The following is a 144,179-nucleotide window of genomic DNA, read 5'->3' as shown; positions in this document are numbered from 1 at the left end:
TCAGTTAATGCGAGGTATTTTGGGTTGAGGCAACGGGCAGAAAACGCAGCACAGAGGCCTTATCAGAGAACAGAAGCTCTGAGTGCTTGACAGCAATTGAGAATGGCATTCGTGTTTTACTATCATAAATGGCGAAGAAAAGTAGCTGGAAGAAAATGATGGTTTATGGGATGAGCTAAATGAAAAATAAAAAAAGAAACTGACAATAGGGCAGTAACAGAAAGAAATATCTACTTTGCACAGGGCAAACGCGCATTTAGGAGTGTAGCTCATTTACTGATACGGTAATGGTGACCTGGATAACACAAATACCGCGCCGGTTTGCAGGCTTCTGGTCCCCCCATACTTAGACAACGAATGTATGGTTACCGAAGTATTGAAAAACTGTGACGCGCACCAAGAAGAACGACAGCAGCTTGAAAACATATTTTAAATAATTAAGACATATCTGAAGCGATCTTTAGTTCTTTCATTGTAAACTGCTTTTAAGTGAACTACACCACAAGGAACTGAATGAAACAAGTGGTATATTTGAAATTACTGCTGTCGCTTTAACAGGCGCATAGGAATTCGAAATGAAAGCTCAGTATAACATCTGCTCTGCTATCTGGTACGGGTATATAGCTTATTTGGTAGAGCGACTGCTCCGGACAGGTAGCCAGGTTCGAACTACAGGCCAGGGCGAAGTTTAATGCGCAGCTGTGGTGCGCCGGTTCCTCGATTGTGCACCATGGGCTTCGTTGTTTCCAGCGTACACCTAGCAACCTGCGAGCCGTGGCATGTTGTCAAGGCTAACAGGCGGCAATGTAGACAGTCGAAACTTGGAAGCACTCTCCAACTCTAAGGGGATAATGAGAACCAACAGATGTCTTAGTTGCTTGGGTGTATGACGAGAGTGGAAGAATTCGAAAGCTTGAAAAGGAAGAACGCGGAAGGTGACTACTGTGGGAGGAGGTTATGAGCAGTGCCGAATCATTCGTGACCTCACTGTGGTCATGGGAGGGGAAATCAATGAGTGGCTACCTGAAACACGCAAGTTTATGGTCTGAGCTGCGGAGTTGCACAACGCTACAGTGAGCGCTAAGGTTTTGACGAGGGAGCTGTGCCCGGAGAGAGAGGAAAGCAGTGGTCGAAGAGGTAAAGATGGAACTGTAAGGTGGGAAGTGTATGAGAGGGCGCGGCGGGAGCAGGGGAGAGGGGACCCGCTCAGATTCTGCCAAGTTACACGTTATTTACCATGGTGAACTATGAGCGCGCAGAAAAGAAACGCGCCCACAGCACCCTCGTATATCCCAGGACGAGGCAGGCGAGGCGAGTCGACTCCTCCCACGGCTGCGACGGCTTCTCGCAAATGGTGCGCAGACCTCGCAGTCGAGGCATTGGTCTTTACCTGAAAAGCATCTGCCACTTCTAAGACGACAAGGCCACATTTATAACAATCAAGAACTTGGAAAGAAGAACCAGTTGAACGTTGATTATGTGTAGGAAAAAGGGAGATTAATCTGAAGTCGTGCATTCATATATCTCCTTCTCATATGCTTTATATTAGCGTATGGGAAAAACAAAACACCTGAAAAGATGTGCTCAAAATCTGTTTACCGACTGTCGTAATCATCTGCTATTCTTTATTCAACCTAGAGAGATCAGAGAAATCTTGGATAGCTTGCATTTGCAGCAGTATGGCTACCTTTGATTAACATTAATGAGTGGTTACATCATTATTGCAAACAGGCTCTAGCTTGAGGGATTTTCCTAAACACTCGATGTATCATCGAAGGTATCAATAGGTGCCCGGAGTAAGCCATTAAAGGGAAAGGCTCCATTAATAGGTTTTATGTCCAAATAGTTGCCTTCACACAGGTATCATGCCAATAAATTTACGAGATCTTTAAGAGCCTGCATGTAGGCAAAATAGAAGCAACCTATTCAACTAAAGTGATAAATCGTTTTGCTGTGAACGTTATCTCTATCTACTTTAGGCGTCATTCGGCATTTTGCATGCGAGAAGAGGATTTATCAATTGTTGAAAATGTTTAGGTGGCACACACCGGAAGAAAATATTTCAAGCGTGAGCTCATAATTGATTAAGCCGCCGCCAAACAGCTCAATGCAATATATTATTTAACAAGGTGATAACAGGACAACAACAGGAAATTAGAGGTTCGTGCTCCGAAAAAAAGAAATTGAATATGTATTACGCGGGCTCCATGGTTCAGTTCAGTTCAGTTCAGGCGTTCAGTCGTGTCCGACTCTTCGTGACCCTATGGACCATGTCACGCCACGCTTTCCGGTCTCTCACTATCTTCTTAACATCACATAGCTTCATCTGCAATGCCTCGAGAATGCCATCTAACCATCGCGTTCGCTGCCTACCCCTTCTCCGGCGACCCTCAACCTTTCCCAACATCAAATCTTTCTCCAGCGACTCCTCTCGTCTCATCAGATGACCAAAGTAGCTGAGCTTTAACTTTAGAATTTGACCCTCCAATGAGCAGTCAGGGTTTATGGTCAACAATATTGACTGATTTGATCTTCTGGCAGTCCAAGGAACTCTCAAGAGTCTTCGCCAGCACCACAATTCAAACGCGTCAATTCTTCGGCGGTCAGCCTTTTCACAGTCCAACTCTCGCATCCATACATCACAACTGGAAAGACCATAGCACGAGTTATACGGATCTTGGTTGGCAGACTAATGTCTCTGCTCTTTACTAGACGGTCAATGCTAACCATTGCTCTCTTTCCCAGAAGCAGGCGTCTCCTAATTTCATGGCTGCAGTCTCCTTCCGAGGTAATCTTGGCGCCCAAGAACAGAAAGTCTGTCACAGCTTCCACTTCTTGTCCATTGATGCTCCAGGACTTGATAGGGCAAGACGCCATGATCTTCGTCTTTTTAATATTCAGTTTAAGCCCAAACTTCTCACTCTCTTCTTGTACGCGCATCAGAAGTCTCTTGAGTTCCACTTCACTTTCTGCCATTAAAGTGGTATCATCCGCATATCTAAGGTTGTTGATACGTTTTCCAGCAATCTTCACTCCAGCTGAAGACTCGTCCAGACCGGCCTTTCTCATGATGCACTCTGCATATAGGTTAAATAGGCAGGGCGACAGTATGCAGCCTTGCCTCACCCCTTTCTCAATCGGAAACAAATCAGTAAGACCATGCCCAGTTCTGACTGTGGCCTCTTGCCCTTCATAAAGGTTCCTGAGGAGACAGATGAGGTGAATTGGAACTCCCATCTCTTGGAGAGCTTGCCACAATCTGCTGGGCTCCATGGAGGGCTCGGCTATTACAAACACGTTCAAAATTGAACGAGGGCAAGACTCACGCTGTAACAAGTTGTTCGTAATAACTTCAAGCTGGTCGCGTGGTGGTGCCTCTGAGAAATGCACGCCCTCTCTTTTTTTTTTTCTGCGCTTGTCAGATTGGTAATAAAACGTCCTAATAGCATTCCTCTTCAAGGTCTTCCGGTTGCTGTAGTTCGTTACTTGCATCAGTTTTTACTAAGCGCTAAGTTCAAATAAACGTGAATTATTTAACGCGAATTAGTCGACGGTCATTCGAACACAATGACAATAAACTTTCCCAGGTAAGATTGGATGATTTGCATAGGCAACGATGGTTTTTGCAAATTACATTAGAAAACAAATACCCCGACGGGAACCGCATTAGATCAATTTTAGGTCGAAGCGGACTATAAGTTTCAAATAGATAATTTTTAGCTATCAACAAGATGAAAACAATGGCCATATAAGATGGGTATAAGACACTGTTATGTTACGCATGTCCCCTCACATTGGACGACGGGTATGCAATCTGTACATCACCGCGGCAAGGTGGCCAGGTTCTTAAAGCCTTCGTCTACTGTAGCGAGAGAGCTGGATTCTTTTCTGGCAGCAGTGGCCCCTTTGGATGGACGCAAAACTCGAGGTGTCGTGTACAGCGGGATATCAGTGCACGATGAGCAAATCTAGGTGTTCAGGATCCTCCGAAGCCCTCCGCTGCTGCGTCACTTAAAATTCGCTTGTGGAAATTAAACACGACACATCATAAAACAAAGAATCATCCTATAAAGGAATTGCATTAATACGAAAGAATTAAGAGGCTAAGTTATGGAAGGCAAAATGTGGACGCAAAAAGCTGAAACCATGACGGTGCAGGCATCCACAGAGCCAATTACTAATGCGAAAGCACTACAAGGCTATGTAAAAAAAAAAATAATCGTGATAGCTAGTGGGATGATGATAATTAATAATAATTATAATAAAACATTTATATATTAGTTGTTAATAGAAGTAAAAATAAAATAAAAAGTAAAGTAATATATAAGAAACGAGCAAAAAACAAAAGTACAATAAAATTACGAATAAACCCATTAACCGTAAAAAAGCAAAATCTACACTATTGCTTTCGCACTATTCCGATTAGCGGCGTCTAAATTTCTTTTCTTGTCTCAGATGAAATGTCGCCGGCGTGGTATATAAAGAGATAGCTATAGTTGCTGTGCAGCTACTACAGATATATGACTCGTCTACGCCCTGATTTCGCAATGCTTGCATGACTGCCGATGTTTCTGCTCCGTCAAATGCCTTTTCATAATCAATGAATGCTATGCATAATGGCTGGTTACATTCGGAGAATGTTTCTACCACCTGATTGGTGGTATGGATGGGATAAATAGAGTACTATTTCCTAACTTTTATTCAATAATTTGCTTGATTTTAAACAAGGTTGTCCCGATTCTGTTAGCGATTACCTTGGTAAATGCCTTATACGTAACAGATAGTAGGCTGATTGGTCTCTAATTTATCAAGTCCCTAGCGTCCCCTTTCTTATGAATTAAGATGACGTTAGCGTTTTCCATGATTCCGGTACCGTCGATGTCACTAGGCTTTGCGTAAACAAGGTGGCCCAATTTCATAGCACAATATCCCCCCCCCCCCCCGCCTCATCAAATCCGTAGTTACCTGATCGTCTCCGGCTACTCTACTCCTTTTCACAGTTTCTAAGGCTTTCTTAACCACTTCTTTTCTGACTGGTACTATGTAGACGTTTATCTTGCGGCCAATTTATTGTGCAGAGGGGAATTGCGGTAGGGGCAGTTGCGCTTTACCAACGAAAGAGTATCTTTGCTGTACTAAGCCATGTCCAGAGCTTGAGCTAACTATGAGCGACTGTTGTTAGTTCGGAAGTAGCCAATGAAATATTGTAAGTGGCGTAATATTATAATGAAAACTTTTGCTTCTCGCATAGATTGGCATGAGCGCTCGCGATATGCTGAATGATTTCCTAGATTTAAAAAAAGAATAAGAAATTGAAGCGATGTTGAGGAAAAAAATGTGGGCATCGCTTTTTGACACAGATTCTGTTCGGCTGATTTCGAGTTTTGAAACGGGAAAAATCATGATTGACACACGGGAGATTAAGGCGCGCTGTCTTGCCAATGTCCAGAGAAACGCATGCGGTTCACGGAAGCTGAGGCGGACCACATGCATTCCGAATAGCGAGTGAACGCCATGCTCACAGGAAATATTGTGGTCGTCAGCAAATGCACAGGGGTACCAGTCCGGGAGCAGTCCAAAATCAAAAATAAGCAAAATGCCTTAGATGTGGTGATGGAAGTGGAATACAATAATATCTATTACGATTAATACTTGGGGAAGGCACTTAAACCCCTTTTTACGGTACGGCAGGACGGATTTAATGGTTCCCTTTTGCCTGCTCCCTTTGCGAATACTCTTTCAAATACATGTAATGTGCTGCTCGTATATCCCTAACACTTGATTTATGTGTCCATTATAACACATGTCTATTAAGCAAGCAGTTAAAAGCTGCCAAATGATAATAAAGGCCGCCACACGTAAATATGAAGCTTTAACCGAGCCGTATGGGCGTGCCTTTGTGGCCAAAGGGCAACATGTCCAATTCAGGATCCATGTGTCCTTGGAAGACTCCAATATAATGTCCCATTCCCATCTCAAAGGAGAATCGCGAGTCGGTTGCGCCTGCCAAATGGGTCATTTGATGCGTTACCAAAACGTTACACAACCCAACGACTGGTCAGTGCACAGCCGTGTCAAGGACCAGCACTATGCCAGAACTATACCTGCGAGAACTAGGCCCGTGATTTCTCGGCAACGTCGATGCCGAACTTTCTAAGCGATGAATCGTTTAAGGATATCTGCGTTGGTATGCACCTTCATATTAAATTTTATCAGTAGGTTTCTTTCTTGTCCTAATATATATCAAAAATTTAAACAGGCAATCGACGAGTATACATAGAAATATTCCAATAGACATCAGCATTCCCTGTCATCAGAATAAGTGAGGAAAAAATTCATGAAATTAGCAGAAGCGCATGTTTTAAATTGATGACGATATTGAGGCCAGCGCAGACAATGAAGGACTGCTGTAAAAACAAAAACAAAACAAAACGAGTTATCAATGCAGGAACATAGTATAGAAATCTTTGGAATGGCGGCCTGTAGGGCGAGAATTGGTTCATGACTTGAAAACCAATACGGCGCAAAGATGACAACAAAAGAAAGAATACGACACCACATGCGCCGTTGGAGATTTATTAAATGCTTATTTTCTTATGATGAAAGTAAACGTTCTCCAAAACGCATTAGTGCCCTTATGTAAGAGGCATTGACCCCTTTCAAGTCGTTTTTCTAAGCTTCTAGTTCCGACTTCCTGATTTCGAAAGGAAAGGTATGATTGTCAATCAATACCAAGAGCAGTGGTATGCATTGTTTTTGGTTGTTTTTTTAAGAGATACTTTAGACTCCTTGATTTCATTTTGGTTGGAACAGATGTTCACATCTCGATGTCATATGTTTTGGCCATATCGCATTTGCGGTGTCCGCGAGGATCTACGGCTTCTCATGGACTCCGCAGATTCTTCATGAATATTAGGCCGCTGCTATGCTGCCAGTGGCGCTGCCACGCCAGCACTTTTGCCGGAAAAAAGCAGTCGCTCACCTCTATGGCTATCCCTCACATTATTTCGGTACTAGATTGACTGAATTTAGTCCTCTTAGTGATCAACAGCTATCAGCAAGTAACGCTTATCGACGTGGGTTAATGACGCACTGATTATGGTCTTTGTACACCACCTAGGCGATAAAGAAGCCATCGTGACCCCGGTGTCTTGTAGTATTCTATACTTTTTCGCATCTCCGACGTCCGAGCAAGCAGACACGCACAGCCATCGCAAAGCGTGATGCGATCTTCTAAATTGTTTTATTGCTTGTTGCGGCACCATAGCCACGGATGTGTTTATCTGGGCAACGAGCTACATATGCATAGAAAGAATATACAATCAGTTTGATTTAAAGGTGGCAGCCGGCACAAAGGCATAGCTGACAGACAGAAGTAGTAGGCTAGACTGGGTCTCGTATAAGATCTATTGAATCTTGGCAAATTCTAATCGGCAAATTAGTCGGGCTTGATCGTGTTGATAGCTCTCAAAATGACGAAGTGAATTTTGCCAAGGACAGATAATAAATACGTTTTACGACGATAATTGTTTCTATGATATTTTGGCACTGAACTAGCGTCCTCGCATCCAGTTTGCTCAAGTTACACCTCACGTGAAGCGAGACGTTATGTCCGACGATATGGAAGAATATTTATGGTAGGCCAGAAAGTGCTCTCACATGATGCAACAGTCATGCTATTGATATTGACGTTGCGACTATTGCAACTGGGGCTTTCAAAATAACAGAAATATTCACTGCAGCAGCAGCAGCAGCAGCGAAGAACTCAACCTTAATTTTAGGTCAAAGCCTGAGAGGGTAGCATGGGTAAATTTTTCCTGTGCACTTAAATTTCTTCTTTAAATAGACTATACTTCTGGGTTTGTCAAGGTAGGTGTAGAACTATCTTTCTAATTGGTCGGAATAAAATAATCCAGATAGTAGGAAATTTCTATTCCTTGTTACAACGTGCGTCACAGTCCCTTCCTGCTTGCACAAAACATTCTCGGCATGAAAACAACAGCCACATCCAAATTACCTAATAATAGCATAAAAGGGACAAGGGATGCCAATCAGCTGCGGTTTCTTCCACTAATCGGTTATCGTTAACGACTGCACATCGTTTTCTGAACATAAAAAAAAGCAGCACCGCAAAGCGAATTTTAATCTAAAGCTGCCTTTATGTTTCGTCTGCTGATCAACAGAGAAAGAATGCAGAGCCTCTAGGTGCCGTAGACTAATAATCCTATTTCAAAAGGGCAGAAGGAGGTTCAAAAAGGATATCACGCTTTGAAAATCGAAATTTTGCAGTATGTTTTTAGAATCAGTGGCAGGAATAGGCTGGTAGTTCTCAGCAACGTTCTTCTTTACTACTTTGCATAGCGATTCGTGAAAGCAGTTTGTAAATCTTCTGTTACTCCAGCTTTTTCATAAAAGCCAGTAATAAAAAAAGCAAAATGACGTAGAAAGCAAAAAGCTTTCATTGTAGTATTGGAGTCAGTATGCCAATAGATGTAGCAAGCGGACTTCGTCCGAAACAAAATAAAAGACTGGGATGATTATTTCCATAGCCTTATTGTTAAGTGATGCTGACAAGTTGTATTGGTGCTCTCTTAATACCTAGTCAAACTGCTGCCATTTCTTTCCCAAGCGCCAAATATTCATTGCAATAACCGTCTTTGGAAGCAAATCCATCTATGGAGACATCCAAGCAAAGTGAGCGCGCATATTTGCCGCGAATATGTATAATCGGCATCCACATTTTTGCAGTGTTTAAAGTGGTCCGAACTGACGTTAAAAGTACAGCTGTAGAGCGGGTCTGTATTCTGAACAAAGGTTTGCGTTTCACAGTGAAAGCTACAGCAATAGTCTCAGTGTAGGGGTTACGAGGGCAGCATAGTAAGGCCCCTCATCATGCCGGCTCGGCTGAGTACTGTGGAGAGAAAGAAATCACAGCTATCAGCACAGCGCGTATTTGCCGCTGTAATAGAAGGTGATATGTTATAAAGCTATGCGCGTCGTAGCCGGCGCTCTGAAACGCCGATGGCTGGCTCGTTCCGGATGCAAACGAGCGACTGAGGCTAGAGCCGTGGTTAAGAAAGGATGAGAACAGGATATCAAGACCGGGCAACACGTTTCAAAGGAAGCCAAACAACAACTTAAAGGACTGGTGGCCAGTGTGGCAGAGAACCGGTGGTGTACTGGTTTGTCGCAGGGGTGGCGTTTTATAGAGGTGGCTACTACGGTTTCATGCAGTTGTGCAAGTGGCCGTTTGATGATGCAGAGAGCCGGCAGCTGACTTCTTTAAAATAGAGTATTGCTCCGTCCGGAGCTATTTAACAGTGGATTTTTCATAGCTTATCTACTGATTACTGGATGACGTCACACAGCAGGGTGAGGAATCGGTAGCTTTCCGACGGCATACTTATTTACCCTGCTGCAGCAGCCGGTACGCCTGGGTATAGCAATCGCCTTGTCAGATTTGGTACAGGGCAGAGAAATGCGGCGAGTAGCGACGACGACGTTTAAATCTAGAATTCCTGAAGTGTGCCTTGAAGGCAATCGAAAATTAGGCAGCAAAAGGAGGCTGATATGCACGTCAACATAGAGACGCTAAAGCAGTTCTGTAAGAAGCCCCACAATTAAGTTGCTTACAAAAAGGTCAAAACTGCTGCTTCAGAGCTTCGGTCAGTTCATAAAAACAATAAGCTTTTTATGAATACTGCGATATGCAGTAGTTTAGCTGTAAAATTCTTATTTTTGGGATTTTTTGTGCAACAGTTTTAGAGCGTAAATATGATATTAGTGACCAACATATTTTCGTGGTTTATTTATGAGTTCGCCTTTTACGCAAAATTTCCTCTGTACAAGGTTCTTCGGTGCATCGAGCATTAAAGACACGTTCGTATGAAGCATGTCCACTGAAAGGTTCCTATTTGCAAGGTAGCACGAACGTATTTAATTTTCGTCTATACTTAATTGTAGCGCATATGTTCCTGATATTACTGATACTTCATTTTTCAGCCCCCGGCAGCCTAGCGTTAAGGAAAAACTGCAACCAGTTAAACAATGTCTTGCTATCTGGTGTGAGCTGACGCTTGTGGTCAGGATGTTATTCCGCACACAAACAGCAAAATTATGAATAATATAAATACTTTATTGCCACATAAAGGTGACATGTTATTTATTAGGCAATTCTAAGCTGTTACCAACCTGTGGGTACTATGCCTGGTAAGATAGCACGGCAAAATAGATCTGTTCTGAATTGTTACCAGATTGTGGTACTGTGCCTGGCCAGTTGGCACTGCAATATAATCTTATATGCGCACTCATTGGCAGTAGACATCATAAAACCTCTTTTATTTAATTGAGACACTACTGCCTCCGAAAACTAAGTGCGAAGTCCGAGAAGCCCATATGTAAAGCGGCGAATCAAATCAAAGTAAGGACCCCGCAGCGGTGGCCCAGGGGTATAGGGCGCTCGACTTTTAATTTCTAAGACGCGGGATCGAATCCTGGCCACAGAGGCCGTCTTTTCAATGGAAGTGAAAAGCAAGGCGCCCGGGTGCTGCGCGATGTCAGTGTACGTCAAAAACGCCAGGTGGTCGAGATTTCCGCAGCCCTGCAATAAGGTGTTCATGATATTATGAGTCGCTCCAAAATGTTGATACCTGTAAACCCAACCAATAACAAAGTACAGAACATTATTATCTGATGAATATGCAAATCTGCTCAATCTCAAATGGCAAATCTGCTTAGACTATCTCGATGACGTTGTCGTATTCTCTGAAACCTTTGAAGAACACCTCGAACGCCTGCGCGCAGTATTAGATGCCCTCCGGTCAGCTTACTTGACGCTCAAGCCCGAGAAGTGCCCCTTTGGCTACAAATACTTGAAGTTTCTTGGTCACCTTGTGAGTGCAGCAGGCGTTAGGCCAGACCCCCTGACAAGGAGACTAGTGAGTGATCTGGATTTTACGGCACCGACGACAGTTCCTACACATGAACATCGACTCTCGCTGGACATACCCGTGCTTCTCGACGGCCATAAGGTTAGCGCATTGGTGGATACTGGCGCGGATTTTTCGATTATAAGCGGGAAGCTAGCAGCGCTTCTAAAAAAAGTCATTACACCATGGTCGGGCACGCAGATTCGCACCGCTGGCGGACATGTCGTAACTCCTAGTGGCCTGTGCACGGCACGAGTTGAAATTCGCAGCTCCACGTTTATTTTAAGCTGCCTCGTTATACCTGACTGCTGCCGTGACGTTATCCTTAGGGTTGATTTTCTCCGGGAGTATGGAGCTATTATCGATCTCCGGAAGCGCACAGTGACATTTTCAACCGAGAAAGCTGCTGATACTGACACCAAGAATCGCCAACGTCGCGCCGCCCTTCGAATTTCCGCCGAGAGCGTTTCGATTCCGCCACGCGCCAGTGTTTTTGTGACTGTACTTGCGACGAACTGCGTGACGGGCACGCTGTCGCGGAAGGCAACCAGTCACGTTTGCTCATCCACGGCATCTGTAGAGCGCGCAGCCTAATCCACCTCCGCGACGGCTGGTCTGAACTCCTGGTGACTAACTTCACCAACGAACCCCAGAATCTTTTTCGTGCTACTGCCATCGCGTTTGCTCACTCCTTAGCGGATGTTTCTGAATGTTTTACGTTTGGGGCTGTTAGCACTGTGCAGCACCCACTTGACCGTCTCGATATTAGTCCGGATCTCTCGGACACACAGAATCGTGAACTACGTGCCCTACTACTAGAGTTCAGCACTTGTTTTGCGTCCTCATCGAAAGTACGGCAAACGCCTCTCGTGAAGCACCGCATCATTACTCCTGACGACGCTCGCCCTATCCGCCAGCAGCCGTAGCGTATCTCAACGACGGAACGTGAAGCTATTCAGACACAAGTTCAGGAGATGCTCGTGACGGTGTCATACAACCATTCAACAGCCCGTGATCATCACCTGTCGTGCTGGTAAAGAAAAAAGATGGGACCCTTCGCTTCTGTGTCGATTATCGAAAGTTGAATGCCATCACTAAAAAAGACGTCTACCCGCTGCCCCTCATGACGATTCTCTCGACAAGCTTCGCCGTGCCCAGTACTTCTCCTCTATTGACTTGAAGAGCGCGTACTGGCAGATTGAGGTCGATGAGCGGGACCGCGAAAAAACATCTTTTTGCACCCCAGATGGACTGTATGAGTTCAAAGTGCTGCCTTTTGGCCTATGTTCAGCGCCGGCTACTTTTCAGCGCATGATGGACACCGGTGCGCCGGCCCGGCTTGTCTGAAAAACTGATGTCGCGATACTTTGGACCTTACAAGGTTCTGCGCCGTGTCACAGAAGTGACATACGAAGTCCTTCCAGCGGGTACTGTGCAGACCTCGCGTCGGCAACAATGCTCCGAGGTGGTGCACGTTGTCCGCATGAAACCGTATTTCACGCAGTAATGTGCAGTGTACTATGCACTCGTTTAGTTGTGTAGAGCACCACCTCCGTTTTATATTCGTTTTCTGTACTGACTTGCATCGCCCACCACTCGCGCCCAGCCTGTGCTTTCGCTTTTTTTTAGGAGGGGGAGTAATGCCACCTGGTGTTCTTGATGTTCTTAGGTGGCGCCTGGAAGAAAAGTACGCCGAAGTTGGCTCGCGTGTTGTGCGCGGAACTTTCCCTGCTGGTTCAGCTTCGTACCGTCGTCTTAGTCACGTCTAGCCTTGTTGTCCGTGACAAAATATTTCAGCATATTTATAAAGTAGCAGGACAACTTTCATTATTCAGGTGAGTTCTTGAAACCCTCAGGCGTATGAACAAGGCGCTTTGCTTCAACGCGCCTAGTGTCAGGCAAGGAACCGAGAAAAAGGAGGAGAAAAATTCAAACAAACGAGTGCTGAGAAACATGCTCAATTTTACAATCCGAGCTCCTGAAGTGGAGTACGAACAGTATGAACGAAAAGGAAACTGAGAGGATGAGAACGCAGTGGTGTAAACTAATGATACGAAAAATCATGATATTAATAATAACCTCTACCCAACCTCGCCTTGTTCAAGTTCTGCCGTAAATTTTATGGATCGGTGGAAGCGCGCATATCAGCGCTAGGATATGATGTATATGTGATGCATGCCTTGCATATGTGGGCTGCGTGTTAGAAAAGCATCTTCCAGTGGGGTGCTTCGTAATATATGTTGCATGTAATAAAATTTATCAGTTCGTTACAAATCTCATGGGAGAGTTAAGGTGTGCGCTGCAATATAACTTTCTGGTGGCGATTCTTTGCCTCGCCAAATCCCGAATGCGTCACTTCCATTCTGCAACTTCTCATGGATATAAGTTAGTTTCAACAGAGGGCATCAGGTATTCTACCCTTCCAAAGCATTCTCCTCGTTTTTGGTGTTTGTTGAATTTTCAAGGATATTTTTTTTATTTCTAACTCCGGTCATGCGCTGCAAATGTCAGAAGTAGGCTTAATAAGAGTCATGGTGCTCATAGTCACGCCAATTCTCGTCAGGTTTAGAGGGACTCCGGAACCGGGGGGGAAGGGAGGCGGTCGCCCCCCCCCCCCCTCCCCCTTCCCACTTTCCGACCGCTCACCCTAAAATCAGTCAGTAGTTGGCTTACGTAGCTATATGCATTTGTGGACAATCGCAAACTGGTAGTTTAGAACGCTCTTTATATTTCTGCTTTTGGCTTCCTTGGTCTATTACGTTCTCGCACATATTCTCTAACCCTTCTTAAGTATGTAAAAGAAGTAAATAAATAAATAAGTAAATAAGTTTTCAACTTCTGAAGGCTGTCCATCGTCATTGCCTACCTTCTCTTTCTGTAACGAAGTCGTCAGCCGCTTTCCTGATCTAGCAGGATAGAGAAGCGATGTCCTATAGTAGTGCATGCATTTGTTCCGCGATAAACATTCATCAACTTTTCCTTTTGGCGGAACAATGAAAGGCCAAGGAATAAAAAGTGGTGCCCGGAGGTAGGCCACATGTTACGGGTGCGAGTAAGCCGATCTTTCGACGCATCTAACTTCAAAATATTGTTACGGACGGCAAGAAGGAAGAAGCGGGCAGTGGCGCGGGCAGGAGCGCTCGCGCTAGGCCCGCGAACATTCATTAAACGTCATCTAGCATCGTCATCGGTCATGTTCTGTCTCCTGTCTTCATCGGCTTGCCGCTTCGTAACATTTGGTTGGAGGTGCGGCGTACGGCATTCCCAACCTCGCCTTGGAGCATCGACGCCATCTTCAAGCCAGGACCATCACCGAGCAGCTTCGCCCCAGCCCTTCAAGCCCAGACCTGAACAACTACCACCACCAAGCCCCCAGCCCGGACCTGAAGACAAGGAGAACAGACATACCGATCAGAACCGAGATGAAGGACCCGAAAGACCCGAATGACCCGAAGGAACCTATGGACACGAACACGCGACCCCCACCCAAGCTGCCCGACGTGACCTCGAGCCATCGGTCCCATGGACTCTGGTGACGGATGGTTGACAGTTCCAAGGAAGGCGAATCACCCACGCATCAGACATGGTACCGGCAAGCCGTTCTATTATTCCTTCTTCCTCTTCTTCAAGCATCCAGACACGCCCATCATCATGCCATAAAATCATTAACATCGCTAAACTTCCTCGTCCACGATCGGGACGATCGCTCGGTGGCCCCGGGTCATGTTACGGACGGCAAGGAAGAAGAAGCGGGCAGTGGCTCGGGCAGCAGCGCTCGCGCTAGGCCCGCGAACATTCATTAAACGTCATCTACCATCGTCATCGGTCATGTTCTGTCTCCTGTCTTCATCGGCTTGCCGCTTCGTAACAATATATTTACTTCAACTATAGCCTCGCAAAATAAATTATAAAGAGCGCCTGTCAATAACAACGTCATCGTTGTTATGTCCGTCGTTGACTTAAAACAAGGCATTCGCCGACACAAGGAAACTATAAAGATCCAAAGACGGAGGCTGGCGGCGCGGCGACAGGGACAAAGGGGGTGGGAAGGAGGAGAAGGGCAGTGACTCCGCGATATAGAGAGGATCGAGGAAAGTGCATTCCCCGCTTCTGTACTTAGGCAGCAGTTCGCGCACTGTGAGTCTTCAGCAGAGGCGTCCCGAATCCCAAGCCCGTGCACTGAAGTGCCGGTGTCGTTAGCGCTTTCGTTACCGAAGGCGTCCCTCAACGGATGTGAAATAAGTCGTATTTGAACAGCGATGAGAAATAACACTGTTCGGGATGAAATAATTTTTTTTTCTTTCATTTAAACGTCGCGATAAGACGAGAAAGGGTAATGAAGGCTTGTCCCACACATTCCAGAGGGTGGCTGGTCAAGCTATGAAATTTACTCCATATTTCATATGCTTTACCAGAATAAAGGGATGTAATTACTCCCTTCGCATTTAACGTCATGCGTAGTAGCAATATACACCAGATTTTTTTAGTGTAAAACTATACGCTCCCTTTTACTCCGCACCTCTTAATTTTTGTCTCTTTCAAAATATTGTTTTCAGTTTTGTCAGTAAATCGTCAGTAGATCTACTTCTACCGGCACAATTGTTTTTCTCAGTACCGCTCCCGGCGCACCTTATCTCCTAACGTTATAATAGTTAGGTTGGAGCCTATAACTACGCGAGATTCACGCCGGTGACCTAATAATGGGTGTGCACTAACCATGTGGCGTATAGACGAGTGTAAATAAATAGTTTTCTCGCGTTCAAAAAACGGGTGCTGTAAAGTCAACGGCTGTATAACAGTGGTGACGAGGAAGCAGATCCCAGTCCAGCGTTAAGGATATACTGAATAAAAAGATTGCCACCGAGATTTCCAGCGCATATGGTAGCTACCGCATTGGGAGCGAACAAAACAATCCACTTTATGAACTTGAAATGAGCGGAAAGTAAGTATTTTAATGAATATTTCTCAAATCGCCGCACCTAGAGGGCTCCTGTGAAAGCTGACAAAACCGGATAACAGGTCACTTCACCTGCCTCCCTCATGCCTCCCTAGCCAACCTCATCGCGAGCGGTCGCACCTGTTAATTTTTCCTTTCCCCCGTGGCACTCACAAAGCGCACTGACGGACGTGTTCTTTTTTCTTTTTTTTTTTTGCTCTCGTGTTCCTGCGCACAATTCATCATTCCCTCCCAGCGCGCAAACTATTCTCCTCCGTATGCGTCCCCCTCGACCACACTTCTCAGCATTGTGCATGGCCCGACGCGGGGGAACCGACACTGCTTGTAGCCGGTCAACCAACTTTAGGTGCGGGAACGGCGGCGGCGGAATCGTGGGGCCATCACGTTGATGAAGGTAAATGTGACGTCGCACCCGCCAGCTTGCAGTCGGGAGCGCGCTGCCTCTGACCCGGCGGCCGCTCAGAAAACATCAAAAATACAGCCATCCACTCAAAACTAACCCGAATTATGTGTCTGTACCAGTGCAATTGTGTCTTAAGAATGCAGTTGTGTTGCTTTCTTAATATTCTTGAATATTTGCTAAGAATACCTTTAAGCTATGCTCGTGCAACACCTTGACTATGCTCGATTTTTCCGTACGGATACCGGAATTCAACAGCTTTACTTTAGACTTCGGTATCACGGAGAGCGCCCAGATAATTACCCGCACTTGCTCAAGCTTTGCGGAGAGGAGACGAACGACGCTGTCTGTGCCGTGGTCCAGCCAAGCATGCCAGCTGCCGTGGTCTGCTAGGAACTATACCATCGTAGCTGCACTGAAGAAGCATATAAACCCGCGGCCATCTTAAGTAAGCAGCCGGCTCGTTTCCAATGAAGAGACTAGTTGGAGGGAGAACTGGCTGCCGACTGCAACTTTGGAACAATGCCTCTACGAACACGGCAGCCACTGAACCGTCAGACAAAGCAGTGTCGTTGCTATCGCTTGTTAACCCGACAATGTTCCCATTTGAGGTCATGCTTCGTAACAAAGCCTTATAAGAGCACCGGTTCGCTTGGAAGGACCACGCGTTCTAGAAAGCATGTGGCGACCCATCGAGTTGTTGTGGCTGTAGGAAGAAGGAAAAGAAAATGCACGGGCCTGCTACTGTCTCTGTAGCTGAGCGACCTCCGCTGCCTCGTGCAGACAGAAGAGAAAATAGAGAAGAAACAAAAGAAAGAGCGAAAGACGCGCACCGCAACAACAGCGCTCGTCCACCACCGAAGCGGTGGCGGGTGCAATGACGGCCTACAATAGATAAAAATTCGGTGCAGGCTAGCCTCCGCCGCAAGCGGCGGTGACCTACCTATCCCAGCCCCATCAGGGGAGATAATCGAGACAGTGCACCAGACAAGCTGTTCGCACAACCAGAGCCACAACACGAAGCTAAGTTTGGAAAAACTTGCAAAAGATCGCCGCTGTTGACAATAGCTGTGACGAACAAAATACACAGACTTGCCGGTTTCAAGAAGTTATGTTCATGTTTTAATTGCTACCGGCGTGGACACCTACAAAAGCCCTGCATCACTATAAAAAAGCAAGATAAAGCAGCTATTTTACGTAGCCACAGCACAGATGCTTCAATTACACAATTTGGGACGTAACAAAGTGTCACCTTCGTCAATCCTGTATGACCTTGAAACCGTTGCTAACCTCTACAAAGAGTCTAAGTAATAGCTCACTTGATCATAAACCACCGTTTGATGTAGTTCGAAATGGAATCCGAACCGTAGCGGCGTGCACCCTCATCAGCGAGGTCATCTTTCACACAACGTGGCCGGAACAACCACGACGACACGTACCTGCTAGGTCGTGGTTCAGGACAGATCGATCCCCTCACTAATGGGTGGCGTCGGCGTTGACGTTCCCAACTATAAGGGGGTGAACTGCAAGCTGCCACCTTTAGCTGTTATAGGCAGCGAATCAAGAATGTTGGAAAAAGGTGGTTTGGCGCACTCGTGACAGCGACAAAACGACTATAGAATATCTCAAAGAAAAATATAAAACCTTCTCGGACGACGTTCCAGGACACAACAGTCTTGTATACCTGGGTTTGCTAAGCGAAGGTATAAGCAGTTGTTTAAAACAAGGTCATTACCTTTGGCCCTGGCATGTTCAGTGGAGGTGACAATTGACAGATTGCAAGAATAGGGCACTCTTGAGCCAACATAACAATTTCTTCTCGCAAAGAATATGAAGGCAAGTTGCTGGGACCCTTTAACAACCTTTTGTTGGCTCCCTGAAGTTTTGTATTCTCTTAAACTAGCTTTTCTATTGCTTGAACTTGAATCATGTTGATAATTTTGAGTGAGTATAGTAATGCGTATTTTGAAAGTATGTAGGGCGATTGCGTTTTAGATGGCCTCATTCTTCTTTGGGGGTAAAACATGCTTTCAAATTGCGTAAAACTAAATTTACAAGGTGTAAATTGCAGGCTAAGTTTAATTAAAAATTAAGATAAAATAATAAAATAACAATAAAACAAAATAAACATTACCTGAAAAATAAGACTTAGGACCTGACAAAATTTGCCCTCCCTCCCCCCCCCCCCCCGACACACTAAAAAAAATGTTCCGGAGTACCTGCACGTTTACAACGCCTAAGAGGATATTGCTGGGCTCATATGTGACAAATATCATTTTGTATCTTCCGCAAATGGTGTAGAAATTGAAGGTGCTTCAGCTGCCGTATTGTTAGAAATCTATATTGCTATTAAAACCACGCCATAAAAAGACATTTCTTCTGCTTCCTGTGGCGCGTTTAGCTTACATGGCGAATGAGCTGTTCACTTTAGTGCAGCTGTTTGACAGTAAAGCTCGTTATCCTTCCTGCATGGGGAATGCCCAGCTAAAATTACGTCGCAAGTCTGATAACTTTATTGCAACAATCTTTGAAGATTCGCAGAGCGGTGTTTTATATTCGATCCTGGCTAAAAAGCATTTCGTAAAAACGTAAACACTGTCAGTGCCAGCTGAGTAGAACGTTAAAACGTCATCATGGAGGTGGCTGGAAACACAAAACGCTACTCAGAAGACAGCCAACCAAAGAGCGTTGTGAACAGTTTGGCTTTCCACCGTGAAAGAGCCGAGCCGTCTGCGCACTCATGGAGAAAATTCGCTCGTGCTGCGTCACTTACGCCATCTACGAGAATACAGGTGAACCTCTTCCAGTGGTAAAAGAAGCGCGGCATTTTCTGCTGATGATGACGCCCTTCGTGCTTCTGCAATCATTACTGAGTCTCGAGATCTAATCGCACGCGTTCATTACAATTTTTTCTGCTCAACTGCTTCATTTGCTACTTTAACTCAATTTTTAAAACGGCACTACGTTGAGGATGCAAAACTGCAAGGCTAGTAATGGCATCCAGTTTTCCTTCTATGTGCCAGCACTCGCCAATACAAAATTTGCGACCTTTATTTGTTGGCATAACAAAAAATTAGAATTGAATCGAATTTATCGAGGGTAAACATATTACGAAAAAACTTTCCTGATGTGTATTCTGCGCATTACCGAACTGTGCAATGGAGGGTACAGGAGGTCGAACGTGTCAGCGATACTAACACAGGGACAAGTTGGTTGATCATATTTGGGAAGTTATGCACAAGTATGTGGGACAGACGCTTCGTCGCAGAAGGAGCCTGCCTTGACGATCGGCTAAGTATTGGGTTGCTGGTCGCGGTTTTGTCTTTCCCCTGTGCTTCTTTTGTTCTCTGTTGACTAACGCACTCGGTGACATTGTCAATTTAAGGTAATGTCGACGCAGTCCCCCGGCCAAGGGCGCTCCCCTTGGTCGGCTTCCCTCCTGACCGATGATCTGCCCTTGGAAGCTTTTCAGAGCTCCGGTGTCCGCAACATCCCTGTGGCACTCGTACCTAAGGATGGGGCCACCATTAAAATGAACAACCCAGGAGCTGTTCGAGCTGCCCTTCAGGAAATCACTTCCTTCTACGAAGGAATAGCCGAGGTGCGCCAATTTGGTCGCGGCGGGATTCTTTGCCGTTCACCAGACCTGTCATGTATAAAGGACCTGCTAAAATGCTCTATTTTTGCCTCTCATCAGGTAGGCAGTTTTATCCCTTCACACCTAGCCTGCACAAAAGGTCTAGTCAAGGTGTATATTCCTTATTAAGTCCACAAGAAACCCTTGACCTTCTTTCCGCGGCAGGCGTTGTTGCGGTCTATCGCTGTAGCCGGGAGGTCAATAATGTTTGTGTGCCGACAGAATCGGTTATTGCTACATTTGCAGGCACAGTCTGTCCATCGGAGATTAAAGCGTGGCCTTTAATATTCAGAGTAGATCCCCTACCATCAAAGCCTCTGCAGTGCAACAACTGCTGGCGTTATGGCCATACAGCAGGCGGTTGCAAATCCACTTTGCGGTGTTGCAAATGCGGTGATGCCCATAAAGCACACTTATGCTTTGATAAAATTGTCAAATGTTATCTTTGCGGCGGACTTTACTAAGCAAATTCTTTGGAATGTCCTTCTAGAGCGCATGAAATGAAAATTCTGGAGAATATTGACCGCGAACGTTGCTCGAGGCGTGAGGAAATTCAAGAAATTAAAGACAGAGCTCATGGGTATGCAGGTATGTCAGCCCGTTCAGGAGCATCATTAGATTCGACGATGTCTAAAACCATAATTGCTGTGGAAGCAACCATGACCAAAATGGTGGATAGGATTGTGACAACAGTCACAGAATGCATATCCAACGTTCTGGCAGCTCATATTTCTCAGACTGTGCAAACTGCTATGGTTTCTCCTACGGCCCCTGGGCATTCACTATCAGTGCAGCACACATTAGCTGCAATGTCTTGTTCGCAAAATGAGCCTCTTTCCGCATCACCTATGCAAAATTCCCATAAGTCAGACGATGCTCATGATGCAGATATGGGAGAGACAGATACGCGAATTCTAAAACGCAGTGGATCCCCGTTGTCAAACCCGTCATCACCTCGCCCACAAGCAAAATCAAAAAAGCAACAGCTAGGCTCTAAACTAAAGGAAAACATTTTGGGGCAGGCTGTTGCTGCTGCCCGGATTACATAACCATAGGAAAATTAAAAGTTCTTCAGTGGAACTGTAGATCTCTTCTTTCAGCTACTACAGATTTAGTTTATCTTTCTTTAAAACATAATCCAGCAAAAATCGTTTTGCAAGAAACTTGGCTTTCAACTGAAAAACATTTTCACTTACAAAATTATCGATTATTCCGACAAGATCGGCAGTCAGGAGGTGGCGGGTTACTAATTCTAGTTTCTTCAAAATTTTGTCATAGGGCTAAGATTTCTTTCCGATATTCTACCTTAGATTCTGAATTATTGGCTTTAGATTTTGAAATTCCAGGGTGCAGTCCGTTTACATTAGCGAATGTTTATTTCCCTCATGGTGTTCAGGACACCAGATCTCTAGACCACCTACTAGTTAATTGTCAAAATTCGGTTATTTTGGCTGGAGATTTTAATTCGCACAATGTTTCGTGGGGTTACAAGACGGATCCCTGCGGCAAGCGATGTGGGATTGGCTTTCAGACAATAACCTTAATTGCATGAATTCTGGCTTACCAACCTTTGTACGTGCTCACAGTCTATCTGTGATAGATTTAACTTTTTCCAGCACTAGTGTTTCTATACTAAATTGGTCGACAATTAATGATGGCACTTCTAGCGACCATATACCTATTGTTTTTGAGGTTAACTGCCGCTTAACTCCGCCGACATCTCAGTTGAGATCATACGTAAATTATAACCAGTTTCACTCATTTTTGATTTCGTCTCTTGAGTCAGTGGTTGAGGCTACGGAAGAGTTAAAATCGCAAACATTATGCCAGGCTATTGCATCCTATCGTAAGAAGTGTGAATTTTTAGTACGTGCATCTAAAGGCAATACATCAACAAAATGGTGGAATGCAGATTGTTCGCGCGATTATAGAAGAAGAAAGGCTGCATGGAAGAAGCTCCTTCACAACCAGTGCCCCAAAAATTGGCATGAGTATAATATTTTTGCAGCTACATTTAAACGCACAGTCGCACAAGCGAAAGATAATTATGATACTGAGTATTTCAATTACCCTTCACAATCTAATAACCGACGTGCACTTTTCAGGTTTTTAAAATCACGGAAAAACATTCCTCTCTCAGAAAATTTACCCTCATGTGTTCCGACTCCTAAAGAAGCTCTTAAAACAGTAGAAAACATCGCTAAAGGTTTAGAAAAGCGTTTTTTGTCAACACTTCCCAAATCCCCTATGTTTGTAGGCCCAGTATATACGGTTAAGGATGTCCCTAAAATTACATTTTCTCAGCTTTCTTCGATTCTAATGACATTGCCAACTGCTGCGCCTGACCCTGATGGAGTAACGTCAAAAATGTTAAAGATCCTTTTTGAGGTGTCTCCAAATTCCTTGTTAGAATTGGTAAATTACTCAATTATTCATTCTTGGATACCTGGTGGCTGAAAACTAGCCAAAGTGATTCCTTTACGGAAACATAATGGTGGTGGCTATACTTTGGACACACCACGTATCAACAACCTTAGATATGCGGATGATACCACTTTAATGGCAGAAAGTGAAGTGGAACTCAAGAGACTTCTGATGCGCCTACAAGAAGAAAGTGAGAAGTTTGGGCTCAAACTGAGCATTAAAAAGACAAAGATTATGGCGTCTTGCCCTATCAAGTCCTGGGGCATTAATGGACAAGAAGTGGAAGCTGTGACAGATTTTCTCTTCTTGGGCTCCAAGATTACCTCGGAAGGAGACTGCAGCCATGAAATTAGGAGACGCCTGCTTCTGGGAAAGAGAGCAATGGTTAGCCTTGACCGCCTAGTAAAGAGCAGAGACATTAGTCTGCCTACCAAGATCCGTATAACTCGTGCTATGGTCTTTCCAGTTGTGATGTATGGATGCGAGAGTTGGACTGTGAAAAAGGCTGACCGCCGAAGAATTGACGCGTTTGAATTGTGGTGCTGGCGAAGACTCTTGAGAGTTCCTTGGACTGCCAGAAGATCAAATCAGTCGATATTGTCGACCATAAACCCTGACTGCTCATTGGAGGATCAAATTCTAAAGTTAAAGCTCAGCTACTTTGGTCATGTGATGAGAAGAGAGGAGTCGCTGGAGAAAGATGTGACGTTGGGAAAGGTTGAGGGTCGCCGGAGAAGGGGTAGGCAGCGAACGCGATGGTTAGATGGCATCCTCGAGGCACTGCAGATGAAGTTATGTGATGTTAGAAAGATAGTGAGAGACCGGAAAGCGTGGCGTGGCATGGTCCATAGGGTCACGAAGAGTCGGACACGACTGAACGACTGAACTGAACTGATACTTTGGACAATATCAGACCAATGTCTTTAACATCAAACTTGGTAAAATTAATTGAAAGGGTCGTACTCTAACGGGTTACCGAGTTTGTCGAACAAAAACATATTCTTAGTCCCTGTCAAATCGGATTTCGAGCAAAATTTTCAATATGGAATGCACATACCGACCTTGAGAGTCGAATTCGTCTTGCGCGGCGCAAAAAAATGCATGCTGCATTGGTGACTCTCGATATAGAGAAGGCTTATGATAGTGTAGAGCCCCATCTTTTATTGCACAGATTAGAATCTCTACGTTTTCCACAATACTTAATTGATTGGATGTCTACATTCCTACAAAACAGACAATTTTACTGTTCATTGAATGGAGTGCATTCTGGCAAATATCAACAAACCAGAGGTGTCCCTCAAGGGACAGTTCTCTCGCCCGTGCTCTTTAACATTTTAATGAGTTTAATTCCCACTCATCAGGAGGTTCGCACGATGTCTATGCGAATGACATCGCTTTCTTTACGGCTGCACCTGACATTCAATCCCTCAACAGGCACCTGCAATATTACCTAAGCTCCCTTCAAAATTGGTTATGTGACTTAAGATATACATTAAACGTTAAAAAGTGCGCGTTCCTTGTTTTCCAAATTCAGGATCCGGTAAATCTTTCTCTAACATTTAAGCAGGAAATGATTCCTCAAGTTAAGTCTTTGAAATATCTAGGGGTGAATTACGATGACCATCTGGCATGGAGGGATCACATTGAACATGTTGCAGCGAAAGGTGCTCGTGCTGTGATTATGTTGCGCAGGTTAAGCAATCCAACGTCTGGGATGCGGCGAGACGAACTTTTAATGATTTATGTTATGTATGTCCGCACAATTATAGAACTTGGATCTGTGTTATTTTCTGGTTAACCTGCTTACAAAATTCGTCCGCTTGTTCTTTTAGAGCGGGAATCGCTTAGATTATGCCTTTGGCTCCCTAAATTTGTGGCTAACAATGTATTATACCTTGAAGCCCGAATACCACCGTTGTTAACTAGATTGCAATTCTTGACTGTCCAGACGTATCTAAAAATATATGAATCACAATTCCACCGCTCCATATCAATTTTTTGTTGCGAGCCAGACTCCTTTTTTGGAGTCGGATGGCCTCGGTTTCATACCCCGCAGGTAATTCTAGTGCAAAATCTGTTACAACCTTTGCATGTAGTCCTTTCAAACATCCTTCCAACAAAAGTAAGTGCATCGTCTGTACAAATTGTCTATGATGACATTTTCCCAAATAATGCAAAACACTTACCACCTCACATTTTAAATGGATTATTAGAAGATCATTTACAAAGTCTTCCCGTTAGCATAACGATAGCAACGGATGCTTCTCAATTTAATGAAAAAGCCGGCGTTGGAATATACTGTCCGCTTTTAGACTGGGCTTTTTCAGTCCGTCTTCCGAATTTTACTCCAATTTTCCAGGCGGAGTTGCTGGCGGTGGTGCTTGCTCTGCGCTAACTAGACCCAACATACTCAACAGTGGCTGTAATTACAGACTCGTATTCCTTGTGGTTGTCGCTTTCTTCTAATATGGATTCGCCAATTTTAAACACCTTTCTTTCATTGCACCCCTCACATTTGAGCCTCATACATATAGTGTGGGTACCAGGACACAGCAATGTGACAGCCAATGACGTTGCTGACAGTCTAGCTAAAGATTCTCTGAATGGCCCTGTACTGCCCATCCTCCCGACAACAGCGTACATAACAGCAGCACGATTTCGGCGGCGTGCCTTATTAAGCACGCAGTCTGGATCCATTTTATCATCGGATGACTACCTGCATCTCAAGTATTCCTGGAATAGGAAATCATGTCAATAAAGGCAGACTGTGGTCTCTCTAACCAGGCTACGCTGTCGTATTCCGCCCCTAAATTTCTATATGCACAGGTCTGGTTTGCGCTTTCTCCTGTCTGCGCATTCTGCGGGGAACCGGAAACAATAGATCATTTCTTGATATTTTGCTGCCGTTTTACCATGATGACAAAACGGTATTTAGAGAAGCCGTTACAACAGCTGGGTCTTAATTTGAGCAGCCAAATTTTATTATCGTTCGGTGCCAACATGCTTGGGTACAGCCACAGGCATGTTTTTAACGCCATTAAAAACTTCTTAATATAAACAAAACGTCTACCTTGCTAATATGCTCTGAAGTTTTAATCTGTACATATAAATCGTACTATTCTCCTACTGCGTGCGTTAGTATTTACTCTTTTATATTTGGGTTTAGCATATTTACATTTCCTTCTCTATTCCCTAGCATTTATTTTTTTTATTTTTGCGATGTAGTTATACATCTCAAAATCTAATATCTCTGCACCCCAATTCTCGGCCGATCCCCCTGTGTGGGTATGTGCCATCACATTAGAGGAGAACAACAACAACAACAGATGAGACAGATGTGTCGTGTCTCTCCCCATGTCTAACTAGTAACTAAATCTTGTGTGAGCTAATTATTATTATTATTATTATTATTATTATTATTATTATTATTATTATTATTATTATTATTATTATTATTATTATTATTATTATTATTATTATTAAACGTGCCACCTTGCGAAAAAAAAAGAATATCTCTGAGAGCTTTTAATATCACAACCAGCAGGCTCCCGAACATTTTTGCTTCTTTGGAGCAATCGGCAGTGGTCTTTGGTAGAGAAATACTGTGAATGCAGTTTGAATATCAAATTCTGCTCGCACGTTTCAACACATTTCTGGCTGATCTGCACCACGGATGTCACTGGCCACCTATACACTATTGTGTATTGCCTTCCATGCTGCATTTTCAGAAGCTGTTAAACGAAAACTGTTTTTATTGCACCAGCTTGTTTTTCTTTTTCACATCGTTTTTTGTTCTTTAACATATTAGGTTCCCCCAAAGAGTTTCTGACTTTTCAGGTGGCATTTTTTTATTTATTAATTTATTTATTTTATTTTCAGATACTGTCAATCCCAATCAGGGATTTTTACAGGAGTGGGTTCTTTGCTCATACAGGCATACACACATATGTGCAGAAGGGTAAAATCGAAAACTCTTACTATACTAGCAAAAAGAAAAGAAGCAAGCATATACAGTCATTCACAGGTTGACGTCATCACAGGTTCACATTATACACAGAAAATAAAACAAACACATAATGATGTCATCACTTCCTCGTGGTTGACAATATACAATTTCCGGCAAGTTCAACAAATTTGTCGATAGTGGACTGTGAGACCACTTCCTGATCTAAAGAGTTCCAGTCTCGCACAGCTCGCGGAAAAACCGAGAAACTGTATGTGTTATTAGCACAAAACTATTCTTGAAGTGTGAGATGATGCTTATGACGGGTTTCTCTGGAGGTATTAAAAGAAATATAGGTGTCAGGATTTACTTTAATCTTGTTATGCAGGATGAGATACAGAAATTTGAGACGTTGTAGCATCGCTCGGCTAGATAATGTGTGAATACCGATCTCGGCCAACATCTGCGTCGGCGAGTCGGTTCGCCTATATCTGTTACAGATAAAACGCGCGGCTTTTCGCTGGACAGCTTCGAGAGTAGATATTTGATTTTGGGTGAATGGAAACCACGCCACGTTCGCGTATTCAAAGGCTGGGCGTATAATTGTCTCATAAGCCAGAAGCTTGGCTTCCTTTGTAGAGTAGCGCAGGGTCCTTTTCAGGAACATTAGCTTTCGCATCGCTTTGCTTGCCACATATTCCACATGAGCCGCCCATCCGAGGTCTGCTGATATTACGACGCCCAAATACTTATACTGAGTGACAGAGTTCAGGATGATGTTGTCGCAACTGTACGAAAAACAAAGTTTGGATTTCTTTTTTGTAATTGACATTGATGCTGTTTTATTAAGGTTGACGGCCATTTGCCAGTTTGAGCACCATTGGACTATCAAATTAAAAACCTTGTTAAGAGCAATTTGATCTTGGCGCTTTTGCACTACTCTATATAGAACGCAGTCGTCTGCGAATAACCTAATCTTGGATTCCACCTTGCTAGTTATGTCGTTTATAAACAGAAGGAACAGGATAGGGGCTAAAACGGAGCCCTGAGGTAAACCCGAAAGGACGGGTGCAGTTTGGGAAGTGTGGGCACCGTACTGAACAAACTGGTGGCGATCGGATAAGTAACAGCTTATCCATTTAACAATTGGCCCATCCCCTAAAATGTGCTTAAGTTTTGATAGCAGTTTTGCATGGCAGACACGATCAAAGGCTTTAGAAAAGTCTAGATAAATTACGTCTATTTGGGTTTGGTCGTTAATTGCTTTAGCGAAATCATGCAGGATCTCTACCAGTTGAGTAACGGTAGACAGACCTCCTAAAGCCGTGTTGGTAGGAATGGAGGATGTTGTTTTTTTCAACAAACTCAGTGATCGATTTTAAAATTATATGTTCTAAGATTTTACAGCAAGTACATTCAGAGAAATTGGCCTATAGTTTGACTGGCAAGACGAATCGCCCGACTTGTAAACTAGCACGATTTTCGCAATTTTCCATTCAGCTGGGAGGCATTTTTCGGAGACTGATTTATTGTAAATTAAGCATAAGTATTTACTTATAGGTTCAGCATAACGTCGCAAAGAGCAATTGGGGATTTCGTCTGGGCCACTGCACTTTTTGTCATCTAAATTTAAAAGCAGCGATAACACGCCTGCTTCGGTTATAACTGGCGCGCCTAGAGCATCATTTTGCTCTATATTATCCGGCCTGAAATCATGCGTGATGCCATTATCAGGTGTAAATATGGAACAGAAGTACATAATAAACGCTTCCGCTTGTTTCTTTTCTTCAGTCGCTGATAACGGTTTTGGGGCGTTGTCTTTGCGACTGATATAACGCCAGAATTTCTGAGGGAATTGCTTGATAAAATTACTGAGCGTTGTACTGCAAAAGTGTTGCTTCGCTACTTTTGTTTTTTCCTTTATCAATCTGTTCAATGACTTCACTTTTTGGCAGTAGTCTGGAAGTGGGCGTAGCTTGTTGTGTTTCCTTAATCTTTTAATTCTGCGTTTTAAATGTATCACTTCGCGTGTAATCCACGGATTGTGCTTATTTATAGTCTTTTTTACTAGTGGTACAAACTGCCTCAGGCAGTGCATAATATGAAGCCCTCAGTAAACAGTTCATGGAAGTCGTAGTATTCGTGGGCAAGGTAGGTCATAATGGCATTATCATCTGCTTTGTTAAATGCGTACACGTGTTTTCTAGTACTGCACTGGCGAATTTGATTCGGGATCAATAGCGTGCACAGAACCATATCATGGTCAGATAACCCTTCAAGAATATCAACGTTATTCTTTCCTTTCAAAAAGTGATTACTTACGAAAATAAGGTCTAAGATGGAACTTGAAGTGCCCTGCACACGGGTAGGCTTAGAAACCAATTGGGTCAGGTTGAAGGTAAATAAAAAATTGAGCAATATATTGTTTGTTACATTGGATGGGCTCAAAGAGCTCCAGTTTACATCAGGGAGGTTGCAATCCCCTGCCATTATTATGGCGCTTCCCGACATGTGCTTGTGCATGTACTCTAGAAGCTGATCAAGGTAAGTCACTTCAGCTTGGGGGGGTCTGTACACGGCGTCAACATAGATGTGGCTTCGTCCTGATCGGATCTTACACCAAACTGCTTCTACGCCTGCAACATCAGGCATTAATGAGTAGTGTATGCCTTGCCTGAGAAGCAAAGCAACACCACCGCCTCTAGTTTCTCTGTCTTTTCGCACAATGGTATAGCCCGGAGGAGCTAGTTCATCGTTTGCAATGTCAGCGTGCAGCCATATCTCAGTCAAGCAAATAATGTCCGGTTCATGGGCGATCAGGATTGCCTCTGTTGTGTCTTGTTTACAAGACTGCGCACATTAACATTGAGAACAGTTAGGCCCGTCCGCGGTTTCGAGTCCGCTTGGCTGGTCCGTCGCTCGAGATTTCGTTTTTTGCAACTTCCACTATGTTGTTGATTTCATCGTCCCAGGTGTACAAGCGGTTATTTATTTGGACTTTATCGTGAGTCAAGAAAACTTTCTCTTTCTGGTCGCGATGCACTTTTGTTCTTTCCCATAGCTTCTTCCTAACGTCTCTTATGTTTCGCGAAAACTCCTCACTCACTGAGTAATCGGTCCCTTTTAACTTTTTGCAATTACTAAGTATGCTCGCTTTGTCACGATAGTCGAATAACTTCATAATCACAGGTCTGTGTTTGGGGTCATCAGTCATTTGCTTTCGCCCAAGGCGATGTATTCTGTCGATTCCAGCCGTTTTTATTGCTAACTTATCTTCAAAGATTGTGTTCTCGACAACATCGAGCAGATCCTGGCGCGTTTCGTTCTCATGTTCTGGTATACCATAAATGATAAGGTTAGATCTGAGGCTTCTGTTATCCAAATCGTCAACTTTTTTTGTCAAGGACATAACCAGTTGTTCGAGTTTATCAATCCTTTGGACACATTCTGTTGCCTGTTTTTCCACTTTTCCAATTTTCTCTAGCTTTTTATCTATTGCTCCTAGTTTCTGATTGGTCACCGTTTTTTCATTCTTTATCTCTTGGATGTCTTTTGCAATTGCTTTAAGTTGTTCGACAAGCGTTGTGTCATCAGGCCCTTGATTAGACTCGACATCACCAGCTAGCAGCAACAGAAACCGCAAGGAAACCGACAGGTCATAAAACCATTCAAGCAAAAGGTGTGGGCACGGCAGCAAAACGAGGCAGACATTATTGCTGCGAAAAGATTTGCCGAAGCGCTTTCTCATCTGGATTGCGAACAAAAATGGGTTCTGAGGAACTCTGAGCCAAATAGAAATTTAAAACGTTCTCAGACCACCCGGAATGTTGGCACATATTACTGTTTACAGTTCCGAAACAAGCGTATGCAATGATTTCAAATTTACACCTGAGTAAGTTTTTTAATCTTTTTAAGCACCAGGTAACATTGGCAGGTGCTTTGGAGGTAAAACCGACGTTTAAAATACTTTCAGACAACCCGGAAAATAGGTGCAGCGGGCCGGTTGCAGTTTGGAAACACTTGTAAGTTTATATGAGCAACTTGCCGTGCAAATACCCCGTACTGGGCATTTGAGGTGTACAATAAATAAATAAATATTGGGCACAACTATACAAGGACAGCACAGTGTGAAAGAGCAAAACATGACGCGCGGGGTGCGCGGTTTTTGGTTGCTTACCAGAACTTCAGGAATTGTGCCCGCTGCACAAACACCAGTGAATAATCAAAAGAAGTTCACCACTGGCTACATCTGGGGTGCCTATTATAAAGGGTGATATTATGCGAAAAAGATAGTTTAATTGTGAATTTTATCGTTCCGACTGCAGCGCTTCAAAATACACTTCTGAGATCTTTCTATGGGCGCTAAACTAAAATTACTGATCTGAGTGTCTGATTCAAAGACAATCTTTCGTGAATGGCTAGGTCTTGCGGGTAAGAACTTCGTTGGTTAGCCCTGAATTTAGTCATGAAAACTGTATGACCAGCTGCGACGCCACGTCCTATTTAGCGGACCATGACGGCTCTTCACTGCACCTTGCAAAGAAAATCACTTTTTTTCTGGCACGTGTTCATATAACACATTAATTTGCTTATCCTTCAGCGCCTATGAGGCGTTACAGATGGCGTGGGTGCATTGGTTCAAAATAAATCTGAAGATGCAAATAAACTCAACAAAGCAGTTGCTTAAAGTGAAAAACAAGTGCGTATGTTTAAAATTAAAACAAAAATTAAAATCAATCTGCAATATCCATAGAAAATGACCAGGCTATTCACAAAGAAAATTTCTTATTGATACTTTGAATGTCATAGGATCTTCTGTGAGCAAAATGGAAGGTAGAAGTGGTGTCGTTCTGTAGCAGTTCTTGGCAGGAAAGAATAAAAAGTACAAAAAGCGGTAGGAATATTGTGTGCGATGGACTCGAGCTGACAAGTAAAAAGGCCAACAAAGGTAACTGCTTAGCCATGGGCAAGTTAAATAAATTTTGGAAATTAGTCAGAAATCGGAGAACTTTCTTGGAATGTTTAAACTTCATTCATGAAGCACTGGGCCATAATTAAAAAAACAAATGAAACGCACTGGTCAATGCGGAACTACTTCGGGATCGTCAATTAAAGCTTATATACATGTATCTCATATTGCTGAGGCATTTTCTAGGTTAGGTAGAATGAAGGCTTGATACAGGGGCCTGATGAAATTTTATACGGCGGTACCTTAAAGTACGATTAGCATTGTTTGTCATGTAGTTTACAGGAACATGCCTTGAAAAGTTATCCGTTAGGCAGTCTCTAAGATATTTGTAGTAGAGCGCTTGAAGTGTCAAGGTACATGGTGTTGACTGCCCCAATAATTTACTCCCCCCCCCCCCCCCCAGTGCATGATAGACCTCAAAAACTTATATATTTATAAAACTACATGCGCGTCAAAATTAGACACCTTGACTTGTCATCTAGCAGGTATACTAAGCTACTTAGCAGAAACTCGAGCAATTATGGCGTGGTATGGCAAGAGGCTTCACCCTAATATTTTAAAAGGAAGGTACACATTTGTCACGAATGCCATGTCTTTACTGCACGCATTTCGACACGCGGGGAAAGTTGTTCGGAAATAATAGGTATAATTTCTCCGATTTACTGCAAAACGTATCAATCCACACAATAAATTTTATTGCCCTAAAATATATTGAGGCCCTTATTGATCATCATGCGAAGACAGTAGGTTAAACATTCACCTTGCTATTAAGTCGCTTCTGTTACACTTCCTATTTTCTGAAGAAACGTTATCTTTTGCCACCAGTTTCTTTCTTCTTCAGTAGTGCCATGCGCAACACCAGATAAACATTTATTTGGTCTTTGACGAGGCAGTATCAATCATTTTTATTTTTTTCTAAGCCATCGGTAATCGTTTGCATTTTAGAGGAGATAATCCGTCATTTTCATTTTTTTCCTAAGCACTTCTTTGTCATCATCAATTTTGCAATGACATATTTTAACCAGACTATTTTTAATCCTTCTAGTAAGAGCCCCTTGCGGCATCCTCCTGCCCTAGGTTAACAGTAGAGAGCGAGAATTCGCCGACTTATTTTGTTAATCGCCAGCCGTAGCCAATTGAGTATACTGAACATAGCACCAAACTCCGTCTTTTTCCCCCGACGATGCTGATAATACAAACGCAATAATAAAAAAAGGAAGTCTCGGCTCGCCCAATCCTGCACACTAGACCTTCGGGATAATCGTTTAACGCTTCCAGATTTAAGGTTAACGAAAATAATTTGCTCAGGTAAGTTGAGGGTATAAACTACACTTCGAGAATGCGGACCCCATTCAGCGAATAATTTAATGTTTTAGTGCGAAATTTGTATAAATAGCTTTGGAAGCCTAAAAGGAAAGGCTTTAATTTGTATATCACAAAGACGGCGCTGCGTAGCGAATTCATTCCTCTTGCACTACTGAGAAAATTTGGTCGGTTTGTCATTGTCAGTGGCTGCGTCTATCGGGTCGTATTTGTCGGAAGGGATGCAAAAATAATGCTTTCTTAGTACAACTTGCAACGGCGCTCTTGAATGGCTCTCTCGGATGATGTAATGTATTTTGTATTTGAATGTGAATAAACGTGCGATCTAAAACACAAGAACATGTTGTAAACGAATGCACGGAGCATAAGCCCAGCAATAAACCTGCGTAGGTGTTGCCAGGAAATCGACATTGCCAATGCCGATTTGGCAACACTGCCAATGAAGGACAAGGGAAAGAAGGCAAGACATCTCAAATAACACTGTACAAGTGTATACACTTTCCACTATTGAAATACCAGAGGATTCTACCCTTCTCTTCGAAAACTGGCAATCACTCGTTTCCCCACGAGTGCATCTTCCCCCCCCCCCCCCCCCCCCCCTCCATGGATCACTGCCTTGTCGTGGCGGAGGGGCTTGCAAAACCCGATGAAGTCGTGAGCTCTGCTGTGTAGGGCCACCCAAGATAGACAGGTCACGGCAGAGAGTTCTGACAAAATGTGATTCACTGGAGAAGGTAATGGCAACCCACTCCAGTATTTCCTGCCAAGAAAACCCTATTACCAGTCACAGTAGCATTAATGATATGGCGCCGGAAGATGAGCGCCCCCATGCTGGAAGGCGTCCCACATGTTACTGGGGATGAACAAAGGGCGATTCCTAGTAGCTCCAAGACGAATGAAGCGGCTGGGCTAAAGCCAAAAGGACGCTCAGTTGTGGATGTGTCGGAAAGCGACCGGAAAGTCCGATGTTGCAAGGAGATATATCACATAGCAACATGGAATGTAAGATCTATGTCGCAAGGTAAACTGGATGTCGTCAAACGAAAAATGGACAGATTGAACGTTGATATCTTGGGTATCAGCGAGCTCAAGTGGACCAGAGTAGGAGAATTTAACTCCGGCGACCATTATGTCTTCTATTGTGGGCACGAATCCAAGAGAAGGAATGGGGTCGCTCTCATAGTAAACAGAAGAATGGGCAAAGCAGTGCTAGGGTAAAACTCCCAAAACGACCGAATGATTTCAATTCGGATCCAAGATCACCCTTTCAACATAACAGTTATCCAAGTCTATGCACCGACCACTACTGCTCAAGAAGCTGACGTTGAGAGATTTTATGCTGACCTACAATGCCTTTTAGACCGCACCCCATCATCAGACGTCGTTTTTCTCATAGGAGACTGGAATGCTAAGGTGGGGAGTGAAGAAATATCTGGAATTACAGGCAAGTTCGGTCTTGGTGACGCAAATGAAGCTGGGCAGAGGCTAATAGAGTTTTGTCAAGAAAATAACCTGACCATAGCGAATACTCATTTCCAACAGCACAAGAGGCGCCTGTACACATGGATTTCACCGGACGGTCTGTACAGGAATCAGATTGATTATATTCTTGGCCGGCAGAGATGAAGAAGCGCTATACAAGCAGTAAAAACAAGGCCTGGGGCCGATTGTGGCACCGATCATCAACTTCTTGTTGCCAAATTTAAGCTTCGATTGAGGAAAACGCAGAAAACTAGAAGGCCTTTCAGGTATGATCTGGATAGAATTTCATCAGAATATGCTATTTAAGTGAGGAATCGATTTCAAGAATTAGATCTAGAAGACAGAGAGCCTGAAGAGATGTGGACTGATGTGCATGATATAATACAAGAAGTTGCTACTAAGGTAAGTCCAAAGCAAAATAAATGCAAGAAAGCAAACTGGTTATCTGAAGAGGCATTGCAAATAGCTGAGGAAAGGAGGATGGGAAAAGTTATGGGGGAAAAAGAAAGATACAAGGCTCTCAATGCGGATTTTCAGAAAATCGCAAGACGAGATAAGAATGCCTTCCTGAACATACAGTGCCAAGCAGTTGAGGACAACAGCCAATTGAGAAACACGAGAGCTCTGTATAAGACAATCAAATATACCAAAGGAAGCTTCTGTGCTAAGCTGGGCGTGATAAAGGACAAACGAGGCAGGGACCTCAAGGAAGCTTCAGAGATAAAGAAGAGGTGGCAGGAATACACAGAAGAACTGTACAAGAAAGACCCGGATGTGCAAACCCAACATACGACGGCTGTGATTACTGATCTCGAGCCCGGCTTCCTGAAGAGAGAAGTTGAATGGGCCTTAGCCAGCCTTGATAAGAACAAAGCTAGCGGAATTGATGGCATTCCAGCTGAGTTGCTTCAAAACCTCAACCATGACGACGCTGTCAAAGTTCTGTATACATTATGTCAGCAAATTTGGACAACCCTGCAGTGACTACAGGATTGGAGGAGGTCATTTTACATCCCTATTCCAAAGGAAGGCAGTGCCAAAGATTGTTCCAACTACCGCACGATCGCGCTTATTTCGCTTGCTAGCAAGGTGATGTTGAAAATCTTCATAGGTAGGTTTCAGGAGTAAGTGGATCGGGAGCTTCCAGACGTGCAAGCTGGGTTTCGCAAGGGCAGAGGAACGAGAGACCAAATTGCCAACCTCCGCTGGATCATGTAAAAAGCAAGAGAGTTCCGGAAACCAATCTACTTCTGCTTTATTGATTATGCAAAAGCGTTCGACTGCGTAGATCACAGGAGATTGTGGCAAGCTCTCCAAGAGATGGGAGTTCCAATTCACCTCGTCTGTCTCCTCAGGAACCTGCATGAAGGGCAAGAGGCCACAAACAGACGCTTTCCCGTCTCTCACTATCTTCGTAACGTCACATAAGTTGATCTGCAGTGCCTCGAGGTTGCCATCTAACCATCGCGTTCGCTGCCTACCCCTTCTCCGGCGACCCTCAACCTTTCCCAACATCAAATCTTTCTTCAGCGACTCCTCTCTTCTCATCAGATGACCAAAGTAGCTGAGCTTTAACTTTAGAATTTGACCCTCCAATGAGCAGTCAGGGTTTATGGTCGACAATATCGACTGATTTGATCTTCTGGCAGTCCAAGGAACTCTCAAGAGTCTTCGCCAGCACCACAATTCAAACGCGTCATTTCTCCGGCGGTCGGCCTTTTTCAGAGTCCAACTCTCGCATCCATACATCACAACTGGAAAAACCATAGCACGAGTTATACGGTTCTTGGTTGGCAGACTAATGTATCTGCTCTTTACTAGGCGGTCAAGTCTAACCATTGCTCTCTTTCCCAGAAGCAGGCGTCTCCTAATTTCATGGCTGCAGTCTCCTTCCGAGGTAATCTTCGAGCCCAAGAAAAGAAAATCTGCCACAGCTTCCACTTCTTGTCCCTTGATACTCCATGACTTGATAGGGCAAGACGCCATGATCTTTATCTTTTTAATGTTCAGTTTAAGCCCAAACTTCTCACTCTCTTCTTGTACGCGCATCAAAAGTCTCTTGAGTTCCACTTCACTTTCTGCCATTAAAGTGGTATCATCCGCATATCTAAGGTTGTTGATTGGTTTCTAGCAATCTTCACTCCAGCTGAAGGCTCGTCCAGACCGGCCTTCCTCATGATGCAATCTGCATATAGGTTAAAAAGGCAGGGCGAGAGTATGCAGCTTTGCCTCACTCCTTTCTCAATCGGAAACCAATCAGTAAGACCATGCCCAGTTCTGACTGTGGCCTCTTGCCCTTCATACAGGTTCCTGAGGAGTCTAGATGAGATGTATTGGAACTCCCATCTCTTGGAGAGCTTGCCACAATCTGCTGTGATCTACGCAGTCAAACGCTTTCGCATAATCAATAAAGCAGAAGTAGATGGGTTTCTGGAACTCTCTTGCTTTTTCCATGATCCAGCGAAGGTTGGCAATTTGGTCTCTAGTTCCTCTGCCCTTGCGAAACCCAGCTTGCACGTCCGGAAGCTCCTGATCCACATACTGCTGCAGCCTACCTTGGAGGATTTTCAACATCACCTTGCTAGCATGCGAAATAAGCGCGATCGTGCGGTAGTTGGAACAATCTTTGGCACTGCCTTTCTTTGGAATGGGGATGTAAACTGACCTCCTCCAATCCTGTGTGCACTGCAGGGTTGTCCAAATCTTCTGACATAATGTATGCAGAATGTTAACAGCGTCATAGTTGAAGTTTTGAAGCAACTCAGCTGGAATGCCATCAATTCCGCTAGCTTTGTTCTTAGCAAGGCTGGCAAAGGCCCATTCAACTTCACTCTTCAGGATGCCCGGCTCGAGATCAGTGATCACAACCGTCTTAGGTTGAGTTTGCACATTCGGGTCCTTCATGTACAGTTCTGTGTATTCCTGCCACCTCTTCTTTATCTCTGAGGCTTCAGTGAGGTCCTTGCCTCGTTTCTCCTTTATTACGCCCAGCTTAGCACAGAAGCTTCCTTTGATATCTTTGATTGTCTTATACAGAGCTCTTGTGTCCCTAATTGGCTGTTGTCCTCAACTTCTTGGCACTGTATGTTCAGGAAGGCATTCTTATGTCTCCTTGCTATTTTCTTAAAATCCGCATTGAGAACCTTGTATTTTTCTCTTTCCCCCATAACTTTTGCCATCCTCCTATCCTCAGCTATTTGCAAAGCCTCTTCAGATAACCAGTTTGCTTTCTTGCATTTCCTTTGCTTTGGAACTACCTTAGTAGCAACTTCTTGTATTATATCACGATCATCAGTCCAGATCTCTTCGGGCTCTTTGTCTTCTACATCTAATTCTTGAAATCGATTCCTCACTTCCACAGCATATTCTAATAGAATTTGATCTAGATCATACCTGAGAGGCCTTCTAGTTTTCTGCGTTTTCCTCAATCGAAGCTTAATTTTGGCAACAAGAAGCTGATGATCGGTGCCACAGTCGGCCCCAGGCCTTGTTTTTACTACTTGTATAGCGCTTCTCCATCTCTTCCGGCAAATAATATAATCGATCTGATTGCTGTACAGACCGTCCGGTGAAGTCCATGTGTACAGGTGCCTTTTGTGCTGTTGAAAATGAGTATTCGCTATGGTCAGGTTGTTTTCTTGACAAAACTCTACTAGCCTCTGCCCAGTTTCATTTGGCTCACCAAGACCAAAATTGCCTGTAATTCCGGATATTTCTTCACTCCCTAGCTTAGCATTCCAGTCTCCTATGAGAAAAACGACGTCTGATGATGGGGTGCGGTCTAAAAGGCATTGTAGGTCCGCATAAAATCTCGCAACGTGAGCTTCTTCAGCAGTAGTGGTCGGTGCATAGACTTGGATAACTGTTATGTACAAAGGGTGACCTTGGATCCGAAGTGACATCATTCGGTCGTTTTTGGGGTTGTACCCTAGCACTGCTTGGCCATTCTTCTGTTTACTATGAGAGCGACCCCATTCCTTCTCTTGGATTCGTGCCCTCAATAGAAGACATAATGGTCGCCGGAGTTAAATTCTCCCATTCCGTTCCATTTGAGCTCGCTGATACCCAAGATATCAATGTTCAATCTGTCCATTTCTCGCTTGACGACATCCAGTTTACCTTGCGTCATAGATCTTACATTCCATGTTGTTATGTGATGTATCTCCTTGCAACATCGGGCTTTCCGGTCGCTTCCCGACACATCCACAACTGAGCGTCCTTTTGGCTTTAGCCCGGCCGCTTCGTTCGTCCTGGAGCTACTAGGAATCGCCCTTTGTTCATCCCCAGTAACATGTGGGACGCCTTCCAACCTGGGGGGCTCATCTGCCGGCGCCATATCATTCATGGTATTGTGACCGGCCATAGGGTTTTCGTGGCAGGAAATACTGGAGTGGGTTGCCATTACCTTCTCCAGTGAATCACATTTTCTCAGAACTCTCTGCCGTGACCTGTCTATCTTGGGTGGCCCTACACAGCAGAGCTCACGACTTCATCGAGTTTCGCAAGCCCCGCCGCCACGACAAGGCAGTGATCCATGAAGGGGCAGCATACATTTACTTCGCCTCATATTATTAACGCCGACAATTTCAAACTGTGTGAAAAAAGTTGTTGCTACGCGTTTATTGTGGTGGTTTTAGAAGTGAGCAAAAGATCATTCTCGACAAATCGGACCGAGACCAAATTGGGATGGAAGCCGAACTGGCAGCACGTGCTAAAAGGTTCTATTTTAGTCGCCTCATAGCCACCTTGTGCGCACGGTGGTTTCTGTAGAAGTAAAAAAAAATTTATAACGTCATACTCGAAGATAATTTAGAGCCGGGAAGATACGATAATTCCTCGGAAATTACGAAAGTTGTACGTAACTTGCTTAAAACTTTCTGACGAGCTAGTTGGTGCATTATAATTAGGTGCTATGCGCTTAAACTACGAACGGAGGAAAGAATATGGTATATGACGAAAGCGTAGTTCCCAATTTTTATAAACATTAAAAACAGTAAACGGTTAGATACGGGCTAGCCTATATATCCGCTGATATTGGGAAGAAATATGCATGCCAGTTTATGAACAAATGACGAAACACCAGTAGGAAACAAGCATATTTAAACACGTGTCGAGAACTAAATAAGGCATTTCACATCGGCTCAATGATATAAAAAAAAACATTTAAAATATAGAAAGAACATAAAAATATGCAACATCATGAGCAAAGATATTGAAGAGAACATGGATAAAAGGTGTATGGCACGAGAGAATCAATGCAAAACTGTGTAAAGGGCGGTAAAGAACTTCAACGCACGCTAAAAATAAGAGTGCTGAAACGATGGCAAGTCATTGTAATAGCCACGCAAAAAATTATAAAAGCGTTCTGAAACAAAAACCACTGACATCGATAACGGGCTAGATGTAACTATACAAAATACACAAAAAACGGCAGAAATTGGACATTAAGATATTTTACAATTCATTAACGACAAGAGCAACGATATACCAATAAAATAAAAAAAAGAACTTTACTATATGGTTATAACGTTGCTAATAAAAAGGCTTAATGCTATTATTGAAAGCCTGTACATTTCCGCGTTTGCCCTAGATACACTTTACCGCACGTCAAGGGTATAATATATACAACGTTGGCAGTGCATTGTAGGTAAACTGTTTGGTGCTTGATCTTGCATTCTTTCTTTCTTTCTTTCTTTCTTTCTTTCTTTCTTTCTTTCTTTCTTTCCTTCTTTCTTTCTTTCTTTCTTTCTTTCTTTCTTTCTTTCTTTCTTTCTTTCTTTCTTTCTTTCTTTCTTTCCTCTCTTTCTTTCCTTCTTTTTTCTTTTTCCTTTCTTTCTTAACCCCGTTTTCTGGACCCCATCGGGCATATTTTTAAGCTTGCAGGGCGCTTAAGTGTTCACATGCACCCTGTGTTTTAAAGCCACTTTTCATATGATGTGATTCAACAGCAGTAAGGAATCATTTGAAAATGTTTCTTTTCTTTATCTCGTTTACTGCGATCCTATTTCTTAGTTTTTTCCACAAGATATTCAGATATTCTGGCTCTGGAAGCCTTTATTTATCTTGTGAGTGCATGAGTTTTCTAATGCAGACTTCAAGCAAAGAGTAACCATGTCACGCGTAACCAGCTGAGAATGAGCCCTGACATGGGACAGGAGGGACTTCTTTGACCGCCACTGATAGACCCAACACACACTCGTGCTTGAAAAGATAAACTCGAGATCAAGAAGCTGGAGTACATAATTGATCTGCTCGCTCATGGATTAACGTCAGACTACTCGACAGGGAATCAAAAGCAGTCAGAGTTTCAGTGATAACAGTATCAGGGTTTCAATGCGTTGGCTGCATATCTAGAAAAATAAGATAGTCATCAACGTATCTGAAGATATGTGTGATTCCTATATTTCTGAAACCGGCTTGCAGACGACGATCGAAACATGCCTTGACCGATTTCACAAAGAATCGGTGCGACAGACAAGCCTATACAAACTCCCGCTTTTGTCAGTAAAGTTTTTCTGAAATAAAACAATAGCAAAATTCAAATAAAACCTTAACAAGTCCGAAAATTTTCCATTCGGGAGAACAGTGACATTCCCAAAGCTAACTTCATTATATTCTTCTGAACGCTCACAAACAGCGTTAAACAAATCGACATGAGGTACTGAGTCTGCCCTCTACTCTATATTCTCCTTGTAATCGTATTTTAAGCGCGCAGCACTTATTATGCAACTTGTTTAAGGACAGAAAATTTGATGAAACAGTGGACTTGCGCAAAGCAAATATAGCAGGTCTTAGCAACTATATTATTTATTATAGCCTTCATACCTTTATTTATTAGGAAGTTATGCTTAGCTCTGCTCATCTGTACACATGCGCGTTTTCTATACTGACCTCTTCGAGGATGCACGGCGGCCATGGTGTAAGCTTGCGCCTGCTAGCTGAGTAATCGCAAGGAGCCTATGTGACTTCCTCCGCCAAGCAGTGAATGTTTATAGCCACGTGCCCATGGCAGCTGTATGGACGTACTTCACAAACGACAGCCCACGGGTAGCGTCAGTCGGACGGCGTCATTTCACACAGATCCATCTCAGGAATGAAGACACAAGTTCCACACGTGCTGTAGGTGCTGCGCCGTGGTTGCATAAAGGCTAGATGGGATGTCGAATGGCAGACAGTGAAATGCTCACTTCTTTTCCTCCAACTATTTATCTTCACTCGCTGAGTGCCGTTAAGTTTGCGTAAGCAAAATAGTCGGCAATGTCTCAAATGAAGTATTGTCACGTGGTGATGACAGGGCCGTAATCAACAATAGAGTGAATTTGAGTTACCGTGAAATAAATCTTTATTGGGCTGACTTACATCAGCAAAATAAAAATCAACACAGCGTCGGCGATAGCAAGAAGCGTGCTCCTTGATCGTCGAAGTACGAACGCTCGTTGTCCTCTGTAGTGCTCAATTTAAAGTTGGCAAATAAACGTTAGACAAAGTCGCAAGATGTGCCTGGAACAATTTTGTGGAAATAGACACGAGTGGCTGGAATCATTCAATTAATATCCAGAAGCATCTTGCGCGACGCAGAAAATTATAAAACCATGTGTCTGCGACACTGAGCGTAAACGATGAACACAAGATCTTTCTTTGCGGTACAAGCAAAGTGATAAGGACGCGCATCTGCGTCAGCCGGCAGCAACAAATACAGTTTACAATGGTTCACAGATTGTTTGTTAATGCTTGTGAATTGCAGGCTGCATCATTTCGTTTACTGTATCAAAAAACAATAATTTACATTCAATGCAGCATTTAAAACTGAATGAATCGGAGCTTAAACAGCACGCTTGCGCTCTGTTGCACATGCAACTGCGATTCGGAACGGCACAGTTCGTAACAATTCTCGTGCTTTGAAACTATCACCGGCTCGATCTGTCTTCATTTCGTCTACAACTCTTTCTTATACATTGGTTTTATATGATACTGAAGACGAAATAATAACATCGCCTGGCGCGGTATGAAAAATTTCATCCATGGCTGCTAAGATCCACGCAGCAATTCATTGAGAATTTGCTGTGTGCAGGCAGCGTTCTGGTAGGCTGAAGTCGCACTTCATTCGACCATGTTTTTCGGTAGCTGCTAGGTGTCTCCTTTCAGTACACCGCAATAGAGCCAATGGAAAATTTTCAGAGTACCGCAAAGATGTCCGCGGGCGCCATTTTCCTTCCAGACCGCTGGGCGCGGCCGCTGTCTGTACGGTGAGAGACCGGTTTCGTAAGCTTGAAACATGTTTTTAAGGTCAGCAAAACAGGAAGGTTATGGCACGTTTATTGGGAACAGTGTCAACAGTGATTGTGTGGTCGGTAACTTCATTACCGTAATCAGCAATCGATGGAAAAAGTTAGTTGTGGTTTAACTCTGGTTAACCATAGTTGAATTGCGATATAGCATCGACGGAAGCTTCTCTTGCCTGCTACATTATTCCCCATAAGCTCATCTTTTAAAGGTATGACGCGAGAGCGTAAGCTACCAGCCAACATATAAATGAGAAGGGTTCAACGCTGCTGAACCGAATGTAGAGCGAAAGCAGTAGTTGCCGGTGACCCAGCGTTCTTCTTCTTCTCTTTCTTCTACTTCGCGACTGTTCAAGGTCAAACGTGGCCCTTCCCGGGACGAAGCGACGGGCCGAAACCTGGTGCAGTATTGCTATCGCAATAAAAAATAAATGCAGGTCGCCTGAACTTGCATGTCCCCGACCGCCTAGATCACCTCGTGTTCTACGCGCAGCGCAGTTGCGTTACAACGTTATAAAGTTGCTGTGTGCGAAAGAGCATGTCTGCGAAGGTGTCAGAGACGTGTGTATATTCAGTCACGGAGAATGTCTTTCATCCACGCCCTTATAGAATGCCTTATATCCACCCTTCCTCCCCTATCGATAGTTTATCTATTTCTCTCGTTTCCAGTCTGTTGCGGTAATCCATGTAATCGTTTGGAACTTTAGTCGTTTCGTAGTAAATGTGACACATGCCGAGTCAGTCATTACCACTCATAACTAAGCATATTTAGTGATTTTAATCAGTTACAGTCATTTCAAGGCATCGTTTGATATATTAGTCATTTCGTAGTCATGAAAAGTGATGCCTAGCCATTGTTATCAGTGCCACTCATAGCCAATCATATTTTTCTCATTTTAATCAGTTTTGGCCATTTACAAGTGATCGTTTGACATCATTGTCGCTTCGTACTCATTAGTAGTAGAGATGATTCCTGCGTAGTCATTTTAGTCATTTCCCATTTGGTTTGATAAAACTTTATTTCCCACAGTAGGGGTCCTGGAGGACACTCGGCTAGGCGCCAGGTGTAGAGGGCAGCTCCCACGTCGGCACAGAGAGGCCGAAGCTCTCCGCCGCCGCGCGGGCCTCCTGGACAGCCCGAAGCTGATCATGTAGTGAAGCACTTTTTAACACTTTGTCCCAACGTTCCTTGTTCTTGGCGTAGGCGTCGCTCGATGCACAACCACACAGCATATGGTTTAAGTCTACACGGTCACTGCACCGTTCACACACATGTTGTCCGTCGTAGTCTGGGTCGATGTGCTTCATGCGCCAGCGGTTGGGGTATGAGTTCGTTTGGAGCAAGCGTAACGTGACTGATTAGCTGCGGGTTAATTTCTTATCCGGGAGGGGAAATGCTCGTCTGCCTAGATAAAAGTGCTTAGTGAGCTCATTGTACGTGAATAATTGATCTCTGTACTCGATATGTGAAGTAGCAGGGGAAACCGGAGGGACGCGGTCGATGAGTCTTCGCGCCGCCTCGTGTGCGATCTCATTGAGATTGCGAAGGCCGCCCCCTAAGCTGCCCATATGTGCCGGTTGTGGTCAATACAAATGGTCGTTTGAATTGAAGGTATCGGTTGTTCCGTAGTCATAAAAAGTCATACCTAGTCTATTTAGGCATTACCTCTAGTAGATAAGTATATGTACTGATTACCAATCAGTTACAGTGAGTAAAATGGAGTCCAAAGACAGACTCCTCCATCATCACTAATGTATCGCGCTTAGAGAAAGTTCCGGAATTGGCGATATAAATGAACAGGCCAACCCGGGCAAATGTTTGTGATTGGAAGGTAATAAATGAATGGGAGGAATCTTACTCAGCGACCCACAGCCGAGGAAGCGAGCCCGGGGAGACCCCACGTATCCCCCCTGGGAAGTAGCGGAAAGGATAGGCTGTAGGGGAAGGGGAAGCAGCAATGAGTATAGGGTTACTGGATTTAGGAGGGGAATGTGGGCAGGGTAGGAGTTTGACTGACAGACAGTTTGAGTCGAGCTCCCTTTCGGACCTCCGTCGAGGGCAAGCACTCGCTCTTAGCCGAATGTGCTGCCCTCGGCTCCAAGATCATTCCACCACCACAAGGCGTTTGCCTTATTTCCGGCATCTGAGACAGGATCCCTTCATTAAGCCACTTTTGAGGTTCCCCGTCCTCCAAGCCCGGTTCCTCCTCCCCGACTCTACTTGAGGTACTAAAGAGGTAGATTTTGCTTAGCTTTCATCCCTTCTTCAAGGTGCTAGGCAAGTGGCTTGATTTTGGTCTCTGGCGCACACTGGTAAATACTCTTCTCCGGTGTTCGCCCGACATTGCATGTAAGATGGTATATCAATCAGCGTGGCAAATCCTGAAGTCCCTCCCGTTACTACATATATTATGGTGAGGCTACCAAAAAGAAATAGAATAACATGCCTCTGCCCGTGCCACTATAGTCATTTCAAATCTTTAATTTACATATTGGTCATTTTGTGGTCATGATGAGTCATGCCTAATCATTATTATTATTACAGCTCATAGCCAAGCATATTTACTCATTTACATCAGTTGTGGTCACTTACAAGCCATCGCTATACATATTGTAGCTTCCTACTCATTAGCAGTCATGATGAGTCATGCGTCGTCATTTTACTCGTTTTCAATCAGTTGTGGCCATTAAAAGTTGTCGTTTGACATATTGCTCGTTTCGTAGTCATTATGAGCCCGTCGCAGTCATTGTAGTCATTACCACTTATAGCTAAACATTTTTACTAATTTCTCACCATTTAGTCATTTCAAGCCGTTGTTTGCCATATTGGTCGCTTCGCAATCATGATGAGTCATACCTAGTCATTGTAGTTATTACTCAGTTCAGTTCAGTTCAGTCGTTCAGTCGTGTCCGACTCTTCGTGACCCTATGGACCATGTCACGCCACGCTTTCCGGTCTCTCACTACCTTCCTAACATCACATAATTTCATCTGCAGTGCCTCGAGGATGCCATCTAACCATCGCGTCCGCTGCCTACCCCTTCTCCGGCCATTAAAAGTTGTCGTTTGGCATATTGCTCGTTTCGTAGTCATTATGAGCCCGTCGCAGTCATTGTAGTCATTACCACTTATAGCTAAACATTTTTACTAATTTCTCACCATTTAGTCATTTCAAGCCGTTGTTTGCTTATTACTACTGATAGTTAATCAATTTTACTCGTTTGTAATTGGCTGTTGTCATTACAAGTCATCTTTGACATATTCTTGTTTCGTAGTGATTAGCAGCCATGACTTATACCTAAAGTAATTTTTATCATTTTCACTCAGTTGCGATCATTTCAAGTCATCGTTGGACATTGGTCGCTTTGTAGTCATAATGAGTCATACCTAGTCTTAGTCATTACAGCTTATAGCTAAGCATATTGACTTATTTTCAATCGGCGGCGGTCATTAAAAGTTGTAGTTTGGTATATTGTTCACTACAAGTCATTATTAGTAATTATTAATTATAATTATCAGCCATTAGCATTAGTCATCAACTCTGTCAATGTCTGTTTACAGCTAATTTCATTACCTGTCACCATCAATCGTTTTCTTTCTTGATCTCCCTCCTCTCACGTCCGCAGTTTGCGAATGGCAAATTAGCGCACAGCTCCCGCGGGCAGATTTCTGCTCCATGATTCGAAAAGCTTTCGTCTTAAAATACAAAGAAGAAAGAGGTGGACGCACATCGATCCAAATTCGAGCATCAGAGCGGACGCATACAAAAGCCGAGCATGAGATTTTATGCGCAACTGAGTACAGATGTATCTCTACCTGCCGGTTTGATTGCATTTTGCGAAATCCCAGTCAAAATGACTGCGGCTTATTCATGCTCGCGTGTGGCACAATGATTTGAAATTTAAATACCTGTTCCGATCACGCCCATTTTGCGTGTGATCCTGCGCTTGTTTTGTGGATAACCAAACAAAATTCATTGAATTTGCCCGGCCGATTTTGTGAATTCATAGTGGCCGCCATTGCATATCAATTTTTTTTTATTCCCGAAAAGAGAAAACACATTTCCGTACTTATATTTGTTGCCACACCCAAGGCACAGCAGCCAGGCATACTGTCTTTGTCTATGCGCGCCGAAAAAGTTCCATCCACATGGACGAACAATCGAAAAAAAACGGAACTTCCGCACAAGACACGTATTCGGCGCACTCGCTATGAAGGGATATAGCGACACGAAGTCACGTGACCCCTATCAGCCAGTACCAGCGCGGAAAAGGAATGCTGTACTCTGAAATTTTCTAGTGACTCGACACCACAACGACTGTCTTCCTCTTCTTTCCTGTATTCTAGTGCGCTTCACTCATCTCAATATTCGGTGCACCGATAAAAGGAGCGAAACCTTTAGTGTCGCATATCTACTTCAAATGGCGCTGCCTGCTAATGAGGTCACACGATCAAACCGAGAGCTCAAGCGCCACAAGCCATAATTTCGACTCTTTGTATATGGCCGCACAAGAAAAGCAGAATAACATGAGTGAACTGCGAATTCCATTGACTTTTGTTTTCAGGTTCCTCTTTTTCAGAAGTTTTTTCATCACTGCAACTGAAACATAGAATGCCCACAGTCGTGATAGGCCGCTAGGCAAATCACGGAATATAATTAACAGATTATCATTGTAGTCAAATAAAGGGCAGATTACGATACTCATCTGAATTATAATAATTAAGCACTGATTTTTTAAGCCCCGACGCCGGGTGCAGTAGTTGGGGCACTCGGCTAATGCGGCGCTGGCTGCTGTGAGAGTGCGGGATCGAATCCCGGCCGCGGCGGTTGCTTTTCGAAGGACTAGAAAAGTAAGGCGTCTGTGTGCTGTGCGATGTCAATACACATTAAAAAAACCCAGGTAGTCGTAATTTCCGATGCCCTCTACTACGGCGTCTCTCATAGCTTAGAGCAGCTTTGAGACGGTAAACCACATAAAAAAACAAAACCAACGATTAATTGTTGAGTGTCAGAGAAGCATCAGTTTACGCATTTAGATAATAACAAAATATTTCATCAATGAAGTTCACAGGAACCAAAACGAACAAATATATAACTTCAAATTTCTGTAAAAAACACGGCCGCTCTTTATAGGCTGTGGCTTTCGTGCAATTATTATATGGCTTAGTGGTTGGTTCGTCATTGTCCCGGCCGCCAGACCCAATTTACTGCAGCACAGGCTCCAACCCCTTTCTTAACCCTTCCCTTTTTTTCAATGATAAAGTTGCACTTCCTTCTTTTCGGCACCTGCTATTTGTCGAAAACACTCCAGAGACAAAAATTATTACAGGCCATATTCTTACCCAGCTCTGTGTCTCATCAGTGACTCCTACCCAAATGATATTTGAACAATCATATAGTTTCCAGTTAACATCTCAGCCTGAGTAAAGATATGGGCTGCGGATGACACACAACTGTTATTCTAACGTCCTTCGCATCTCAAGAAAAAACTTGCCCTTTAAGAGCAGTCGTGCTGTTAGCCTTGAAAACTGGGAACTTAGTACGAACTGCACTGCGAGGACCGCACTCAGGTGCTTCTAAAATAGAAGTCTGTGGCAAACGTTACTGGGGCATTCTGCAAGGTTACGCGTCTGGGATCGTTTTAGATTAATCTGGTATGGCTGGTGCCCCGCACAAGAGACTGTTCTGGATTCTTGCCTCAAATGGGCAAAGTTGTTTTGAAGCGAAAGTTTCACTACAGCAGGTAGTTCGAGCAGTGGGGTATGTATGGTTTCACCTTGAGGAAGATTTAGAGGTCAAACTTCTGTGTTAAGCCTAATGGTCGCCGTGTGACTTTGGGGCATACTCACGTAGGCCACCAAGTGGAACGTGATCACTTTCATGGTCACATGAGGTGTCATCGGGTATGCAGTTTTCACCTTGAGAAAGCTTTAGTGGTCAAACTTCTGTGGGAGGCCTGGTAGTCACCATGTTATTTTGGAGCATAGCTAGCCACGTAGGCCATCAAGTGGCCCGTGACCGCTATAAAGGTCAAGGTCAGGTGACCCGGTGGTCGCCATGTGACTTTGGGACATATGGTCACGCCCATGACCATTGTCAAGGTCAAGGTCACATGAGGTTAAGTCAGTGTGACGTAGAAGATGTGGGCGCTGGAGGGGTGATATGTGTATAAATAGCAGCCCCCGGGCTCCTGCCTAGGTTACAACACTGAGCGAGATGGAGGACGAACGCCCTGCTACAGTAGCGCTTTGAAACGCGAAGGCACTACGGAATTAGGCCTTGAACAGTTGGTGTACCGAAGAGACCGATGAAGAACGAGTTTTACGTTTGGAGACACGCACAATCTGTTTTATACAAGCTTGGTAATGAGCGTAGCCATGTACATGAAGCTTTCGCTTCCCTCCAGGGTTAGCGAAAGTTAAACCAGCAGCTAGTTATTTTCCATTGCAAAGGTTTTGAGGGAACTGAGCAGGCTTTTTAGCTGTTCAGTGACTGCGTATAAGTGCATGCCACTTTGGTAATGCTAAAAATGGATCAATTCGGCATCGTTGTGCTATCCCTCAGTATTTCCTGCGACCGAAAATGGAAATGACACTGCTCTGAATAATTGTGGGGCTGAACAGGAGGTGGCGCTCAAAAGGAACTTTTTATTCAGCGACGAATCCGATCCGGGTTACAAATGTGGCTGTTCCTTGTCGTTCTATGGCTTGGCTTGACAAATGATAACCACTTCTAATTGAAATGAAAATTACCACACCGGCTACAGTAGCTCAGTGGATAGGACACTCGAGAGAGCTGCTGGAGACTGCGCATGCTATTACGATCATGGCGATCGCGTTTCGATGGACGCGAAAGGCTTGACTACCATGCATTGAAGATGCCCCAGCACGTTAAAGAAACCATAGTTGCTCGAAATAATTCGGGAGCCCTCCCCTATGCTGTCCCTGATAGCTCTGGCCGCTTTGGGAGGCTAAAAACCTTTTATATCGTAATGTCATACCATACACATACCATACCAAAAATAATGTCATGCCATGACGTAGCATACCCAAAATATAGTATTCTTGATGCCAAATTATCTTCGCCTGCGACATTACGGTGAGAATTCACTGTACGCAGCATAGCGTTTTCGAACGCTCAAGATATCTCTCATGTAATACCGCGAACCTCCTGAGATTCAAACCCGAGCTCTGAGATACGATGAAATAAACCAAGTTTCAGATGAAATCAACTGACTGGACATAACACAATAAAATAATAGTCATGTTAAGCTGCACAACTGAAAAGTAGCATAAAAGATGGGAAGGAAAGAATAAAGACATTAGTGTTACTTTCAACTGATGCCTTAGTGCAAGCGGGTCAATATAAACAAACTTAATACATACATACATACATACATACATACATACATACATACATACATACATACATACATACATACATACATACATACATACATACATACATACATACATACATACATACATACATACATACATACATACATACATACATACATACATACATACATACATACATACATACATACATACATACATACATACATACATACATACATACCAAGAAGAAAAGAAAGAAAAAAGAAGGGGATGATTGCTGACGGTCAACAAACGAGAAGCCCAATTTCAACTTCATGCTCTGACGAACTAGGGCTGCAATAAAGGCCGAAAATCTCAGAAGGCTGAGCTATGGTCGGCTTTCGGTAGGGTTTAGCTACAACACAGTTCCTTGAATGTGCTCAAAATTATTGAGTGTCAATGCTTGCACATATCGGAGCGCCCCAGGTGTCAAATAGGCATCGTCAGCGTAGCGTAAACTCCTCACTGTTGATGTGTTTGTCCTTAATTGGGTAGTGTCGTGTATCCTGAACAATGTATTATATATTGTGAGCCACCGCTCAAATAAATATCTTTTTTCCAGCCAGAACCTGGAACTCTGCGCGTCATCTTACGAACACCTGTGAATAATGACGATGCTGCGTTTGTACAGGAGAAAGAAATGAAAATTCTGGCACCGCGCTCACGCAAATCCCCTCGGCAAGGAAACAGCCACACTAGTCACTGTTGAGATGGAAGCGGGTCGGCGGCTGTTCGGCTTCATGCCCGAAACATGAGCAACTCCTTCTGAGAGGCGACGCCGATCGGCGAGGGTATGCGACGGGACAGTGCGGTAGTTCACGGGCGATGTTTGCTGAAGCATTTTGTAAGGACCAATATAGCGGTGGAAAAAACGTCTCGCGCAATCCAGGAGCGCGGACTGGCGTCCAGGGTAAAACTTCATCACCGGGTGAGAAGGAGGCAATGCGGTGGTGCTGGTTTAACGGTGCATCCGTTCTTGCTAGGTGGCTTGAGTGTTGCGGTGAGCAGTTTGCTGGCTATGGGCCATACGTGTAGGAAACTGGACGGCAAACGATGTAGATGGGGACGCATAAGCAGAGAAGGTGGTACTGAATAGAGTTGTTGATTGATGGCCATAAATTAAGGTGTTAAACGGCGGAATTATAGCCATAGGTAACGAAAGTCAAAATGGTGTCGCAATTCTTATGGTCAGGACTGACGAACATGGGTATCATGTCGGAAAAGGTGCAGTGAAGTCGTTGGATGAGGCCATTGGTCTGAGGATGATAACTAGAAGATGTCTCATGGATGGTGTTGGCAGCGCGAAGCACTTCCGCAAGTACTTGGGATAGAAATGTCCTCCCACTGTCGCTAATCAAGGTACGGGGAGCGCCATGACGCAAGACGATCGATCGCAGAAAAAGAAAACTCGGCAACTTCAGAAGCGACACCGGAGCAAAAAGGGGCTGTTTCAGCGTGCCGCCTCAGATAGCGGTTACAATTCATAGATGACCGGCGGGAGTGCGAGATAGGGGGCCGAATAAGTCAATGGCAACAGAATCGAAAGGAACGGATGGGCAAGGAAGAGATTGCAGGGGGCCGGCAGGAAGAGATGTTGACCACTTACGATGCTGGTAAAGCGCACATGATGACATGTAGACATGTATTTGACGACGCTGGTAGAAAACCCGAGACAAAAGTAGCGGCTTCTTATACGGTGGCACATCTTGTGATGGCCTAAATGACCGCCAATGGCATTGTCGTGGTAAGCTCTCCAACACTCGATTTTGGAGAGAGCGATGAACAACGGGAACGCACCGGTGACCAGTCTTGTGGTATACGGAGCGGTAAAGCGTTCCGTGTTGAATTCGGAAAAGGCGGTGCTGATGCCGCAGGCGACAGTTGGGTGCCGGTGATTAACCGCGGAGGCGAGCGATAATTGTGCTGCAGTAAGGATCAGCCTGCTGCAATACCGGGAAGTTAGTGCTTAGGGCCCGCGGAGAGACTTCGATGGGTACAACTTCTAGACGATCACTGGAAGGCAGACGTGAGGGGCAGAGTGTAGTGGCCGCATGGGTGTTGGTTGGGGTAAACGACAGCGGGGAACGAGACAAGACGCCAGCATCAAGGTGTTTTCTGCCGGGTTTGCACTAGAGGGTGAAGGTATACTCTTGTAAACGTATCACCCAGCGGCCGAGCAGACCTGATGAGTTCTTTAACGACGACAGCCAACAGAGCGCATGATGGTCGGTGACGATTGTGAAGTGGCGGCCATACAAATAGGATCGACATTTTTGGACAGACCAAACAACGGAAAGACAGTCTTGTTCTGTAATGCTGTAGTTACGCTCAGCTGCTGTGAGAGAACGGCTAGCGTACGCCACAACCTGCTCTTCAGACGCAGCGTTGTGTTGAAGAAGAGCGGCACCGATACCTTGTCCCTTGGTGTCAATAGGAAGAATTGTGGAAGCTGTCTCATCAAAATGTCGAAGCACAGGAGTTGAAGACAGTGCGTGCTTGAGGGAATGGAAGGCCTGCTCCCATTCATTGGATTATAATAAAAGTGCGTCAGCCTTCAGGAGGTTGTGTAAAGGGGCCGCAATAGAATCAGTTTCGGATAAAACGTCGGAAGTACGACGCCAACCCCAGGAAGCTGCGCAGCTGTTTCTGGCGTTTGGGCTGAGAAAAATTATTTACAGCTGCAATTTTGTCGGGAGCGGGCTGTAAGCCCGCCTTGCTAACGGCATGGTCAAGGCCTTTGATGGCTTTGCTGGCGAAGTGGCATTTTTTGTGTTGAGCTGGAGACCAGCTCGTTCCGGACATGTGAGAACTTCTGTGCGACGGTGTAAGTGCTGGGCAAAGTCCGACGACAAGATGATAATATCGTCTAGATAACACAAACACGTCTTCCATTTCGTTCCTAGAAGCACTGTGTCGATCATGCACTCGAAGGCGGCTGGAGCATTACGTAACCCGAAAGGCATCACGTTAAATTCTTAAAGACCATCGGGAATAGCAAATGCACTCTAGTCCATGTCGGATTCATGCATGGGAATTTGCCAATATCCCGAGCGCAAGTTGAGACTCGAGAAATGCTCAGCTCCTTAAAGGCAATCCGGTGCGTCATCGATGCGTGGTGGTGGGTAAGCATATTTGCGGGTTATCTTCTTAAGGACACGGTAATCCACGCAGAACCGCAAGGAACCATATTTTTTCCTAACGAGAACAGCAGAGGAACTGGGGCTGCTCGATGGCCGGATGACGTTTCGCGTGAGCATGTCGGCAACATGGTCCTCAATGATTTTGCGTTCTGATGAGGAAACGCGATATGGGCGGCGACGAACAATGATACCTCAATCTCTATGCGATGGGAGCTGACACAAGTTTGACTTAAATTAGAGGTACACACATCAAAGGGGTCTTTGTGCTGCAAAAGGACTGCGAGCAACGCCGCCCACTCTTCAGAAGTTATGTCAGTGCTGATCGTTGCCTCAAGTGCCGAGGAAGGCCACTGAGGTAGAGGATCAGATGGTGGAGAAGCACAGGAAAGCATTTCGAGAGGAACAGAATCTCCTCAAAAAGAAAGCCAGCAGTTCCTACTTTCGACAACAATAAAGGCTGCGTACGAGTGTTCCGCGTGGTGACAACCGCGCAACCGCGGTTGAACCAGGGGAGGCAGGAGGAAAGGGCTATGCCACAGGAGGTCCACCGTAGTGCTGGCATCACTAAAGCATCGCCGTCAAGTGCATAATCCAGGTTAACAATGATGAGGTGCTCACGGCCAGGGCTCAAAACGTAGTCAAGGGCAGCGAGCACACGTAGTGGGGAGGAGGCAGGTTCGAGTTAGAACTCAATGTCCGAAATGTGAATGAGGTGGTTACGGCAGAAGTTAAGGGCAGAAGCCAACGATAAAAAGTCCTAGCTCAAAATTAGTTCATTAACGCATGACCGAATCACCACAAACTCAATATGAACCTCTATTCATGGATGAGAACGCGCGCTGTGCGTAGCCCTATGGGTGATGATAGTACCGTTGGCTCCACCGAGAGGAGGACCGATGTACGAACGAGTTATCACTTTGCAGAGGGCATAGCACAAGTTGCTATTATTGACGGAATAAGCGGCACCCGTATCGATGAGGGCTTCAACGTATACTCCTTCGATCAGTACTTTCAGCATGTTAGAAGGGTGTCAAGGAGAAATTCCAGAGTTGGTGTGTAGCAGCTTTCCGTCCAAAAAGTGCTATTAGTTTTCCGCGCTAGGAAGGAAGGATTGGGAAAGCGGCCGAAGGGGAGACGGGCGGCGTAAAGGCGATGGGGAGCGGCACCGGTTAGAACAAGAGGGTCGGGAAATAACCTCGTAATCCTGCGGCGAAGGAGAACGACGGAAGGAAGCGCAGTATGACATGCTAGAAGCTTCAGGCTGGCGCAGGTGGGCGCTCTCGAACGGAGTGTAAGCACGCTGTTCGTTTTGCTAGCGCCGGCGACAGACGCGGGAGATGTGACCTCGGATTACGCAGTAATAGCAGACTGGACGGGAAGGACGCTAGGATTGTCCATAACGGGGCGGTTGAGAACATGCGGCTACTGTAGTCACATGACGACACACTGGAGACAAGGAGAATGGACTGGGGCAGATGTCTTCGAAGCCATTTCACCGTATGTAAAAGAGCGGCAGGCGATAGTCAACGTGGCTGGTGTCACGGCGCAGGCGAAAAAGACCCGTTCGTCTCTGACGACGCTGCGCAAATCTGAAGGTGCTGGCGGGAGGTTCGAGCTTCCAGGAACTGAGGTTGCTTGACCGGATAGCACCTCTCATATAATGGCACGGATAATAAAGCGCAGGTTGCCGTCAACACGAACGCCGTCATTGAGGTATTGCTGCGGGCTGCACGACTGAAGTTTGTCTAGGCGTTGGCAGGTAGTGGTAGTGTCCGAGATGGGTTTTGAGCCAACAAGGCGTTGAAAGTGACTGTTCTGATTCCCTTAGCATAATGGCAAACGCGCTAAAGTTTGTCATAGCTGTATCGAGTCGGCGGCAAAAGGCTAAAACGTCGTCAATATACGATGTGTAGTATTCCCAGGCTGCTGAAGACGGGCGGCGAGTTTTCTTTTAGCCAGATCAGAACGACCAGATATGGCGTTCCTAAAAGTTTCTGCAGCTGCTGTGTGAAAGTTGATCAGTCAGGAATGTGATCCTCGGGATTGAGAAACCAAGTTTTTTCTACGTCAGTCAAATGAAGACAACGTTAAGTATCTTGTGTGAGTCATCTCAGTGGTTGAACGAACTCAATCTGATGTAATTATTAAGCCAGACTTCGAAATCGCCGCCGCGAAGAACAGTACAGAGCTGGGGATCGCGCTGGCGGCTGGTGACGGTTCAGGTAGGTGTAACCACAACAGCAGGGGCAGATGCCAGGAGAGGGCGGGTTTCTTACCCTCGTTCCTACGAAAGTGGTGTGAGGGCAAGCGGAGGCCGAAACGGAGCTCCAGGGGGAACAGTAGACAGGTCTAAAGTGAGAGGCTTGGGATACTAAGGGCCCCTCCGCCACTTAATTATGAGCCGCCGCTCGAACAAGCGTCTTTATTCCAGCCAGAATCTGGAACTCTGCACGTGATCTTCCAAACACCGGTGAATGATGACGATACTGTGTATGTATAGGTGAAAGAGATGAAAGTTCTGGCACCGCGCTCACACAAATATCCCCGGAAAGGAAGCGGCCACGCTGGTCGCTGTTTAGATGGAAGTGGGTTGGCGGTTGTACGGCTTGGTGCGGAAACGTAAACTTCTGAGCGCCGACCCCAATCGGCGAGGGTATGCGATGGGACAACGCGGTAGTCCACGGGAAATGTTTGCTGAAGCACGGACCGGTATAGCGGTGGAGAAAATATATATTTTTTACGTTAGCATATCAGTGTTCAGCACTGATAAAACTGATCGCTGTCTCTTAAACATGACCGGTGGTCAGTCTGGTGGCAGTTTGCAAGCGACCTGAGCCAGCGTTGATTGGTCGACGAGGTGAGTGACTTCGTAAGACAACAAAATATTTCAAATATTTGCAGATGGGCGGGTATTTGGCAGTTGGCGTACACGCTGGTAACGTGGCATGGCTAAGAGCAGTGGGGTATAATAGAACCACATTCTTCCATATGTGTTAAAAATTAAAACAAGCTAGCCCAATGGCATAACATCATACTGTAATTAAATAAACCTGCCGCAGCAACATTGATTTCAGTGATATCACAATCTACTATTAAACATCCCAATGTTTTATATTCAACTGACTGTGCCGTAACCAAGCACGATCAAAGAGGCCTATGTCTAACAGCCTAGAAAGATGCATCTACTGGCACTTTATACGACTAAGAGGAACTAGGGGCAGCCCATGCGTTGTAAAAGCACGCTGTGTAGTTTCGCCAGAAAAAGGATATCATCTTGTTTATGGCACCTGTCACGCTGTAATGCGGCATTATTCAAGCAGAAAACGCATTATTTCGGTTGAACGCCTACGAAGACAGTGGGCGTGTCCTACACGCGCTGAATCCCTACGAATGACGTTTTCAAAGCCTGCGTCATTTGCACCCAGGCGCCTGACTCTGAGCATAGTAGCTTTTTTCTTATTTTATTCTCACTATTGGAAAGGCGTGATGACACCTGGTTAACGGGACCATATCTCAGCCTCCTCATATTTGGCGCCAGATGCTGTCAGCTGTCAGGCGCATACCTTCTTTGCCGTCAATGTATGCTTGCAATCTTACACATTCACATGTAATTCCCTTGGGTTCTCCTTTAGCCAGGCGATTCTCGCGGTGATGGGCAGCCTAATGCCCCGTACGTATACAAATATGATTTCCTCCACTACATTCGACGGACGTCACTCAGTTGAAAGTATTTCCGGCGTGCGAATGCGGACGCTGCTGGCGCATGTGCTCATGTCGTCGATGAGTGCGGCTATGGACTTAAACTGTAAAAAGAGACAAAGAGAAACAGAAACAAAACACTTATTGTATAGTTCGTGCAAACGCTCAACTCACAAACATGCGTTTGCTCCTGTATGCTTCTAGTCTTTGGTTAATTGGTGCTTGTTTTAGCGTCAGATCCGCACCAAGAACACAGGTTCCAGTTGTCGAAGAAAACATAAAAGATTTCCTCTTAACATACAGATCTTCCTGATTCTGTAAACGCCAAGGAGCGACAGAAAGAAATTTTCAGCGACCGCTGTGTATCAGTGCGTTGGTGATACTATCCTAGCTGGGATATCGCTAGGAAAAGCACCCACATGACTCCATATCCGAACAAGGATCCTGTCAGGCTTGTTGTCTGTAACTTCTAATCAGCGCGTTAGATCGTGGTTTCATACTGCAAGTGCCTTAAATGTGGATACTTAAAAACGTGATTTTGTGCAGTGTCATGGGCCACAGAAAGTAAACCCACCGATAATTATATCGCAAAAGCATTACTTATACATGATAAATCCGAAAAAGAGGAATGTTAGTGCTTCCACATACCATGCTTGTAGGAAGAAAAATACCCGTTAATTTAGACCGGATTCAAACGTAGGCATGCCTCCTTGGAAACGACTGCGGAATGCCATAGCTGTCAGCGCAGGCAATCACACCACATGTAGACTGAAAAATACTACCGCTCTATGCACTACATGCCGAAGTCTCCATCACTTTCCATTTTTGCGCTCAAGGGTTTTGAAGCTGTATCAGCTAGAACTGCGTTGAAAGTGTGCATATATTTTTTTCTGGATAGCGAGCGCGTCAACGGGGCTCTAGATGATTTTATTCGAATAACATCGCACAAACAAATCTGAAAAAGTAAATACAAAGAACGTTAACTGTTTTTGCAGTGCACCCCCGGAGGAAGAGGGCAGCATTTTAGTGCGAAGGGCTCGCTCGGGTGATGTCACTCTGCCGATCATGTGGTGACCTTACTGCGGGAAACTGACCACACGCTCGCGGCGCATGACGACTGCTGAATTGAATACTACCGCACGAGACTAGTCGTGATTCTGCGGCAAGTATCGAGATAGTGTAGTGGTCCGTTATAACAAATGCACTATAACAGCTTGCAGCAGGCTTATGGCTATAGCAATATGAATTTCATCTTTAGTCGAACTAGAGCGAAACGCTAATGCCAAACCCATTGGTTTAGTGGCCTAAGTAGAGACAGGGGGCAAAGATTTGAGAGACGTGAATTTCTTTATATGGTGGTAAACTTTATTCTCCAAAAGCCACAGGATAGGCGTCAACCTATCCGCCCATCTATTACTGCGTTGACCCGCAACTTTGTCGCCTGATATGTTTTCTTTGAATGTGGGATGTGTGTCCCCTCGTAATTCCGCACATTTTATTCTCCATATTCGCCCCGACCGCAGAGAAATAATTATTCGTCCATGAACTCACTTTCTGCAAAAGTTTGCTCTTGACTGTACGGATGTGTGATGTATGCTGGGGTCGAACAGCTATACTGGCGCAAGCGCCCCGGCTAAACTCTAGTGTTGCATTTAGCATGGATGGATAGAGTGGCGGGCGGCAGTGAAACGTCGTTGGATGTGACGGAGGTAGGCGTACTATTTGTGTTATTTGTTGTAGGGCGAACGGGTGGTTGCGTCCATCCCGCACGCTTATGTTCTCCGCTTAGTTTCGCCGCTGACAAAGGCGAAGGTGTCGAGCTTTCCAGGAGCTAGACAAGCGTCGCCATCATCATCACAACCCGGACTATACCCCCTGCATTCAAAGGCACTGATACCTATATCCGTCTGACCTAAGAAAACTTCGTAATCTCATCTGCTCACCTAATTTTCCGCCACCTTTTGCAACGCTTTCCTTCCAGTGAAATTCAGTTGGTTACCTATTGCGACTGTCTGCTATCTCGCGTTTGCATAACACATCCTGCCCATGCCCATTTCTTCTTGTTGATTTCGACTATAATATCGTTTGTTCGGGCTTCTTCACTCAAAAAATCTGAACTCTTTCTGGTGTTTATACTACACCTGCCATTTTTCGTTTCCAAGCTCTCCAAGTCGTTCTCAGTTCAGCTAAATCACTTTTCATTAGCTTCCAAGTCACTGTTTTATAGTTGAGTACCACGTAGCCGTTATATACTCTTCTCTTGAGGAATGCTGGTCGGCTGATATTCATGATCTCAAAGCAATTGACGAATGTGCTCCATCCCAGGCTCACTCGCTTAGTTATTTCTTTTTCATGTTCAGTACCTTTATTGTAAGCTCTCTCAAAATGACAAAAAAAAAACTAAATAAATGTGAGAGAAAGCCCGCACCGAACCAAAGGTCATCGCAGGCAAAAACCAATTGAAAATAAAAGAAAATAGGAAACTCCCGACAGAAAATTTAAAGAAAGCCAATTAGAAGAAAAAGAAAACTATGGCACAAATGTCGCGTGGCAATAGTGATTTTTAGGGCAGAAATGCCCCTAGACAAAACAGATCATTATAGAGACGAAAACAAAAAACCCACAAGGCTGGATCCAAAGTGCCAAGACCCTTGCGATGTGCTCCCGAATGTCACGATAAAGGAAGGGGCGGGGAACTGTGGGAAGGAAGAGAAGTCAAGAAAAGGAGACGAGGGGAAGAGGAAAAAAAGGGGAGAGAAGGGAGAGCGGGCAGTTCCGTTGGTGGAGGGAGGGGGGGGTAAAGAATGCAGGTCCCAAGAACAAAACAAAAACGTGGGAGTGAGAGGACCTGCAGTTGCTTCTTGTCCCTAGCCAACGTATCGTCTACCGTAACCTTCTGTTTCTTTCCGAGGATGTTGAACATTATCTGTCTTCCGCATATGAATTTTTAGGCTACCTTTCTTCTTTGCGTCTTCAAATTATTTATTCTTCCTTGATTAATCTTCGCAATGACTTAAATAGGCAGTGTCATGAAGTAATTTCGCCGATTACTGAGGTATTCTCTATCAACCCTTATTCCAAACTGTCTCATTCCAGTTCTTTGAATACATTGTCTAAGCAAGCGGTGAATACATGTGCCATATTACACCTTGATATTACCAGCCTTCGATATTGTGAGTGGGACACACCTCAAGAAGTATAATCCATGTTCTGATTCACCCACCTAGAACGTACTGTAACTGTACTTTTGTGGAGGGGGTAGCGTTATATAGCCTTACGTGCTGGCAATTACCCAGTTGAAGTTAGAATAACTTGGTCTGATTTATGGTGATGACAAGGAGGGCGTACGTAAATGAGCTTCCATCAAGCCTGAATAAATGAACACGTTTTTGCGAATTCCCCTCCGTAACAATGTTATTCTACCTGATATCGTTTGCTAAATACGCATCTAACCCCGACACAGAAATGGGAATGCCGATATATATACAGAGGCGCAGACGCCATGCTTGATCTGAGTACACCGCACTTTTCAGCGACCGACATACACTGCTCTGACACGGCCCGACAGTTTCTATACTTGATTATTACACAGCAGTTACTGCGCATAAAGACAGCACAACTACGGCCTTGAGTTGAGTTGGGTTGTTGTATGCTACGGTGGAATCAGCCTTGCTTATACGGCCGGCAATTGCTCCACGGTAGCGTAACTTACGTGTTAAAAAAGTCCTAATATCTGCGAAATATGCCCCACTATGCGCACAGTCACTTATAACGGTACATATTCCATTCCAGTAGTCACCATATATGCACACATTCCCTCATGGTATAACATAGTCCACTCCGGAAATCCCCATCTATGCACACATTCACTCACAGTAAAACGCAGTCCGTTCCAGCTGTCACCATCTATACACACAATCACTCACAGTATAACATATTCCACTCCAAAAGTCACCATCTACGCACACATTCACTCACGGTAGAACATAGTCCGTTCCAGCTGTCCCCATCTAAAGGCAAGATTCGTGTCCTGCAGAAATTGTAAAAGAAGGCGTGAAGCCTCCCTTCTGCATGTCGAGCTTCTACTTGGGTAGACAATGTCCTGAAGTGCATTGTAAATGGCTAAAGTCTTTTTTAAGGAAGCGAGCATCACACACCTTTCCGCGTTGTACTCTGGACAGCACATAATATAGTGTTCTATATCGCCGCATACACCACATATAGAACATAGCGGAGACGATGCAATACCTGTCTTATGAAGCCAGGCAAGAGTAAGAGCAGAGCCCAAGCGAATTAAATATAGTAGAGTGGCCTGATGTCTTCTCAGTCGACTGGTCACACATAGCTTGTGGGGCGCACTCCGCGGAGTACTAAAATGCTTGAATACCGTTTCTCTGAAGAGTCTTGTTTATCTTGAGGGACGTTTTTGAGGAATTACCTGACAAGGCTTTATGGGCATGACTCTGCAACCTCGTTACCTTTGACACCTATGTAAAGTGAAGTAAATGTAAAATAAAGCCTCTGCTGTACAGATTCTGCACCAAGCGTAGAGAGCTTATGGACAAGGCATTAGTAGTGAACCCGCACTGTAACCTTGAAGGACGGATTTTGAATCTGTTAGGATGACAATCGGTTGAGCTGGGCAAGACCCTAGTTTTCGTAAAGCCACCTAAATACCAACGCTTTCGGCCATTGTGGACGATACAACTTCAATAAAGCGTGCAAACCACGCATAGTTTACAAAAGGAATGTAAAAAGCCGCTGAGCTAGATTTTCCGACCTTGTCTTGAAAATGTGAAGATGGCGGGAATACTCTCTTTCCAAATGTTCAAGAACGAGCTGACCTGTTGCCGCTGATGGAAAACTGCACCTTGCGTGGCATGGGGAATCGTGACCTTACTGTCCAGGAACGGAAATTACCAGGGTGGTCATTTCCAGGCTCAGAAACCTACACGCGTACAACCTTCAGGAATCTTAGGACGCGGCCTTCGGCCTTGTACTCAGGCCTGGTACTCAAGACAACGATGCAACAGAAATAAGCACTGACTACCAAGCTGCCTGCCCTCTACAAGGAAAGCATTACCCCAACTGATCTACGTATTTTCTCGTTGAGACAAACCCCCATTCAAGAGTTAAATCTTATGTAGATTCCTGGGCATACGTTGTTTACAGTAATCAGTGCGCTCACGCACTGACTTGAACTCTCTCCCTAGGGCATCGGAAGATCGGACAACCAATAACTCAAAGAAATTCTCTCAGGCTCTGCCCACGCACCAACAAAATCACCACTTACTACAAACACAGTCGCCACCCCCTCCAACGAACTCGGACACATTGGATCAATGATAAACTGCGGTGTGGCGACAATTGCACAGACTGCTACTTACTCCTTACTTGATCTACTGCCCCACTAAGCCTTCATCAGCCCAATGTGTTGGACATGAGGAGCATCCAATACTGTCCTCATACATTACCTGTGGAAATTTCCCGGACCATTGGCAGCACCCCTTATCCAACTCCTCTATTTACTCATCTCTGCGTATGGCCCAACCGGATAGCCAAACCTAGCTGGTGAACAGAGCTGTCCAGAAGAGGAGGGGCGTCTTTATCAGGGAAAGTAGGTCAGAAGCGGTGTTCCAGGAGAGGCTCAGCTGCTTCGTGAGTGCAGAAGGTGAATCTGGTGATGCATAATCATCGATTTGTTCTTTTTGTGTGATTTCATTCGTAGCCCACTTTTGTAGCGTCATGCAAGCACCTCTGAAGATACTGTTTGCTTCTTCGTATACCTCAAAGGCTTCTTTGGAACTCGAAACACCGGTGACGAGGCCATATTGACGTAAAGGCAAATGGAGAGGCGAGAAGCTGTACTTTGTAAAAAGGCTTCAACTTGCAGTAAATGGGGCAGTAATGTTGCGCCTAAAAGAGACGAGCTTGCAGTCGTCCCGAAGAACTCACGCGTAATTTTGTCTTCCTGAATTGCCTACAATTGACTTTTATACCGCACATTTCGCAGCTGGATGTTGTCGGGAAAACTTCCTAAATCTACGCTGTCTTGGCAAGCGTTCGTTGAAGGATAACATATGCCAATGCTGGAGTGTACTCACAATTTCTGCGTCAACAGAGCTCGTTCGAAGCACGTAGACTGTCCCGACTTTAGACAAATTGCTTCTATTACATGAAGCAGGGCCTTGCAAAGTCCAATCAAGTCTTGTACTGATGGCTGCGAGGCTATTTTGCTGGTCATGGGAACAGATTTCATTTACAAAAACTTGGAAAGCTGGCCTGCTCCGATAAGCAAATCAATTTATTTGCTGTCATTCAGGCCGACAAAAACCCATCGCGTCAGCAAGATATTTTTTCGCACCAACGAAGTGTTTAACAAACACCTCTGCACTAGGAGTTTCAGCCAGTGCGTCGCAAATGAACGGAACTTCTACGGCCTCGATATCGTGTTTGATGTTGTTATATTGGTTTGGCAGATGTAGGCGCACCAAACTGAGCTTCCGTGACCGGTGCTTGCTTAGCTGTCCCGCACGCTTTGATGGCCCAATCGCTAGTCTTAACGGGCCACAGTCCTAATTTCCGTGAGACGTCGGTTCCAATGAAAGTCCGTTGGCTACCGTTACCAAATATGCCTCTGACATACATAGTGTGGCTCTCTGTGATCAACCATGCTCTAAACATTTGCAACAGTACTTGTGTCTGCACGTACCTTGTTGCATCATTAGCCGCGGCAAGCACGTTGACGCCGTTTGTAATGGCAGCTGTTTGCCGGGAAGAATCAGTATAATTGCCGATCAGTATAATCAGTATAACTGCAGCCTGCTCAGTGGAACGGCGGCTAATGCCGCCATTCCACTGAGCAGGCTTCTCAAGTAATGAAAACGATCTATGCTGCTCAGGTTTGCTTTAGTACGGACCGCATGGTGGTACATATGTCCCAAAAGACTGGCCAGTGGGACACGTTGCTGTCAAAGCGGAGCGAATCGAGCTTTGGCAGGCGAGATACAACTCAATCTGGTCTTTTAGCAGCACCCCTCGCAGTAGGTTCTGTCTGCCGCCGGTATCTCACTATTAGTGCCGGTAGTATGACTAGGAGCAGGCACAGCAGGAGGTGGCACTTGCAAACTCTCGATGTGGTGACGGAGTAGAGTCAGTTTTCACGGCTGTCTTCATACTGTAAGACTAATGTAATTTCTTCTCAAACCTCCTCATCTGAAAGAAATGTCTCTAGCTGACCGTTGAAGGATTGCAGGCTATCGTTGCATACTCTGACGCGCTCAAGAAGGCACCTGAAGGCGAGCAAAGCGCCAGCGCACGATTCAGTGAGTTGAGCAACTTCATTCCGCAGACGGGTACGTGAAGCACGCTGGGCGGTACGCTTTGCTTTGACGCGCTCCATCTAGAGTCAGACAAACGGCTGGTGTCAGATCGGCATGCCTCTTCTCTTAGACGTTCTCTGAAAGAGCTCCTGGTAGCCTTCCTGGAGGGTCGATGCGTTGTCTCTGGTAACCTCCACGCAGGGTCGATCGCGGAGCTCACAATAGCCTCCCGGGCTTCGGCACCATAAAGTGTAGAAAAAGGAAGGCACACCACCCGTTGCTATTCTATCTTTACTGAGACCCCAAGATAGCACCCACACTCTCGCTCGTGCCTCCCGCTCTTGCGTCTCTACCTTTCGTATTTCTCAAGCGTCAGGCGCAAATATTCAATAGACTTGACACCGGTGAGATATCCAATGTATGAGACTGCGTTTTTAGACTATGCCAAGTCGAAATACTGTATAGACAAAATTGAGACTGTACAGCCTCGTCCACTGCAAGCTCTAACGCGCTCACTGCTTTCAAAGCGTCATTGCGTCAGACACAGCCAATCAATAAAGCTAAGTTGCAAACCATGTGAAGCAGCACTTCAGGGTCCTCATGTGCTTGCATTGTTTTGCATCGACATGCACCTGCGTCGGACGCAACGTTGATTTGGAAACAGTAACTGTGTTATACGCGATGCGCAAAAAACCCACAACGCCTCCTGTCGCCAAAGCCGCAGAGCGTAGACGGGCTTGGTCGGGCGCTGTTCATGTCAGCCTCTATGCGCACGCGTCGTGTTTTTGTCTTTGATCGTAGTTTAACAAATATAAGACCACTGTCACCTTTAGCAATGTAAGGGAAGAATTATTGCGTAGTTGGTTTTTCCAACAGACCTAAAACCTTGCCAGGAACACGTTTGTGTAAGTTTCTACTTGTAGTAATGCTTCACGTGAACGACGGCGGCCGTTAATCGCGGTTTTTCGACGCAGAAAACAAGCAATCGCATCGAATTCAGGTTAATGTCATTTTTTCGACGCGCTGCTACAATACCCAAGCTAATGTCATTTCCAAAGTATGGTAACTGTGACTGACATGCAAATGTTGGTGCGCCTTCAATATGTTGCGAAGTTGACTGCACTGTAAACGAAAGCAGCCTTCAAATTGACATTCATGTCTTGCATGCCTTATAACCAGCCTGTTCATTAGGACTATCAATTACGAAGTTAGCGGCACTGTCGGCGGCGTTTGTTTACGAAAGGGCACGGAAGGTGCGCACGTCTACGCTCGACTGCGAATCGCGTACGAGTTTCAACAACGCGTACACTTTGCTCACTAAAGCAAGTGTCTAGAGTTACACGTAAAATAGGCAGTATCTAGTGTACTGTCCGACGGAGCTTTTATAAAACCTTCGAGTATCGCTATACGACGCAGCATACTACAGCCCCGCTGACTCCCGTGCGTTTTCGCCAGATCGTTCGCTCGGCGTATTAAGGCCCGTCGAAAAATGCCCGAGCTTGGTCTCATCAAGAAAGGATCCCAAGTAGCACACATTACGTGGCCCACGTGGGGCCCGATGGCCAAGTTGGGCTTGGGCAACCACGATAACACCAATGAGGGCCCCCTTTAGGGATCAAGTGGGCAAGTCCAATTTGGGCTTGCCCCAGCTTTTCCATCTGGGCATCATATAGGCGTGGAAAGGGTACATTTTCCGTACATTTTCCCACATCTAGCCCTCAAGGATCCCGCTCGGGGAATATTAGGGCCGATGCAAAGAAAATTTGGGCTTTGTGTGGAAAAAGCCTGGGCTAATCTAATTGGGGCTGCCCGCTCAAGAGCGCAATATGTCCCACATGGGCAACGGCGTGGCTAAATACGGGTATGCTCATCCACTTCCTACATGGGACCCTTGAGGGGTTCTCGAGGGAAGGTCAAACGTAAATGTAGGCTTCATGCAGAAAATTCCTCAAAAACCCATCAAAAACCTAGATAATTTCCACATGGCCTGTAGCGGGGCAGGAATGTGCTTCTTCCCGCTTCGGCCTGCATCGGTCTCTTGCGGGACACTTTAGGGCACATCCCGCAAATGTGGGCCCAAAGCGAACAGTAGACGGGCTAGCCCAAATGGAGCTGCCCACTCAAAAACTGAATAGGTGCCGCGTGGTTTGCATCCGGGCTGAAAAGCGGGCATGCCTCCATGCCGCCCACATGGGTATTTCTTGGGTTAATTGTAGGCAAATGCAACATATATTCATACTCCATGCGGTAAAAATAAGATAAGCCGAATTGAGGCTGCCCATGAAAGGCCGCAGTGGGCCCCAAATTGGCTTACTGCTCTGAAACGTCTTCACTGTATATTTCAGGCACCATTTTATTTATGTAATTCATCTTATACCGGCCGCTAATTTCTTCTTCTGGATTGTTTACATAACCATTCTATGCACACTCGTACAATGAATAAATCTAATTTTACTCAAAGAACTATGTTAATTATGCAGTATTGGCAGCAAATATGCAGCAGTAATTGTTCCGCTTTACGAGTATGTACTTAACTACCTCAACATTTTTCCTACGCCATTATTATTCTATATACACCACCGAAATAAATATTCAGACCAACATTTGGGGGGTGATGTAGGCCAGCCCACATAATTGTAGTGAATTGGGAATCAATTTCTTTTATGTTACTGAGTGTCGAATACAAGATAAATAAATTGTGCTCAATGTTTCACACTTGATTAATGGAACTTGGGCAGCCCCGAAAATACCAGATTTAACACATGAGGGCAGCACGGGGGCGAGCCGGAAATGGAATGGCCTCCGCAAGCCCGCGCCGGAACAACTGAAGTATTGGAGGGATCAATCGACATAAAAATTAAAACCTTGATCAATGGGGCGGCACTGCCTTCATAAACATAGGACCCATTAATGATTCTGGTATGCTGCCCATATTCAGCTATCTGGGCTGAATGCGGGCAGCCCTATTTGGGCTGCCCACACGGGTACAGATTGGGACCAATCGCGGCAAAATTGGGCAGCCCACGCGGGCCCAACGTGGGCCCCCACTTCATAGGCCATTTTGTGCTACCTGAGATATGGCAAATTCGTAGCGCTTGCCACATCGGATACCGCGAGCTTACCGCAACGACGCTGCCCGCGAAAGCGGCCGACGACGGCGCTCTGGCCGTGTGCTAGGTCCTAGTCGTGGCTATGCCTAATCGCCTAAACGGTTTCGCAGCAACGCCGTAGCTGGAAGCCCTTTGGAAATAGTAAATTTCATATTCATAAAGCTGCCTTAGTATTAGTTCAATTGTCTCACAAATTATCTTACAGTAAACAGAAGGCGTAACTTCAGCGACGGCTCAGCAGCGGAGCTAGAGAACGAAACCGGATGAGCATGCGTCACACTGGCGGCAGCTGCTAGTAGCAGAAAATTGCTTGTATTGCTGTTCTCACTTCTTCCAAAATCTCGACACATAACAGCGATCATCACTAAAGATAAAATTTTCTTTATTCCTTCCTCAAATTAAGGGCTTATTATCTAAGATCAACAGAGCATGCTTTTCTGAAGGTGGCGAAAGAAATTTGCCGTGTCGGCGACTCGGCGCCGATGGACCGCGGCCGCAGGAGCGACCTGTTCCGCCCGCGCTGGGTGCGGTGGCTACGGGTGTGCTGGCAGCGATGGGTGCCAGTTTTTTTTTTGTTACGATGGTATTTGGCATATTTCCCAAACATGACTACCTGCACAATTATAGGAGCACAGTAGCATTTAATGCAGGTGGCACGTTTGTAGTTTATTTTGGGTGTATCTCCTCACCGAGTCTCTGGTGTCGAGATAACACATTTCTTCGTTGATCGCATTCGGATGAGTATCTCAAACTCATTCGATACCTAATGTCATTTTCATCGAATGCCATTCCATTATCTCGTGTAGCAGCAAACAAATATCATTTCGAACGAACGTCATTCGATGGAAAATGTATTAAATTTGCCCTGTGGCAGGGCTGAGTGATATCTATGTTTTCAGTGTTTTGTACCTTCCGTGAACACTTTTTGTTTAAACTTGGTTGCCTCCGCTGCCGGGAATGTACAATACGCATTAGATTTATGAAATGCTTAGCCAGACAATCTTTAGCGTGCACTGACATCGCACAGCACACGATTGCATTTTGCGTTTCGCCTCCACTTAAACAGGGGCGGCGCCATCAACTTCGATCTTCCTCAGTAGCCTGAGCAGAAACTTGCCATCCAATTAGTTTGAAGACCAGAGCCAGTGTTGCTGTTGGCTGGCAAGATTACGAAAACATAACATGTCGCTACACTTGATATTCAGTGTAAAGGTTCTAGAGCTTGTTATAAAGCGCGCTGTAATTCTGCAGTTGGCCGCGAGAGTGATACACATGAAATGAAGATGATACTACAATAATAAAATAGGATAAAAAATTTAAATCTAATATGTTCTTGGCTAATCTGTGATGCAGCTTTTCAGATGTTGCCTCTGTTGATATCTCATTCCCGCATGAAATTATCTACCCGATCTGCCTTTTGGCGACGGAATAGGTGAAATCCATCCTGTACAGGGGGCCGTGGTAAAGCGCACGCATGAGAAATCTGAACTTTTGCTACAGGAGCCCATTATGCGCTATTCTTCTGATGCTCAGAATGCTGGTTTGCAAGCTCGCTGGCTTTTCCTGCGGTCGCACCGGTACGAAACCGCTCGCAGTTTCGACGACGCTGCCTAGTTTGCTGTAGCAATTTATTGCATGTAAATGGAGCAAAGAAACCATTAAGCAAAGAAAGAATATTGATTAATAGGTTAAGGAATGAACGAATTCGAATTAGCGTGGCGTTGTAATGAAAGCGGGGCACTCAAAAAGAGCTCCGCTTCGTACGCAACCTTGTTGACGCCAGTCTGTAGGAGACACTTAATGCATATGGAGGTGATGTAGTTTCAGACGGCCGCGATATGGAACACATGTCCACTTATAAAGGGCGGTCCCCTTGCGCACACTGTCACAGCGGAAGTGCCCGCGAGAAGCGCACAAAAGGCAGATCGCACGGGCGCACCACGGCCACGCTTGCCTCTGAGGCCCGCCTCGGGTTCCGACGGCCGCCGCTACGTGGCTTTCAGTGGCGCCCCTATAGGCGCTGCGCATGGCGTATAGCTAGAAGTACATGGACGAGGCTACATGGAAGTACATGGAAGTACAGGGACCCTGTACATGGACGGTGTAGCGGGTCCTTGCCAGAGTTGAGATTGAAGCAATGGCTCCTGACATAGGCTAAGCGTCACGCGAGGATTGCTGTCACGTTGGAAGCGTTGTTTTGTTGCACCGCTCGGAGTCCTTTTGATATATCACATTGCCCTATTCATGCGTGAATAGCGTCTTGTCTTCAGGCGTTGAACCCCTGACTGCTGTCCTGTTGTAATCTTACCATTACGTTGTCGCGAGATTCAACCGCATCCTATGCTTCGCAGCAGTATCTGATATTTCGTCTGCAAGATTTTTTTTTCATTTTTTTTTATCTGGGATGAAGTGACTGTTTATTTTTTTTTTCTATATAAGATTGAATTTGTCAGTAATTGGGTGAGACCATGACTTCTGAACATATTCTCTATAAGACGAGGCCGGCAGTCTTAAAACGGGTAGAATTTCAAGAGACACCAATTTCATTAATATCAAGGCACGAGATTTTCTTACTTTAGGTTTTATATTAGTTGATCGGACTCATAATTAGCAGGTAATTCATAGAGTATCTGGTTATTATGGTACATTGAACCTGTTTACGTGCATTCTATCATTTAAAATCTAAAATTGCCTTTCGCCTTTCTGAGACCGACTGAGAGTATTAGGAGGTTTTTGCATGTTCGAGTAATTGCGACACACATGAAATTTAAGCGGTCAGCATTTTCGGGCGACATGGTCAAAGCGCTGTGAGAAATGCACTTCGAAATAACCTTTCATTGCAGTAATTGCCTTAAAAACCCCTAAATTACCACTCAGCCGAAGTTTGTGTACCTGCTTCTTCATACAGAACTGAATAAGTATAGTTATTATTTAAGTACTGTTTCAGTGCTGCACACGTCCAAGAGAGCAGTGGGAATAAAGCCAGTGCCTTCGATGCAAAATATAATAAAGCTGGAAACGCTCTGTTTAGCCTGCTAATTAATTATTAGGAACTGCTTTGAAACGTATTTTATAATTGGCTCTCAAGGCTCAAATTCTCTATTGCCAAACCAGGCCGATAGAGCCAGTAGCGTTATGGTTAACGAAAGAGCAGCGGTACATTTAGACATGCGATCATAGGCTGATCCTATTCCAGAGGTTGCTGGATATTTTTTCTTTTTTTACTTTGACAAGCTAAATGTGTCGCATATAGACTCCTCTAATTGATGCACTCGTCCCCACTCGCAAGCCATTATATGCATGCCACCTAATATAACTGCAACATTATTCGACTAGTTGGCTTCTGCGGAGACAACGTAGTAAGTGGTGTGTAGTTATTTCGCGTTTGACGCTGAGCTCCTGCATTATTTGCTGCCGCTTTACGCGCAGCCGTAAATAACAGTTATGGAAGGGTGCTGACATCTATCGAGTGCGTCGGCAAATATATTCCCGTCAGTTCAAGTGCCTTTCTTACATCCTCGTCAGACGGCAATGAAATCGCAGGCTTAGTAGGGTGCCTCGATGCCTCTCTAGTAAATGCGAGTTTTTATTTAATTTTTTAATTCGAGCTGTTTGAATTAAGGCACAGTGGGAAAGGGAGAAGGAATAAGGTAAACAGTGGTAATGTAGATTTGTCTCGCTATATGAAGTTCACGATAAAATAATTATCCAGTGACAACGTTCAATAGCCGCATCAAGGTCTCACCGACGTCATACTCACAGAGCTAATACACAAAAACGCGCTTACCACTGGTTCGCCGCCATCATCAAATTTCTCACTGTGGCCAGCACATTTTCTGCTCACTACGTCAAAAATGAACAAAGATGTGAACAGAACTTTCAAAAACCGCTGCCGATAACACAACTGTAGAAAATTTTATACATTGCTTTCAAGTTTCAAGCATATTATATGATCTTTCAGGCACCTTCTTGGTCTTAAAGGAATGATGTAGAACGTTTGAAAAGTGCGAGCAGACGTAGCAGGTCAACAGTAAACACAGACGAGCACCCTTTGACATTTACTGTATGCAGCACTAGCCATCCCGGATAGACCAAGGATAAGGGCCGTTGCTGTGGAATTCGTCACTGTTTTCTTTTAATATACTGTGGTCGTCGGCTTGCGCCAAAGCAAATTTCTGACGTGTTTTCCGGTGATCGGGCACAAAGCAGATGCATGTGTGCTCGACGGACGAAATGCATGCGACGCGCGTAACAATCGCAGGGATAGCCGGACTTGCGATAACAACTCAGGATAAGCAGGACATCTATGTGTTGTTACAGTAGGTACGCGACGCAACATACCACCAGAAATGCTCCAGACGCGACGATTCTGCCGTTATTTACAGCACCCACTCAACAGTGACCGTCAGTTAACTGCACGCCGCCATCTTCCCACGATCTAGGCTGCCAGCTTCAAACCATCTTCATGTGCCAGGTTTAGCAAGTAAATATCATCTGGCAACCAATGAACAGTATGATGATGGCGGCAATTACGTGGTCACCACTCGTATGCATTAGCTGAACGGGCAGCTTTCCCTCTTTGGTTGGTTTGTGGGGTTTAAGGTTCCAAAGCGACTCAGGCTATGAGAGACGTCGTAGTGGAGGACTGCGGAAATTTCGACCACGTGGGGTTCTTTAACGTGCACTGACATCGCACAGCAAACGGATGCCTCTTCGTTTCCCCTCCATCGAAACGCAGCCGTCCTCTAGAGCCTTTTATATTAACTCTATGGCGCTATATACTCTCCTTATGTAGCGTTGTCTCACAGAAACTGTAGCTGGGCAAGCCCACATAAGGTGCTTCGTATCACACTTCCGGCGAAATATCACAATGGGGGCATTTATCGGTCGCTTGTAGCCGTTTGTCAGGCCACCGATGACGCACGAAAGGCAAGGAAAAGAAAATGCACGAGCCTGCTACTGGCTCTGTAGCTGAGCCACCTCCGCTGCCTCGTGCGGACAGAAGAGAAAATAGAGAAGAAAGGAAATAGAAGAGGGCGAGAAAGACGCACGCCGCAACAACAGCCCTCGTCCACCACCGAGCTGCTCCTGATAGAACCTGGCTCATGAGTGGAAGAGACTCATGAAGACGGATCAATTAGAGCACGGGTTCGCTGACGCTAAGCTTGGAGTTTGATGTTATGGAACGTCAACGGATCTGAGTGAAGATGTCTTATTGTATGCACACCATGGTAATGTGGATCGTGAGCATGGTCCCTAATCTAGTGTATAGACTTGCAGGACGGGAGCATTTTGTGCACAGCTGATGAATGGATTATGTAATTTGCATTATGCGCTGAGCAGCACTAAGCTGCTTAATGCTTGAAAGGGATCAGTGTAAATATGAACAATACTCAATGTAGGTACGAGCGGAGAGGAATCAATTGCACTCTGTATCGCTTGAAGCTCCAAGGCAAAGGGGCGAGAGGTAACCGGGCTATATTTTCGCGGGTGTTACGATGAGGATGGGAGTGAGTGTAGACTGTAGTATATTCCTGCAGTGCTGCGTGTGGTGAATCGGTGTAGGATGTGCATTCTGGAGCTAGATGCGCGGCATATACCGGCGGCGAAGCAAGTAGAGCGATTGTGTAAAAGCTGACAGTCCGGTCATGGAAAAAGAGTCTGTGAACGATTAGGCTGCGTCATTTTGTGTGCTCTGTTTTTCTCACGCTGGTTGATTACTGTATTGTAGTTATTATTGTAGCTATTTTATTAAGTCGAGCCTACTTTAGCAGAATTAGTAGGGGTGTCAGATGAAAGAGATAAGTTATTGCGCGCTTAGCCTCACGAGTGATTGTTTCAAGGGAGTGCCACTACCGGCGGGATAGGCCATGAAATTTTTCCTGATACACTATCTGTGACTGGAGGATGAAAGCACAAGCTGACCGGCCGTATCAGAACGCACTCCCCCACAAGGCTTAACTATCTGGCTAATTATACCGAGTGTACCGTGAGCCGATTTTATGGGTCAAAATTATCCACGGTGTCCCACTCCTCTAGAGTTCTTGCAAGATGGACAAACAATATTTTACAGCAAGAGACAATATGATTAACGGTAGCTAAAATAAGTAAAAACAAAATTTGAGAATGTGAGAAACATGCTTAGGAAGACACTATTACAGAGGGTCAGCAAAGGAGTTTCCGAAAGTAATTTTTAAACCCTCTTTATGTAAGGCTTTCTTTCCCGTGGTTGTCAGCCGAAAATGTGAATATTAACCCTATATTGTCTAATCCGCCGAAAAATAGCTATCGTGGAATTATGCTTATGTCGCGTTGTATGAGTTAACGGTTGCATGGCATGAAGCCCTGGTGAGCAATCTCGTAGACTGATGGCCGAGTTCTAGGAAAAAAGCAGCGCACCAGCCCAAACACGAGGGAGGAACGGACGACATACAGCGCTAACAACTGATTGTTTTATTCCGAGAGCCCTTCCTCTCTCGTGCTTGTACTGGTGCACTGCTGTTTTCCTAGAATGGCCTGGACAGGTTCTAAAATTTCTAAGAATCAGCTAGTGAACAAAGATTGGAGGAGCGACTGGCTGCTTATATAGTGACGCTGTACCTCATTGCTTGCCACTAAAGTAGACGGAGAGTAAGTATTTCGTTTTTTTTTTTTTTTTTGCTCATATAAAATGCACTAATGTCTGTGTTTGCTTTCTGGTTCTTAAATTTCTTTTTCGTCTTTAGATGTCAGACCACGTCTAAATATTAGAGTTTTGGCCTGATGAGAGTTTAGTCCTGATCCTTTATTTAATAGGAAGATTCATGGCCATGAATGGGGGTAAAGAGGAGTAGGCAAGATCTTCAATGTTTTGACCGGTCGTCAATCAAATCATATAGCTCTGACCAGGCCACTAAGGGAGCCATACTTGGCAAATATCATTTGTGCGTTAGTATCAGCATCTAGAAGGGAACGGTAGTTCAGGCGGTAGGGATCGATCTCGGAGCGTCTGGCAGAAAAAGCAGGGCAATCCCTGACTAGATGAGATATACCGTCACGCGTTAGAGGCGTACAGTTTGAGCACGTAATCATTTCCTTTGTATACTGATGCCAGCGGGCCATAATACGTGGCATGTAAGCCGCATGGGCGATGAGCTTATTCAAGAAGAGTTCTTGACTTCGGGTGAGGTGGGGTTTTCGCGTAAAAGGTGGGTCTGGTGTGGCCACCTGCATGCGATGCTGACTGAGGCTACGAAGACTAGAAATGCTCCGTGTATAGTGCATAAGGGCAAGAGAAGGGTTGTGTTGCCCGCCCAAGGCCGAGTAAAAATGAAGCGAGGGGGGTGGGGAAGTAAATGTGGACACCCCACCTGCAAAGGCAGCCACGGAGTGTGCCGCCGCATCGACCCCTGATTCATCCGAGCGACCTGGGGTCCACTGAATACAGACAGTTCTGGTCGCAGTTGGTGGCATTCAAGAAGGCGCTGTATGGCCGTAGCAGTTGCATCTTGCGAACCCGGAGTAGCTATTTCCTTGTAGGCTTCACAGGAATCGGTCAGAATACGGATTGAATCACTTCCGGTGCAAGGCACTCCTGACAAGGCTCCCCAAATCGCGAGGAGTTCCGCATGATGAGGGGTACTTTTAGGTAGGTGGCAGGCGTAAGCGCCTGAAATGGAAGGGTTGTCATTGCATACCCAGCCCATTGATGCAAATTTACTAGTGATCGAAGCATCAGTGTATATGTCAGTCGTATCAGAGATTCGCTCTTGTTGGTGATGGACAGCGAGGAGCTCCGGGGGAATGACAAAATCGCTGTTTATAGGTCAGCGATGGAGGCGTGTGACCACTGGCATCTCCAAAGGGAGAAGAGATGCATATAGGGCTGGTGTTTTGCCATTGTCATTCCAGGCCAGCAGGCGACTACCTTGCACGGTGTTCTCTAGACGTATTCGATGACGCGTCTGTGACTCGGAAACGATGGTAGCGAGCGATGGAATGGAACGTGTCTATACTGAAACCTGTGCAGCTACCTCGACGATCCTGAGCTGACAAGCAATCTGCATCAAGTCCTATCTTCGCGCCTGCGCTCCGTGCCTTCTGCATCCTGCGTTCAATGCCACGACTGGCTCCTAGGCTGCTTAAAAGAAACTTCTGTGCCTGGCCCGTCTTCCTGGCAGCAGTGACGGCACTGTGAGCACTGGCTTACATTGTACCCTGTCTATATGCAGAACGTGTCTATACTGAAACCTGTTCAGCTACCTCGACGATCCTGAGCTGACAAGCAATATGCATCAATTCCTATCTTCGCGCCTGCGCTCCGTGCCTTCTGCATCCTGCGTTCAGTGCCACGACTGGCTCCTAGGCTGCTTAAAAGAAACTTCTGTGCCTGGCCCGTCTTCTTGGCAGCAGTGACGGCACTGCGAGCACTGGCTTACATTGTACCCTGTCTATTTGCAGAACGTGTCTATACTGAAACCTGTGCAGCTACCTCGACGATCCTGAGCTTACAAGCAATCTGCATCAATTCCTATCTTCGCGCCTACGCTCCGTGCCTCCTGCATCCTGCGTTCAGCGCCGCGACTGGCTCCTAGGGTGCTTAAAAGAAACTTCTGTGCCTGGCCCGTCTTCTTGGCAGCAGTGACGGCACTGCGAGCACTGGCTTACATTGTACCCTGTCTATTTGCAGAACGTGTCTATACTGAAACCTGTGCAGCTACCACGACGATCTTGAGCTGACAAGCAATCTGCATCAAGTCCTATCTTCGCGCCTACGCTCCGTGCCTCCTGCATCCTGCGTTCAGCGCCGCAACTGGCTCCTAGGCTGCTTAAAAGAAACTTCTGTGCCTGGCCCTTTTTCTTGTCAGCAGTGACGGCACTGCGAGCACTGGCTTACATCGTACCCTGTCTATTTGCAGAACATGTCTATACTGAAACCTATGCAGCTACCTCGGCACTCCTGAGTTGACAAGCAATCTGCATAAAGTCCTATCTTTGCGCCTGTGCTCCGTGCTTCCTGCATCCTGCGTTCAGTGCCACGACAGACTCCTAGGCTGCTTAAAATGAACTTCTGTGCCTGACCCGTCTTCTTGGCAGCAGTGACGGCACTGCGAGCACTGGCTTACATTGTACCCTGTCTATTTGAAGAACGTGTCTATACTGAAACATGTGCAGCTACCTCGACGGTCCTGAGCTGACAAGTAATCTGCATCAAGTCCTATCTTCGGGCCTGCGCTCCGTGCCTTCTGCATCCTTCATTCAGTGCCACGACTGGCTCCTAGGCTGCTTAAAAAGAACTTCTGTGCCTGGCCCGTCTTCTTGGCAGCAGTGACGGCACTGCGAGCACTGGCTTACATCGTGCCCTGTCTATTTGCAGGTTAGTTTACAGCATTCTTGTTAAATGAGACTAGTTGCCCTTATTGCTGTCACTGCTGCCACATTGATACCGTGTTTTACCCGCTGTTCGTGCCAATTATTTAGAGCAATTGCTATGCCTTCTGAAATTGAAAATCTTCGAGAAGAGCTAAAAAAAGAACTTCGGAAAGAAATCGCAGCGATGCTCAATTCACTAGAACGTGATCTGCGCAATGACTCAAGAGAGCTAACTAAAAGTGTATAGCATTGCAGTGAAGGGTATGATGGTTTGCTTGCCAAGTTTTCTTCCTTACAGGAAGAAAATGAGGAACTGAAATCTGAACACGCTGCAATGTCATCTGAGTGTGACGAACTGAGAATGCGATGCTCTGACCTTGAACAACGATTAAGAAGTCTGTAGCAGTACACCAGAAATAAGAACATCGAGATCAAGGGCCTTCCAGCTGCAGAACAAGAAAACCTTCTGAACATGTTGGAAAAAAATGCAAGAAATGATCAATGAGCCAATACTGAAAAGTGATGTTTGCCGCCGCATTCAGACGAAGAACTAGACTACTCCGAATATAGTTGTCCAATTCAGAATTTGAACAAACCGCGGCACTATACTAGCGAAAGCGAAAAGGAATACCTTACTGCAGGACAACTTGGCAATAGTGGTTCAGACACTGTGTATGTAAATGAGCACTTGTGTCCGTCTCTCCAAAAACAGCAGGGTAGTGCAGTAGCATGGAAAAGGGAACATGGTTGGAAATTTTTTTGGGCAAAGAATGGGCAAATTCTGGCCAGAAGAACTTAAACATCGACGATTGTGCGTATCAGCTGTATGCAATACCTGGATAAGATAGCCTAAGTGCTGCACTTCTAACACATAACCGCAAGCCGCTGTCGAAAAGATATTGCAAATTCTTGCTGCCTTCCGACCTATGTGCCGAATCTGCTCTAAAAAAGAAAGCTGTATCTTTCTTTCACCTTAACGCGCAGTCCCTGCGAAGCAAAGGTGATGAGTTGGAAGTGTTTTTCTGCACACTGAATTTCCGTTTTGACGTTATAATGATAACAGAGACTTCGTATCAAAAAAATAGCGAAGCTATGCACCTGTCTGATTACAACACATATATACGTGCAGAACCGTACAGATAAATAAGGAGGCGGTGTTATGATAGCGTCGGTAAAAGCTTTCAAATGCAGCATTCTGGATAACTTTACAGTAACACACGAAGATTAAGAAGTACTTTCGCTACAGTGGCAGAAACGTCTTCCCTGTTATTTAGCGGCCTTTCAAGCGAAACTTCTCGAATTTCGTGGTCTTCCTTGATGACTACCTGCAATGGATAACAGTAAACAAGCTCAGCCTAGTTCTAGGTGGAGACACTAACACAGATTTTTTTTATCTTCATGTGCAAGCAAACGTGGGGTTGACTACATATTGCAGAGCAAGGGGTTTACCAATGCCATAAACAAATCAACACGGCTTCAGACAGCAATGCAATTGATGTCTTCATTAGTAATTCTCCAGTTGACTGTCTTCACTCAGATATCATACTTGCCCTGATAAGCGATCACCTGCCCATATTCATGTTTGTAGAACGCTTATCCCCTCAAAAACAGTGCACGTTTCCAGCCCTTTAATATCGGCGTATAAACGAGGACACATTACACTCCTTTAAAGAAACACTCGCGGCCGTGAAAAATTGTGTTGTGCTCATGACCCAGAAAATGATTATAATACATTTATTACTACATTTAGGTCTATTTATGAACGCAGCTTTCCACTTGTCACTTTCAGAAAACCTTCCAAAGCACGTAAGACCTGGAAACAACCGAAAGTCTTCGGATGATAAAACGAAAAACAGACCTTTATAATTGTTTCATCCAAAGCAGAAATCTTGATGATCTAGCGAGCTTTAAGACGTATAGAAACCGAGTAACGTCCGTGGCCGACATATTGACGGCATGCTGGATATCTTAGTCGACAAAGAAAGACTGAGCGGAAAAAAACTAGCAGATAAATTTAATGAATACTTCGCGTGCCTGGTAGGTGATAATCCTTGCCCGCAGAAAGTGAATTGCTTTGACTCCCGGGTTCCTTTCACAGCATACTTGATGCCAACAGATACCACCGAAAGTAAGAATTGCCTGTTGGCTCGGCGCAACAGCAGATCACGGGACATAGATGACCTTAAAATTCTGCCGGTAAAATATGTAGTTGATATAACTTGCCCAGTATTAGAATGCATCTTTAATTGCTGCCTCGAACATGCAGTCTTTCCCGAAATAATGAAGGTTGCCAAGGTAGCCGTTCTTTTCAAAGGTGGAGACCAAAATCAACTGTAAAATTATCGTTCAATATCTATTCTGCCCATATTCTCGAAGTGTTTTGAGAAACATTTTGTATTGGCGAATGTCCACTTTTTGTGATAAATATAACATACTAATGCCTTGTCAACATGGCTTTACGAAAAACGTTTCGACAGAAGCCGCACTTGTAATGCAAAAAGAACTAAATATAGAGTCATTTGACCAGCAACTTCTTACTCTCGGCATTTTTGTTCATTTTTCAAAAGCTTTCGATAGAATCAATCACAAAACAATGTCAGCCAAACTTGAACATTACGGTTTTCGCGGAACATTTCTTGAAATGATTACCTCCTACCTTAGTTCCCGTGCGCAGCAAGTGACCATAAACAATGAATTATCAAATTTCAAACGCCTCTCTTCTGGCGTTCCGCAGTTTAGCTTTTTAGGACCGTTGCTTTTCTTGCTTTATGTCAATGACATTGTATGCACAAGTAAGATTCAAAGCTTTGTAATATACGCTAATGACACAATTCTATTCTTTAAAGCCGCACACATACAAGACCTTGAACAGCAAACCATAGCTTGTCTGCACCTTATTTATGAATGGTCTAAATGCAATTCGCTATTTATAAACACCGAGAAAGCTAAGGCTGTACTCTTGAGGCCTCGCAATAAACTGATTTCTTGTCCGCCATGTCTACCAGTCCGCCTAAACACTGGTTCATCGTGGATTCAAATAGTTCATTCGGTCAAAAGCTTAGGTGTGATTTTCCATGAAAACATCTCATGGGATGAGCACCTCGAAATAGTTGGGGACAAATTGTCGAAGGTTGCTGGTGTTGTATCTAGAATGCGATTTTTATTGCCCAAGTGTATTAAACAGATGTTGTACAATGCACTATTTTCTTCTGTTCTTAATTATTGTTTCTTAGTGTGGGGTACCACGTTCTTTGTCAATATTAAACGGCTGCATCTCATTCAGAAGAAAATTGTTCGTAGTATTACAAATTCTTCGCGATTTGATCACACTACACCAATTTTAGGGCACTTGACATCATTCCCATTCACCAGCTGTATGACATCCTACTTTTTAGTAGGTACAAGACTAATATTTCAAAACAAAGCTCATTTATGACACAGTTGACTCTTTTAAAAGCAAAAGATCAAAATTATTCTACTCGCGCTCGTTTCACATGGACTGTGCCAAAATCTAGAACCAATTATGGTCGCCAAATGTTGCGCTGTACTCTTACTTATTTGCTAAACAATGTACAAGTAAACTAATGAATACAAAACACTATTAACAATGTTGCATCACTGTGATTTCTACTTGTTTTTTGGTGTGTGTATTATTGGTAGTTTAAGTGTTTCACTTTCTGCTTTATACCCTTTTCATATACACCTAGCTGCTGTTATTGTATTGTAGAGATTGTTAATTCGTTATGTAACTAATGCTTTTTGTGTATACTGCTGTCAGCTCTTTGTAGGGTGCGTTGACCTCTGTCAAGCGTTTTTCTGGATTTTTGTCGGCGCACCCGACATCTTCACGATGTTGAATAAAACTGAATTGAATTGAATGTGACTCACCCTATCAGGCGCCGTAATGGAGGATTTCGGAAATATTGGCCAGCTAAGATTCTTAACCGTGGCAGACATCGCACGGCACACCCGAGCTTTGCTTTTCGCCTCCATCGAAAAGCGGCTGCTGCCGTCGGGATTCGTTGGTTACCGCATTCGACTACTTTAAGCACTGCGCCACCACTGTGGGGATGCGTATTTGAGTTGGTGCCTAATTAAGAAAGCAATATTTTTTTAGTTGACTAGCTGATATAATGATTCCGGTTCAGGTGTCCGGCTATAGTGGAGCTCCTCAAAGTGAGTCAGACCTTTAATGAACAGGTCATGCGATCTTTCCCACGTATATCAATGGATTCATTAGCGCCGGCAGCGGGAAACGCATGCGCTGATGCACTCATTTTGTTTGCAGAGAATAGCTTCAACAGCCCTTATTCATTAGGAGGCGCTACGAAACCTATTTTTTTTTAGTCTAACTCCAGGACACCATAGTCAAAGTAGCCATGCTGAACTCTTAAACCGTTGAAAAAAAGCTCTTTCTTCAAGAAGATTAAGAGATGACCGACTGCTCATGTAGGTTTTTTATTTATTGCCCTGGTTAAGAGGAAGACTGCTTAACGAGGCCCATCTTGAAAATGCTGTCTCTGCAGATGCTCTTGCTCTATAGCCATAAGTAAATATACTATAAAAGTATAAAAGCTACTCATACACTTCTTGTGTGAAGAAAGCGTTTATATATAGCGCTTTTTGTTTTGCTCGTATATTTTAAAGCGGAGTGTTCAACTTGAGTCTTCCGTTCAGCGCAGTGGTCGCGAAATAATTGTGCGGCTTCCATTTAGGAACCAGCTATGCACATTAAGCACATGGCATTCAGGCATAGGCAAATCAGTAAATACGGCAGTAAGAGACGAAAGGAAAGAACAATAAATTAAGCTTTATTCGCATGCACTAAGGTTAACCAGCCGCTTAACGTAAAGAACATTAGTGCAAAAGTAGATTTTGCAGGCTGCTTCTAAAAGTGATCATTTCAGCTCCACCTTGGCTTCAGTAAAAGGCTAAGTTCTCACTAGTCCACTTGCCAGCACTGCAACTTACAATGTTAAGCAAATCGGAGCCTGAAGAGAAATAGCCCAGGAACAGGCAGCGCACCAGCAGAAACCAGCCCTTGTGTTTATGCTGGTGCGCTGCCTTTTTCTAGAATGGCTAACTCGTCCATCAGTCTGCGCTATGTTGCAAAGAAAAACATGCGGCTAGATTCGTAATTATTCTTCCAAATTCAGCGCTACATGTATACTAAATGCCCTAGATATGCTAGAAATAGGGAAAATTTCTTACCTTCGCTAATAATTGTTTTCATAATTCATTAGATGTCGATTTTTTAAGGCATGATGAAAGTATCGACAATAAAATATGTGTTCTCTATATCGGCGAAAAGTCCCGTGTTGTAGCTGTAGAAAGAAGGAAAAAAAATGCACGGGCCTGCTACTGGCTCTGTAGCTGAGCCACCTGCGCTGCCTCGTGCAGACAGAAGAACAAAAGAGAATAAAACTAAGAGGGAGAGACGCGCGCCGCAACAACAGCCGTCGTCCACCCCCGAAGCTGTGGCGGGTGCAATGACGGCCTACAACAGATAGAATTTGGTGGCAGGCTAGCCCCCGGCGCAAGGTGCGGTGACCTACCTGTCCCAGAACTATTAGTGCCAGGATCAGCCAACCTTGGTTTGTTAATGTGGCGGCGCTTTGTAGTGTGCCCTTAGTGATGGCGACATAGAGGGCACACTACAAAGCGCGGCCACATTAACACAAGAACACGCACGAAGCATCGGACTCTTATGCTCCCCAGAGAAGTCCGAGCTCCTCATCCTCCGCCTCACCACCCGTAACCCTCCCAGCGCCCCATAACCGTCTCTCATGCCTTCACCCTGGCTTGCCCCCTCACTGCGACACCTGTGGCGAGCCAAAATCCTCACTTTTCCACTACCTGTGGGAATGTCCTTCCCCCCAGGCAGTGCCCCCCATTCCCCATCCCACCTTTTCTTCCTGGGAGGCTGCTTTGCGGACAGCTCAACCCGCCGGTCAGAAATGGCTGGTCGATCGGGCTATATGTGAAGCAAAAGCCCGTGGACTCCTGGACTAGTAGGGGACCACCCTGAAAGACTTTTTTTTTATTATTAAATAAAGTTGTTTCCATCCATCCACTTCAACAGAAATATTGCTTCAGCTGGGTCTCCACTATACTGTTGGGGAGCTTGTGGAGGCCCACAGACAGACCCAGTATATCCGATTGACACAGACTGGCCCCGGACGCCACATCCTCAGAACTCTCGATGTTCACATCTCAGCTAACGACCCCACACTCCTCTCCATCCCACGCCCTATCCACTCCAACCTTCTTGTCAAACCCCTTCCCCGAAACTCCCATCCACAATACCACGAGCACCGCCGCCGAGCCCGGGCAAAGGCGCTCCACAAATATTACGGCTCCGAGACGGATGCCGTATGGGTGGACGCCGCATGCTCGGGCGATGAGGCGGCGGCAGCCGCGGTGAACAATACCCTTCAGTCCATTGCAACTCTCCCCCTCCCCTCTGTTACCTCCTCAGAAGTGGCCGAGGAGGCAGCGATCGCCCTTGCAATTGCCCACACGGAAGCTAAATATATACTCACAGACTCAAAAACTGCACTACTAAATTTCGCACGTGGGCGAGCTCATGTTTCTGCTTTTTGCATACTGACCTCACCCACTGCCAACCCACCCCGCTACGTGGAGCTTATCTGGGTGCCTGCGCACTCGGCGAACCCTGCAAACGAGGCCGCCAACAGCTTAGCCCGAGGTCTAATACGCCGGGCACGGGCGGTCCCCACGTCGGAGTTCACCCCGGAGCGCATGCACACGTTTAAAGAGATGACGCAGGCCTACCGGGTCGAGAGACAGATCTACCCCCACCTCACTCCTCCTTCAGCAATCACCACCAAACACTATGGCGCCGCCTCCAGACGCGAACCCTCCCATTCCCTTACATTAGGTCCCGTTACCACCCCACTCTCACCGACCCCACCTGCACCCTTTGCAACCACCCCACTGCCACCTTCGCCCACATTCTATTCCAATGCCGGGCGGATCCTCCCCCGCGAGGTTTGGAGCACTTCACCACCTGGAAGGAATGGGAGACCCTGCTACGCTCTGAGGACCCGGTCCGGCAAAAGACCGCCACACACCGAGCTGCCGACGTCATAACCGTAGGAACATGAACGTTTGAGTGTAGTGGGGCCGTGCGGGGGCCCAGGGGCCTGCTCGCCCCGAACTCCTCTGTTAAAATAAATGTTTTTTTACTACTACTACTTGGTTTGGTATCTTTTGCAGATTTCGGAAACGCAATTTTAATGCTATCACAAATACTTTATTGAAGTATCGTGTCTATCCAGGCGCAAGACTAAAGTGCTGCTTGAGAAAGAGCTACAAAGAGTCGAATTTAGAGCTCCAGAAGAGCCCCGCTGTGGAGGTGTAGTGGTTAAGATGTCCGACTACTCTGCCAGAGTACCCAGGCTCGATCCTGACCGCCGACGGCTGCGTGTTGATGGAGGTGAAATGAAGAGGGTTCGTGTGCTGTGCGATGTCAGTGCTGTTATTGGGGCTGTAGGAAGAAGTAAAAGAAAATGCACGGGCCTGCTTCTGGCTCTGTAGCTGACCCACCTCCGCTGCCTCGTGCGGACAGAAGCAAAATGAGAGAAGAAAGAAAAAGAAGAGGGAGGGAAAGACGCGCGCCGCAACAGCTCTCGCCCACCACCGAAGCGTTGGCGGGTGCAATTAACGCCTACAACGGATAAAAATTCGGTGGCAGGCTAGCCCCTGGCGCAAGCGGCGGTGACCTACCTGTCCCAGCCCCATCAGGGCGAGGATCAGAAACCCTCCATCCACTCGCGATGTCACGTTGAGATACCTAGTTGGTCGAAATTACTCTCCACCTCTCTACTACGACTGCTGTTTCCTTTCTTTCCACATTTACTTCCACCTTCCTCCCTTCCGTGACGGCGCGGGTCAAGTGCCCTCAGAACAAGTGTGACAGATACTACGCCTTTCCGTTCCTGTGAACCAATTAATAATAATAATAATAATAATAATAATAATAATAATAATAATAATAATAATAATAATAATAATAATAATAATAATAATAATAATAATAATAATAATAATAATAATAATAATAATAATAATAATATATTGTTATTATTATCACTATTAGCATCAGACGAATAATTTCACCTGGTAGGTATTTCTTAAAATATCTGACCAGATGCTCCTAATCTGCATAACAGTGTCAGTTAGTTGTAGAGCCGAGAATCTGCTCCAGGCAAGAGTTACTTAGATTTGCAAGCGCAAATATTAGTTCCTCTTTTGCGCCCAGTGCCCTGCGATCCCGTTTTCTAATCACGACGTTGAAACGAAGCACTTCTGTGAGTGCATTGTATTCAAATGACCACGTACGTCTGTAGATTTCAAAGCTGAAACACAGCGTAAAAAAACAAAATGATGTGGCATTAATGCCCTGAATGCACCCTTTACTACAATGAAGCTAACAAAGGCTCATTGTACACCGTAACAAGTGAGCACCTATAGGGTCTTTTTGGAATGGCAGTTCTTTTTCCGAATTGCTGTTGCCGAAAAAAAATGATGGTCAACTGATGGTCATGAAGAGGCCGGTGACCAGTGGCTCAACACAAACCCTTCCGCAGGATTAAAACCAGAGCCAAAACAAGAAGATGAGGGCGAAGCTGATGAGCCTCCAAGGCCAATGCATATCGGATTGCTTGCCCTCGTCGCCACCCGGAACCCTGAAAAAACTTGAATGAAACGCTTAGAGGCCAGCTGATAACCAGGATGCTCGCCGAATCTTGACAAAGATAGGCGTTACAATTTAGTACTATCACTTACCGCCCTTGCATTATTCCGATACACAAAACACAGCTTGTACTAGTCTTATCTACTCATGCAGGTGAGGAGAGGCAAGTGTAAATAATGCCTATGTCCTGTTGGCGTATATAACAAGATGCTGTCAGTTTATGAAAAATTCGACCACTGTTAAACAAGCATAATGGTTGGTTACGCTGTGTTCAGTGAAAGTTTTTAGGCACACGGAGAAAAATTTTCACTAAGCAGTCTTCTTCAAGTGAGAGCACGCACAATAACGGAGAAAATAAAAACAAGAAGTGAAACGCAATAGTAGAAGAGAAGAGCTCTGCCTTACCTCTATTATCGGGTCCTGTAATAGTGAAGAAACATATCTAACGTGAGCGCAGAATTTCACAATTCCTATAACCCTTTTAATGCACTACGAGTCAAAACCAGGGATGAATGATTTCACGGTAAAAAAAAAAGTCCAGTTGTCGTTTTCATCAAGGTAAGTCTTACCTCAGAAATAGCGCAAGAAAAAAATTAGTTTCTTTTCCCGCGTAATATTATGCTCAGAAAGGTGACAAGGTTCTAGTACATACTGATAGTTAAGTTATCCGGAGGCGTATTTTTCAAAAGTGCTCAAAATCAGCCTTAATATCGGACTCAGTAATAAATATTACTTCCTTGTTGCCAGCTTCCTCATCATTCGTGAGAAGAGACTGTGCCATGAATGTCAATAAGCTTTTACTGAGCAGAAAATCGTTTCACTGCAATGCTTTATGGCCGGAAGTTATTTCAGAATGTCAAGCAATGCATTAGTCACAAGTGGACTGCATTACTTACAGTTCACTGCAGGTGTATATTTTTAGAGTGCAGCTCTTTGGCACCCGTTTCTGGGTTTCGCGTCGTCGTCGTCAGCGGCGTCGGCGTGGACCTCGTAGGCCTCGTAAGCACGTCCGCCCCCCCTTTCATCCCCCCAGTTTCAGCTGGCGCTTCGGCAACCGACGCCTCGCAGGAAGAGGGGAGGGGGTACACTCAGCGGCGAACTAGGGGGCAGGAGTGCACGCAGCAATCTGAGAACACGAGGAAAGGAAGGAAGGGGGGGACGCCGGAGGCAGCGCTAGCAGCGACTGACTGAGCCGCTGCCGCCGCTAGCGAGTCAAGACGACGTGACTGCGTAGAACACCGTCACCGCCATGCAGTAAGAGGAGGAAAGGGTCTCCCTTCTACCTGCGTGGCGGCGAGGGTGCTCTCCGGTTGCCGAAACGCCGGCTCGCTGTCAGCGGATCACAGTGCGTGCATCCCGTTCTCACTCGCTAGCGGCGTCAGCGGCATCAGTTAGTAGCTGCTATCTGTCCGTCGCGCAAAGTTCCTATGGGCCAACGCACTGCTTCCCGCAACCTTCGGATTACTCAGTCTCTTCTTTTATCCGACCACAAAGGTTCTTTCATGACAGCCAAGAACTGTTAGTGGGGTGTTTCTTGATGGAATACGTGTCAAAAATTAAGAAATGTTGTCTATAATTGTACACACGTGTCTTGCTCGAAATCTTTGCCTCAATCTATCGAAAAGGTGAAGCAGCTGATAAGCTGCGCTCAAATTTCGCATTAGGAAGTAACATATTCATGGGCAATATTTTTGTTAGGGTATTACATCAACTGTACACAACAACATTTTAGCATTTCCTGTCCTCTGCTGTAATGTCATGGTAGAGATGCTGAGAAGAAATAAATAATTCAGAAGGAGTAGGCACCAGTGAAACTCAATTGAATTAATGCAGCGGTTACTGCGAATAATACAATCTATTTCTGATATTTATTTGTCTTTTTTGTTTAAGTAAGACGCTGACTTTTTGATTCGGCCATCGATGCTTTGAAGATATACAACAAGTTTCAGATTTAAAACGACACCAAGGGATATTGAAGATAATTCGTTCGTTTTCATTGTGAAGCCGCTGTTTCGGAGACATTTTGGGAATTTCCCCCATGTAATCATCGGGACAAGACACAGAGTTTCATACCATATAAAGTTTCATAGAGTGCTCGTAAACATTCGACCAATATAAAAGGCCAATAAGTTGACCTTTATGGCTCCATGGATCTGCAATGGTTTATTTGAAACGGGGATATTGGTGAGCCCTACGCTTGCTTTCACACCTTCTATGAATTTTCAGGAGGAGAGCACTACAATTGGCTTCATTCAGCACCCTCAAGCTCTGCTTCAGTAGTGTCATCGAGAATATAGAGCAAAACGTTTTCCTTGAAAAAAAGTACATGAAAACAAATTGTGTTGCCTCTGTGTTAGACAATTTTTTGGTGCTTCCTTGACTGGTCTTAAGTGAAGGGACACAGAGTGGTGACATTGTTGTAGACGAAACCGGGAGGACATTGGCTGCGAGTCTCTCCTTTTTCATTGTCGCGGTAGAAAAAAAAAGACCATATTACGAAGCGACACTTTTGATGCATCGAATACATAGAAAATATGACATATTTCAGAGATACATCAGGACTGCTCTTGTTTAGTACCATAAAAAAACCTTGATTCTTTACTTAAAAACTTTACAGACATAATTGTTCCTCACGTCATATAGAACAACTCATCATCATCATAATCAGCCTGATTATACCCATTGCAGGGCGAGGGCCTCTCCCATATTTCTCCACTTAACCCGGTTCTGTTAAGAACAACTGGGCCATCTGTAAAATCCCGCCAGTAAATGTTTAATGCAGCCATCACAACAATCATTGAATGTAAATGGTGAATGCTGCCTCCTAGCATCCATATTAGCTGATTTTAGTTTGTAGTTACGGTTCTTAAAGAAATAGCTACGGTCACTTGTTTCCAAAAACTTGAAACAAAATACAAATATGTCGCAATACGTGGTTCAAAGGGCGTCACTTGTGCACTACTAAGGAGCTATTGAGAACAGAAAACTCACTGCGAGAAAACAGATTGGTTTCGATCACCAACAGCAACGATTCTTTTCCCTATGCGTAAAAAACTTGGAATAAAATACATGTTTTCTCAGTTCCCATGAACGTTTTAACAGGCCCGCTGCCAGTGTATTACTGTATTATTCGTTACGCACCGCGGTAACGAATAATGAAATTTCTGCACACGATGTATCTATTTCATTGGCCTATTATATAAAGCTGAATGTTGCCCACACGGAAGCACATATCCAGGTCGTGATAAGCGCTCTAGAGATCGCCGAGCGCCATGAGCTCATGGCCACTTGATGGGGCGATAACCCCACAATATTTTGCCACTTACTTTCAACGAAAATAAAGTTTATCCTCCTCAACCTACCCACTCATTTACGTCGCTCGACACGCAATTCCGTCTCCTCAACGGTAGGGTCCCGCAACTTCTTTATCGTCACTGGTTGCTTCTCAGCGGGTTAAACGGCGAAAGTTACCGAAAGGTGTCTCAGAACGCAACCTAAAACCTAAAACCCGGCTAGGGCACGCTACTGAGCCCACCCGATACAAAGGGAACAGCCACAAATCATCACCATCATCATCAGGTAACATACACTTACTGAAGGCAGGAAATGACTACGGTGAAGGTAATTGATTAGTGTTACCATTGTCATGCCATCACCTCGTGGGTCTGTTCACGGCTGGTTTTGCGGCTGCTTAGAAATAAAAACACAACATATTGCAACCTAAAGGGAAACGCTCCCCAGGAATGATCTTGGTAGCTTATTTTAATGTTGCGGTTAAAACAACATTAAGGAAAAAAATTGAAAAAAGTTGCTCTTATACAGGATTCGAACAGCTGTTTTATTCGCTTAGTGCTGAGGAAGTACTGAAGCAACTACTGAAGAAACGAGCACGACAAGCTTTAAACCCGCTATTATTCATTTTTACAATGTTTCCGCTATCTGTCACCATGGATGGATGGATGGATGGATGGATGGATGGATGGATGGATGGATGGATGGATGGATGGATGGATGGATGGATGGATGGATGGATGGATGGATGGATGAATGGATGGATGGATGGATGGATGGATGGATGGATGGATGGATGGACGGACGGACGGACGGATGGACGGACGGACGGACGGACGGACGGACGGACGGAATATAGGAGCCGCAGGTGCTAAGGTGTCCACAGAAAGCGAGACATCGCGCCTTTCCCTTCCTATAAAGCAATCAGTTTTTTTTATCTGTCACTTGTTCTGTGGACATTCATTCATTCATTTATAGGAAGGGAAAGGCGCGGTAACTGCCTCACTTGTTTTCTGTGGACACCTCAACCACGCCGCAAGGAAATGGAGGTAGGTGAGAGTGAAAGTAGAAAGAGAGAAAGGGGAGCCATAGTGGGGGGCTACGGAGTAATTTCGACCACCTGGGGACCTTTAACGTGCGCTGACATCGCACATCACACGGACGCCACTTCGTTTCGCCTCCATCGAAACGCAGCCGCCGAGGTGGGGTTCGAACACAGATACTCCGGCACAGTAGTCGGGCGTCTTACCACTGCACCACCCCGGCGGGGCTTGCTTTTTGGACACAACTGTGCCGTAAGAGACGGAGGAAGGTGTTAGTGAAAGTGGAAAGGGCGGTACATTGACCACGGCAAAAATTGGTGCCAAGGCGAAATCGCTGCATTCTGGACAATGAAGCTTTCTGTTCAAAAATCCGGACCGGACCTGTGCTAGCTGCATCCATTTGACTCCTGCAAACTACTTAAACTCATCCGCTAAATTAATTTTCTGCCGCTCCCTGCTACGCTTTCTTTCCGCCGGAATCCAATTTTACCCTTAGCGACTATTGCTTATCCTTTCATTGCACGGCATGTTCTACCTATGCCCATTTCTCCTCGATTTCCACTCGGGTTATCTATCTGAACCCACTCTGTACGCTTCTTATCTCTTAACTTTACATTTACCATTTTACATACCTCGCTGTGTTGTCCTCAGCTTAACTAGAACCTTTTTCGTGAGCCTCCATGTTTCAGCCCATGCATAAGCGAGTACAGGTAAGGTGCAACGGTTATACATTTCGTCATGAAAGATACCGGTAAGCTGCTAGTCAATCTGCGAGTACTTGCCACATACGCTCTACTTTAATTTTGTTCTCCTGGCTATTTCTTTACATGTTCCTGATGTGAAGGTACTGCCTGTTAGAGGTGGGCATTTGACCTCAAAAAGTGCGACCTCACCTCAACCTCACTCAACCTCAACCTCACGCTTTGAGGTTGAGGTTTGACCAGGTGACCTCACCTCAATTTTTCTGATGCCACCACCGACCTCACTCAACCTCACCTCAAACTCAAACTGTGAGATTGAGGTCGATCGCTCGACCTCAAAAAAAGAAAAAAAAAGGTTTTTCACTTGAGAACACTAACTATAAAACGTCATGGCACAAGTCCTGTGCGGTGACACGCCAGAATGACGACATAAATTTTAAACAACATTCAATATGATGAGGCTTACTTGTAAAGTAAAAAAATTGAAATGAACATTTGCCAATATTTGATCTGATTCATAGCAGGTTGACCTAATAACGGCAATATAATTGGTCAGTTTCAACTCTTCAAATTTTATTTTTATTTGTTTTGATATGGTGACATTTGATCTAATTTCCGCTGTAATGCTTGTGAGTCCTTGGCGCTGCTGGATGCGAATCCCCGAAGGTCTGCAGTGAAACGTCGCACATATCTGTGACCGTCAAGTACTGTTTCCTCATGACAAGCAAGTCATAATTTCTTGGTGAAGACACATTCCTGCGATTTGAAATCGAATCGGATTACAAAATCACAAGCAATCTAATGTTTCTTCAGTGTTACGTCTCTGTTACAAAAGAAAAAAAAGTAGATCGACCACTTACGTATATATGGAAGTTGTAGTACCATAACATTCCTTCATCAAATTGAGTTCTGACGTGGGACTTATCACAAGAGGCGGACAGAACAAAACGTTGCCATATGCAGAGACGCTTAGTTACGAAAAGGTAAAGCGTGCTTGACTTTTGACATTACGCTACTTTCGATAATCCTGACGAGTGGGTTGTGCTGTATAGAACAAGCGCCATGACAAATTATAGGAAAGATTACCCTCCCTTCTACTTATAATAACTAACGGTGAATTTGCAGCGCCAAAACATTCCTTTTATCATTGATGTAAGTTAAAGAAATAATGCGTTGAGTTAGAGATAATTCGCACACGCCGCCACGCGCGCTGGGAGAGCTGCAGGATTCATTTTCAGCTCGACGATGACCAGACGTAAACTGGGACAAGAGCGGTCCCCGGCGTCGGTGTCCGCCATTTTGTGGGACTTAGCTCTTGGGAAGAGGCTCGGCATGGGCGATCCCATGTGGGCCCGGGGGATAATGTTTGGCGAGCTAAACTCTTCTTGTACCGAAGCGGTGGCCTTGTGTATCTCATAAGGCCGCCGCTTCGGTACAAGAAGAGTTTAGCTCGCCAAACAGTATCCCCCGTGCTTACATGGGATCGCCCAGGCCGAGGGCGGACAATAGTGTAATCAAGAACGCAATCTGTGATCATTTTCAGATATGCTTTGTCAGTCGCGAAAAACTGAACGGGGCTTCCACTTATGCCGAAACTTGAGGAAGAAGTTAAAACACGGCTTGAGCAGCCGATTTCCGTGAAAGAAATTGAGGATGCAATAGATGCCCTGCCAGCAGGTAAATTCCCTGGCCCTGACGGACTGGGTGCAGCTTTCTACAAAGTGTTCAAACCGGCAATAACCCAGGCTCAGCTGAAGGTTGTTGACGAAAGCTATGAGAGAAAACGTGTTCCGTTGTCTTTCACAACATCCCACATAGTGCTAATTCCTAAAACCGATGACCCTGATAAGCGCCTGTTGGTGGGGTCATATCGGCCGATAAGCCTCAACAACGTCGACTACAAAATCTTCATGAAGGTGCTAGCGAAAAGATTGCAGGGTGTTATAACAACGCTCGTAGGCGCGCACCAAACATGCGGCATAAAAGGGCGAAGTATCGCTACTAACATACACGTGGCACGATCTATACTAGAATGCTGTGACTCATTTGATGACCGAGTGGCGATGATACAACTAGACGTGGCAAAAGCCTTTGACCGCGTTTCTCACGATGTTCTGTTTGCGGTATTAGATCATGCAAATGTCGGCCGAATAATATTAGAGGGCGTTAGAATGGCATACAAAAACTGTACCACACGGATTGTTGTGAATGGAGAACTCACTGAAAGCCTCTAAGTGCGATCTTCTGTGAGGCAGGGTTGTCCACTGTCGCCATTGTTATTCGCAGCCTACCTTGAACCGCTTTGGCTGCAAGCTGTCGTCAGTCACTTGTCTGTTCTTCAATGATTCTTCGAGAAGGGCACATTAAATTTATCTTTTTATGTAAGGGTTAATATAATGTCTAGTGACTCATAATAATATTAATAATAATAATAATAATATTATTAAAAGAGTGGATTGCACTGATACAACTACCTGTCTTCCTGCTAAGGTGGCTTCATCGCTCCTCTGAAAAGTCTTGCCGTTCTTATAAGCACCTGTCCTGTCTCCAGACAAGTGGATCTTATATTTCCGTGGAAGCTCCAGACGTCCTCTCCGCGTCAGGTTGCGAGACCTCCGGCGCATGCTACTCATGCATGATTGCAGCTCTGGTCGGCACTGAGGCTAGGCCTAGTGCTGCCGCTGCCACACTGGCAGAGGTAGCTTCGCCGGAGTTGCTCGCTGCAACTCCTGCCTTGCCGTCGACACCTCAACCTGACCATCGGCCTCAGGTCCAGCTTAGTGCTCCCGGTTCTTCAGCACCAGCGCCCATTCAGCCTTCCCAAAATGGACAACAGCCCGTAAGTGAACTGTTCTCTGGGCGGAGCATGGCTATGGCCACCCAGCTAACACGTCGAGATACACATCCAACAGTGCGACCTGAGGAGACAAGCTCTCCAATGGACCTATCGGCTCCAGATAGTAGCAGTTGCTTCGAAATTTCTGAAAGGAACCGTTGTTCTTGTTTCTTATTACGTTCGACGAGCTGGAGGCGCCTCTTCCCGTATTAATCTTGGCTGGTTATTAAGTGTTCGTCGGCAATACCCCGGGTGTCCAATTTTAGTCGGAGGTGACTTTAACGCCCCTCACCCAGATTGGAGGCATCCGACTGCAAGCCCTCGTGGTAGGCGTGTGCGGGACGCCTTCACTGATGCCCTGTTTGTTCTGCTTAATCACCCTGGGACAGTAACATGGTCTGTGCGTCACATACGTAGTGCTGCCTATGCTCCAGCACTCCAGGTGGTAGTCGTAGCACTAAACAGCGCTACGACTACTACCTGGATTGATGTAGGTGGACCGGCACCAGATCTCGGCCTGCTTAACTTGTGGGCAGCCCGCCGTCAAGCTGAGCTGGCTGCTACGCGAGACCCTACTTCGAGGCAGGCACGTACAGGACTGAATTATCTTACCGCGAAGGCTCGGAGATATGAACGCGATCTCTCGCGACGCCAGTGGCATGCATGGTGTGAACAATTTTCTGATAAATCATCGAATGCCTCAATCTGGCGAACCTTTCGTGCAATGGAACACGGTCGTCCGGGCGATTTCCCGGGCGAACACGGACTGACGCAGCAGCAGCAGCATGCTTTGCGGCTAATCTGTCGCCGGGCGATTTCGCCAAAGAAGCTGCTCGAAAATTTTTTCCCAAAATACGATATACTGCCTTCTTCAGCTGTAAATCTTAATTTGGCAGGTATCCCTGCAGACGCATGGAAACTACCATCTGCTGCCAACGCAGATGGAATTGCGAGCCCCTTTTCGATGTGCGAGCTGCTGGCTGCAATTGACGATGCGAAACGGAAAACAGCGCCTGGCCTGGACAAAATTCAGTATGAGGTTTACAAGAACCTCAGTACTGATGCACTTGCTCAACTACTAGACACCATAAAAGAAGTGTGGCTTGATGGTGTTGTACCCGAGAGCTGGAAAAGCGCTGTCGTGATCCCTATTCCCAAACGTGGGAAGCCTCCAACGGACCTCGCCAACTTACGATCAATCTCTTTAACATCAACGCTTTGCAAGCTCGCAGAGAAAATGCTAGCCACACGACTTTCTTGGTGGCTTGAATAGCACGGTTCTTATCACCCTGCTCAAATTGGATTTCTTCCATACATAGGTACAGAGGACGGGTTGGCTGTCTTGGCATCAGCAGTTCTACCATCTACCCGCAGCCGCAATGTGCGTACCATATTATCAACGGACGTTGAAAAGGCATATGACAACATCAGTCATGCTGCAATCCTGAATGCCATTGACATGCTTCATCTCCCTCCGAGAGTACGCACTTTTGTCGCATCATTTTTGGACGGAAGAAAATTTGCAATACGGCTCAGCGGTGACACTGTTGGTTTATTCGTTTCACTACGTGGCGTGCCCTAGGGATCAGTATTGTCTACGACGTTGTTCAATATTACTTTCATCCCATTGGCGTGGCGCTTACATGATATCCCTGAAATCAAGTTTTTGCAGTACGCAGATGATATCACGGTATGGAGCACTCACCATGATCTTCTCACTCAAGAGGCCGCCCTTCAGTCAGCATTAGACGTAACCTCTGATTACGCATCCTTCATTGGCCTTCAACTTTCTGTGTGTAAAACTTCATACACGTCAGTCGCTAACCGCTGGGGACGCCGTAAACTTGCCTCAAATCCAATTCGTCTCTCTCTATCAGGCACCCCAATACAAGAAAGCGCGAGCCTGAATATTTTGGGCTTAACAATTCACCAATCAAGATCAGCGACTGCTTGGCTTTCTCAGGCAAAAAAGCAAGCACTTCAAACTATGAGTTTAATAAGACAAATTGCACCTAAAACGGGTGGCGCTGGCTCGTCTGTTGCACCCCAGTTAGTGAGGGTGGTTCTGCAGCCCCGTATTGTTTATCAGGCTTAGTTCCAGCATCTTACAAGGGCACAATGGGATCGCCTTGAAGCCGTAAATCGAGAAGCTATGAAGACCATAACATTCCTTCCACGAATCACATCGGTCGTAGCGTTACAGGAGAATGCGCAGCTGAACACCATCGATGAACTGGTGCAGCAGCGCCGTGATGCTCGCAGACTCAAGGCCACTTTTTCACATTCCACGCAAGCACTGAGGGCGTATGCAACGTCAAACATTATTCTTCAGCCACCTGCGCCAGTTCTCCCTCCCTGGAAATTTAAGCAGTTAAGAGACAACAAGCCAACTGACATCCGCAGACCGACGTCTGCCAACTCTGCATCGTTGCTACGCCAGGAATTTGAAGAGCAAGATACTCACCTGCCTCAAGATTCAATAGTAGTGTACGTAGATGAAAGCCTGCAGGGCTGTGAAGACAAAACGGCAATCTACTGTCCACGGAGACCTAACCTGAATCAGACAACTATGTTTCAGCTTTCGGAACCACTTACATCTTTCTGCGCTGAGCTTGTGGCAGTTCAGGAAGCACTCTGCTCCGTGACTTCTATAACCATGCTCCCTACAGCCCACGTTGTCATCCGCACTGACGCACTTCAAGCAGTACGTCTGCTCCGACACGTCAGCCGCTGCCCTAATATTTGCCAGGACATCCACCAGCTTGCGGCGCGCATCCCACACATTGAGTGGGTCCCACGGGATCTGCAGCCTTCCCCAAGTCAAGCTGGATTTGCAACCCGCCTCGTCAACCAAGACGCATCAATCCCACGGCCTCTCGAAGTAGACGAGGCTACCCTCCTTTTGTCAAGAAAGGAGCAACTCCGGCGCCGCACACGTGCACTTATCCCTCCGTATGCGATATCCCTTCCCCGCGGTCTCACCCGTGCAGAGGAGGTTGCGCTTAGGAGGATCCTGGTCGGTGTTGCCCTTACGCCAGCTGTAACTAGGACGTGGTCATACTTCCAACACTTATATCCTCGCCCAGGATGTCCGATCTGTAACAACGAAGATGTCGAGGCCGACATCCACCACTTGCTGTGGGACTGCCCAGCACTCAAGCCAACACAAATCCGGCACCTGAGCATAGCTGGCCTTTCAGCAACCAATCCTGCCTCATACGTCACTTGGACGCAGGAACCTCATCATCGCTCACTACTGGACTTCATAAAATCAGCCAACCTTTTTCCATTCATTTAATCATTTATTCATCCTTCATCTCATAACCTACTGATGCCCTGAGGCAATAAATATCGACTTAAAAAAAAACTACGATCTACCGTCCTATTGCTTTCTTTCGTTTTAACTCGTGCCATATACAGTAGCAAAAGCAGATTTTATTTACTGAAATACAGTCTTCGTGGGGTGAGTTCTCGTCAAGCCATATATCTCTCGTCTCTTCTGCATTCTTGTTCTTTCCATATGCCTCTCTGAAACCTCCTCTCTCGTGCCATCCTCCAAGAAATTCCTTGGTTGCTGGATCTTGCGCTTCCCTCTTTTCTACTATTCTAGCTCTTTTTTTTTCCCGAGAAGCCGACACACCCACGTAGGCCTGGCAACCCTTCGAGTTTGCGCAGATTTTCTTTACTTCCAACACTCGCTCGGAATGGTGGCGGGATCTTGTTTCAATTTCTTTCGAGTCTGCAGCCGTCGTCCGACCCCACTTGTTTGCCGCGCTGCACTTTACGCCCCCCCTCCTTTTTTTTTTCGTGTCGAAGGCAAACGCACCGACGCAAACTGTTCGTTACGTGTGGGTTGATAGCCAAAAGAGTGTACACGACAGGCATTATGAAAGGTGTTTTGCCGGCTATTTTATTGCTGTGGGAAACAATAATTGCGACCTCACAAGCCGACCTCTCTAAGTTACGACCTCACTCAACCTCAAACTCCCGCATGAGGTTGAGGTCTCATTTGCTGACCTCGCTCAAAAATATTTCCGGTGTTGCCGACCTCACCTCAACCTCACCTCACTCCGTGAGGTTGAGGTCATTTTGAGATTGAGGTTGACCTCATGAGGTCGAAACCTCATGAGGTTGCCCACCTCTGCTATCGTCCTAAATATACACATTCGCCTGCCACTTCCAATATTTCGCTACCTACTGTAAAATGCTGTTACTTCCCGAGGCTGTTGAACATTACCTTATCCTTCTGCATATTATTTTTTAGGACTACTTTCGCGCTTGTAATGTTTAGGTCATCAATCCTTTTTTGCAGTTCATCCCCTGAGTTGTCTAGCAAGACAATGTAATCAGCGAATCGCAGATTACTGAGGTATTCTTCATCAAACCTTATCCCTAATTTCTCCCATTTTAAGTCTCTGAATACTTTCTCTAAGCAAGCTATGAAAAGTACTGGGGAGATAGTGTCTCGTTTCCTAATACATTTCCTTATTGAATTTTTAATAATCACGTTATGAAGAACTACTTTCTCCAGTAATTTCACATACGCGTCATCTACACTGTTATTTCGATATTGCTTCATGATGGCGGAGGGTTTGACTGTGTCAAATCCATTTACGTAATAAACAAATGCAGTGTATAGGAGCTGGATATATTCCGAGACTTCTGTCTATCCCCTGCTTGATAACATGGATATGAGCAATTATTGCATATCCTTTCCGAAAACCTATTTGATCATTTGGTTTATTGAAGACTAAGGTTATCCTAATTCTATCGTCAGTTACTTTAGTAAACACCTTGTACGTAACGCACAGTAAGCATATTGGTCTATAATTTTTCAATTCCTCTTCCCTTCCTTTCTTATGAATTAAGATCTTTGAGTTCTTCTATGATTCAGGTATTGTTGATGTCACCAAGCATTGCACAAACAGAGTGGCCAGTTTTTCTGGTACGATATTTATGTGGTCTTTAAAAATATCTGTAGTTACCTTATCCTCCCCAGAAGCTTTCCCCCTTTTCATAGCTCATAACGCCTTCCTAAGCTCGTCCGTCGTTACTGGCGGAACGTCTGATTTCCTACTGCTGCCAATCTCATTGTTGTCCTGACAACTTTGGCTACAGTATATGTCAGTGTAGAACTCATCAGGTCTTATCTGTATTAGTGATGATATTGCCCGCCTTGGGGGTCCTTAATTGGGGGTCCTTGAATTTCGTCTATGCCTTATTTCATCTTGACCGCTTTAAAAAGGACAGAACACTGATCCAAATATATGAAATGGGATTATGGTGTAATTGAGAAGATCTTGACTCGTATGAAATAGATCCAGTGCTAGAGTAACGATAAACGGGGGTTTATGATTTCATGTTGGCACTGAAAATGGCATGAAATTGAGCAGTGTGGCCTCTTGTGACGAAATGCTGTAACTATTACTGCATAACCCACGAGACTACATCTTGGGAAAGTGTCGCTCGTGTCGAAGTGCACACTGTTCTCTATGTATGCTTTAAAGGGTGCTCGCGTTGTTTTGTTATATTGTGCAGTGTCTCCGCTGCGCCCATCAGTAAAATCCAGCCTTTGTTTGCATCCCTTATGATGTGCGTTTAGCGTCTGTCAGTATATGGCACCACAGTGTCTTGAATAGTTTGGATAAAGCGGTGGCCATGGCCCCATAAAACGTCTGCCGATGATGCGTACGCTCCTGTGCCATAACACCCTTGGGTGTAGAAGCTAAACTTGATGCGACTGGGCACTAAACATTATCTGATTAGTGTCTGGCGGGTGAAAGTATAATAGTTTTTTGGACACCAATTTTGACGACGCGCATCGCCATCGTGATCACTACTCACGGTTTCCAGCATCGGACTACATAAACACGGGGCATGCACTGATCTAAAAATTCTCAGTAAAATTATTCTACTGTGTTTCAGGCAAAATTGTTTTGGAATCGAGCACTCGAGACAGGAAGCTTTACATTGTGCCGAAAAAAATTAGACACAGTGCATCGTTCTGTCCCTTTAAGGCTACCAGCGAATGAACGTACGTAGAATAACAGCCATCACGTGCAGAAAAGTTACAGAGAAATTAGTATTGTTAAGGTGAAAACATTGTTTGGGTGGAAATATTTATTCTTTCCCTTGATAATTAACCCTAGACCATAAACGTGAGTAAGCAGCCTTTGGTGTGGGCAGAGGTGGGCAGCCTCATGAGGTTTTGACCTCATGAGGTCAACCTCAACCTCAAAATGACCTCAACCTCACGGAGTGAGGTGAGGTTGAGGTGAGGTCGGCAACACCGGAAATATTTTTGAGTGAGGTCAGCAAATGAGACCTCAACCTCATGCGGGAGTTTGAGGTTGAGTGAGGTCGTAACTTAGGGAGGTCGGCTTGTGAGGTCGCAATTATTGTTTCCCACAGCGATAAAATAGCCGGCAAAACACCTTTCATAATGCCTGTCGTGTACACTATTTTTGGCTATCAACGCACACGTAACGAACAGTTTGCGTCGGTGCGTTTGCGTTCGACACGAAAAAAAAAAGGAGGTGGGGCGTAAAGTGGAGCGCGGCAAACAAGTGGGGTCTGACGACGGCTGCAGACTCGAAAGAAATTGAAAGAAGATCCCGCCTTCATTCCGAGCGAGTGTGGGAAGTAAAGAAAGTTTGCGCAAACTCGAAGGGTTTCCAGGCCTACGTGGGTGTGTCGGCTTCTCGGGAAAAAAAAGAGCTAGAATAGTAGAAAAGAGGGAAGCGCAAGATCCAGCAACCAAGGAATTTCTTGGGAGGATGGCACGAGAGAGGAGGTTTCAGAGAGGCATACGGAAAGAACAAGGATGCAGAAGAGACGAGAGATATATGGCTTGACGAGAAGTCACCCCACGAAGACTGTATTTCAGTAAATAAAATCTGCTTTTGCTACTGTATATGGCACGAGTTAAAACGAAAGAAAGCAATAGGACGGTAGATCGTAGTTTTTTTTTTAAGTCGGTATTTATTGCCTCAGGGCATCAGTAGGTTATGAGATGAAGGATGAATAAATGATTAAATGAATGGAAAAAGGTTGGCTGATTTTATGAAGTCCAGTAGTGAGCGATGATGAGGTCCCTGCGTCCAAGTGACGTATGAGGCAGGATTGGTTGCTGAAAGGCCAGCTATGCTCAGGTGCCGGATTCGTGTTGGCTTGAGTGCTGGGCAGTCCCACAGCAAGTGGTGGATGTCGGCCTCGACATCTTCGTTGTTACATATCGGGCATCCTGGGCGAGGATATAAGTGTTGGAAGTATGACCACGTCCTAGTTACAGCTGGCGTAAGGGCAACACCGACCAGGATCCTCCTAAGCGCAATCTCCTCTGCACGGGTGAGACCGCGGGGAAGGGATATCGCTTACGGAGGGATAAGTGCACGTGTGCGGCGCCGGAGTTGCTCCTTTCTTGACAAAAGGAGGGTAGCGTCGTCGACTTCGAGAAGCCGTGGGATTGATGCGTCTTGGTTGACGAGGCGGGTTGCAAAACCAGCTTGACTTTGGGAAGGCTGCAGATCCCGTGGGACCCACTCAATGTGTGGGATGCGCGCCGCAAGCTGGTGGATGTCCTGGCAAATATTAGGGCAGCGGCTGACGCGTCGGAGCAGACGTACTGCTTGAAGTGCGTCAGTGCGGATGACAACGTGGGCTGTAGGGAGCATGGTTATAGAAGTCACGCAGCAGAGTGCCTCCTGAACTGCCACAAGCTCAGCGCAGAAAGATGGAAGTGGTTCCGAAAGCTGAAAAATAGTTGTCTGATTCAGGCTAGGTCTCCGTGGACAGTAGATTGCCGTTTTGGCTTCACAGCCTTGCATGCTTTCATCTACGTACACTACTATTGAATCTTGAGGCAGGTGAGTATCTTGCTCTCCAAATTCCTGGCGTAGCAAAGATGCAGAGTTGGCAGACGTCGGTTTGCGGAAGTCAGTTGGCTTGTTGTCTCTTAACTGTTTAAATTTCCAGGGAGGGAGAACTGGCGCAGGTGGCTGAAGAATAATGTGTGATGTTGCATACGCCCTCAGTGCTTGCGTGGAATGTGAAAAAGTGGCCTTGAGTCTGCGAGCATCACGGCGCTGCTGCACCAGTTCATCGATGGTGTTGAGCTGCGCATTCTCCTGTAACGCTACGACCGATGTGATTTGTGGAAGGCATGTTATGGTCTTCATAGCTTCTCGATTTACGGCTTCAAGGCGATCCCATTGTGCCCTTGTAGGATGCTGGAACTGGGCCTGATAAACAATACGGGGCTGCAGAACCACCCTCACTAACTGGCGTGCAACAGACGAGCCAGCGCCACCCGTTTTAGGTGCAATTTGTCTTATTAAACTCATAGTTTGAAGTGCTTGCTTTTTTGCCTGAGAAAGCCAAGCAGTCGCTGATCCTGATTGGTGAATTGTTAAGCCCAGAATATTCAGGCCCGAGCTTTCTTGTATTGGGGTGCCTGAAAGAGAGAGACGAATTGGATTTGAGGCAAATTTACGGCGTCCCCAGCGGTTCGCGACTGACGTGTACGAAGTTTTACACACAGAAAGTTGAAGGCCAATGGAGGATGCGTAATCAGAGGTTACGTCTAATGCTGACTGAAGGGCGGCCTCTTGAGTGAGAAGATCATGGTGAGTGCTCCATACCGTGATATCATCTGCGTACTGCAAAAACTTGATTTCAGGAATATCATGTAAGCGCCACGCCAATGGGATGAAAGTAATATTGAACAACGTCGTAGACAATACTGATCCCTGGGGCACGCCACGTAGTGAAACGAATGAACCAACAGTGTCACTGCTGAGGCGTATTGCAAATTTTCTTCCGTCCAAAAATGATGCGACAAAAGTGCGTACTCTCGGAGGGAGATGAAGGATGTCAATGGCATTCAGGATTGCAGCATGACTGATGTTGTCATATGCCTTTTCAACGTCCATTGCTAATATGGTACGCACATTGCGGCTGCGGGTAGATGATAGAACTGCTGATGCCAAGACAGCCAACCCGTCCTCTGTACCTATGTATGGAAGAAATCCAATTTGAGCAGGGTGATAAGAACCGTGCTATTCAAGCCACCAAGAAAGTCGTGTGGCTAGCATTTTCTCTGCGAGCTTGCAAAGCGTTGATGTTAAAGAGATTGATCGTAAGTTGGCGAGGTCCGTTGGAGGCTTCCCACGTTTGGGAATAGGGATCACGACAGCGGTTTTCCAGCTCTCGGGTACAACACCATCAAGCCACACTTCTTTTATGGTGTCTAGTAGTTGAGCAAGTGCATCAGTACTGAGGTTCTTGTAAACCTCATACTGAATTTTGTCCAGGCCAGGCGCTGTTTTCCGTTTCGCATCGTCAATTGCAGCCAGCAGCTCGCACATCGAAAAGGGGCTCGCAATTCCATCTGCGTTGGCAGCAGATGGTAGTTTCCATGCGTCTGCAGGGATACCTGCCAAATTAAGATTTACAGCTGAAGAAGGCAGTATATCGTATTTTGGGAAAAAATTTTCGAGCAGCTTCTTTGGCGAAATCGCCCGGCGACAGATTAGCCGCAAAGCATGCTGCTGCTGCTGCGTCAGTCCGTGTTCGCCCGGGAAATCGCCCGGACGACCGTGTTCCATTGCACGAAAGGTTCGCCAGATTGAGGCATTCGATGATTTATCAGAAAATTGTTCACACCATGCATGCCACTGGCGTCGCGAGAGATCGCGTTCATATCTCCGAGCCTTCGCGGTAAGATAATTCAGTCCTGTACGTGCCTGCCTCGAAGTAGGATCTCGCGTAGCAGCCAGCTCAGCTTGACGGCGGGCTGCCCACAAGTTAAGCAGGCCGAGATCTGGTGCCGGTCCACCTACATCAATCCAGGTAGTAGTCGTAGCGCTGTTTAGTGCTACGACTACCACCTGGAGTGCTGGAGCATAAGCAGCACTACGTAGGTGACGCACAGACCATGTTACTGTCCCAGGGTGATTAAGCAGAACAAACAGGGCATCAGTGAAGGCGTCCCGCACACGCCTACCACGAGGGCTTGCAGTCGGATGCCTCCAATCTGGGTGAGGGGCGTTAAAGTCGCCTCCGACTAAAATTGGACACCCGGGGTATTGCCGACGAACACTTAATAACCAGCCAAGATTAATACGGGAAGAGGCGCCTCCAGCTCGTCGAACGTAATAAGAAACAAGAACAACGGTTCCTTTCAGAAATTTTGAAGCAACTGCTACTAACTGGAGCCGATAGGTCCATTGGAGAGCTTGTCTCCTCAGGTCGCACTGTTGGATGTGTATCTCGACGTGTTAGCTGGGTGGCCATAGCCATGCTCCGCCCAGAGAACAGTTCACTTACGGGCTGTTGTCCATTTTGGGAAGGCTGAATGGGCGCTGGTGCTGAAGAACCGGGAGCACCAAGCTGGACCTGAGGCCGATGGTAAGGTTGAGGTGTCGACGGCAAGGCAGGAGTTGCAGCGAGCATCTCCGGCGAAGCTACCTCTGCCAGCGTGGCAGCGGCAGCACTAGGCCTAGCCTCAGTGCCGACCTGAGCTGCAATCATGCATGAGTAGCATGCGCCGGAGGTCTCGCAACCTGACGCGGAGAGGACGTCTGGAGCTTCCTCGGAAATATAAGATCCACTTCTCTGGAGACAGGACAGGTGCTTATAAGGACGGCAAGACTTTTCAGAGGAGCGATGAAGCCACCTTAGCAGGAAGACAGGTAGTTGTATCAGTGAAATCCACTCTTTTAATAATATTATTATTATTATTATTATTATTATTATTATTAATATTATTATGAGTCACTAGACATTATATTAACCCTTACATAAAAAGATAAATTTAATGTGCCCTTCTCGAAGAATCATTGAAGAACAGACAAGTGACTGACGACAGCTTGCCGCCAAAGCGGTTCAAGGTAGGCTGCGAATAACAATGGCAACAGTGGACAACCCTGCCTCACAGAAGATCGCACTTAGAGGCTTGCAGTGAGTACTCCATTCACAACAATCCGTGTGGTACAGTTTTTGTATGCCATTCTAACGCCCTCTAATATTATTCGGCCGACATTTGCATGATCTAATGCGGCAAACAGAACATCGTGAGAAACGCGGTCAAAGGCTTTTGCCAGGTCTAGTTGTATCATCGCCACTCGGTCATCAAATGAGTCATAGCATTCTAGTATAGATCGTGCCACGTGTATGTTAGTAGCGATACTTCGCCCTTTTATGCCGCATGTTTGGTGCGCGCCTACGAGCATTGTTATAACACCCTGCAATCTTTTCGCTAGCACCTTCATGAAAATTTTGTAGTCGACGTTGTTGAGGCTTATCGGCCGATAAGACCCCACCAACAGGCGCTTATCATAGTCATCGGTTTTAGGAATTAGCACTATGTGGGATGTTGTGAAAGACAACGGAACACGTTTTCTCTCATAGCTTTCGTCAACAACCTTCAGCCGAGCCTGGGTTATTGCCGGTTTGAACACTTTGTAGAAAGCTGCACCCAGTCCGTCAGGGCCAGGGGCTTTACCTGCTGGCAGGGCATCTATTGCATCCTCAATTTCTTTCACGGAAATCGGCTGCTCAAGCCGTGTTTTAACTTCTTCCTCAAGTTTCGGCATAAGTGGAAGCCCCGTTGTTTTTCGCGACTGACAAAGCATATCTGAAAATGATCACAGATTGCGTTCTTGATTACACTATTGTCCGCCCTCGGCCTGGGCGATCCGATGTAAGCACGGGGGATACTGTTTGGCGAGCTAAACTCTTCTTGTACCGAAGCGGTGGCCTTATGAGATACACAAGGCCACCGCTTCGGTACAGGAAGAGTTTAGCTCGCCAAACAGTATCCCCCGGGCCCACATGGGATCGCCCATGCCGAGCCTCTTCCCAAGAGCTAAGTCCCACAAAATGGCGGACACCGACGCCGGGGACCGCTCTTGTCCCAGTTTACGTCTGGTCATCGTCGAGCTGAAAACGAATCCTGCAGCTCTCCCAGCGCGCGTGGAGGCGTGTGCGAATTATCCCTAACTCAACGCATTATTTCTTTAACTTACATCAATGATAAAAGGAATGTTTTGGCGCTGCAAATTCACCGTTAGTTATTATAAGTAGAAGGGAGGGTAATCTTTCCTATAATTTGTCATGGCGCTTGTTCTATACAGCACAACCTACTCGTCAGGATTATCGAAAGTAGCGTAATGTCAAAAGTCAAGCACGCTTTACCTTTTCGTAACTAAGCGTCTCTGCATATGGCAACGTTTTGTTCTGTCCGCCTGTTGTGATAAGTCCCACGTCAGAAGTCAATTTGATGAAGGAATGTTATGGTGCTACAACTTCCATATATACGTAAGTGGTCGGTCTACTTTTTTTTTTCTTTTGTAACAGAGACGTAACACTGAAGAAACATTAGATTGCTTGTGATTATGTAATCCGATTCGATTTCAAATCGCAGGAATGTGTCTTCACCAAGAAATTATGACTTGCTTGTCATGAGGAAACAGTACTTGACGGTCACAGATATGTGCGACGTTTCACTGCAGACCTTCGGGGATTCGCATCCAGCAGCGCCAAGGACACACAAGCATTACAGCGGAAATTAGATCAAATGTCACCATATCAAAACAAATAAAAATAAAATTTGAAGAGTTGAAACTGACCAATTATATTGCCGTTATTAGGTCAACCTGCTATGAATCAGATCAAATATTGGCAAATGTTCATTTCAATTTTTTTACTTTACAAGTAAGCCTCATCATATTGAATGTTGTTTAAAATTTATGTCGTCATTCTGGCGTGTCACTGCACAGGACGTGTGCCATGACGTTTTATAGTTAGTGTTCTCAAGTGAAAAACCTTTTTTTTTTCTTTTTTTGAGGTCGAGCGATCGACTTCAAACTCACAGTTTGAGTTTGAGGTGAGGTTGAGTGGGGTCGGTGGTGGCATCAGAAAAATTGAGGTGAGGTCACCTGGTCAAACCTCAACCTCAAAGCGTGAGGTTGAGGTTGAGTGAGGTCAGGAAATTTTTATTGAGGTTGAGGTGAGGTCGCACTTTTTGATGTCAAATGCCCACCTCTGGGTGTGGGTAATATCCATCATTGTCTTCTCGGGTGTTTAATGGCACGTACCTGGTCCCATTAGGATTTTTCTCCCTCATGATCTGCAAGAGAAGGAAGGGAAGGCAATGCACAGCACACATTAATCCCCGACTGGCTTTGGGCTTAATCTAGCCGTGCTCATTGCGCTTTATACAAGTCACGCTCAAAGTATTTCGCTGTCATCTGCCCGCTCATACATGGCACACTGATTCAAAGGAAACAAATCGTGCTCTATAAATTAATCTTGTATTTCCAAACTTGTAAAATATGCTCTGATACGAACCCACAGTTTACGCAGTCTGAGATGCTTTTTGTGTGCACAAATGCCGCAAATGAAATGTGCTCAATATTCTTCAGCTTTATGCCGGTTCGAAATGTGTACAAAATGCGCACTGAAATAAGGCCCAATTCCTGCGATTCCTGCTTAGTGTGTACAAAGTCGGCGTGGGTTCGAGCTTATCGCATCTAACCCTGAAAATGTATTCGCTATGCGACGTGCACACGTGATTTTGTGCATGGCACGATATTCCATCTGCACATCGTTCACAACGTGAACATCCTGTAACCGTGTGTAATCGTGCACAGATTGGTAGCACTAGGACTGAGGCTGAACTATAGTGAAAAAAAAAGTCAAAGCACAGAGTTTAAACATTACTCGCGCGAGAATCATCACTGGGTGACATGCCTATTTGGTACCATAATATGGTTGCCATTATGATAGGATTGAATACGTCATGAAATGCACTCACATGCGAGCTGTTTACACGGTTCTGATCCTGATCTGCTAATGCTAGGTCTTCTTTGCCTCTATTAATAGGTATGTGCGGAACCTTATAAAGACTTTATCAGCGAACCTTTACGGGACACTTCATTTCTTTACGGGTTCAGCATGCGCATCGTTGTCTCAATTCCGCTCGACCTGATTCTCCCTAATCATTCATCCTCGCCGCATACTCTCAACCTGTGCAGCTGCCGAGGCTACGTGTCCAGTAACACAAAGCCGTGGTCACCATCTCGACTGGAGGAGATAAACTACACAAGACACGTACGCATAGCATTTCTTCTGGCTTATGTAGAAACACACTACCATGTCGCCGAACCCACCGCCACAATCGCTGATCTGACGTCACGTGACTATAGCGCATGCGCAAATTCGGTCCAATCAGTTGGTCTCCTGAAGTTTCGCGCCCCGCGACCAATACATTCCGGGCGTGTCACCTGCCTACTACTACCTGCAAGCACGTCTGTCCGAGCGGTCATGTCACGTGGGAGCAAGCGTTCACACGTCCTCATTCGTCACTGAGAGCTCGGCCATGTCTTGCAAATTTGTGGCGCCAGCCGTGTCTCGACCGAACAGCGAATTTCATTACTCATCACCTCCTATTTCTTTTTTTGTATCAGTGTGACGCGGCTTCTTATGCTGGTGCAGATATTCGGATATTAGTGCACGTATGAAGTGAGTATTAAAACTATCATGCAGCGCAATTGCTTTAGAAAAAGAAGCTTGTGTGGCAATGAGCAGAAAACACCAATTAGGCTACGGCAAGCAGGGATTGCGTTCATGGCACGATATCTTCGCGATGTTTGTGCATGTTATATTTCGCATTGCGTGTAACTTTTCAATGCAGCACTTATTATTTCCGCGCCCTTGCAGAAGGTTAAAATTGCTCCAATGCAGCAAATCTACCAGCACTGGATCTTGTTTATAATTCATGGTTTCAGCAAATGCACGCCGTGAAAGTTGCTTGCCGTTAACAATAGAAACCTGTGCGGTGTTCATTATGGGAGAAGATATATATAGTGGCTGCAGAGCAGCCATAGTTCTGCATAAAGACAGTAACAAAATTCCCATAAAGAAAGGTGTTAGGCAAGGAGACACAATCTCCCCAGTACTATTCACAGCTTGTTTAGAGGAAGTATTCAGAGACTTGGAATGGGAGCAGTTAGGGATAAGGGTAGATGGAGAATACCCTAGTAATATGCGATTTGCTGATGACATTGCCTTGCTAAGCAACTCGGGGGATAAACTGCGAATAATGATTGATGACCTAGACAGGAAAAGTAGAAAGGTAGGCTTGAAAATCAATATGCAGAAGACTAAGATAATGTTCAACAACCTCGGGAAGGAACAGTAGTTTACATTAGGTAGCGAAGTGCTGAAAGTAGTAGGCGATTATGTCTACTTAGGACAGGTAGTAACCGCAGATCCGGACCATGAAAAGGAAATAACAAGAAGAATAAGATTGGGATGGAGCGCATTTGGCAAGCACTCGCAGATTATGAATAGCAGTTTGCCGGTATCGCTCAAGAGGAAAGTATACAACAGTTGCATCTTACGTGTACTCACCTATGGGGCTGAAACGTGGAGGCTAAAGAAGAGAGTTCTACTTAAAAGTTGAGGAAAGCCCAAAGGGCTATGGAACGAAAAATGGTAGGGGTAGCATTCAGAGATAGGAAATGTGCAGAGTGGGCCAGAGAAATAACTCAAGTTACCGACATTCTAGTGGAAATTAAGAGGAAGAAATGGGAATGGGCAGGACATGTAGTGCGAAGAGAGGATAACCGATGGTCGCTTAGGGTAAAAAACTGGATTCCAAGAGAAGGAAAGCGTAGCAGGGGGCGGCAGAAAGTTAGGTGGGCGGATGAGGTTAAGAAGTTCGCGGGAGTCAAGTGGATGCAGCTAGCACAGAACTGGGTTAAGTGGAGAAATATGGCAGAGGCCTTCGCCCTGCAGTGGGTATAGTCAGGCTAATGATGATGATGATGATGACGAGCAAGACCAATGTAATTACACATTTTGCAGTATAGCTGATCCCTAGCAATAAGTGGACATCCTAAACAAGGGAGCAAGTGGACAGAATCGAGACAGCATCTACGGCGCTCACGATGTTCACAGTATTGGAACAGGCAAGCCGCATGGTGACGTTGGCTCGCACTGTGTCCAGTGATTATAAGATTATGGCTTCTTTTGCTATTTTAGGTGAATTAAAGCCTTTACCTAACAATAGTAACCTCACGGTCGTTGCTCATGCGATCATTCAAGAACGAGTGGCGCTAACCTTGGCGAGCTCGGCGGATATCCTCTTGGCGTACTGGTAAAAGCTTATAAAGTCATCCTTAATGTGCTTGTGCATGGTTCCGCCATGCCTTGAAGAGCGGCAAGTCTTGGTGGCCCGTGAAGGAGTCCGGGCTCGCCTCGCTGTCCATGGCCCGCCGACTGTTGCGAGCTCGGCTGCAGGCACGTAGCATAAACCAAACATTCTACGAATATTTTCAGCCTCAAAAAAGACATGAATGTAAAAAAGCCAATGTATTCTGCTGTTTACTGCGTGTTTGCGTTGTTTTGAAATATTTTAGAGACATCACAAGATTTCGCCCCTACACAGTAACAAAATGGCGGTTTAATCTCTACTACGCCCAGAATATTTCCCTGCAGGAATGCATGCGTGCTGACCCACGTTCTATTGGCATCAAATGTGCGGACACTTAGTTTTAGTGACGCTCATGCTTCGGTGCTGTAATGCAGGATAATGAGTAACGGCATGTGATAACCAAGGTAACACATAATACCCGGAAATGTGACGCAACAAACACAAACGCATGCGAGGCGACACAACACACGCGCACACTACAAGCTGTAATATGAATCTGATAACACTTCCCCTTCACCACTCCTCTTCTTCTACACCCAAGTACATCTTCTCATCATCCTCTTCTTTGTCAAGGAGATAGTGGCACTTTCTTCCCCGCAGAACATCAACATCGTCCAAGCATGACAGTCACCAATTCTACAGTCACGTACATCTCCACACACCTCTGATTTGCCCAGAAGCTAATACCACATTCGTCCGAGTATACCAAAACCATCATCCAAGCTGGACAGTCACAAAGTCCACCACATAGTCACACACTAACAACCAACCACCACACATGTTCAGTAAGACATGTCCATCCAAAACACATCACTTGTGAAGTCCCTATGTAATGAAAAAACTGTAACCTGCTCAACATGTCTACGAAGCACCGAAGTACATGAGAATGAGAAGTACATGTACTTGAGGGAATAAAGAATCAATAAACAAACATATGGCCACAATACATGAGAGGTGTCTCAGAATAACAGCTTTAGGCCCGATAATAAACTCGACTTTTCCCATTACTCAAGAAGATTCCTCAATAAAAGTAAATTCTTTTCTACGTAAACTCAGTGAGGCTTCACTAATACATGTCTTCTTTCTTCTGTATACAGAATGCCTCTAAAATTTCGCGCGCACTCTTATCCCAACTCTTCCCTAACATGTTAACCCTGCTAAACAATGGCTCACACTTGCACTTCTGACAGTGCAAGGGTAAATTTGACCCCTTCCCATTTTCTATGGACTTCTCATGTTCCATTATTCTATCATTGACACATCTTACAGTCTGCCCTATATATACTTTACCGCAAGACAGTGGAATCTCGTAAATCACTCCCACCACACATGCAATAAAACTCTTTACATGCTTTTTATCGCATTGTGCTCTCTTTCTCCTCCTTATTATTGCGCACAACCCACCCAGTTTTTTTGGCGCAGAAAACATAACTGGCACCTGATACCTACCTGCCACCTTTTTAAGGCAGTGCGCCACTTTATGAATATAAGATACCACCTGTGGGCGTTTATTTCTAAACTTATCTGCATTCCTTTTTTTCCCTTTCATTTTCTGAAGCATAGGTAACACATATAGCTCATGCCCGTCCCATCGACGTGCCGTTGTCACCCGTTAATAATTAGGGGGTATTGTTAACGATGCGCCCTTAATGGTACGCACACTCCCAGACACCCTTAGAGTGAGTGAGGGTAGTTGTTCCGGTCGCGAAGGAGATGCCCTCGACCTGCGTGGCAAGCTCAGCCGGAAGCCAGCTACCTAGTAGTGACAGAAGGGGGTGGCCGTTTGATGCCCAGCTGTCGCCGGTTCAAACCAGAGTAAGGATCGGAGTCAGAAGTAACAAACAAAACACAATTTATGCACAGCAAGAGACGATTCAAAGGGATACACAAGATCACTTGAAATGCACAGACGAGAGGTTCACAGAATAACAAACGCTAAGCATGCATTTACAGAATGGTTCAATAACACAGAGGCTTTACAACAGATCAAACACGAGAGAGTTACATATTGTTCACCAAATTGTTCACCGGGCACTGTTGCAGTCCGACGCCTCAAGAGTCACGATGTGGCCGCCATACGAGACGAGCGCCGCTCCCTTGCAGGTCCGTGGGCTTGCCAGCAGCGGGTGATCCCCGAGAGTCCAGCCGAAGCACAGGCGAACACGACGCAAACACTGACGAACTGTCTGACTGACTCACAAGCGGGGCGGTCTCTTTAAATAGGGCGCGCCGCGTCTGTCTGTTAAAACGCGCCAAAACTAGCGCGCACACACACTTAGCTTCGCTGGTTATAGCGCTCCCTTCTCCTCCCGTCAAGCCGCGCCTCGTCATTGGCTAGGTCCCATAGAAGATTCTGGAATTTTCTGGCCTATTCCAGGCCGATGAACCACCGTCCTCCCCGGGCAATGGGAAAGAGGGTGAGGGCAACGCGTACAAAGCTACGCGCTCTCCCGCGCGGGGAAGGAGACTTTTCTCTCCATGCTTTTGCATGCGACGCCGCGCGGGCCTCAGACCGTACCGGCTTGATGAAAATGTGCGCCGATTTCGTGACAGCCGTGCAAAGACGTAATCAATACAAGATGACCCTCTTGTAGCAGTTTGAAGCTCATAGCGTCTGAGAAATATAGGTGACAGTTGACAAGTGGGATACTAAAAAAAAAAGGAAACAAAAAGGTAGTTCAAGCAAAGAAACCTGATTAGCGGAGTATGCGGCTAGGATGGTTGGATGGATGGATGAGTGAATTTTAGGAGTCTCCTCTTTGAAACAGGGAGATGGTAGTCATCAGCATGCTCATGCTCAACCTTTATTTTTTATGCTTATTAATTTAGAAATTTCTTGAACTTTACCACTTGAACTTTTTACCAGCGTTATCTTTAAATACCTTCGTTTAAGTTCGGTTCTTTGCGTCCCCGCCCTACTCTTCAGCCACCGATCTTCCAAGCTCCTCTTGCTAACCTCTACCGCAGATTCATTCAAATTTCTTTTGTTACTTCTAAACCGCAGGGCCTCGGCTATAGTAAGTATGTCCCTCGAAATTTGGATGGATGCCACCACACTCGAGTATAACATGTTCAATTTTTTCTGGGCATCTACTGCACATAGCCCAAGTTTCGTTTGCTTGATTAAATTTTCTTTTGTATCTTGGTGTTGTAAGATATCTTGACGTAGCTTCAAAGGAAAGGCCGTTGTTGTTTGAGTTATCATAGGTCTCTTTTTAATTTGAGTTTTCTATTTTCTACACTCGTCTACGGTAACCTTCTTTTCAATTGAATTATTAGTTATTAGCATTTGTGTTCGTTACCTCTGGTTTAATTTGCTTTATTTCATTTATTTCATCGCCCTGCCTTCCTACACACTTGTTTGTTTTCTAGCCCTTTCCCGCCATTGTGAGTCAATGCCCTTTCGGTATAAGCATTAAATTCTGTAACTACCCATCTACTGTCATCAATTTTTTTGAGGCGTTCTTCGCACAATATTTTAATCTGAGCCTCTCGTTCCGCGAAAGAGTCCCAGCCTGCTTCGTTCGTAGTTTTGCCGTGGCCTCCAAGTGGTAACCTTCCAACATATCTCTGATCTATTTCTAACCCCGGCTGGACTTGTGACCTTAAGCACGAAACCGCATTCCCGGAGGTTGGACCTGGTACCAGCTGCTGTACCCCGTTAAACTCTGTGCTTCATTATCGGCATCCCTTCGTCCTGATGGTCTGCTCACGATTTTTCATGTATATCTGTCCTTCTTTTATCGATACCTCAAGGTATTTATATACTACCAGTCTAGGTATCTTACTCTCTTATACTGTAAGCTTTATATCGGTGAAATCGTTCAATACCATAGGACCAGATTTAATTGCGCTGAAAGCAATGTCGACTGCATCTCCCTCGTATCCATATATATTAGCCCAATGCTTGGAAACTTTCCTGGCTATTGGTCAATAGAACAATGTCGTCCGCGTACAGTAATTCTGGAAGGCTTTGTTCTATGTCCGTTTCAACCAGTTTATGGAAAAGATTAAGACAGGTTACTTTCTGGCTCTTTTTCATATTCTTCATAGAAATATGAGCAACAACGATGATAGGGGACATTCTTCATTTAGTCCTTTGAATACTTCGAGAGTACACGTACTTCTTGACCCCTCCTATACAATCTCCGCTTTATTACCTTTGTATATTTTCCTTTAGTAACTCAAATCACCCACGTAACGCAACTGGTGAGACTGAGTTATAGTGTTCTAGAATTGAGAAGTGTGCCGTCTTCAGCGCGCAGCAATGGGAGCGAGGTGGTCACCGGAGCGATGAAAAGCGTAGGTGGCGTGCCAGTTACAGGAGCGCATCAGAAGCGCGCGCACCGCAGAGGAAACGCTCTGGACGTCTGCTTATGCGGCTGGTGTCCTGCGTTAATTTAGTTGCGTCGCATTGCTTTTCTGTTGTACTATGATATGTTGCTGATTGTTGGTCAAGCAGGATAACACGGGTCTGCAGATAGGGCAGTCACAGTTCATTTCGTTTCCTTTGGCCCTGTGCATTCCCCCAAACTGAACGTCTCTTTCGTTTTTTTTGTTCTTTTTTTTTTGCTCACTGCGCGTCCTTTCCGATTAACGAGCTTGACCACTTGGTTCATGAGAGATGGTTAGAGGACGTCGAAGCTACATTGAATGACCTTCATCCAGATGATCATAAGTACGTCACTATAGGCACAGTTCTAAGTCGCAGCTTATATTGCAGTATAAGTAGCTTGAAAGTTAAAGCACAAATCAAAATACAGTACATGTTCATGCGTATTTCATTTCGAGCAAATCATGCGTGCACAAATAGAAGAAACTGAATTCATCTCAAAATTCGACCACGGAGATCTTCTTTATCCGTTTGCGGAGTTTGCAAAGATCGTAAACACGCTGGAAGAGTCACATTTTTTTTTAGTTCAAGAATTATGATTAACGCAAGCAGCATCCGTGATTTTGCGACGTTTTTTCAGAGCGCAGAGGTTCCCGAGCCTAGATGTCCTACCCATATAGAGATATGACTCTTCGCATGTGAAGTTCTACGTGCAGATGCGATTCCATTTTTATGTGGTCATTAAACGAAGAGCAGAGCTCTGAACCAGAGCAGGTAAAGAACCTGAAGGTGAAGTGGTCCAAATAATCTTGTTTGAGGTCTCTATCTAATGACTCTCTACGCGTCTTGTGTGCTCTAAAATTTAGCAGCTTAATTCATTCACGTGCTCGTAGTTAAGTGATATTTCCATATAATTCTGTAGCATTGCATTTATGTTGGTACCATATCCTTGAGCTATTTATTTATATTCTCTTAAGTAGCGAATTATTTACCCTGCTGGTGTTTGAAGTTATCCGCTGTGTGGTTTCGTGCATTTTTATGAGTTCTCGCTAATCTGTTTCGTATTTTTTTATACAACCGCCTATTCATATATGTATATCCGTCCGCATTCAAATACGTATTCAATAGCCCCTGACATGATTTCTGTCTCCAAGCAATCTTCACAAATCTCTATTTACATGTGGCGCAAACAATTAAAGTACGCCAGCCTAGCCTAAAACACCCTTATTGGTTTTTCAAAAAGTCCACGCGAGCGTCGATGGGGGACCGCAGTCCAGCCCGAATAAACCGGCGCATCCGATAATAAAAATCTATGTGATCATAAATATACTTTAGACAATCGTCATTGAACGTCCGGTTAACGTTTGAGAAATAAATTACCGAATACGTTCAAAAAATTTCTTGCCGTTGTCTGTCATGTCATCGGCAATCTGTATCGGACTCGACACCAGAAAAGCAGTCTTAAACACAATCCCGCATAGGCATGGTATGGTCTTGGATTACCGGCAATTGAAATCATGACGGCACAGTTTTTTTCAACACCTGAGTCTCCCCAAGCCATTTCTTTGAGAGGCCTCGGATGTATAAGTTTCCTGACTACGGCCGCTTTTATAGCGAACTAGTTCATTTATTCATGTACAAAATAGGTTTAATACATTTAGGCAAGCGTGTGGAAGCTAAAACGACACAAAATACTGCTGCGCGCCTTCGGTGTCCGAAGAACTAGTGGTGACGGAGGCAGTTCACCCAGCTGTCTGGTCAGCGCTCATGCGCTCCTCCTGCACATAGCGCCCTCTCTCCTGTCAACGATAAAACGACCAGCTCGCCGGCGGCAGACGGCACACTTCTCAATTCTAGAACACTTTAACTGAGTGGTTGGAGCGATGGTTGGCGCTGCGGCAGAGGTGACTGCGGAGCGCACAACTGTGAAGGCGCCGCGCTTTCCATCAAAAGTCATTTTCTAAGGCTTAATTGAGATACAGCTCTGCATGCGGGAAGTGGTGTTTCAAGCCTGCCTGCCTGCCTGCCTGCCTGCCTGCCTGCCTGCCTGCCTGCCTGCCTGCCTGCCTGCCTGCCTGCCTGCCTGCCTGCCTGCCCGCCTGCCCGCCTGCCCGCCTGCCCGCCTGCCCGCCTGCCCGCCTGCCCGCCTGCCTGCCTGCCCGCCCGCCCGCCCTCCTTCCTTCCTTCCTTCCTTCCTTCCTTCCTTCCTTCCTTCCTTCCTTCCTTCCTTCCTTCCTTCCTTCCTTCCTTCCTTCCTTCCTTCCTTCCTTCCTTCCTTCCTTCCTTCCTTCCTTCCTTCCTTCCTTCCTTCCTTCCTTCCTTCCTTCCTTCCTTCCTTCCTTCCTTCCTTCCTTCCTTCCTTCCTTCCTTCCTTCCTTCCTTCCTTCCTTAGTTCAGTAGCGTAGCTTATTTACCACTGAACCAACGCAGAGGGTCCCCTTGTTATAACCAGGTTTATATAAGTAGGTTGAAAACTCCGCCATTTTTTAGAAAAATGTGCCCAATACAAATATTGGAACTATGACTCGCTGTTGTAGTTCGTGCTCCAATATTCTTAGGTTACGGAAATTTAATCGCCTTCAAAACCCCACATATGTTAGCGTTACAGACGCCCTTTGCGTCAATGGCCCGAAAAATGAATTGATGCTGTCGCGTTTTTCGTGTCATTTAAAACTGATTTAGACTTTTTCTGCAGTATAAAGACCAGTGCTGAGAATTTATGATCATCCCTCCAGATTACGCAACTCTTAATTTTGGCATATTTTATCTCTACGAACCAGGACACTATAAAAGCAGCATGTTTGATTGGCGCATCAACTGCCGCGTTTTGTGTGCTTCATGGAATACTCACTTTTCTTCTTCGGCCTAATTATCTCGGCGAGCAGCAACCCTATAGAGGCAACATCGTTCCTCTGCACGTAAACTTCCATCTTTCACACGCTTTATGCTGTCAGCCTTTTAAAGCAAGAGGACTACTTCAAGGCATAACTCTCAAAACCGCGAAGTATAAAGGAATCGTAGACCGTTGAGCTTCCCTAAGAAATGTGCGCAATAACCAGAACATCCTCATGCAGAGCGAAAACGGGACCTCATAGCTATTGCTGAAGCTGAACTCCCCGTTTGTTTAACTGCCGCGAACCGAAAGCGCATTGAAAATGATGAGGCATGTCATGCTTTCGCACATACTATATATAGGCCTTTTTTTTCAAATTCTGCCAGATCGGCTGCAATTTTGTTCCCCTCGTCGCTATTCGCATATTCACCTCTTTTGCTTCGACATCGCTTCTTGAAAACTAACTGTTACTTGCAGCTGCGCATGCGCGCTTTGTATTGTAAAATGTAGGCGCAAGGGGTGGCTTCACTCGCAGCCGTAGTTGGCATCTCGTGAATCCGGATAGCAACTGCCTGTCCCATGTCCTCTTGTTTCCAAACAGTATGGAATTCATTTTAGTCATTTGCCATTAGACGCACCACAGAGATCCTTGCCAAAAATAAAAAATTTGAGATAAGAGAGAGAGAGCGAGCGAGGAAGGAACAGGCGACATCACTGAATATACTATTCTTTACTTTACCTTTATTGCATTTTCGCGGAAGCGAATAAACATTTTCATATTTTGCACGAAGTCTGCACACTTCCTCTGCAGAATATATCATTTGTTTTATATTGTGCTCCATTCTAAAATGTGGTGATTACATTATCTTAGAGTTTTGCTAGCACGCAGAGTTATTAAACTTCAAAGACTCACCTGTTAATTTCCGATATGCGTCCCATTTGGCAATACCACACCGCCTTTCATACGACTGCGCCAACACGGCCAGCTTGTCGTCCCAGCTCTGCAAAACGGCAAGGTATACACTTTTATATATATCTGCAAGAAGAAATGAGTTCTCGCGTAGCCCTCGCACTCTCCTTGCAGTCGCTGCTCTGCCTTTAAACTGCAGAGTAATACTTGTTGCCAAAGGAAAAAAGCTGGCGCTTTATACCAGAGTCTAGCAAAAAAAAAAGAACTGTCATCGATAGCGGAACATTTGCACAACGTGTCCTTGCAAAATATTCCATAGAAATTGCAGTTTCTAATTTCAACCAAGATGTGATCTGGCATAAAGCAGCACACCTGCACAAGCACAAAAGAAGAAGGGTCAAGACACAACACTGAATAAAAACTGATATTTTTATCAATGGGTCGCTGTTTAATTACTCTTTAAGAAAAGCCTTTCCTTCCATACTCTTCTTCTAATCTCCTGAAATCAACCATTCCTGTCCTTCTTCAACAATGCTGTCAAGAAATCTTGTTTGCATATGATGGGTCAGAGCTGTTCATGCCAGGCTGACAGGCTCATTGCCTCGATTTATCCTGTTCAAATGCGCGCTTCTGCAGCTGAGGGTATATTGAGAATTTTGAAATTATGCCCTTGGTCTTGTAGCAGACCAGAAACGTTGCGGTAATTCTGTATCTTCATGTCGCGTCCGATGATTTCAAAAGGACTGGAGGGACAAAGCGGGATTGGATGTTATTTGGTATATGCTCCGGAAAAGCATATAAAAGTTGTCCCCGTCCGCAAAAATAATCACTGAAACAAGTTTGTACGTTGCAGAGGAAACGTTGTCTACTGTCTCCCTTGGCAGTCATGACTTTGCCAGCGGATTGCGCAGTTCGGAACTTTCATTCACGAGAAGATGTTGCGTTGTAGGTCTGCATAGACTGCCATTTGATTGCGGGCTCGAAGAAGCTGAACGATGCTCCATTGCATCTGAGGATTTAGAATTTCTAAATATTTGGGTTATCAGACTTGTAACGGGTATGTGATGTGGCCCATATTTCCATTCTTTGTTCTTTTGGACCTTCATTAAAGCTTCGAGAAAAAATAAGCAATGTATTACTTCAGATTACCCTACCTGCTGAAGAACTATTACCGTGCCCGCATATGGTCGTCAATTTGTTGAGCGGTTCATTCAATCGTGATATTTCAGTGACTCCATACAAACACTAGAGGGGCTCCCAAACTTCGTCTTTTGTAAAGCGATGCGCCTTTAACGCCGCCATTTCATTGCTCGAATACTTTATATTTCTTTGTCCAAGTCAAGCTTTCGGGAAATAAATGTAGGCTCAGTGTCTGTTTCAATGCATTTTTCTTTATTGCCATTTTTTTATGCCGCGAGTACTCCAATATTTCCTTAAATAGTCAATGCAAATCGTTTCATAGGAATGAAACGCCGCAGATGTGTCACGCACCTCACCTAACTGAATCATGGCCCAAAGGTAGGGAGGAAGGTGTGAGTGAAAGATGAAAGTGTTACTGTAGTATTTTCTCCTCAAGTTGGTTTTTATGCAACGGAAGGCCCAGTTTCTCACTTCTATGTGGACATGCATCTACATTTTTTCAGATGCGCGCATGTTTTCTCCTTGAACCCCTATTGCAAACTAACTCCACCTTGGCTAGAAGACCAATGCTTAATGGTACGCGAAATATGGCATCGCACGGAACGCTGCACAAAGAAAGATTGCGTCATAATGTCGATACATAGTCGAATGCATATAACGACAGGAAGCACGAGAAAGCATTCCTCTCACTCTCATATTCACTACCAAACAACTCGCTTGTGTTTCATCAACCAAATGCAAACAGCTGACGCTTTCCTCCCTTTGGGGTTTGAAGACTTTGAGATAACCACAGCTACACTTAGACCGACACTTTATCTCGCAACCAGTTCCTTAAAGAGCCTTCTAATGAAAGTGCTTGAGGCGGAGTCGCCGATTAGAGCCTCAAGCTGAAAGAAAATAGCCGTTGGTTTTTTGCCCTTTCTCTTACCAGCGCCGGCGTGCTATAAGCCGGATTGATGCTGTGCAGTTGCACCATGGCCACCTCGCTGCGAAGCATCTTGGGGGTGAGAAGCAGCTCGGCTTTTTCATGGGCGTCAAGGCCACTGTTGATGTTGTGCCAGTTTGAATTGCCCAGGTGGGTGCGCGCGTCCATCCATGCCACGCGCGCTGTCCAGGCCACGACCAGGGTGAACGACAGAAAGAGCTCAGACATGCTGATCGGGATTCCTGCCAGGTGGAAGAGAGGCTCGAATAGCGAAACGCAGCGCGCACGCGCACACGCGCGCACACACACACGCACGTACACACACGCACGCACGCGCGCACGCGCGCGCACACACACACACGCACGCACAACCGCACGCACCCACACACACTCGCGCGCACACACACACGCACACATACACACACACACGCGCGCACACGCACGCACGCGCACACACACACAAAAGAAAAACTTGAACTTGCGAACGCATTAGAAATGAGGGTATACACTGCGAAGCCAAAAGGCATTTTTGTTCGTCTGAACCTGTTTCCTAAATGCAACAAAATTCACTGTAACCTTTCCAGACAACCAAGAGAACACTTGACATCACGCCATGTAGCAGCCTGAGCGAATGGAAGTATATCACGAGCTTTAGGCTCTCTTTGGTATTAATAATTCAATAGATTCTTGACTATATAGCATTTCGTAGTGCTGATACTATAAATTAGGGGTACCAATAATATTGCGGTCACATTTCTGACCTTGATGGCCTTTTGAGGGCTCTGATGCCTTCGCTCAAATCGGCTCGTCAACGTTACGTATGACATTCAACAGTTTCAACAGCTGTTTCTGTATAAGGTTTGGCTTAGAGGATTTAATCTCCCAAAGCTGCTCAGGCTGAGAGACGCCATGGTGGAGGGCTCCAGGAATTGCTACCATGTGGGGTTCTTTAACGTGCAGTTACATGGCGCATCAGACGGTTGCCTAGCTTTCAGTTTCCATGAAAAACCGGCCGCCGCGGCTCGGATCTGATCTCGCATCCTTGGTTACAAAAGTCAAGCGCCTTAAAGAGCCACTGTCCGGGGAAAGACCTTTTAAGCAAAGGAGCCCAGTGTTTCGATCAGGTACCGGAGATAGTCTGTGCAAAATGCTACAGTGACACGTGCGCCGCAAAGCAACGAAAATACAAATCGAAGCTCTCTCACGTTCTCCTTCGGGAAGCCAGCTTCCCTTTTCCTGCGCTGGCACTTCGACCCGCAGCTATGACGTATTTGTCGAAAACGTCGACCATTGGTTCGTCTCGCTGTATGAGGGTGAAGGATGGGTGTCTATCACTCGCTGCGCGCTTTTCCCTCGCCACGGCCGGACTGAATTTAACCGCGCGCACTCCATCGCCCTATTTTTTAATTCGCGCAGGCCGAGTGCCACGCCCCACCTCCCACAATACGCGGAGGAGGAAGGGGAATTTGTCTTCGGATGCTAGACGACAGGGCAGGAGAGTGAAAAACCTTTGCAAGGGAATGGAAGGAGAGAGGCATGACAGAATCTGGAGATTGCGGTGGCTGTAACTGCGTTATTAGTTACTCTTTTTAAAAACATTTTGCGGCCTTGCGTTCTGGGGACGAATTCTCACAGTTACCGGGGAAGAAAATATTTTCGACCGGAGGGTGGACAGTGGGCTTTTAAGGCGGGGACACAATGTGCTAAAAGCGAGTGCTTTTCGTTACGGCGTGACGTTGCGAACGTCGTTGCAACGGCATGGCGGAGGTTGAGTGGTGGACTGGGCCCAAAAGTGGTTTAGCGGTACCCCAGCATAGCCACAGGTCGGGGAGAAAAGCACTCAGATTAAGAAATTATTATTACTACAAATTAAAAAGTGTGAATCAGCATATGAATAATAGATATTTTGATAACTTTGGATGTGAATGAGGTAAGGTATTTTATTAAAACATTCTTAATTATCTTGTAAAGCTCTTATTGCGCCTCCTTGATGTTGCATCGGTCTTGGCGAGACTTTGCAGTCCGTGTCAGGTCCTTTCGAAGTAGGCAATCACAGAGGTAACCAAGGGAACGAAGCTGACGATGCCACAGAGCAGTTTCTTATCGCTGGCTGCTCTGGTGTGCTCGGGAATGTGTATAACATTAGTTTTCAAGTCTGTACCTTTTGCGAAGATTTTGCATCATTTGTACTACGCTTCTCGGTCTTCGATTGAACCCCTTAGCGCTTTATCGGACGATGAGCCCACGCTAAGCGAGGAAGCGAGGCTCTGTGGCACATTCCGGCGGCATCGACTCAACCATTGGTGTCTTACTACAACGCTGCCCGCGTGAATTTCACACGTGAGTGAGTTCTTGTCAGTGTCGTCAACTTCTAGCTCTATAGCTTTCTTCGGGCTGCTCTCACCTGTTTCATAGCTAAAGAATTTCGTGCGTACTAGGCTTCATATTTTAGAGAATATTTAGTGACCTGCAGTCCACACCTTGCATTTCTAAGGTGTGCGTGAGTTAACAGGAAGTCCTGCTAAGACAAACGCTAAAAAACCTAAAAAAATTGTGCCAACCTTTCTTCATGTAAACAGTATTTTAGTACTCCAACGGCGGGATGTTTCTTTGTTGTGTTCATAAAGGTTTTAATGTTGCTCTTGCAAAGCTCAAAACTTTTATTGAGATATTGCACGCTCACGTATAGCCTGCAATGTCCGCCAACCTCGCTATAAGCTGTATTATAAGTATCCATCCGCTGAATCGCAAATGCTTCAAATTCTGGTTGCTGATCAGAAACGGATGGAGAATGTACACAGACTCAATGTATGCTCTAATGCTGCTGTTTTAAGCACGTTTGTTGATGCTAAAGCTGGCTGGACCATTGCCTTGAAATCTTCAGCATTCTTTCAGCTGAAGAAATTAAATGTGAGGAGTAATTCCAGTGCTTTACGTTCTACGTGTTCTTGATGCAGGTATTTTCATGTCATTTTTAGTTCAGTTGCAGCCGTCACTTTGTTTTCGGTACATGTTTCTTATCTGGTGATGCTTTATGGCACTTCAAGCCTTCTCCATGCCTCGGTTGTGATTATTGAGATGATCAGCCTGATTAAACAGCGCTACTGTATGTAACAGGCATTTTTTATTTTTGTGCTTTATTGCTGTATTTGCTTGTTTGATGTAATAAACCATGGATGTGAAAGCCATGATTGTACACTTGGTACGATCTGTCGCGAGCTGGGCGCGCAACTGGGGGCGATTGTCCAGTTGAACCAGCGTTTCTGGACTACGCCTTGGTGTTCTGAGTAACAAAGTACATGGCCAAAGTACCTGCATGACTTGCAACAGTATTTGCATTGTGAATTTGCATGCTTGGTGTATGTTTGGAAGTGTTGCTGCCTTTCTATGCAGCCAGCTTTGTCAACCACTTTCAATGTGCTGGTGCAACAGCTCATAAACATGGGCGTTAACAACAGAAGCACTAGTTCTTTCAGATAGAAAAAGTTGGCATGCGCTGAAAGGCAACAACCTTAAAAAGATGCAGGCTCGTCAGTGCCATGCGGCGGTTTTATAAAAAAGGCTTGTTCATAGTTCGTGCCTAAGTAAACGTACGCGTGATGTCGTTAAACATCATGGTCCCCCAGTTTTCATTGGATGCTAGAGTCCCATGAGCCGGCATGTTTTGAACGTATGGGCGTCTATGGAGCCATCGCTACTAAGTGCATATACCTTGGCAAAGGCAGATCGCAGCTTTTCGCCTTCGTCCAGTAGGTTAGATGTGAGCAACGAGCCGCGTGCGGCAAGCGCAGTGGTGCACTGCAACAGCCAATGCGAGCGCGAAGAGCGCCAACGTCACGGTGACGTAGAGGCCTTTAGGCGGCTCTATTAATAGCTTTGGGCACATGCGCGTGGAGTTAAATGAAGGCGACCCTCTGTGGCTTGCCTTGTGTATAATTTCTAACGTTCTATATGCCGTGCTTTCTAGTGGGGCCCAGATGGTTCTACTTCCTTGCATGTTTTACTTTCTTTATTTTACGTTCAGCAACTGTACAGTAAGTATGCATCACCCTTAACGGTGTAAAGTGCTCAAGGACCTCATTGGCTTTTCAGTAAAGTCACATCTTGATCAGCTCAGTTACGTTAAATCATTAAATTAACGTGCGCTCGTGTAGTGCCGCATCAACCTTAAACTCACACTGCAATTTATCATATTTATCGAGAGCTATCGGCTCTGCTAATTTAATTCATCAATATTCATTCCGCACGACAGGTAAGAAGGTTGTACGTACGGCGTTTTAAACGCAGTTTTTCTCGGTTTCTCGGCAGCATTTTTACCCCCTGTTTCACAATTTTACCTATATCTGATCGTTGCAGTGGTCGAAACACGTTCTTTTACATGCATGCGGACTGTCTGCATGCACATTTTTTGCGCTCACGGAATAATGTTTCACGCCCTTAAAGGTCCATACGCTGGAACATAGCGGTTGCGGTGGCTGAGATTGGAATCATCCCTCAACATAATGCGAGGTGCATGCAGCGGGGCGTATTCCCGTTCCCCGAAAACTGCAACAACGGAAGTGCCGGGTGAGTTACTGAAAAGTAAAACACAACCTTACGTTTTGTTTGAGCATGAAGCGCAGTACGGAAACTGATATGAAGTGTTAATAAAACAGTTTTATGGCTTAAAAGTACTTACTGTAAAGAGCATAACACATCGGTGGCGTCCGTCGTGCTATCTTTGCGACATTGAATAAGTTAAATTGAAAAATCGGCGCGGCGTAAATCCGTTAAAAATAGTTTAAAGCACGTTGAAAGGCCATTGTTGCTGAGAGCTTGTCTGAACGCAACTAAAGGTAGGTTTCACTCACTGAAGACCGGAGTTGATTACAGTGAAGGTAATTGTATAGTGTAACCGTTGTCATACCGTCATGTCCTGGCTGCGTTCGCGGCTGGTTTTGCTGCTGTTAAGAACAAAAAACATGGTATTATGCAACCTAATGGTGAACATACCCCAGATAATATGGCCGTAACTTATTTGAATGATGTGAATAAAACAAATGATACCTACGGATTTCTGGAAGCATCTTTATTCCAGCAAACTATTTTATTGCGTGTGCATTTCAGTTTACGCTCTTCAATGTATACACAGGAAACATATAGCCCTATTGATTTCCTTTTTGTTGTGTTTTATTTTTTAGTGTCTTAACTTAAGGCACTAAAAAATAAAACACTACAAAAGTTAAGTGTAGAAATATGGGAGAGGCCTTCGCCCTGCAGTGGGTAGAGTCAGGCTGATGATGATGATTATGATGATGATGATGATGAATTTTTAGTGTCACCTAGCACTTCCGTTGCTACAGTTTTCAGGGATTGGCAATATGCTGCAGCGGGAGCCTCGTGGTGCTAGCGCCTCGTTGCGGAAATGCACATAAGCACGGCGTGCAACTTGCTTTCGGTGCGTAACGCGAAGTGGCGCCAAGAACCCACGTTTTTAGGTAGCAATCTTTAACGCCCGCGCAGGAGTGGTAGACCGAGTATGTATAAAATAGGATGTGTAAATACGTATAATATATGTATATACCGGGTATGTATAACATTGTTAGGGTTTATTTACAGAGCACTTCTTCACCTAGCTTGGTGCGCTAGTCAACCGATGGTGAGCTTCCTTTTCCTTAACCTCTATTCTGGATAAACTCTTTTTGACACTTCCTTGTCCTCTTATGTGCGCATGCCTGACATTTCCTTCATCGCAGACGAAGCCGCTGGGCTGTCCGTGAGAGTCCTGATAGTGGCAGCGCTTTATTCTTGCGACATGGACTACTTGTGTTTTCAGAGAGGAGCGGCCTTGGGAACATTGGCGAGGCCCGACGTAATTCAACTCAGTGATGTGTGCGAGCACAATAAATAGGCCTGTGTAGTTCGACAACAGCTTCTGGGACAAACCACGCTTGCGAAGAGGTGTCCAGAGCCACACTAAGTCGGCGGGAAGGTAGAAGACATGCTGATGCCAAGAGTCGTAGCGCTTCTTAGAGCGGTCCTGCGAGGCCAGAGTGCGTAATCGGGCGACCCGACGAGCCTCTTCAGCGCGGCAGAGGGTGCTCGAAACAGGAGGCTCGGTGTCGATAGAGAACGGCAAAATGGGGTCGAGAGAACATCGAGGCGGACGGGCGTAGAGAAGGAAAAATTGACTATAAGTAGTAGCCTCATGCGTCGAGATGTTACAGGCGTAAGTAACGAATGGAAGCATGTCATCCCAGTTTTTATGCTGCGAGTCAACATAAATCGCAAGCATGTTCGTCAATGTCCGGTTATTACGTTCAACGAGGCCAATTGTCTGGGGGTGGTACGGTGTAGAGTGACGCAACTGGCAAGTACAATAGCTCAGAAGCTTTTCCACAACATCTGACGTAAATTCGCGGCCTCGCCCACTGATAATTACACGAGGAAGCCCATGACGGAGGACGACAGCCTGAAGAAGAAAGAAACGTCAGCGGCGGTGGCAGAAGGGATGGCGGCAGTTTCACAGTAACGCGTAAATGATCAACGCACACGATGACCAAACAATTGTCATTGCACGAGCAGGGAAAGGGCCTTTGAGGTCAACACCTTCTTGCTGATATGGTGTGGTCGGTGGTGTCCCCGGATGTAAGCGGCCCGGTGGGGAAGTTGTGGGGAATTTGAACCGCTGGCACTGCACACAGGAGTTCACGTAACGCTGAGTCGTTCGACGCATATTTGGCCAGTAGAAACGTTCCTTAATGCGGTAAGAGTCTTGGCAAACACCAAGTGCCCAGCTGTAACGTCATCGTGCATTGCGTGTAGAACAGAGTAGAGGCTAGCCGGAACGACGAGGAGAAAGCGTGCACCGCCAGGCGAGCAATATTTCCGGTAGAGCAAACCATCATCATCATCATCATCATCATCATCATCATCATCATCAGCCTGATAATACCCACTGCAGGGCGAAGGCCTCTCCCATCGCGAATGCAGAAAGTGTTTTCATATGCTGGATCACGAGCTTATTCAAAAAGTGGTACCACGTCTTGATCTCTTCGTTGTTCTCACTGGAATGTGACAAGATCCGGAAATTGAACGGAAACTGCGGCAAGATAGCCGTCAAAATTTTCATCACTATGGGTATTTGCTAGAGGTAGACGCTAGAGGCAGTCAGCGTTGGCGTGTTGGCGACCATTTTTGTACGACACTGTAAAGTAAAACTCCTGCAGGCGTTATGACCAGCGGGCCAATCGACCGCAGGGGTCGCGCAGATTCACCAGCCAGCAAAGCGAATGGTGATCAGTGATAATTGCAAAAGCACGCCCATAAAGGTACTAGCCAAACCGCTATGCGCTGAAAACGACGGCAAGGCACTCTTGCTCCGTCACGGTGTAATTTCGTTCAGGCTTGACGAGGGTACGACTTACATAAGCGACAACGTGTTGCTTTCCTCCATGCCGTTGTATGAGCACAGCACCTACGCCGATGCCACTGGCGTCAGTGTGGAGTTCAGTAGGAGCGGGCTGAAATGACGTAGTATGGGCCGCGATGTAAGAAGACGAGCTGACGCAACGCAGAATCACATTCGGGAGTCCATGTGAAAGGAATATCTTTCTGCAGGAGGCATGTGAATGGGTAGGCTACGTCAGCAAACTTGGGGTGAAGCGGCGGGAGTAAGAGCAAAGTCCCAAGAAGCTCATTTCATTTCCATTTTTGGAAAGTCCCACGAATCTTCAGAGTTCTTTCCCAGACTTCGGCTATTTGGCGCAGCTGACAGCTTCAATCTTTCGTGGGTTGGGCCTAAGACTATCTTTGTCAACCAGATGTACAAGCACAACATTCTGGCGTTCACCGAAGCGGCACTTCTTAGAGTTCAGCACGAGACCGGATTTCTCCATTCAATTAAGGACAACATGCTAAAGGGCTGTTATGATCGGCGAATGTTCTCCCGAACATCACCTCGTCATCTAGGTAACACATGCAAATTTGCCATTTCAGTCCACGCAAAAGGGTGTCCATATATCTTTCAAAGGTTGCCGGAGCGTTGAATAGCCTGAAAGGCATTACATTAAATTCATATAATCCATTTGAAGTCACAAACGCAGTCTTCTCTTTGTCTTACGGATGCATCTGGATCTGCCAGCATCCGGACTGTAAATCGACAGAGGAAAAGTAGGAAGCTGAATGGAGGCAGTCAATGGCACCATCAACGCGCGGGAGCGGATAAAAATCCTTCTTTGTGACAGTGTTGAGGAGGTGATAGTCGACACAAATTCGCTATGTGCCGTCTTTCTTTTTCACTAGAATCACAGGGGCATGATTCCTGAATAATTCCCCGTTGCATCAGATCACGGACCTGTTCGGCAATTATCTTGCGTTCTGAAGGTGAGGCACGCTATGGCGTCTGTCTAATCGGGTGTACAGACCCAGCGTCGATCATGTTATCGGTGTGGGAAGGTGGAATCTGTTGTCGCTGACATCGAGCATAGTCGAACACATCCACTTGTTTCATAAGAACTTCCATGAATCTCCGGAGGTCGCTAGTGGGCAGCGATTCGTTTCTCATGGACTGGAATTGGGAATTAGTAAGATTAGGGCGTCTAGTTGAACGACCAACGCCATCATTGAACACGGTGACGTGCTTAGAAAGGCGTTCTTCTTCAATATTTGCGGGTTTCAAACGACGCTTCAATATGGCAGGTTCGTTGAAATGGTTGACAGTACAAACCGTGGTACGGCCCCCGTTCACTCGAATAACACTGCGGCGCATCAACACACTCTTTTTCGCGCAGACAAGAGAAACGGGTTCCACCAAAGCGTCGAAGGAATTGGGAACCGCTTCCGACGATACAACTGGGACGAAGATGGCGGACATCGCCGGAACGATGGTATCTTCCTAGACAGAAAATGCTTGGGTAGTCGGCGGCGATTCTTCTATGACGTCCGATCGAAGGCTAGGGCTTATTGATATCACACCACTGTTAAAATCGAGAGTTGCGCCACATTGCTGTAAAAAGTCAACACCTAGAATAACGTCATGCGTAGAACGAAGAAGAGGTGGAGGAAAAAACTTTATTTAAAAAAAAATGTAAACACTCCCAGGAGGACCTCTTAGTCCAGGAGCCCTCTGGCTGTTTCTTCTAGCTTAGCTCACTCAACCAGCCGCAACTGATCTGCAGGTTGAGTAGCTGGGGAGCCTCCCAGGAGGAGGAGGGAGGGGGAGAGCGAGGATGCATCATAAATTCAGTTCTAAACACGTGGCCAGCAATGGCTACATTTATATGAGAAACACCAAGTGGAATCAACGATTCTCCACATACGCCACGAAACGTGACAGTTCTGTCCCAACCAAACATAATTTTACTACCGAGGCGACTCTTAACATCAAAGCTCGTCACGGAAACTGTAGAACCCTTATTCATTAAGGCTATAACACAAACACCATCTACTAACGCTTCCGGGTGGTGTTTTAGCATAACGACAGGTAGAGAAATTGGCAGCATCGATAACCTGGCAACCGCGCCTCCATCTGCCGCACATGCTAGTTTCCCGGTGGCGGGGAGATGGCGAACGCAGGGAGCGGCTAGCAGGGGGAGTCAGGCTGCGGTCAGAGGCTGGTGAGAGTAACGTCGTGGTAGTGGGTAGCGGTAGGAGCCCGAGGACGGTAGAAAGGTCAGGTCACAGACTTCTGAACTCACGTTATATCGACGGTTCGACCGCTGGCGCTGGTAACGTGGAACCTGGTTCTGTCGGTGGCAGAATCTGGATGCGTGGCTGAGCAGACCACAACGATAACATACTGGTGGTTCGCGAGCCCGATCTAAATAGTAGTCTTCGGAAGCAGGATCGAAGCGAACCGCAAAGACCAGCCGCTGGTCTTTGCTGTTCGCATACAGGGCCGTATGAGTCGTTCCGGGGTCCACGGACAGGATGAGTGTGAACGGCAGTACCCCAAGAAATGAAGCGCTGGGTTGAAGCTGCCTGCAGGGAACAGCTGTCACAGGAAACTTCACTGCGGCTCACAACATTTTGATGGCTGGAAAGTTCATCACGGACGACGTGGCGAATCATGTCGGCAAAATTCGAAGGCTCCTGAGAATGCTCGTTAGAATCCACGCTTGCAACAGTGGTCATATTAGGCAAGCGGCCGAATTTTGGGGTTATGCGACGCAGCTTTAGAGCTATGAACGTGCGACAGTGCATGATGAAGGCCGTGGGAGAATCAAAGTTATCGTTTGTGATCAAAAAATTATATACGTCCACAGCTATGCCCTTTAAGAGGTGACCAACCCTGTCTTCCTCAGACATGCGGAAATCTACCGCTTTGCAAAGCTTTAGGACCTCTTCAATGTACGTCGTGCACGTTTCCCAAGGCACTTGCGCACGCTGGAGTAAAGTTTTCTCAGCGCGTTTTCGTTTTACTGTGGTATCCCCAAAACAAGTGCGAATCTCCTCTTCGAAGCATCCCAGCTAGTTAAAGATGCTTCATGGTTTTCAGTCCATGTCAGTGCTGTGGAGTTTAAAAAGAAAACAACATTAGCCAGCTTGAGCGGGCATCCCAACAATTGTACTTGCTCACCCGCTGGAAATTGGTGAGCCACTCATCCACATCTTAGTCAGCCTTGCCAGAAAAGGTCCGCGGCTCACGGTAATGCTGCCAAGCGGGTACCACTGGGCCCGGCTGCCGTGCGTCGCCATATTGGATCATTCTCACGGTCAAAGGGGGGAGTCCAGCGTCTCGTCGGCTCGAACGAGGTACAGAAGAATCCGTGGTGATATTTGCAGCACCTGTCACCGCACTGTTAAGGTTTATTTACAGAGCACTTCTTCCCCTTATCCTGGTGCGCTAGCCAACCTATGGTGAGCTTCCTCTTCCTCAACCTCTATTCTGAAAAGCCTCTTTTTCCCACTTCCTTGTCCTTTTCTGTGCTCATGCCTGACTATATATTGGCGTTTACTGCTTAATGTCGCAAAATTTTCGTTGAGACCTCAGGACGACACCGAATCCATGCTGTGATCACGCTTAATGTGTCACTTTTCAGTTAGCGGGTTTTGCCAAAATTATTCCCGTGAGTGGCGCGCAGAAAGTATAACCCGATATACAGGACGAATAGCAAAATTAGCGTCCAGCCGTGAACAAAGCTGACGACCACTAATCACAGGAAGATATTTAGGCCCTCTATGCGTGTTGCGGTGACGTGTCTTCCCTCGTCTGAACTTAGTTGTGTGCAAAGCTTTCCTAGAGTTCCACGTCGTACGACAGTTGTCTGCCTATTGACTGGCAGCGCGCTGAAGCTTTGCTGTAGATTTGTGCGCGTAGTTCAAATGCACGATATTCGGTTATACTACATTGTCCTCTTCATCCTGCCCACACTGATAATATTTAACCTGCTTAAATTCGTTGTAATTCCTGCTTCGATACGACGGAGTATTACGGGTGTACACCAATTTCATGTACAAGGAAGAGGACACATAGGATCTGTAGTACCCAGCAGATGGCTGGTGGGCGCTTTAGAGCATTATTATCCCGGCGCCCCTAGCCTGCGCAAGACGCTTAGAACACCTTCATTATACGAAACTGGCTGACACAGACACAACGCAAAACAGCACGGATCATTACCAGCTGTCCATTCCTTTTTTGGGGTATGGTGTGCATCTGCATGTTCGCTAGAACAGATGAATGAAGAATCTCGTTGCTACACCTTGCAATGCTTGGCATACATTTGGTGAAACCAGCTGGCTCACAAAGTTCCCAAACTGTTGTGGTTTGGTTTCTAAGGTTTGACGCCCCAAAGCGACTCAGCTTCAAATTGTATTATCAACAATGCAACGGGAATTGATTAAGACACATTTTATAGCCTTAACTACGTGCATTAGTGTGCAAGCTACGGGAGCCGGTCAAAAGATTTCAGGTAGCCCTCGAATCACGGCATCCTCCCACCCACACGCAACTCTTTAAAGAAAAAAAAGCATTCCCTTGCTCAATGGTATTCACAGGCATAATCTCTGCCCTCCATGCGAATCCTACCAGAGCGGAAAAAGCGGTGAGGAAGGTCAGAGAGGGAGACCAAGTGTCACACCGTAATCAGTCAGCGACCAATTGCTTTTTCGCAAAGCTTTTCTTTTTCATCGCCTCAAGCTATTCAAACACGCCGAAGAAACATTGCATTAACGCAGTTGTCTGGCACGGACAGACTGCGAAATTTGCCTGAACGGCCGAGTAGCTATTTTGGCTATCAGTGACCACGTACATATTTGCAATCAAGTAAAACTACTCGCTATGTGGCGGCCACAATGAAAACGGCTCCTTCTCTTTCATCCAAGCTCATTGTCCTGAAATCAAATCAAACAGATACCCAGTCCCGACCGAGCTATCGACACCGCAAAAAATATCAAGCACGGGCCTGATAAGGCGAATGAGTAGAAGTAAAGACATACGAGATAACGGCGAAATCTAGGAAAGCTTTTTAGGCTATTGCTTTGGCGGCATATGCAATCAAAGTTGTGAATGGAGATCGATATGCTTTGGTCAGAACTTGTAGAGATACTCGAAACATGAAAGGACACTGACATATGAAAGGACACAAACGTGTGCATGCCGTCTGAATTCGAACGCTCTTAAGGGGTTATGTAATTAATGGGAGCCTCGTGTCTTTCTACAATGGCGTGATTCCATTTCCGCGAGAGCGTTATTGTACATTGTCCACTATGGCTTGCATTGCAAAAAGCTTTAGTACGTTTGCAACAGGCTCAAAAATGCATAGCCATCAAAGTGATGCCTGCTACAGAAGACTCTAAAGCCTGACGGGAAATGTTAGGGATTCCTACAATATTAGTCCTACCTGACCGGCTCCCATATATGCGAAAATTTGCAGTCTCGCTTTCATACAGCGAACAGCTAGTCACTTGCAGTGGCAAAGCTGCATGCATCCGCAAGAACTCTAATAAGATTATTCTCCCTAAGAACATGAAATGTTTTGTACAGTTGCACCTGTTCCCACCTCATGATTAAAAACGCTCCATACATCATGTGAAGACGCAGGTAATATTGACGCGTTACTCTTCCTGTAAAAGATGTCAACCGCGAATAGTGAACGGACTGCACCTCTGAATTCAGATAACTATCGTCAGTACCGAAGCTAGCGGCAAGCTGTAGAGAATATATATATCGTAGCCCAAATTCGTGCAAAAATAATACAAGCGTTAACATAGCATGCCACGCAGAAACATCGTCTGGAAAAGATTTCGGATGCTTTCTGAATTAGAGTAACGTTTCATAAGCCAGGTATGCGGACTTCCTAAGGTCGTGTTTTAGGTGTTTTCATTTCATCATCATCATCATCATCATCATCATCATCATCATCATCATCATCAGCCTGATTATACCCACTGCAGGGCGAAGTCCTCTCCCATATTTCTCCATTTAACCCGGTTCTGTGCTAGCTGCATCCACTTGACCCCTGCGAACTTCTTAATCTCTTCCGCCCACCTAACTTTCTGCCGCCCCCTGCTACGCTTTCCTTCCCTTGGAATCCAGTTTGTTACCCTCAGCGACCATCAGTTATCCTCTCTTCGCACTACATGTCGTGCCCATGTCTATTTCTTCTTAATTTCTACTAGAATGTCGGTAACTTGAGTTATTTCTCTGAACCACACTGCACGCTTTCTATCTCTTATTGTTACCCCTACCATTTTTCGTTCCGTAGCCCTCTGGGTTGTCCTCAACTTAAGTAGAACTCTCTTGGTTAGCCTCCACGTTTCAGCACCATAGGTGAGTACAGGCAAGATGCAACTGTTGTATACTTTCCTCTTGAGCGATACCGATAATCTGCTAGTCATAATCTGCGAGTGCTTGCCAAATGCGCTCCATCCCAATCTTATTTTTCTTGTTATTTCCTTTTCATGGTCCGGATCTGCGGTTAATACCTGTCCTAAGTAGACATATTCGCCTATTACTTCCAGTATTTCGCTACCTAATGTAAACTGCTGTTCCTTCCCGAGGCTGTTGAACATTACCTTAGTCTTCTGCATATTGATTTTCAAGCCTACCTTTCTATTTTTCCTGTCTAGGTCATCAATCATTATTTGCAGTTCATCCCCCGAGTTGCTTAGCAAGGCAATGTCATCAGAAAATCTCAGATTACTGAGGTATTCTCCATCTACCCTTATCCCTAACTGCTCCCATTCCAAGTCTCTAAATACTTCCTCTAAACAAGCTGTGAATAGTACTGGGGAGATTGTGTCTCCCTGCCTAACGCCTTTCTTTATGGGAATTTTGTTACTTTCTTTATGCAGAACTATGGTTGCTGTGCAGCCACTATATATATCTTCCAGCACTTTCACGTAGTACGGCTTGTCTATCCTCTCATTTCGCAATGCCTGCATCACCGCCGAGGTTTCAACTGAGTAAAATGCTTTTTCGTAATCAATGAATGCTAGGTATAAGGTCTGGTTATATTCCGAGCATTTTTCTTTTTCCATTCGTGCGCTGTGAAATGAGAGGATGCTCGGCAATACGTGCTGTGGACTCAATAACGAACTCAGTGACAACTTGGTGTTAACAATTGTGACAACTCGAATGAAAATACCGAAAATACGAAAGATCCTGAAACCTAGAGACAGAAGTGTTCGGCAAAAAAAAAAAAAAAAAAACGTTGAATAGCGAGTGAAATAAATCACCAGTGAGATAAGACCGCTCAATTAGCCCATTTCTTTTGTTGGCCAAACCCCATTTTCTCAGCTATCATCTCTCACTGCCGGAACATGCACATTTATTGATTACAATTCCTTCTAGGCACTAAGAAGATACGAATTCCGAGGTAGAAGCATTATGTGGCACATGTAAGAAGCTCACGCACATTGTCTTGTAATAATAGCCTCTGCTTCAACGGGACCTATATATGGGCGTCCTGGCAATATTAGAAAGCTTCGTTGTAAAGTGCGTTCAGTATTTGCTTGGCGTGCACCTCACAAAGCCTCCGCTCAAAATTCAAAGACTCTTGAAAATCACCGCGAATGTGCCCTTAGAGCAGAATACTAGAAGATCTGGGGTCTAGAACCTGGCTTTGGCATTCTATTGCCTTTGAAACGATGTTCTCAGCCGCCCGGAACAATGTGTGCAGCATGATGATGGAGGATTTTTGAAGAATTGGCCATCTAAACACGTTTGAAAGAGCCGCGTTGAAAACGGAGTGGATGTGTTAGGTAAAAAGAATAGAACAAGAACAAAATATCGGCCATTTTTTTTTTTGTCATGACACCGGAGTGCATATTTGAAAATATGGAGGATCAAATTTCATTACAGGAAGGCAAGCGGTTACTAGGACGCCTGTGTGTCGTGTGCGTTTTTTCTCGGGATATTACACTAATAATTCATCAAAGGCGCTCATTGGATACGACGCGAAGAGAGGTAGCTGCAGGTCGCGAGCTTCTTTCGGCTTGTTCTATTCCTCCCACCGTAAGATTTAAGCATGCTGACGGACAACCATGTCCGTCAGAAAGAGCCGACAAAACAAAACACTTTTCGTCTCTAATCTGATGCACCTTACAATGCTAACACGTTCACACTTGCAAATTCTCAGAACAAGGAACAGGTCAAATTCTTCAAAAAAACAAAACAAAAACGATTTCAATGCACCACGAAGCTGTTGACCACAGGCAAATCTTCTATCACCTCCTTATCACTATTAAGCGATCCTCCAATAATTTATATAACCATTTACTGATATTGTCTTGCTGATACTGGCTAATACATACAAACTAGGTTCATCTCTATTGCTAAAGTAATATACGCCGCCACCGTGGATGTGGGTTTCCATATTGTCTTCACAAAGAGAAGTTGCGGAGTTCGAATCCTCTCGGACATAATTTATGTACTCGCTGTTTTTCTGCTTGTTTAACGCATGAAGACAATAGGAATATCAATGAAGTAGACCACAGCGGCCGGCCAAGCTGGCGGATTAGTAAAATAAATATTTGGCATGCTCTCACAAAACTGTCCTGAATGAGGAAGGGAACAAGCTGAAGTGCTGGGAAGACGCATAAATTCCCCACCGTATGATGAAAAACAGTATACGAAGTTTAGCGCCCCGACATCCTCGGCTTTTCTATTCCGGGTAGTCTTTCTAGAAGAGTTTGACAGCAATCACTTGCGTCAGGGATGGTTATTCATGCGTGCAGAAGGTGACACGTGCGGCGACAGCCCCGATTAGTTATGAAAACCAAGTTTTATTAAAAAATGCAATTATTGTAGTAGATATGACAACAACAACTCAGAAGAATTGTTTTTGTAAGAGTTGCGATTGCTTAGGAAGTGCGTTAAGAAGGAATGAAGAACCAGCCATTTACCGATATAGAAGAAGCTGGTTCGATAAGCTTGAGAACCTTTCATTATTCACTCCTATATCTGCAGTTGAGGTGGAATATTTACAAATTGAAGCTGCTGATTCTGGTGTGCCATTCGGTACAATTTCATGATGGTCCTCAATTGAAACTGCCACAGAGTTGGAAATTACTAGCGCAGAATTGTAAAATCACTTGAATATTATAAAGCATGATAATGCCCTCACCAAAGATTCCACTGGGCTCCTAGGTAGGTTTTTGTGTTTGTGCTTATAAACAGCGATTTTCGATGCCCTGGAGACACTGAACTATAACTACAGGTGCTAAGTTCAAATCGAAAGCAGCTTTTCAGCCTAATGTCTGCAGTTTTGTAAGAACACCATGCAACTCGCTAAAAGGTTAAAAGAAAAGCCGGACATCTTACCTGGTGCCATGCCGATGCTGTGCCAAGAGCTCTGTTACTTGTGGAAGACAAAAAAACACCACTTTCGCCAAGCCCTTCTGCGAGAAGATCATCACGAATATATTTTTTTGTGTGTGTCTGTTAAGCATCGGATATGAGCTTGTGGGCATGTCAGTTCCCCCCCTAAGAAAACAGATCGTGGTGGGGAATGTGTTTCACAGAATATATTTCTCTATCACTATCGGATTTACAGTGAGACCCGCAAAATGGGTCAGTTTATTTCTCCTTGCCAAGATAACCCGCGCTGAGAAGCGAAAGAATAGATTCGAGATAGATTTTTGAAAGGGAAATGATATACAAGGTTTGCTTTTAGTAAGTACAACGAATACGCTTTCGGAGCTTAAATTAGGGCGAGGCTTTAGGATTGGACGTATTAACCTTTGCTTAATCGCTTGCTGAAAACAACTTAATTAATTCGGAAGAGTAGTGATGTACAAAAACATTGCAGTCCGGTGATGTGGGTAGCCATAACATAGGTGAATGTGGACTACGACAAGTTCGTCAGATTTTCATCAAAAGATCTGCAAGAGATGGTGCTAGTTATTTTTGGCCATCACCAGAAACGTGGTTCGAGAAGCCGTGCCATTGAAAGTAACATGCATATTGCTCTCACACTCACAGTTCTCGACTTTTAAAGCCGGAAGCAACCAATTTCGATTCTTCTAGTGAACGTATCACACCACTGTAGTAAACTATAACATTCGCCAAGCATTTAGACGTATAAAAGGTAAAGCAAATCAATATACGTATAAGAAAAAGGGTACATAGCTGGCGTTTTATGCCGTATGGATTTGATTAAGCAGGAGCTGTCCACACACAGAGCTATGCTGACAAATTAGCTGGAAAGGTGCAGTTGTCGTTATCGGCGCTGTCCCGAGAAGAATTGCTCAAACAATAGTTGAGAAGTCGCTATGCTATTATTGGTGACTTTAGTGCCCGCAGGCAAAGAGAGGTACAGCTTTGGTAGACCGGACACTGTAGGGCCAGCAAGTCTTGACTCGGAGAACGGACAGCGACCAATCAAGAAAGTGCGCTATATATTTAGGCATGTTTTATGTGAACTTCAGGGCTTAGCCGCGTCCCCTCAAAACTTTTATTAAATCAGAGAAATCAGGGCTGTTCTGTTTTTAATTAGATTCAAAAGAAAATACATGGCAGTCGTTGACATGCCTGCATATCTTTCGTACATGTCTCACAGAATTGCACTCGAGGACTCTTTCAAGCTGTGCAAAGAAAAATGGCTGACAGCGGGTTTCACTTAAAAAATAATAACGCCCTAAACGAGCTTATCGTCAACTAGATGGCAGAAGACGAACAAAAAGATTCAAGTTTCATGAAGGATTCTACTTACTCACCATACCTAGTCACCAAGCCCCAACATGTGCGCTGTAAGCTGTTTTGTCGGCTAATATTCCGCTAATGATGTTCCCATCGTTATCCCTGCAGCTGGTCGGGCACGCGTCTACAGAGTCGCTATGGTTATGTATTAGATCTAAACTGCCTGGCTCTTAAGTGCCGCTAACTTCACAGCAGTCATGTCGGGTAAGAAAAGCACGCACAACTCGTTAGAGCGGCACCTCAAGCGCTGAAGATTGCGCAAAGACGAACGTTTCAAGTAATAGCTTTGTAAGCAGAAGACGAATGAATGCCTCAACCGGTCGAAATACTGCGTGATGAAATACTCCAGCTCTGGCGCCAACCAGCATTGAAGCTGTCTGCAGGAAATCTCTCATGAATAATTCATTACACTGCGCGCTGATGCTTTAAGAAAAATTTCCGTTGTTGCTAATCCTGTAGCTGCCTTTGAAGGCAAGAAAGACAGTCAGAATTATACTGCTGCTATCCATGTAACAGGCGATCTGCCAGCAGTGCTCGTAATAACTACTTTTACACGTTTCCGAGTTGCCTTCACGTTCGCCCTTTACCCGCAATGTCAAAAATCGGCACAGGGAAGTGTGCCGGAAAGTCGAAGCTTACGACGCTATTGTATAAATGCCCGACTTAGGCCTCATCTGGTGTGACGAAAGCTAATTTATATCTACTCGTTCGGTTCACTGGCCAGCGTGGTTTACTCACGTTTAAAAGGTGGGCCATAAACACGCTGGCTCTCTGAAATATCTAGCCTTTGTGCGCGCCTTCGTGCGCACCTGCGTTACCGGCGGCTCACACTCAGTTACACACAAGCGTGTCTCTTCGGCGCTTGCACTGTTTTCACCTCAACTATAATGAGCAGTTTATGCGTTTCAGCTTGAACCGCCTCTTTTTTCACACCAGCGTTAAAAATCCGAAAGCAGGTTTCAGCGCCGCTTCTCGCTGCTTAAGAGGCATATTTAACGCATAGTTTAAAAGAGGCCTAATTCAGCTATGATTTACTATAATAGTGCGTTTTGTTAAGAATATCGCAAGAAACGACGCATAATTTAGTTATTGTTTTCGGGAGGTGTCGTTGTAACAAAATTGTAGCAGCATTCTCTTTTGCATGTGCACTTCATGTCTCGCTGCATGCCTAAGTAAAAGTTGCGCAGCTTTGTGCGCACCGTGGCGGTATCGAAAGCTGCACAAAGGAGAAGTGGCTTTATCACAGACCTTGTTATTATTAACCCACACTACATCATAACTAAAATCAAGTGACTGCAAATGTGGCGAGAATACTGTAACCCGATGAAAGTCGAGCTAGTTGGTCAGACGACATGATGCACCACGCAGCAGGGTAGGCGACGAAACACAGGAGAGGCACACAATCTCGCCTTCAAGGGAAAATGAAAGGAAAGTTATGAGAATACTATGGTCTGAGTTATGGAGACAGATTCGACTACTCAACGCTTTCCTTAAGGTGAGAAGTATGGACGAAAAGTCTTACAGGAGATGCTCTAATTCCGTAAGATTTGGCACTAAGCATATGTGGAATGTTCGGCAGCATTGTCCTGGTTTATGTGTATGTGTGTATTGTGTGCCTCTCCTGTGTTTCGTCGCCTACTCTGCTGCGTGGTGCATCATGTCGACTGTGACCCAGCTTTAGGGAAATTCAGTCATACCGTGGTGATTCAGACGGCAGAGACATTGACTACAAAACCGGGCGAACTGCGTTCGATTCTGTCTGCGGAGGCCCTGTTTGTATCAACGATTGTGCGATAGGATTGAACGTTCGACAACTCGAGGTTGCCGAGGGGGCTCAGGAAACGCTGATATTGGACGGTAATGTGATGATTTCAGAGGTCGTGATATCATTCAGCCCCAAGTGTATAGTGCAATCCTAAAAAAAAGACCCCCCCGGGGTGGCGCAGTATCCCAAGCAGCACGCCGTCAATGGACCGCCAATGGTCCAATATTGGGATATATTGGTCCCAATATTGGTCAATATTGGCGTCTGATTGGGGCGCACAAAGAGCCAAGATATATGCCAACCAATTTGATCGGCTCTCCTATCAAAACCAGTATTGGCATACTACCTTGTTTACTGGCATTCAACGGCACTCAATGGCTACTCAATATCTTCCACCCAAGCTCACTCACTGGTTGTTATATCACGGCCATCCCGCCAAGCTCACTGGCCATCCAATATCTTGTATCCATGCTTATTCACTGGATATTCACAACTGGCATCCAGCCAGATTTATCGGCTACCCAATATTTCCAATCCAATCTTGCCCAGTGGTTTTGCATTATTGGCATCCAGCCAGAGCAATTGGCAATCCGGCTAGTTGCTTTTTCGTGCTATGACTAATAGGCACCTGCAAAGCCATCCCCTACTTATGCAGTGCAGATATTTTTCATGCAGCTTTTTATTTAAATAAAGCATGCTGAGGATATCCATGTACAGAAAATAATACAGCTGAAAGGTTCACTGCATGGTGATTTATTAGGTGTGCACGTGTTACAGGGCATGGAAACATTTAGGCAGAACTCTTAGACTTCAGTGCTCCTCCTGTCTTTGCGTCCCTTGGCAAGGTGTTCTCAGGTCCCAGGTTGGATGGAAGGCGCTGCGTTCATCGCAGCTTTATTTGTGGTCGGTTGTAGGGGCAGCAGCTCCATGCAGCCTTTAAAGATATGGACATGAGCAGCGTGCATAACAATGTATTTCCTTTCGCAGATGGCACCTGGAAATAAAAGCAACATTCATAAATCCCATTAAGACAGAAAAATTTTGGAAAGTGGATGTGCAGCTAGACCGTGGAGTAAAAATGCAAAATAAAGCACTACCTGCTGGCCCTCAGGCAACTTTCTTGTCTGATTTACTCAGGTTGAAATAAGCTGCATGCTCAGTGAGACCGGCCATATTAACTTGGTTACATTGGTTGCGACATCTGGCAGTGCACGGCTTCCCATGTGGATGTGTTGTTGACGCTGGAAACATAAAACAAAATGATATTTGCCGTTATCTATTCGTTAAACGGTAGTCAGTGCTTGCCCCCTTATACTTGTAGTGCCTTTGTGATCGAACACCTGTAGAAGAAAGACGTCGTTCTAACTGGAAGATTCAAATAAATAGCTTTCTTTTGAATAGATTGCCGCAAGAACTAAAAAGAAACTACAAAGGAAAAAACAGACACAAAAAATGGCAGTCGCACTCCGACCGCGGCTGCTAAATTTAGTGTGCACCGCATCATTACTGCAAACAGAACATTTTAAAAATTGTCAAAGCTGCAGCCAAAACAACGTACGACACAGATGCTTTGGGGTTTGTATGATACACTCGAACTGAAAAAATAAAGAAATCCGTAACTTAGCATCACGTTTGTTGTGGGAACAAGTTTGTACATGTGGTAAAGTATAAGAACTATGGTAGCAACTGTAAATAACCTATTTTAAGCGGCTATTTTATGACACTTCTACTACTCAGAATTAGCGCAAGAGAAAGATCAAACACGTGAATAAGCTACGCGTCGTTTAGACCATTCCAATAGCGCATTCATAACGGCAAATTACAATATTAAATAGTCGCTCGCAACTAAAAATCATGTCCCAGAAAGCTAGACTTAACTCTGAGTTTTGAATATAGTTTGTAAAAGAAACTGACCACTTGAGACACACAACACACGCGCGATGAAGTTGTAACCTGAAAATCACACAAAACACGCGTCATGTTTTACAGGACCACGTTTTTCTTTTGCAATACAAATTGGCCACCTCTGCGCCGTAAATTTTGTCATTATGACCAGAGTTTATGCATACAAAATAGTGCGCTGAAAATACAGTTCAGAACTGACTGGCGTTGTGCGGTCGAAATAAATGACTTTCCGTTCTCGCAAGCATATCGGTTATTGACATGATGATCAAGGCTGACAACATACTGCACCAAATAATGCAAAAAAAAAGTATCTTACCATACGGCTAGCGCAGATTTGCAGACCTCAGTTGCAACAATCCAAAATGAATGCTGCCACGCAAAGTACATCCCAGGGATCTGATGCTTTATACACCTGGTAAGAAAAAGTAGCGATCTTACAAGGAGAAAAAGCAAGAAATAATCTCAGAGAGCTCAGTTATGAACAAACAACTTAAAATGCTGGTGGTACTCACAAATATCCTCTTTCAGGCATGGCCATTAAAACGAATCGGAACTTTCACAAGGCTTGGTTTTTCGGTTCTGCTGTCCAAAGCTGCGGGAGCTCGAGCAGCTCGAGCGGGTGGGGATTGTGTGGCCGACCAGACGCCTCTGAATCAGCGGTTTGTGTCGAGTTTTGAGGCACGGTTGGAAGGGGGCAGAAGGATGGTTGTGTTTTCTCTCCCTCTTTTTTTTTTTTTTTTTGCTTGAGACCTGTCGAAAGAGTAGGCATAAAGCTCGAAAGGGGGTGAGAGAAATGAAAGAGGTCCCGCAGGACCACGTGAGCCCAGAAGGCTGCCGGCCAGGAAAGTTGGCGGGAAGGAAGGGAAGAGTGAGGGGGAGTAGAGTGGGGGGCATTGTGAGCAACGCCTGCCTAGCCGGGAGGAAAGAGAGGGCAGTGAAGGTCGCTGCCCTTCCGCGATGACTGCTTTACGGGGAGAAAAGGCTACAAGACGGGAAGTTGAAAGCGGTTTGGAGAATTGCTTTAGTCAAGGCCCTCCGGCGGAGAGGCGACAAAAGGACGAGAGAATGGAAACCATATGTTCTTTGCGCCAAGCTTGTGAGGAGGAATGCGCAGAGTTTTGCCCTTAGCTTCGCTAAAACAACGAGGAGTGCGTTCGGAGCTCTTTGGTGGCCTCGACTGTTGGCTCGGTAACATTTTCAGTGGAATGATAATTTTGCTATATTTTTTTTTTGTTAATGCAAAATACGTTTTACCTCATAGTTTCAAATAATAATCACATACGTAAAACAATCTTCAGTTTTCACGGAATCGTCCTCGGTTCGAACAAATGGACATATATTTATTTATTAAAGATGGCACACAGGTCGCTGTTCATGACGGAGTGCTCTTGAAACGTCATCACGCGCAACTGAGCGATGCAACAGCCCGTATACTTGCTGTATTCCTATTAAGGAAAAGAAAAGCGAAAACGACCATAACTACGAGTACTTCAAGGTTAAAAATTCCCATGTTATTCATTTTTATTTTTATTTTTTTTTTTTCAAATCAGGTGGACATCTAGAGCAAGGAAAAATCCGCGTAGAACTAAGCGTGGGCATATCAAGAAATACAAAATACTCGACGAGCTAAGATCTGAAGAACTAAATTTTCAGTAAAGAAAAAATAGAAAGAAAGCAAGGGTCAACATTGAAACCATATCTACGAACTTGGGACAACGTTGTCCTCAGAAAGAAGCGCGGTATAATCATCTTTCAGCCCGCGGAAGCAGCGCTTGTGAAAGCGGCAGAATATTTCACAAAGGAACCCTAATTCTCAACCATGTGTTAAATTCTTCGAGAGTGGTGTTCTCTAAAAATGCCTCAAAACTGCTAAAGTAACGCATTCGCATTACTTTTAATATATATGAATTGTAATTAGCTGCCTGGTTGACATGATGGGATAGAATTATTTAGTTCTCTGAAGGGAAACGCCTTCGGTGCGGTGATTATATGGTTGGATAATAAGGCAATGAATGTTTGAAGAATAGTTTCTGAACAATGCTTAGGAGAGCGCTGTCAAACGCTGTGGTCAAATGCATCATTATGAGCCATATATTACAGCTTTCGAACAAAAATAACTTCCGTAAAGAACATCGTTATTATGCAATTTCAATTTTGTTACCATATATGCTGGCGACACATGTGCGCGCATTCAATACACTGTAGGTAATTGTTTTAAACTTTTATTTTTTTTTCGTTTGCCTTGCCCCATGCAGTGCTGTTGATTTTTTTTTATTATCTTTTACATGTACACTACTTTTTGGCAGTGTGCGATTTCCGTCGCATTAGAATACGAACCATTCCAGGACAGTTCAGATTTGTTTTCTTGTCAAGTGAATTAGCTAGACATAACGTAGAATATATGTTGCTTGTATTTTTTCTTTGAGCTGAAATATTTTATGCGCTGCTGCACCGATGGCCAAAGTCGTTCAGTCTTTGTCTGTTGCTGAAGCCCACAGCAGAGCGCAAAAGAGTACAGTACAAATTTGTGTTTAGTAGATATTAGAACTCGAAGGCCCTGAAAGCAGCCCAACATATATGTCTATAAGAACAGCTAGTACTGAGGCGTGGTATAGTCGGTGCTTATGCTGAATGCCGGAAACAGCTAGGGTAATGGCGAATCATGCAGTGCGTGTTTGATCGGCTAGCGCAATCGATCTCTCCCACCTCCGCTTAGCTTGAACATGTTGGGTTTCTTTCCATCACGTAAAAAAAAAAGTCGGAAATAATGATGCTACGCGTGCGTGTTTCCAATCATGGACAAACGTTTACAGGATGTGGATTCACCGGATATATTCGATCGTTTCTGCGTTTACTATCCAAACGTAACCCCTGGTGTTTGTTCAAGCGACACACACGTTCTGTTGCGTTCTTTGCATTTGAGTACCTTGCATTTCTTGACTGCGCAGGATTTTTTTCGCGGACACGCATCTATTAAACATTTGCTTTTCAGATCAGATGTGTGCTCGAGCGTGCGCGTATGCTTGTACTCGTATGCGTATAAATAGGCCCATGGAACGAAATCCCGTGCGCGAGAGTTGTGCGCGAGATG

General features: G+C 45.3%; 1 protein-coding gene across 1 annotated transcript; it reads right to left on the bottom strand.

Annotated features, from left to right (window-relative positions):
- Window positions 1-29,164: 29,164 nt before the first annotated feature.
- On the bottom strand, window positions 29,165-109,264 carry LOC146193398 (uncharacterized). Its single transcript, XM_084600540.1, has 3 exons — window positions 109,064-109,264; window positions 106,035-106,066; window positions 29,165-30,071 (listed from the first exon to the last, which is right to left on the bottom strand). Exons 1-3 carry the CDS (start codon window positions 109,262-109,264, stop codon window positions 29,165-29,167), a joined length of 1,140 nt encoding a protein of 379 aa, XP_084456666.1.
- Between the last annotated feature and the right edge of the window lie 34,915 nt (window positions 109,265-144,179).

Source organism: Amblyomma maculatum, chromosome 4 (genome assembly GCF_055883805.1).
Source record: "Amblyomma maculatum isolate TAMU_Amacu chromosome 4, ASM5588380v1, whole genome shotgun sequence".
NCBI classification, from domain to species: domain Eukaryota; kingdom Metazoa; phylum Arthropoda; class Arachnida; order Ixodida; family Ixodidae; genus Amblyomma; species Amblyomma maculatum.
This window is presented reverse-complemented; position numbering and strand designations above follow the sequence as displayed.

Bases quoted from the DNA above. Each gene is read 5' to 3' on its own strand.
- LOC146193398 (XM_084600540.1), bottom strand. From the start codon at position 109,264: ATGTTTGGTTTATGCTACGTGCCTGCAGCCGAGCTCGCAACAGTCGGC. The intron at 106,067-109,063 runs GTTAGCGCCACT...CTTCTCTTGCAG, and splicing joins TATCCGCCGAGCTCGCCAAG to ATCATGAGGGAGAAAAATCC. The intron at 30,072-106,034 runs GTACGTGCCATT...TATTTGGCTCAG, and splicing joins AAAAATCCTAATGGGACCAG to AGTTCCTCAGAACCCATTTT.